This window comes from Suncus etruscus, chromosome 2, assembly GCF_024139225.1.
Source record: "Suncus etruscus isolate mSunEtr1 chromosome 2, mSunEtr1.pri.cur, whole genome shotgun sequence".
Classification (NCBI taxonomy): Eukaryota; Metazoa; Chordata; class Mammalia; order Eulipotyphla; family Soricidae; genus Suncus; species Suncus etruscus.
The window spans coordinates 908,528-1,035,544 of NC_064849.1; the positions used below are offsets into that span (position 1 = coordinate 908,528).

The 127,017-nt window shown below is 51.9% G+C and overlaps 3 protein-coding genes, 1 long non-coding RNA gene, 2 other non-coding genes and 1 pseudogene across 6 annotated transcripts; 3 read left to right on the forward strand and 4 right to left on the reverse strand.

The window, feature by feature from the left end:
- Positions 1-31,291: 31,291 nt before the first annotated feature.
- On the reverse strand, positions 31,292-32,437 carry LOC126001018 (DNA-directed RNA polymerase II subunit RPB7-like; annotated as a pseudogene).
- A 3,803-nt stretch (positions 32,438-36,240) lies between these two features.
- POP5 (POP5 homolog, ribonuclease P/MRP subunit) lies at positions 36,241-37,136 on the forward strand. Its single transcript, XM_049767876.1, has 3 exons — positions 36,241-36,580; positions 36,781-36,864; positions 37,012-37,136. Exons 1-3 carry the CDS (start codon positions 36,241-36,243, stop codon positions 37,134-37,136), a joined length of 549 nt encoding a protein of 182 aa, XP_049623833.1.
- Positions 37,137-42,127: 4,991 nt separating this feature from the next.
- RNF10 (ring finger protein 10) lies at positions 42,128-74,950 on the reverse strand. Its single transcript, XM_049767779.1, has 17 exons — positions 74,821-74,950; positions 64,882-65,081; positions 63,033-63,232; positions 61,291-61,381; positions 59,314-59,498; positions 59,101-59,237; positions 57,557-57,717; positions 56,432-56,557; positions 55,937-56,198; positions 55,585-55,718; positions 53,449-53,566; positions 52,665-52,766; positions 49,184-49,339; positions 46,235-46,335; positions 43,641-43,698; positions 42,930-43,088; positions 42,128-42,411 (listed from the first exon to the last, which is right to left on the reverse strand). Exons 1-17 carry the CDS (start codon positions 74,948-74,950, stop codon positions 42,335-42,337), a joined length of 2,397 nt encoding a protein of 798 aa, XP_049623736.1. The 3' UTR covers positions 42,128-42,334.
- LOC126002510 (small nucleolar RNA SNORA55) lies at positions 62,118-62,250 on the reverse strand. Its single transcript, XR_007493201.1, has one exon. It is a non-coding gene; the product is annotated as a small nucleolar RNA SNORA55 (small nucleolar RNA).
- A 526-nt stretch (positions 74,951-75,476) lies between the features above and the next one.
- On the forward strand, positions 75,477-91,592 carry COQ5 (coenzyme Q5, methyltransferase). The gene is given in 9 exon segments (XM_049768189.1): positions 75,477-75,558; positions 78,709-79,089; positions 80,034-80,183; positions 82,749-82,973; positions 84,970-85,076; positions 89,299-89,387; positions 91,250-91,361; positions 91,463-91,492; positions 91,494-91,592. Coding segments are annotated over 9 exon segments (1,275 nt in total).
- A 5,797-nt stretch (positions 91,593-97,389) lies between these two features.
- Positions 97,390-97,741, reverse strand: LOC126000763 (uncharacterized). Its single transcript, XR_007492856.1, has 2 exons — positions 97,654-97,741; positions 97,390-97,529 (listed from the first exon to the last, which is right to left on the reverse strand). It is a non-coding gene; the product is annotated as an uncharacterized LOC126000763 (long non-coding RNA).
- A 28,205-nt stretch (positions 97,742-125,946) lies between these two features.
- LOC126002758 (small nucleolar RNA SNORA40) lies at positions 125,947-126,077 on the forward strand. The gene has a single exon (XR_007493399.1). It is a non-coding gene; the product is annotated as a small nucleolar RNA SNORA40 (small nucleolar RNA).
- Positions 126,078-127,017: the final 940 nt, after the last annotated feature.

Consider the following 127,017-nt stretch of genomic DNA (forward strand, 5'->3'; position numbering starts at 1 on the left):
CATTTCTGCAGAGATTAGCTGTGAATTTTAGCAGCTTAGCTGCACCTCTACTGAGATTAGTTGTAAATCGGTGGAGCTGCCCATGAGCTTCCAATGTTAAGATTAAAAATATTGGGCCCGGAGAGATAGCACAGCGGCATCTGCCTTGCAAGCAGCCGATCCAGGACCAAAGGTGGTTGGTTCGAATCCCGGTGTCCCATATGTTCCCCCGTGCCTGCCAGGAGCTATTTCTGAGCAGACAGCCAGGAGTAACCTCTGAGCACCGCCGGGTGTGCCCCCCCCCAAAAAAAAAGATTAAAAATATTATTTTGGGGGGATCGGAGAGAGAGTACAGTGGTAAGATGCTTGTGTTGCATGTGGCCAGTTTGAGTTCAATCCCCAGCATCCCATATGGTCCCCCAAGCTCTATCAGGAGTAATTTGTGAATGCAGAGCCAGGAGTAACCCCTGAGCACTGCTAGTTGTGGTCCCCAAACACACACACACACACACACACACACACACGCACATCCCTATTTTAAAAGAATTGGGCCTGAGAGATAGCATAGAGGTAGGGCATTTGCCTTGCAAGCAGAAGGACGGTGGTTTGAATCCCGGCATTCCAAATGGTCCTCCCAGCCTGTCAGGAGCGATTTCTGAGCCTAGAGCTAGGAGAAACCCCTGAGCGATGCCGGGTGTGACCCAAACCCCCCCCAAAAATTCAAAACAAACACAAAAACAAGCAAACAAACAAACAAACAAACCAGAGCTGGAGTGATAGCACCGAAGTAGGGTGTTTGCTGGGTTTGATCCCCAACATCCCGTAATCCCTTAGGGTCCCTTGAGCTTGCCAGGAGTGACTTCTGAGTGCAGAATGAGGAGTAACTCCCTGAGCTTTGTGGGTGTGGCCCAAAAACCAAAATAAAGAAAACAAAATAAAATTAAAAGCTAACCAAAACAAAACCCAGCACATGGGGTTGCAGTGTTAGTGCGATGGGGAAGGCCTTGCCTTGCACGTGGCTGACCTGGGTTCATGAAGGCAGGAGTAAGTTCTGGCCCCCAAATCCAACCTGTAGTATCTGTGCTGTCAAATCCTTTGTTAGGTGTTTGTGAATCCAAGAACAGTCCCCAGAACGAGAAATTACTTCCCATCCCCTTGTCCCCTTTCGGGGGGAGACCTTGGTACTATTTATCCGCAGCAAGCAATAATCCACACAGACAAGAAGGATAGGGCGTAAAAGATTGGGCAAAGAGAGAGAGCGAGAGAATCCTCTTGCAGACTGCAAACAGCTTTCGCCAAAGGACCCTCTCCCCTGTCCATCAAGCTATTTATTGCCAACTCCACAGCGCCCCCACCTTGAAGGGCTAGGTGAGGCAATAGTCACAGAACAATCCTAAGGAAATACTTTCACAGGCAACAATTTCAAGAATAATCTTATGGAAACTTTTTCATATACTACACAACCCAACCAGGCAAAAGCCCGCACACCTGCTCTCCACCAGGAGAACATATTGCCACCATCATTCTCTTTTCTCCGTCCTTTTCATCTTTTTTTTTTTTTTTTTTTTGTGGCTTTTGGGTCACACCCGGCAGTGCTCAGGGGTTACTCCTGGCTCCATGCTCAGAAATTGCTCCTGGCAGGCATGGGGGACCATATGGGACGCCGGGATTCGAACCGATGACCTTCTGCATGAAAGGCAAACGCCTTACCTCCATGCTATCTCTCCGGCCCCCCTTTTCATCTTTTTTGTTGTGGGCCTACACCAGCAATGCTCAGGAGTTTCCTCTAACTGCACTGGGAACCCCTTTCAGCAGTGTTCAGGCGGCCCTGTGAGGTGCTGGGAACCAAGGCAAGTGAGTGTGCCCTCTGGCTGTGCTATTGCTCCAGCCCACTTCTTTCTTTTCTCTTCCTACCCCCCAAGTGGCGCTCAGCCCGAGATCCCAAGCTGCAGGGGCAAGCGCCGGACAGTCCCCACCTTACTTCTCTGATCCCGACACCACACCCCGCGGCGTCGGTGCATCCGATCCGTGTACGACGCATGCATCCGATCCGTGTACGACGCACCCCAAGTCCCCATTACATCCATGCCGTTTCCACTAGCTGAAATGCAATCCATGTTCGGATGACACTCCAGACACGGTGGCCTCCTTGATCGCTGGCTCTGAGGCTCCGGACGTTCGTTCCATGACAGTAGAGATGCCGGGACCTGGCTCTGGGCTAGAACCGACCGGAACAGTCTTAGTGACCCACTCCGGGTGGAGGAGGAAGGCCAGAGAAGGTCACGCCAGGGAGACAGCCACCTAGCCTGTGTCCCCACCATGTGTCCCGGAGCGTGGGTCTGGTCTTCCCTGGCCCACAGGGTCCTAAGTCACCTCTGCACCCTTGGATTTTTGTGTGAATCCACTAGGCCTGGTTGGCTGAGTATTGCCAGGAGTGGCCCCTGTTAGGTTATACCTTGTTTTACCCAAAAAAAGATCCTCCCTGGTTCCTTTGTATCTGTTTTTTTTTTTTTTAACTTTATTGATTAATAGGTTGGTTTTTAGGCCACACTCAGCAGCACTCGGCGATTTCTCCTGGCTCTGTGCTCAGAAATGGCTCCTGGCAGGCTAGGGGGACCCTATGGGATGCCGGGATTTGAACCACGGTGGTCCTGGGTCGGCCACTTGCAAGGCAAACACCCTACCACTGTGCTATCTCTCTGGCTCCATCTGGGTTTTTTGGAAGGGTGTTTAACTGGTCACATTTGGGGGCTATTCCTGGTCCGGACTCGGGGTGGGTCTCTCCCAATGGAGCCTGGGCGGGGGTGGCCAGGTGGGGTGGGATTGCCTGGTACAGGGCTGCTTGCATGCCTAACAGGCCCATGTCTATCTCCTACCAAAACCTGTGTTTACAGAACAGAGTCCCTTCTGCGTGGCCTCAGGGAGGAGACAGCAGTCCGAGGGGTTGTGACTGGATTCGCTCCTCATGCCCGTCTGTCCTTTCTGTCGAGTGCCCGGGGCCTGCGCCAGGAGCAAACCTCAGGCCTGAGGTAGACGTGACTGAGAGGACCAGGCACAGCGGGCCACAGGCCGGGGGATTCTGGTTTTCACTGCCTCGAGGTTCCCTGCAAACCTCCAGTCGCCCCGCAGAGCAGAGTGAGCTGGGCGACTCCAGAGCAGAGTAGGCTGGGCGACTCCGTGTGTGGGTGGCACTTGGACCTGTGCCTGGCCCTCTCGCAAGCAGACCTCCTGGTTCTGTTGGTGGCAACGGAGCGCGTGGGGCAGAGCAAGATGTCACTGTCGTGACTGCCTGCAGAGTTCACTAAACGACCGAAATCTGACCCTTTGATTTTTTTATTTTTATGTTTTGGGTCTTTGGGCCACACCCGGCAGTGCTCAGGGGTCATTCCTGGCTCTGAGCTCAGAAATCGCTCCTGGGATGCTGGGAATCAAACCTGGGTTCGTTTCGGGTCGGATACATGCAAGTCAAATGCCCCACCGCTGTGCCCTACCGCTCCGGCTCCAATAGCCTTTAATTTTTCATTTTATTTTTCTTTTTTGGGTTTTTGGGCCCTGCCTGGTGGCCCTCAGGGGTTACTTGTGGCTCTGTGATCAGAAATCACTCCTAGCAGTGCTCAGGGGATCCTATGGGATGCCGGGGATCGAACCCAGGTCGGCTGCGTGCAAGGCATATGCCCTACTCACTATGCTATCACTCTGGCCCCCCAGTCTTATTTTTATTTTTGTGGGTTTTTTGTTTTTGTTTTTGGGGGCCATATTGGGTGGTGCTCAGGGCTCTACGCTCAGAAATTTGTTTGTCCTAGGTTTGCCCTAGGTCGACTGCGTGAAAGGCAAACAATCCTACCGCTGTGCCATTGCTTCGGCCCCTGTTTTTGTGTTTTTGACACAAAAGTGAAGCAAGGGGTCTTACTTAGGGAATAGGAGAGAGGCCAGAGGACTCTAGAAAGGAACCTTACTTCCCAGCTGGATGTGGGCAACCCCTAAAATAAAGCGGTTGCGAAGGGAAGGAAGGCTCTGAGATGGCTCCGAGGACTCAGCTCAAGTGCTCTGCCTGGGGGGGGCCTGGTGGACTCGATCCCTGGCATTGCACGGTGTCCCCCTCAGCACTGCCAGAAGTGACCCCCAGCACTGTGGTGGGGACCAACCCTGGACAACGTCAGGTATCCAGTGGCCACTTCCAGGATTTGAGGGATGCCCCGTTTCAGGGCCTTGGCACTAGTAGGACACCTCCGAGAGAGCATGTCTGAGAGAAGAGAGAGAGTGGCTCCTGGGTCCTTCGATGGGGTCCGCGGTGGCTTCTTGGCCTGCCAGGGCTTCTGGGGACTCACCTGACAGAGCCCTGAGGTCATTTTCCTCTGACTTCCGGGCACCTGCCCTGCCCACACCTGCAGGGGAGCAAAAGTCAGGAAAGTTCTCAGGCAGCCCTCAGCTCTCCCCACTCAGCTCTCCCACAATCAGAAGGCAGGCAGAATGCTCAGTCATTCCTGGAAAAGTCTAGGAAAGTTCTCTGGATTTGACCCTTTTTCTTTTATTTATTTGTTTGTTTTGGTTTTTGGGTCACACCTGGTGGCACTCAGGGGTTCCTCCTGGCTCTGCGCTCAGAAATCCTTCCTGGCAGGCTTGGGGACAATATAGGGTGCCGGGGATCAAACCCGGGTCTACTCTGGGTCCTCCACGTACAAGGCAAACACCCTACCGCTGTGCTATTGCTCCAGCCCTTTCTTTTTCTTTTCTTTTCTTGTTTTGGTGCCACTCCTAGAGGGCTCAGCAGACCAGTCACTGGTGGTGCCAGGAGTGAACTCCAGGCCAGGGGAGTGTCCTACCTGCCTCAACTCCTCCGCAGGGCCTGGATTCGGCCACGTCTCAACCTGCTGTCAGCATTTCCACACACACCCAAGGCAAAACACCAGTGGTGCCTGAGAAAAATCCAAAAAGGCAACTGAGCCGGGGAAAGAAATGCCGGTGAGGGGACTCCCCATCTCGAAACGGAGACACCGACACCGGGAGTTGGGAGGTGTGCGAGGCGTGCACACGGCCCCTCTGCGTGGCACCATCTGCCAATTCCTCAGGAGGATGGAACGAATCAGCCGGGCATGAAGATCAGATTATGTAACTTAGCTCGAGGGTTGCTGTTTTTCCAGAGGAAGCAAATGGAACGAAACGAATTGATTTGCTTGTCGGAGTCGCGTCCCCGTGAGAGGCCCATCCCTCCTCTTTCAGGGGGGACCTCTCTAGAAAGGGGGGCACGAGTGCCCGGGTTCGGGGAATGTGGGGCTACAGCTGCCTTCTTGGTCCTAAGAGTGAGGGCGGCATCCTGGTTTGCACTGGTGAATCCGGTTCTGGTCCCCTGGTCTGAGAAGTGACGTTCAGCCCCAGGCAGTGAGAGATAGGAGAGGTGACAGGGGAGAGGAGAAGGGAAGATGAGAGAGAGGAGGAGGAGAAGAAGGAGAGAGTAGGGTATAGGAGAGAGGCAAGAGGATGGGGGGGGGTGGATAGAGAGAGAGAGGGAAAGAGAGAGAGAGACATGCCAAGGAATGTAAACAGTACTTGCCAGCCAGGAGACCAGGATGTGGCATTTCACCCGAATCAGGTAAAAACCAGCGTGTGAGGAAGCCAGGAAACCCAGCAGGTCATTTCCATAACTCGGAGTGCTGAACAAGTGCTTTGGTCACCTGGTCTTCAAAACACAGCATCCCGGCCGGAGAGATGGTTCGGTTGTGAGGGCACTTGGCCTGCGCACGGCTGACCTGAGTTCAATCTCTGGCACACACACACACACACACACACCCCTAAGGTCCCTGAACCTGCCAAGTGTGAGCCCTGAGCACAGCCAGATGTGGCCCCTCCCCAAAAAAGCAACAAACAAATACAGCATCCGGGCCCAAGAAATGGTCCTGGGACTAACTTCTTCGCATGCAACCGACTCCAGTTTGATCCCATTTACAACATATGCTTTTGGTCTCTTTTTGTTTTGGGGCCACACGTGGTGGCGCTCAGCAGTTACTCCTGGCTTTGTGCTCAGAAATCACTCCTGGCAAGCTCGGGGGAACCATATGGGATGCTGGGAATCGACCCCGGGTCTGTCCAGGGCTGGCTGCAAACACCCTATCACTGTGCTATCTCTCTGGCCCATTTCTATTTCTTTAAAAAAACTTTGCTTCCCCTCCTCTTGAAACAAATGTATCATGATCTGTTATGTCAACTATGTGATGCATTTTCTTTAAATAAGATGAATTGTAAAAAAATAAAACCCTATCAACAGACCTCTGATGAACTGCCCTATGACTGCCTCACAGGTCCGAGGCAAATGTTCCCACCAGAGGCTCGCGCCCCAGGCATCCTCTGGAGCCCGTCCCAGGGTCCGAACACGCTTCCGATGGCAGCAGATCCGTTAATAATGCAATATTGCGCTACTCTGCAGCTATTTCCGACACTCACCTTTCCCAGGGCCAGAATAGCAACTTCAAGATGAGACCCAGCGCCTCTTTACAACATAATTGTGCGGTAGGGTTTGTATGAGCTAAATATAATTCCGAGAACAGGCTTTTACATGCCATCAAAATTCATGTTCGCGAAGATAAAGAGCGAAAAGCTGCAGCCTGCGGGTCTGGCCCACGGATTCCACGGGGTGGGCGCCACGCGGTGCAGAGGAGGCCAAAATGCTGACTCTGGAGAAGGTGGGCTCGCTTCCCTCAATGAAGGTGCTCCCTTGGGATGGAGCAGTGGGGAGGGCCTTTGCCTTGCATGCGGCCAATTCAGGTTCAATCCCGGCATCCCATATGGTCTATCATCTATCTATCTATCTATCTATCTATCTATCTATCTATCTATCTATCTATCTATCTATCTATCTATCTATCTCTCTATCATCTATCTATCTATCTATCTGTCATCTATCTATCTATCTATCTCTCTATCTCTCTATCATCTCTCTATCTATCTCTCTATCTATCTGTCATCTATCTATCGGGCTGACTTGCAACACTGTCTGTCTCTCTCTCTCTCTCTCTCTCTCTATCTATCTATCTATCTATCAATCTATTATCTGTTTTGGGGGTCACACTCAGCCATCCTCAGGAGTTACTCCTAGCTCTACACTCAAAAAACACTCCTGGCAGTTTCGGGGAACCATATGGGATGCCAGGAATTGAACTGGGTTCTTTCCAGGTCATCCATGTGCAAGGCAAATGCCCTGCTACTGTGCTGTGGCTCCGGCCCCGAGGCAGGCACTCTTCACCACTAAGCCCTCTGCAGGCCTCCTCTGAGTCCATAAGACCAATCTAGGTTTTCCCCCCATCCAGATCCTGCCCATTCCCCATTCCCCATGCTCTCAGGAGGCTGGGTCGCTTCTGGAGAAGCGGAGTGGAGAAGAGAGATGAAGGAAACCCCATTTACAGGCCACATATAGGATGGGCGGCAGCAGCATCTGTTAGCAACGTCACCCTCAAAGGAAACACACATTCCAAATTCGTTTACTTTCTTCTTTGGAAAACTAAAACAACAAAAACAAAAATATTAGTATGGCAGGTGTGAGATTCAAAAAAAAAGTAGGGAGGACCAGACCCGGCAGTGTTCAGCGGTTCCTCCTGGCTCTGCACTCAGAAATTGCTCCTGGAAGGCTGGGGGACCATGTAGGAGGCTGGGAATCGAACCTGGGTCCATCTCAGTGTGGCCGGGTGCAAGGTAAATGCCCTCTCACTGTGCGATCCCCCCAAAAAAAGTAAATGTGAGTGAAATCCAGCCTACTCCCTCCAAATATGACTCGGGGGGCCAGAGAGAGAGAGAGAGAGTACAGCAGGTAAGAAAGGTGCTTGCCTTGTACATGGCCAACTCAGGTTTAATCTCTGGAACTATGAGAAGGTCCCCTGAGCACTGCCAGGAGTGATCCTGGAGCACAGAGCAAGGAATAAGCCCTGAACGTCGCCAGGTGTGGTCCTTCTCCCGCCAAAAAAAACTCCAAAAAACAAAAAGACATTGTTTAAAGAAGAAAAAAGAACCTGTATTGACATTTGGCTGGGGTGCCCTATCTCTGCTCACAAAAGGCTCTTTCTTTCTGCAGAGCTCTGCTCCAAGCCCTGGCCCTGATACAGGTGTGCTGGCCTGAACACTGCCAGGTGTGGCCCCAAAAGCCAAAAGATAAGGAAAAAGCTCAGGAGCCAGGATGAAGCCATAAGGTCAGGGGCCATTTGAACTGTGATCCACTGAATCCTGGACACCGAGACCCGGAAAGGCGAGGTTAGCTGGCCAAGGTCACACGGTGTGTCAGTGAAACCCCAGAGATTTCATGCAGCCAACACATACCTACATATATATACACATAATTATACATAAACACAGATCTTTAGAGAGAGGACAGTGAATGGGCAAAGCATCCTATTATTCTGTCTCCCAAGCACTGCGAGGGGTTATTCCTGAGGACAAAGCCAGAAGTAAGCCCTGAACGGCAGAAAAACATAAAAGAAAAAGATAGAAAGAAAAGAAAAAGGAGGGGCCGGGCGGTGGCGCTAAAGGTAAGGTGCCTGCCTTGCCTGCGCTAGCCTTGGACGGACCGAGGTTCGATCCCCCGGTGTCCTATATGGTCCCCCAAGCCAGGAGCAACTTCTGAGCACATAGCCAGGAGTAACCCCTGAGCGTTACCGGGTGTGGCCCAAAAACCCAAAAACACCCCCAAGAAAAGAAAAGAAAAGAAAAGAAAAGAAAAGAAAAGAAAAGAAAAGAAAAGAAAAGAAAAGAAAAAGGAGAGTCTAGAGCGTTAGGGGTAGGAAGTTTGCTCTGCATGCAGCCAACCCAGATTGGATCTCTGGCACTCCAAATGATCCCCCAAGCCTTTCCAGGGGTGACCCTTGAGTGCAGAGCCAGGAGTAAACCCTGGTCATCTCTCTCACTCTCTCTTTTTCTGGTTTTTGTTTTTGTTCTTTGGGCCACACCCAGTGGCACTCAGGGGTTCTTCTGGTTCTGCACTCAGAAATTGCTCCTGGCAGGTTTGGGGGTCCCTATGGGATGCCGTGAACCGAACCCTTGTCTGTCCTGGGTTGGCTGCTTGCAAGGCAAACGTCCTATGGCTGTGCTAATCCTCTGGCCCCTGTTTACTTATTTGGAGGAGGGTTGATTGGTCAGACCATGCCCAGCAATGCTCTGAACTTACTCCTGGCTTTGTGCTCAGGGACCCTACGAGGTTCCGGGAATCAAAGCCACTTCAGCCACCTGCCAGGCAAGTGCCTGACTGTCATACTACTTAGGGGCCCCTGGACAGGAAGAAGCTCCGTCTTGGGCACAGTGGGTCGGGGTAATTGGGCCTGGGAGGCTGGCCTGGCTGAAGGGCAGACACGGAGGCTGCGAGGAGCCCACGAGGGAGCCAGGGGCTAGCGGGGCTGGGGGCGAAGGGGCAGAGAGCAAAGTCTGGAGTACCAAGTACCAAAGGGCTGGAGCTAGTCTGCCCAGGACAGATGGGGCGTCAGTCCAGCACCCCGAGGCCCAGTGGGTGTCCCAAAGGCAGTGCTCTTCCTTCTGTAAGGACCAAGATTCCCCCCTACGTCCACGATAAGGAACTCTAGAGTAAGACGAGCCCAAACCCTAGTAAAGTTACTTTTCCATTCCTGGCTGAAGGCAGAGACAGAGTCAACTCAGATATAAAACCGAACAAGGGTTTAGTGACTTGGAACGTTCTGTCTGAAAAGGCTCCCTGGCAGCCAGGGTTCGGATCAGAGTCTCCCTCGACAACCAAAGTTGAGCCAGAAAAACCAGTGATCAATGAAGACATCTCTACGATGAAACGGTTGTCCTGTTACTGCTTGTGGTTTCTAGATAAACTGCTCGAAGGTTGGATTCGGGATCCTTGCCAAGACTCCCCTAGTGGGATGAGGCTCGGACCTCGGTTAACCGAATAAACTCCCCTTTGCACCTTGCGTTACGGAGGTGGCCTTGGACTCTCAGCGGCTGGTATCAACTCGAACCCTAACACTCCCACCTCCCCCACAATGGACCCGCACTCTCTGCATCCACAACCCTGTGCCCCTGCTCCCCGGAGAAGGCCAGGGACCCCAGGCAGGCTCGCTCATGACTGGCTGCCGCCGTCCTCTCCCTCTCAGTGATTTTCCTTCCTCTCACAGGCGATTTTTCATTAAACATCTTGAAAAAATATTCTCTCACTCCCTCTCTCTTTATTTATAAAAATCAACTTAACACCCTGCTCCTTTGTTCTATTTGGAAAGTGGAACAGCCTTGGTTTATATTTAGCCGAAATCCCGCACCCTTTCCCCACGAGTTCCAGCGCAGCCAGAGGGGCGCTGGGGGGAGAGGGTGTTTCCAGGGGGGTGGGGTGCTGCCCGTCCCCCCCCCCACACACCTCCGCCAACCCCGACCTGGGTGAAGTCGGCAGAACCCTGCAGGGAGAGACCCTTTCCCAGATCTTGGGGTCTCCCCCTCCGCAAGCTGTGCCTATCTGTCCCACCTACCCCTGTCTTGTTCCAGGAGAAAGACGGAAGAAGCGAAGGGAGAGAAGCCGGAATGGAGCCTAGCAGGGGTGGCCACTGGTGACGGGTTTCGCCTCAGTGCAGGGGTGAGGTGTGTATGTATGTCCCCTACGGTGGACCTAGCAAGAGAAAGGTAAAGGCAGTCAAGGAGGGGCCAGAGAGAGAGAGCACAGCAGTAGGACGCTTACCTTGCACACGGCCGACCTGGGATGAACCAGGGTTTGATCCCGGCATCCCCCGAGCCTGTCAGGAGTAATTTCTGAGTGCAGAGCCAGGAGTAACCCCTGAGCACTGCTGGGTATGCCCCCCCCCAACAAAAACATATAAATAAATAAAATAAAATAAAATAAAGGCGGTCATGCAGAGTAGGGACCTGGGTTCAAATTCAAATCCAAGCTCCGTAGGAAGTCTGACTCATTAGAGTGTGACGCATGGAGACATATGTCCGTGTAGATATATGTCCATGTATCCATCTATGTCCATGTATCTGCACACATGTAGAGATACATGGTCCCATACGCCGTATGTGTCTGATTGACAGTTGCTATTCACCCCGGGGGAGATCACTCCAAGTCAGACCCTGCCAGTGTTGCCAGTTGCCTTCTTCTCTCCACTCTCCATGCCTGACACCTGACTTGCAAAGAGACGGCCTAGGCCAGTGGGAAGATTCGTGACGCGATGCATAGCACAGTGGTTAGGAGTGTGCCTGGGGTGGGGCCAGAGCGCTGGAAGAGCGGGTAGGGCGTTCGCCTGGCACATGTTCGATCCCCGGCACCCCATACCTGGCACACGTTCGATCCCCGGCACCCCATATGGTCCCCAAGCCTGCCAGGAGCAACTTCTGAGAGCAGAGCCACAGGAATAACCCCTGAGCACTGCCGGATGTGACCGCTCCCCCAAAAAAATACTATTAAGTGTGGGTGAGGATGTGAAAGGAAGAAAAAAAAAACCCTTGCTGGAGGGACAGTATATCAGGTAAGGTACTTATCTAGCACAGGGCCAACCCAGCTTTGATCCCCGACATCCCATATGATCCCTGGGCACCACCAGGAGCGATTTCTCAGTGCAGAGTCAGGAGTCAACCCTGAGCATTGCTGAGCGTGGTCCAAACAAACAAACAAACAAACAAACAAAGCACTCTCATACTTCATTTGAGGGAATGCAAATTGGTACAGCCAATGTGAAAAAAATGTGAAAAAGCAGAGTGATTCCTCAAAACACTCAAAATAGAAGAGCCATATGTCTCCACTTCTCCAGAGATCGATTTGAAAAGATGTCTGTAGCCCCAAGTTCGCTCCAGAGCCAGTCGAAGGAGCCGAGGGAGGGGAGCAACTCATGTGTCCAACGATGGATGATTAGGTGAAGAAAATGGGGGTGCAGGCCCAGAGACTGGAGCCCATCCTCACCTGCAACAACCCCGGCTTCAGCTTTGATCTGGGGGAGCACGGCATGGTCCCCCCACATGCCAGGGTGTGATAAAACAGGGAAAATAAGGGCTAGATCATATGCATTGATGTGTTATAGTGTATTAAATTGCATTGTATTGTATTGTTGTATTGTATAGTGTTGTCTGCAGGCACCCCGTGCTCAACTCCCAGGACCCACCAACTCACACACGCCAGCACTGAGCCAGGCCAAAAGCAGAGAAGAGAGGGGTATGTGGGGGCCAGGTAGGATGTTTGTCTTAAGTGCAACTAACCTGGGTTCGATTCCCGGCATCCCATAGGGTCCCCCGAGCCTTCCAGGAGTGATTTGAACTATCTTTTTGCTAGAAACTGTCATGTAGGGTTGAGAAAGAACCATATCGTACATATGGAGATTTTGCTTCGCACACGCTCGGCCCAGGTTCAATCCCCAGCACCCCACATAAGGCAAACGATCCTTGAAAGCCATCAGGAATAATTCCGAGCATGGAGCCAGCTGTAATCCTCGAGCACCACTGGGTATGGGTCAGAGGCCAAAACTCAAACCAAACCCTCCCCCCAAAACAGAGGCAACCCAGTGAGCTCAAAGCTCGCACCACACGCAAAGCAGTGCAGGTCGTGGAAGCTGTGTGGCAAAGAGTGTGAGCCCTAAAACCTGAGAGGGGTCACGCTCCTCAGGGACCACAACCAGGCATGCATGAAGAGACTGATGGGGAGGCTGCATAAACTGCTTGCAAGTTTGCTTTGCAGACCAGGGGTCCTCTAGAGGCATGAATGAATGAATGAATGAATGAGCAAATGAATGAATGCACAAATGAATGAAATGAATGAATGAGTGAATGAATCAGTGAATGAATAAAAAAAGAATGAATAAATGTGTAGGGTTACAGCCCTTATGATGATTGAACAAATGAATGGATGATATAATGAGTGAAGGAATGAACAAAAGAACAAATGAACGAGTGAAAGAATAAATGAAAGAATGGATAAATAAATGAACAAATGAATAAAAGAATGAATAAATAAATGAGTGAACAAATGAATGGATAAAAGAATGAATGAGTGTATGAAAGAATGAATGAATGAACAGATAAACTAATAAATGAATGAACAAATGAATGAAGGAACGAGTAACGAATGAATAAATGAAAAAGCAAAGGGAGGAACGAATGAATGAAAGAACAAATGAAAGAACTGAGGGATGAAAGAAGAATGAATGAATGAATGAATGAATGAAAGAACGAATGAACGAATGAATAAAAGAACTGAGGGACGAAAGAACAAATGAAGAAAGGAAGGAAGGAACCCACGAGCGAGGAAATGGGAGGACCTCTGTGCTCCCTTCCCTGCAAGCACCAGGCTTCGCCAGGACATGGGCCTCAGAGCCGCCTCCCTGGGCCCTGGTCAGCCGGGGAGACAGGCAGGCAGCAGCAGGCAGCACCCCAGCCGGCGACAGGACAGGACAGGACAGGACAGGACTGGACTGGGCGTCGCTTCTGCAGAGCCGGAGCAGAACAGGCAGCTCGGCTCCCGAGCCCACGGCCGGCGTGACGTCAGCGTCGGCCCCACTCACGGTGGCATAGCAGGTGGCACCGGCTGCCCACGCCCCCTCGGAGTCTCTCTCTCCACCGGTGGCAAACAGACAGAGCCTGAGGCTCTTTGGGGGAGCTGTAGAACCCCCCACCGCCACCAGGCCTGGGGGGAATGCCAGGGAGGCGATGCCACTGGGCACGGGGAGTGAGGACATTAGCCAAAAACATGGGTGTCTCGTGGGGTGTGAGGGTTTGCTCCCAGCCGGAAAAACCCTGAAATCGCCCAAGGGGTGCTGCTCCCTCTGGGGCCAGGCCTGAGGCCTGAGGACGGGGGCCCTGGGGAGCCGAGGAAGGGCGTGGAGGGGAGCAGGTGTGTGTGTGAGGCTGCAGGGGGCAGAGAGTGAGCAGCGGGCAGAGCCGGGCTGGTGCCAAGCTCTTGATGCCTGCGGGAAGCAGCCGCGTTGGCAGCCCGAGCGGGATCAGGGCGGCGGGGAAGGGGGGTCCGGCAACCAAGGTTCCAAAATAGCTCAACTCGGGCTTCTGCCAGGAGAGAGACTGACTGGGGAAGGATGGAGGCAGGGGCGGTCGGAGAAGCTGGCCCGTGGGCTCCCAGCTGGCCTGGCACGGAAGCCCTGGGTGCAAGCCCAGGCCTGGCCTGCAAAGGGCCCAGAGAAGGTGAGGGCCCGGGGCCTCTGCCAGGGGGACGGACGCCCTCTGGGAGGTGACCTCCCTGTGCCCAGAGCCACAGTGGGTGGTCTGCCTGCCGGGGGGTCTTTCAAGGTTGGGGCTGTGTCCAAGCCACCCCTCCCAACACACATTCTCTCTCTCTCTCTCTCTCTCTCTCACGCACACACACACACACACACACACACACACACACACACAGAGTCTCGAGTTGTCCTAGCTAGTAACTGGAATATAAAGCATTTCGTCTCTACGCTGCTGAAAGTAAGGGTGGACAACTTGGGTTTTTTGGGTTTTTTTGGGTCACACCCAGCAGGGCTCAGGGGATCCTCCTGGCTCTAGCGCTGCAGGGTGTGACCCAAAACCCAAAAAACAACAACAACAACAAAAAAAAACACCACCACCACAACAACAACAAAAAATAGGGCTAGAGAGATAGCACAGCGGTAAGGCATTTTGCCTTGCATGGAGAAGGACAGTGGTTCGAATCCCGGCATCCCATATGGTCCCCCGAGCCCGCCAGAGGTACTGCTCCCTCTGGGGCCAGTCCTGAGGCCCTTGGATGGGGGGCCCTGGGGAGCCGAGGAGGGGAGCAGGTGTGTGTGCGAGGAGAGTTCCAAAATGGGCTGAGTGTGAAGTAGTCCAGCAAGTGGCTCCGAAGCCTTGACAATGGGCCTCACGTGAAGGAATAACATGCCAGGGCACCTGCACCACAGGTAACACACACGCTTGGCCCGCCCACGGCTGGGCCTGGGTCAGTCCTCCCTGAGTCCTGAGTCCAGAGCACAGAGCCAGGAGGAAGCCCTGAGCGTGTCGAGGCTCAACAGCCTCCCCCCAAAGCGCTAACGAATTCCACCCTTGCCCCCACTTATGAGGTAAGTGCTATTCTCATCAGGCCCATTTGCCAGTGAAGAAACTGTCACTGCGCGGGGAGGTCAAGTGTCTCCCCAGCGGGAGGGCTGAGAGTCATAATCAGCCCACTGCCATTGCTGTGGGGGGGGGGGGCAGGGGGCATTTGCTTTGCACACAGCTGACCCGGGTTTGGTCCCCAGCATCCCACAGGGTCACCTGAGCCTGCCAGGAGTAATTTCTGAGCACAGAGCCAGGAGGAACCCCTTGCGTGCTGTCAGGTGTAGCCTGAAAACCAAAATTAAATATGAAAATAAATAATATATTTTACAATATAAAAAATAAGGAATAAATAATAAGATAAAAATAAATAAAGAGGGCAACTCAGGAAATAGGATGGAATAAGTGAGATTCCGGCCAGAGAGACAGGACAGTGGGGAAGGGACTTGACCCAGGTTTGCTCCCCAGCATCACATTTGGATTTTGGGTTTTTTGTTTGTTTGCTTTGTTTTGGGGCCCCACCCGGCGGTGCTCAGGGCTTACTCCTGCTTTGAACTCAGAAATCGCTCCTGGCAGGCTCGGGGGACCATATGGGATACCAGGGATCGAATCTGGGTCCATCAAATGCCCTACGGCTGTGCTCTTGTTCCAGCCCCTGAGGAAGGTGGTTTAAAGCAGCTCTGAGAGGTGCAGTGGCCTCTCCTTTCCTCCCTTCACCCCGATTTAGTCCAGGAGAATGAGGTTTCCCCAGGGCTCCCTGCTGGGACAGACTCCAGCTGGGCCACCTGCCAGTCAGTGACGGGGGCCCGTGGGGGGACATGTAGGCACCTCTCATTCCTCGCCATCACTGAGCCCCCTCGGAGTCCCTGACGGGGCAATTCATTTCTGGGAGAGCCGAGCATGCCCACAGGGACCCCCAGACTGGAAGGAAGGGAAGGCTTCCCCATCGGGTCTCAGACCTGGCACCGAGAACTCCAGGGGGGTTCTTAGGGAGGCGCAAAGGGCTCTGACTCCTACGATAGGCCTGAGTCGGAACCAGGCTCTAATCTGGGGAGGTTTTGAGTAAGTGGTTTTGCCCCTCCAATGTTTCAGCTGAAATGTGGAAATAAGACCTCTCAGGGGTACACAGAAAATAAACTATAACCCACCCAAAGATGGCTCTCTTATCTTTCCTTTTTCTCTCTTTTTTCTAAATGGAAAGGTATTTATTTATTTATTTGTTTGTTGGGTTTTGTATTTTTTTGAGGGATCAACCCAGCAGCGCTCAGGGCTTATTCCTGACCTTGGGCTCAGAAATGGCTCCTGGCAGATTTGGAGGGACCATATGAAATGCTGGGGATCAAACCCATGTCCATCCTGGGTTAGTCTTGTGCAAGGCAATGCCCGACCACTGTGCTATTGCTCCGGCCCCTTCTTTTTCTCTTTATTTTGGTCTCTGGGCCAAATCCAGCAGCACTCAGGCGTTACTCCTGGCTCTGCTCAGCAATTACTCCTGGCAGGCTCAGGGGACCCTCTGGGATGCTGAGGATAGAACCTGGGTCAGCTCTGTGGGTAAGACAAGCGCCTTCCCCACTGTGAAATCACTCCGGCCCCTATGTACCTTTTTTGGGTGTTGTGAAGGGCCACGCCGACAGTGCTCAGGGCTTACTCCTGGCTCTGTGCTCGGAGATCCCTCCTGGCCGGGCTCAGAGGATGATAAGACGATGCCAGGAATCAAACCAGCGGCAAGGGAGGCAAAGTGTCCCCCTGCTGTTCTATTTCTCTCTCAGCCTGTGGTGCCCATCTGACAGGTAACGAAACTACAACCCGAGTCACCCAGGTGCAAAGTCCAAGGCCACGGGTGCGAGTCACCTCCCAGGCTCATGCTCTACCTGTCAACCCGCTCCCCAATCCTGCCATTCACAGCCCCCAAAACTGCCCTTCCTGACTCTCCGTGTTCTCAAGCCCCTGCTCTGCTCTCTGGGCCTCAGTTTCCCCAGCTTCCACGACAGGACCTTGGGCGCCGTGAGAAGGTGCCAGAATCAGGCCTCAGCCAGTGTTGGGTCGGTCGGCCTGACCAGCCCAGCCCCAGCTGCGGTGACACTCGCTGTGGGTGACTGACAGCTGTGGGGCGAAGCTGCCCCAGGCCCCCGAGGGAAGCTGAGGCGGCCACCCCCAGATGTCTATTCCTGTCTCGGAAGCAGCCGCTATTTTGAGGCCCTCAAGCCTGAGCAGTGGGGAGGCGCTGGAACACCCCAAACCGGGAGGCAGAGACCCAGCGCAGCCTGGGACAGAGCGGGGGGCCACGCCAAGCGACCTGGGAGCCCTGTTCCGGCAAGAGGGGGTGCTCTGGCCACCCCACGGGGAGAGCGTGAGAGGAGGACTTCTGGTGGGCTTCCTGCACGAGGCAGAGCGGGATGGGCCTTGCTCTGGGGCAGAGGACCAGAGGTGCCACATCAGGGCCTGAGGCTACAGAAAGGCCCCCACCTGGGCATGAATCCGAGGCCCAGCACTGTTCTGAGCTCCTGCCTTGCGATCAAGCGGGTTTGAACCTGGGGTCACCACAGGCACGAAACGGGGTCCTTCCACCCTGCCGACTGAGCCCTGGTACTGACAGTAATAAGACGGCAGGTGTGTGTAATACAACCAGCGGGGGATGGGGGTGAGTGTGTCTGTCTGTCTGTCCTCAGAAGTTGCCTCCTCTTGCAAGCATGTGTGTGTGAGCCCCCGCAACCCTAACACAATTGTGGGCCTCAACCAAAATCGCAGGGCTACGGGCCAGAGAGATAGGACAGTGGGCAGGGTCCTTGTGTTACATGTGACTGACCTGGGTTCGATTCCTGGCATCCCATATGGTCCCCTGAGCCAGCCAGGGATGATTTCTGTTCACAGAGCCAGAAGTAACCCCTGAGTGCTGCCAGGTGTAACCCCCCCCAAAAAAAAAGAATAATAAAATAATACTAAAAAATGTTCTAGAACATTCTGGCACACAGTCAACCAACAAACTCTCACATCGCACCAACCCTTTGCCAGCAGCAGCAGCAGCAGCACTTCTCAGGCTCCCAAGCCGCTTTTGGATTCCCCTGCCCTTTGGCGCGAGTGCGGAATGCCTGTGGGATCCGCTTCCTGGCTGAGTCCTACTGGGTCAGACCACCGTGCCCTCAATATTTCAGTTAGAAGTTAGAAGCACAAACCCTCCAGCAGGCAGAGGGGAGGGAAACGGGGGCACGAGGAAGCCAGGACAAGAGGGGCAAGAGCTGGGCTGGGGACTGTCTCTGAGGTCGAGGCAAGCAACCTGGTTGCTTCAGTGGTTGGCTCCAAGGGCCCTGGGCCAACCAGATGGAGTGTTTAATTGGATCCAGGCTGTCCCAGCAAGGCTTAGCGGGGAATTGGTTGATTGGATTATCACAGCAGAGGCCCCCCCAGAAGCAATGATTCCATTTTGCCGCCCTCTGCCAAGGGGGCCTCTGGCGTGCCAACAGCCTCTCAGCGGGCCAGAGTGGTAGCACAGGGGTAGTGTCTTGCACATGGCTGACCCCGGACGAACTGGGGTTCTGAATCCCTGGCATTCCCTGGCCTGAGGGCCGCTGGCTGTAGCCCAAAACCCAAAAGACAAATAAAATAAAAAAAGGAAGGATGGAGCTGGAGAGATAGCACAGCGGTAAGGCATCTGCCTTGCACACAGCCAACCAGGACGGACCATTCCATATGGTTGCCTGAACCTGCCAGGAGCAATTTCTGAGCACAGAGCCAGGAGGAATCCCTGAGCGCTGCTGGGTGTAGCCCCCAAACCAAAATATAACTTAATTTAATTTAGTTAAAGGGCCAGAGAGATAGCATGGAGGTAAAGCCTTTCATGCAGAAGGATGGTGATTTGAATCCCAGCATCCCATAGGGTCCCCTGTGCCTGCCAGGGACGATTTCTGAGCATAGAGCCAGGAGGTTGGTTGCTGCCGGGTGTGACCCAAAACCCCAAAAAGAAAAAGAACACAAGTCTAAGTCTGGGGTTTGCACGGATCAGGATTCCGCTGTTGGGGTGAGTTTGCGCTCCCACCCTGCCTCACCTGGAGAGGGGGATGGGAGAGATAAGGGACCCCAGCCAAGAGGGACCCAGTGTGAGCCCCTCGCTCCAGCCCCAGTGCTCCAGACCGCCACCGAGTCACCACCTTCCTTCAGTGGGGGGGCCCGGGTGTCTGCCAGCAGCCGCCAGCTCATTAGGAGACCTGTGGTGAATGGCTAGTGGAGCCCACGCCGGCTGGGGCTCATTCCCGCTGAGAGAGGGAGTCTGGCCGGGGTGTCCCTGGAAGGCCTTGACAGGGCGGGAGACTTGTCTCTCAGGGCTGCGCTTGCATTTGTGCATTTGGCCCCATTTTCTGGCCCAGTCCTTCCCCACCTAGAGGATGAGGAGAGGAGCCAGGCCCACCCCCTCCCCCTGCAGGGGTCAGAACCGAGGACTCGAGCTCAAGGCTGGAGATGGGACCAGAAGGCGTCGGACCTATCTGCGAGCACACAGACACTGTCCAGGGGATGTCAGCGGTGTGGCCTTGAGTACTGCAGCCCTCGGGGGTCAGAGAGGAGGCGCTGGATTCAAATTCGGCTGGGGGTGGGGAGTGTGGCTCTCGTCCCCCACAGTGCACGACATCCCTGGAAAAGATGGAGAGAGCTGAAGGCTGAAGGTTGGGGGGTTCGGGGCATCTGTCTTAGGGACCCGAGCGGAGGAGGGATGCTCTAGGTTGAGGCTGACTTTTGCGGGCTCACCGCGCGCCTCCGACGTCCTCTGCTGGCCAGGCGGGTCTTTGCTTCAAAGCCTCCGTTTTGGGGGGATTCCAAGAACCTCCCGGGCAATTCTCCTCCATTCTTCATCCACCATTCTTCATTCTTTCTTTTTTTAAATTTATTTAAAGAAAATGCATCACATAGTTGACATCTGATCATAAGACACTTGTTTTAGGAAGACCAAAAGCAACATCATTTTTTGTTTGTTTGTTTGTTTTTGTTTTGGGGCCACACCCGGCGGTGCTCAGGGGTTACTCCTGGCTGTCTGCTCAGAAATAGCTCCTGGCAGGCACGGGGGACCCTATGGGACACCGGGATTCGAACCAACCACCTTTGGTCCTAGATCGGCTGCTAGCAAGGCAAATGCTGCTGCGCTAGCTCTGGGCCCAAAAGCAACATCATTTAAAAAAAATAAAAAACTGAAAGAAAAACTAAAGAGATGGAAGAAAAGGGAAAGAAGAAAAAGTTCAAGAGCAAGTGTGCATATATACATATAGTCAGTTTTGGGACCACACCCAGCAGCACCCAAGGGCTACTCCTGGCTCTCCACTCAGAAATCACCTTTGGCAGGCTCGGGGGGGGGGGGGGGTCCTATGGGATACCGGGATTCAAACCACTGTCCTTCTGCACGCAAGGCAAACACCTTACCTCCACGCTATCTCTCCGGCCTGCAAGTACATTTTTGAGAATTATTGAATCACAAATGGACTCATTAAAGTATGAGCAAAAGTTTGGTAAGCTCTTCTTTTAATTTTTAAAGGATAAGAGTTTTTAAAAAATACAGTAATAATGGTGTGAAAGTGGCAATGGTTGTTTGCATAGGCCCAGCATAATATGGAGAAAACTGGAAAAAGAAATAAAGTCTTGGCTTAAATACAAGGAGACCTTACTCCTGAAGTTTTCTGGCAGAAGACCGACTCTGGGTTCCAGGCATACTAGGTTGTCCAACCCCTGAGTCATTCTCTGTGGTCCTGGTGAAATTTTTTCGCACATTAGCTGTTGTTGCTGTCAGGTGCCTATAGTTAAAGATTCTGGTTTCTGGAGCCAGAGGGATAGCACGGAAGCAGGGTGTTTGCCTTGCATGCAGGAGGATGGTCGGTGGTTTGAATCCCAGCATCCCATAGGGTCCCCCGAGCCTGCCAGGGGCGATTTCTGAGCCTAGAGCCAGGAGGAACCCCTGAGTGCTGCCGGGTGCGACCCAAAAACAAAACAACACAGAAAAAGATTCTGGATTCTGGGGCTGGCGAGGTGGCGCTAGAGATAAGGTCTCTGCCTTGCAAGCGCTAGCCAAGGAAAGATTGTGACCACGGTTCAATCCCCTGGTGTCCCATATGGTCCCCCCAAGCCAGGGGCAATTTCTGAGTGCTTAGCCAGGAGTAACCCCTGAGCATCAAATGGGTGTGGCCTAAAAACAAAACAAAACAAAAAGATTCTGGATTCTGTGCGTTTCCTTCATCAGAGTCAGGATGATGTGGAGCATCCTCTAGTTTCACCTCACCATTAGATGCAGAGAGACATGCCCTGCAAGCAGGTTGTGGCTGAGTCGTCTGGGTGTTGAGAGCAGTCAACGCCAGGGCAGCGGTTGGGTCTTCCCTGGTAAAGGTTTGTGTCCTGGTAATGTTATAGGCAATTTGGTTGTTTCCCAAATGGTACCCACGATTCAGGGGTGTATGGGCAATGCCCATTCTTCTGAGGCCTGAGCCAAGTCATTATGCCATTGTTTTAGAAGGCCCAACTGCATTACAAAATGTGTGTTCCCATCTCTGTCAGATAAGAACTTGTTTGCATATGCAATACTTTTCCATTTTAATGTGCCTATGCAAAAGAGGACGATGCTACAAGGTATCCCTTGGGGGCCAAGGGAACAAGTCCAACTTGGTTCTAACAGGAATGCTGAACAGAGAGACTCTTCTATCAGAATTCCTTACTGAACAGATCACAAAGAAAAGAAATGCAGTGGGTCAAATTGTCACTGGATAAGAGGATATTCGATAAGAGTTATAGCTGTGAAGGGAATACATTTAAGCTATTCAAAGGAGATACACACGTCCCTTTTATGTCTTTAGAAATAGTCAGGGGGGAAGGGTGTTGAATCTGGGACACCACTTTGGTCTGTGATTTGGCCTTCTAGAGTCCGCAAAGCAACTCCCAGCAGTCCCATCTCAGGACATGGCTTTGACTGGGGACTTCTCTGCACCGAGTATGGTGTGAGGACAGGAGGCCACTGAGAGTAGATACATAGGAACAGAGTATTGGTTTCTTCTCAGGCTGAGCGTCTATTTTTCCACTTTGCCCCCGAGTCTGTGCGGAGGACTTGATCATTTTCTTCCTGGCTCATAAGACTAGGTCTGGCTAACAGGGACTTTAGGGATGATTTTAGGAAGAAGCAGTCTAAAGCTCAAAGAAATATTATTTCACCTGGGGATTAGAGATACCGACCATGTAGGGGAAATAAGAATTCTGTCTCAGTACCCACAGCATGGACTTTTAAGAAAGGTAAAACATAGCTCAAATTTTATTGCTTCCTAGGTTATGCCTGGAAAATCAGAATGCAGCAGGGAAGGAGGTCCTTTGGAAGTACTAACCCCGAGGCTTCTGCTTAATGCACTTATAGTGCAGGGTCTGGAAAATCTGATTTCCAGCTGCCTGGCGCAGAGTAATGAAAAAGACTCGAGCCCAGCAATGATGCAAGCAAGTTCCGTATATTTTATCTGACCGGTCAGAGTTCTGAAACGTACTTGTGGTAGAGTAGAGAGGTTTACGGACCCGGAAACCTTAAGCCAGTCTCTTTTTATACAGAATTTAGACAGGTTACTTCATTCTTATCATCAAAGCACAATCTTAAAAGAAACAGAAATGAGCACTGACGTAGAGAGCTGTGCCAGGGTTGTGAGATAAAGGTGATATCAAATTTCAAGATTTTAGGGTGGGTGGGCCACACAGGAGCGGGAAGCAGGGAGGCCGGGGGGCAGGGTGGCAGCATTTTCAAATCTCGAGGGCGGGTGGGTCACACGGGCTCATAAAGCTTCAGGAAGCAGGGAGGCCCAGGCAGGTTCTATAACTTGGCAGATAAGGAACATGCAGTTAACAGGCAGTTAAAGGGAACATCTTATAATTACTTGAAATGAAACGGGAGAGAAAAGCAACTTATGGCTGGAGTTTAACAAATTCATATATATATATATATATATATATATATATTTGGTTTTTGGGCCACACCTGGCGGTGCTCAGGGGTTACTCCTGGCTGTCTGCTCAGAAATAGTTCCTGGCAGGCCCGGGGGACCATATGGGACACCGGAATTCGAACCAACCACCTTAGGTTCTGGATCGGCTGCTTGCAAGGCAAACACCACTGTGCTATCTCTCCGGGCCCTCATATCGTATTTTAAGGCTTTCATTAAAGTATGTTTTTCACTTCTTTCAATAGCTTTTACTGCTAAGCTTAAAGAGGAAAATCCAGTGTTGACTCTTGAGATTCAGGGCAGGAAGCTTGAAGGAATGTTTGACTCTGGTGCAGTAGCATCTGTGAGTTCTTGAAGAGATTGGCCCTAGGGGACGGAGAGATAGCATGGAGGTAAGGCATTTGCCTTGATTGCAGAAGATTGGTGGTTCGCATCCCGGCATCCCATATGGTCCCACGGGCCTGCCAGGAGCGAATTCTGAGCATAGAGCCAAGAGGAACTCTGAGCGCTGCTGGGTGTGACTCAAAACGAGAGAGAGAGAGCGAGAGAGAGAGAGAGAGAGAGAGAGAGAGAGGGAGAGGGAGAGGGAGAGGGAGAGGGAGAGGGAGAGGGAGAGGGAGAGGGAGAGGGAGAGGGAGAGGGAGAGGGAGAGGGAGAGGGAGAGGGAGAGGGAGAGGGAGAGGGAGAGGGAGAGGGAGAGGGAGAGGGAGAGGGAGAGGGAGAGGGAGAGGGAGAGGGAGAGAGATTGGCCCCTAAATTGGACCCCACAAGAAATCAGAACAGTTTAGAAGGGACAGAAGGGGTCTTGCACCGGTCTAAGGCCCCACAGCTAAGCAGTGGCAATGGTGAGAACTGAATGCACCTTCCTCGTCCAAGAGCTCAGTGGTAACTGCTGGGCCCTTCTGCCTCAGAAGAGGGGTGGGGTCTCCCTGCCACACTGACCTGCACCCACATTGCAGCCCCTCCTTCCCTCTTAGTCCACTCTCCCTGGTACTGTCAGGAATGGCTCAAGAAATCATGAGACTGTCATGCTTGGGCAGCACATGAGGGGACGCCCATGAGAGCGGGGCAAGCACATGTCTGTCCCCAGTTCTAAGGGTGAAGCAGCCCAAAGACAGTTTCCCAGCAGAGCCCCAGATCCCATAGGATTCAGATGCTCCCCACACCTTGCAAAATAAGGTGGCAGGGAAGGGTGTTGAAGGGTCTTGGAAGGGGCTGTCCCTGTGGGGATGGACCTGCTGAGGGTCTGGGATCAGCAGCTACACACAGGAGTGCTGAGGGCAAAGGGTTGACCAGGAAGACCCCATAGCCACTTCTGGAAAGGCCTGCGTGCATGGGGAGACCAAACAGGGAAGGTCAGTCCAGAGGGCAGGGTTTGTGGGCACGGTAGGGGTGTGGAGGGCAGCAGTGAGGGATGCAGCTAGTTCGCTAGGGACTGGAGAGGGGAGGACACTCGGGGCTACAGATGCCGGTGCTGGGGGCTTCAGGTCTGAGAGTCAAGGCTGGGGTCTCAGGACGAGAACTCTTGGAACAGGAAAGTCGTGACCCATCCAGGCACAGCCAGAAAGGTTCCGTGCATGGAACAATGCGCTTGGTTCTGACCCCATCCTGGGGGTTGGGGTGCAGGAGGGTCCAAGGTGGGGCTGGGGTAGCCCCTCAGGGCACCCTGGGCACTGTGACTCAAGGCCACCTACGGCACAGCCTTCATTGTGCTGTCAACTCTCTGGCCAATGGGCTTGCAGACACTGGGCCACGCCCACGAGCCCCCCTATAAAGGCCGCGGCCCCGCCTCGACGGCACCCTCTCGCAGCGACCCAGTTATTTACTTCTGGAAAGAGCGAGATGTGGCCCCAACTCCCTTTCCCCATTTTACCCCTGGAGGGCTATGGATCTCGGAAACCCCGAAGAAACAAAGTCGCCCTTCGAAGGCGCTCTGACGGCTTGCCAGCCCGGCCCGGCCATGCTCGGCCAGTGGCCAGTGTGCGAGGCCCTGAGGTCAGTGGATGAGCCCCTCAGCCCTCGCCTGCCCCTGCCTGAGTCGTCACGCATTTTCAGCCCTCTCCAGGGACTATCCAGGACTCTATGCTGGTGACCCCCAAGGTCGCCTCCTGGCCCATGGAAGTGGACCTTCAGATACAGGTTCCCAAGACCGAAGGGTTGGCCCTCGTGTCCCCTCCCCAGCTGTGGGGCAGCCACTTTGGCCTCGGGAGTGCGAGGAGTGAGGACTCTCCCCTGCGTCGGTCCTGGTTGCCCAGAGCCTAGAGCCTTGAGCTGGTCCTTACACCCAAGGTCCAAACCCGCAATCTCCTAGAGTCTCAGCCCCTTTTCTGTGTCCCTTGGTGGCACCGGGTCCAGTTTGAAGGTGACTAGGGACTGGGGTCCCACCTTTTCTGGGGTTCAGGCCCGTTCTTGGACTTGGTAGTGCCCCATCTTTAACTCCATCCCTGGGCAAATGTTTTCCTTTGAGGGGGGCACTTCTATGGGGGCTCCAGGAACCCTATGCTGTGCTCAGGATCAAAGCGGGATCAGCCCAGACTTCTAGTCCAAATGATCCTCTTTGACCCCCAGAAGACAATTTTGTTGCGTTCTTACCCAGCTTGGTCTCTAGAGCCTTTCCAGTTTCGCTTGGTTTCTCATCTCACTCATTTCATGGTCTCAGCCAGGGCCCTCTGAGTGGTGTGTGGCCCAGATCCCTGGCTAGTGGACTTTGCAAAGGTTGCTGAGCCGAGAGCCTGAGCGTAGGTCTAACAGGGAAGGCACTTGCCTTGCTTGGGGGTGACTGGGATTCAATCCCAGGCACTGCTCTGTTCCCCGGCACCTCCAGGAGAGATCCTGTGTGCAGAGCCAAGAGTAAGCCCTGGGCATCGCTGGGTGTGGCACCGGAACAAAGTACCAAACGATTAAAACCATAGTGCTCCATTTCTTCGAGTTAAGAAGAGAATTTGCGTTGGGAAGGGTTTGGAAGTCTGAAGGAGACAGTCTGGAGGAGTGTTTCAGAGCGAATGGGACAGGATGGAGGGTCATGAGGCACAGAGGACTGCCGGGACACTCTCTGCTCTCATTTCACAAGCCAGTCGGACACTCGGTCCTCCATAGTTGTGTCCATAGTCAGGGCCTGAGATAAGGCCAGAGACCCTTGGGGGGATGGGCTGCCTTGAAGCATCCCAGATTCTCAGCAGGCATTGTAGCTGGGCTGTCCCGGGGTGGGGAGATGCCTCGGGCTGTGGATTCCCACTTTTGTTGAGCTTTTGTTGGGAAAGGAGGCCAGGACAGGGGAGGACAGCTGGGGTGGGGGGGGGAGACCAAGACCAGAAATGTTCCTTGAGATTTAGGGACCTGGGAGGCGTTGGGAACCACCTGCCAACCTGCTGGCCTCCTGGCACTTGACTAACTTTGTACATCTCTATTTAGATGCTTGGCGCCCCGACCATGCCTGCAATGACACCCCAGAGAGAATACCTTGCTGGGGAAAGAGCCTCCACGGTGAGTATTTGTAAAATGACGCCCAAAATGAATGGGCTCAAGTCTATGGGACCAAAGACACCGGGACTCTGTGGAAGGGTGGGAAGAGAGGGCTGAAGAGGCTAAGGCAGAATCCCATGGGGGCAGGGCAGAGGCCGACGTTCAGAGACAGGTATGTTTAGTGAGCCATTCCCTCTCTCTGGGTGCAATGGGGAATGGAACACATGTGAAAAGTTCATAAGCCTAGACCCTAGTGGAGACCGGGGAGGAGGGAGGAGAAGCCCAAGGAGTTGACCAGAAGTGTTTTGCAGTGGGAGGGACCAAGCGAGGGAGCCCAGGCCAATGGGCCAATGGGGTCAGCACGCGGGGCCAACTCTGCCCCCTTTCATTCCAGCCCAGCCCAGATCTTCCGGCGCCTCTGCCACATGTGGCTGTAAGTGCTCCTGACAAGCGCTCCCGATTACTACACACGACCCACGAACCTGCAGAACCCCATCTCCAACCCCTCCACAGCAAAGGCTGGGGCCCCACTTGGGAAAGCACTTTTAAGGGAACCCGGATCCCTGGTTGAGGTGGAGGCCAAACCTCTCAACACAGAGATAGCGCAGACACCCCTGAACCTTCCCTCCAGCATCTTGATGGGTTCCTGCCTCACTCTGCCCCGCACACAGGACTTATGGCCAGTATCAAGCCATCCCTTTGGCAGGAACTGGCATGCTGGTATGGCAGGGAAGGGGCTGGCTTGCAATGGACTGACCTGGCTTTCAGCCTGGGCATCCCACTGGTCCCTCAGGCCGAAATGGAGCGGTCCCTGCCCAGGCTCCCTATCACAATGCGCCCTGACCTGATTGGGGCGCTTCCTAGGAATCCCCCTGGGCTTATGCGTGTCTCAGCTCTTCTCCTGCCCTCCAGGTCCCTGTCACCACGGACAGCACTTCCAGAGGCACGCAGACGATCGAGGTGGTGAGTGAGGACCAGCAAGTTGAACATGTGAGACGTGGGAGATGTGTTGAGGGGTGGTGACTGAAGCCCCCCCCCCCCCCCCGCCTTGAATGCGCCAGAATGGGAGGGCTGAGGTGAGACCATTCTTGCAGCTCAAAAGGCAGCTGGCCCTGGCGCAACTCGAAAGAGACAGCTGGAAACGGCAGGCCCAGAGACGAGAGATCTCAGAACAACAACTCAGCCAGGCCGTCCAGGAGGTAGGCTGTGAGCTTGGTGTCAATGGACCCCGCTCTACCAACATACCGTGCCATGCCATGCCATGCCCGAGCAAACTTGGGGTGCGAAGAGAGAGCCCCCAGCCATGCCTTCCACATGGGCCCCTTCCCTGGCTCATGGTTTCAGTTGTGCCACAGCCAAGAGTGCTCAGGATGGACACCAGAGGGGCTCTTTAGATCCTAGTGTGATGCTGGGGATTGAAGCCAGGGCTGTGCTTTTCTCGGACCCCTTCCCTCTTCCCTGTGCTATCATTCTGCCACCCAATCCCACCACCCTGCCCTGTTTTTGGCAGTGCGCCAGGTTAACACGAGAGCGTGAGGAAGCCATGAAGACCATCCAGGCATGGCAGGCAGCACATGCTCGGTTCTCGAGTGAGTTTCGGGGCTGGCACCATGTGGGCTCAGGGCTTTCAACCTGTGGCAAGGGAAGGGCAAGGCATGGGGCCTGTCGAATGCCATGGGAGGGGCACGGGGATGGGGCCTTGCGACCCAGGGAGAAAGGTTGGAGCAGCAGACGGGCGAGTCTTGCCTTCTCTCTGCACCTCAGTGTCATCCTCTGCCGGGCTGCAGGTGGGGCTTGGGGGCCAATGTCCAGTCCCCAGAATTTTCGCAGCATAATAATGCAGAGAACTGAGCCCTAGGAGAGGAAAACCTGCGTTGTTGGTTTTTTCTCCTGTCTCGGGGTCCCCTCCCAGCACTGTCACGAGGGCCTGGGATTAACCCACCCCAAGGAAGCAGCAGCTTGGTATGAGGCCTAGACAGGGGGTGTGAGAAGTCATGGCTTTCCCAAGAGAGGTGGGCTGGAATCAGGGTTGGGACTCCAGACGGAGTATGGGTGTGTGGGAGACTCCCGGCCCTCGACTGTCTGCTCCCTCTCTCAGTAACACCACCTTGGCTGCGGGCTCTGGAACAACAACTGCAGGCAGAGGCTGAGACCTTCCAGCAGGCACCGGTGAGTCTTGCCCCAGCCCCGTTCAGATCCGGAGGAAGGGAACTTGAGCCACTTCAACCTGGAGCTGGGGCAGCGCCTCCTGCTGTGGGCTCTGAGGCTGAGATGCCGCCTCGCCCAGCGTGCCTAGGTGCGAGCTGCCCTGTGGACACCACGCCACTGGTTTCATCCCGTGCTCTGCACCCGGAACGCACAGTAGGAGTCCCAGGAACAAACAGCTCCAGGACAGAACTGTGCAACCAGTCTATGGTCCTCCTGGCTATCGATGCCAAGGCTCCCTGGACCTAGCTTGGGGTCAGAGTCTTTGCTCCTCTAGCCTGGTCTTCCTGTCTGTCAAGGGGGCTCAGAGGCTCAAGGAAGGCCCCTGGGGCAGCCCAAAGCCACCCTTGGCTATGCAGCACAGACTCTCTGCAGAGCCTAGCGAGGTTCCTGGGAAGTTGGAGGCTGCCAGGAAAGAGTCAGGAAAGAGGAAGGATGGGCACTCTTTTTTTTTTTTTTTTTTTTTGGTCATACCCGGCAGCGCACAGGGGTCCTTCCTGACTCTAGGCTCAGAAATCGCTCCTGGCAGGCTCAGGTGACCCTATGGGATGCCGGGATTCGAGCCACCGACCTTCTGCGTGCAAGGCAAACGCCTTACTGCCACGCTATCTCTCCGGCCCCAGGGGGAGGGCACTCTTACACTCTCCCTACTTGCTCCTACTTTGTGCCCCTCATCTCTCGACTGGTCTGGCCTCTCCTGCTACCTGGCCTCACCCCCAGCATCATTCCCACAGGCCCATGATGCATCCCTGCGTCAGCAGTGGCAAGACTGCTGTGGCCTTATTCTGAAGTATGTGGAGGCCTTCAGGCAACACCGGGCGGCCTACCAGCACTTGGCTGGAGAGGAAAAAGAACTGGAAAATACTGTCCAAGCGCTGGCCATGGAGGAGGAGGCGCTGCGGGCCCAGCTGGCCAAGGTGCCGGCGACCTCAGAGGAGTGTGAGTGGAGGGGCCCAGGGGTGAGCAGCCGCCTTGGAGAGTCAGGAGACGGGGCTCCCCAGAGAGGCGGTGCCTAAGCCCCTGCCCCAGGCCCCGCCACTTCCATGGGTGTCTGAGAACCTGGTGCTCCCCACAGCGAGAGAAGTGGTAGGAATGGAGGAGGAGGAGGAGAAGAAAGAGGAAGAGGAGGAAGAGGAGGAGGAAGAAGAGGAGGAGGAGGGGAAGACAGTGTGCCTGCAGGAGAAACAGCCCGCCTGGACTCTGCCCGTCCGACTAGTGCGTGAGGAGCCCTCCGTAAGCCTGGCAGCCTGGAGGGACCAGGAGGGGAGGGATGGCTTCCCTGAGGCACCCCACAAGCACACCACACCCTACCTCTTGCACACAGATGCCAACAACACCTGGCGTCGAGGCAGAGCCAGAGGGAGAACCCTGCACCTACCACCCAGCCTCCGAGGTCGGCATGCCTCTGGGAGCCACCCACCCTGGGATGGCGGGCCACACCGAAGCCCGAGACATGCCGCTGGCCCCGAAACGGGGCATGGGACAGGGCTGGGCTGCATTCACCAAGCTCTGCCGCCTGAATAGATCCTCCCCCATTCAGGTGTCCCTCATCTAACCCCACCCTGTCCATCCTGCCCTCCTGCTCCCCACCCTCACCCACCCCCACCTTCCTCTTGTTCTCCTCCTTCCTCTCCTCCATCTCCCTTTGGTCAAAGAAAAATCACCATAGCTCCTTGGAGGAGCATAGAATGAGACCCACACAACATCGCCGGGCCTCACTGGCTGCTTGATTGCCGGCCACCAAGTGCCCCCTCAACACCGGGAGGCCACACGGACATTTCATTAAGAAATGCCCCAATACTTTGTGGACCACCCAGCGAGGGTCCCGGACGGCGTTGTCATCCACGCCCGGCGTAACTGAAGGGGAAATTTCCCAATGTCCGGAGCCCTCCACGTCCTGCCAGGATAGAAGGACGAGGTCCTCAAACTCAGCTGGGAGAGGCTTTGCTGGCAGCTCGGGCCCTTGTGGCCACAGAAAACCCAGCTCATGCCCCACTAGGGTACCTGGGGAAAGAAAACTCAAAGAAAACCCAGCTGAGGAAAGTGTCATCTCAGCCAGGAAGCCTGGCTGTCCTGAAGTGGGCCGGCTGCTGCCGCTGGAGCCACTCTGACCGCTGGCCGCTTCCTTCTACAAATGCAGGCAGCTTTTTGGGAGCCGAGACTTTTTGGGAGCTCCTGACCCCGGGGCCGACCACCAGCCCCTCACAGAGGCACCTGACATTCAGAGGCCAAGGATGGCTCTGCGGAAGACTCTCTGCACTCTGTGGACGTACTGTCGTCCCTAGCAACAACGAGGCGGCTCACTCCCTGGGTCGCAGGCGGCGGATGCTGGCCCGGGAAGGTCCGCAAATGCGAGGCGCCATTTCCCCGAACACCCAGGGGACGTCGGCTCCCACAGCTCCGGCCACTGGAATGGTCTTAACCTGTTTCTAGGCTGAATAGAAATCACATGGAGAGAACATGCATATTTTTTTGAAGAAAGATAATATTTATTAAACAAAGAAGATAAAATTTAATGAGAAACCAAAATCTTTTTAGTGGAAGACACAGCTTTTTAAAAAAAGAAAAAGAAAGAAGAAAAGAGAAAACATCTGGGTGTGTGAAGATACAAGGAGGACCAGGTGCTTTTCTGGGGCCAATAGAAACCTTCCTGGCTCTCCCACAGGCACGAAACAAAATCTCTGAAAAACAGGAGAAGCGTGACAGCCACACCTTGAAGATAAGGACCAAGTGGGGCCCTGGCACTCAGCTCACAAGCCCCAAGTAATTGTCCATCAGAGAGCGGATGGCAAAAATGTCATTCCTGTCCACGCGGGTGCCCACGATCCTCAGCCGAATGTCATCTTCCTGCTGAATCACGATGTGCTCATCCAGAGTCTTGGATAGGAATTAGGATCATACTCCATCTCTGACGGGAAGGAATGTCGTGAGATGAAGCTGGACATGGGGCCAATTTCAGTGAAGACTCCACCTTGTTAACCTGGGTGACGATGGCCTCCACAACCGCCCCTTTCAAGGGCCAGTAAACAAGGCCTTGCACTTGCCTGGAGACAGGACAAAGCCTCGGCCCGGCTGGATCACACCCGCACCAATGTCGTTGAAGGGAGTGACGGCGACCACAAAGCCGGACTTGCCTGTGCAGGTGCAGGTGCCCTCCACTTCGGTGAAAAGCTTCTGCTTCACGGCGTTGGGCAGGTTGGGGCCGAAGTAGCGGGTGCAGCAGGATCTTGCGTTCCTAGGAGATATGCTAGAACGTCTTCGAGAAGGTCCCAGCAAGGCCCCTGGGTCTGTCTCAGAACCTGTCTGGATAGGCGGGATAGAAATCACGTGGACGTGAATTTCTAAAAAAAAAAAAAAAAAAAAAATGCCCAAGACTTATAGAGAACCTAGGCATTTAAACCGGGGGACAAGTGCCCCCCACAAGCTACAGCTTATTCGGGGGACTAAAAATGTCCCCCAAAGTGCATGCCAAAACAGGGGCAAAAATTTATCTGGGGGACAGTAATGTCCCCCTATGGTGGCTCCCTAATCAAGGGACAACAGAGTCCTCATCTGCTGCACATTAATCGGGGGACAGAATGTGTCCCCCAAAGGGCTTGCCGAACCAGAGGCACAAATATTTCCAAAGAGAACTTTATCTGGGGGACAGCAATGTCCCCCCATGGTGGCTCCCTAATCAGGGGACAACAGAGTCCCCATGTGCTGCACATTAATCGGGGGACAGAAAGTGTCCCCCAAAGGGCTTGCCGAACCAGAGGCACAAATATTTCTAAAGAGAACTTTATCTGGGGGACGGCAATGTCCCCCCATGGTGGCTTCCTAATCAGGGGACAACAGTGTCCCCACATGCTCCATTATATCGGGGGACGAGGAATGAGAGGTGCCCTGCATGTCCCCCTACACGCCTAGAAAGAGGAAGGTTTTCTGGGGAGGTGACATTGATACAGGGCTGGAAGGAGGGGAAGGCTTCCCCAACAGGTCTCAGACCTGGCACTGAGAACCCAAGGGGGGTTTTTAGGGAGGCGCAAAGGGCTCTGACTCCTACGATAGGCCTGAGTCGGAACCAGGCTCTAATCTGGGGAGGTTTTCAGTAAGTGGTTTTGCCCCTCCAATTTTTCAGCTGAAATGTGGAAAAAAGACCTCAAGGGGCACACAGAAAATAAACTATAATCCACCCAAAGATGGCTCTCTTATCTTTTCTTTTTCTCTCTCTTTTCTAAATGGAAAGGTATTTATTTATTTGTTTGTTTGTTGGGTTTTGTATTTTTTTGAGGGGTCAACCCAGCAGCGCTCAGGGCTTATTCCTCACTTTGCGCTCAGAAATCGCTCCTGGCAGACTTGGAGGGACCATATGGGATGTTGGGGATCAAACCCATGTCCATCCTGGGTTAGTCTTGTGTAAGACAAATGTCTGACCGCTGTACTATTGCTCCGGCCTCTTCTTTTTCTCTTTGTTTTGGTCTCTGGGCCAAATCCAGCAGCACTCAGGCGTTACTCCTGGCTCTGCTCAGCAATTACTCCCGGCAGGCTCAGGGGACCCTCTGGGATGCTGAGGATAGAACCTGGGTCAGCTCTGTGGGTAAGACAAGCGCCTTCCCCACTGTGAAATCACTCCGGCCCCTATGTACCTTTTCTGGGTGTTGTGAAGGGCCACGCCAACAGTGCTCAGGGCTTACTCCTGGCTCTGTGCTCGGAGATCCCTCCTGGCCGGGCTCAGAGGATGATAAGACGATGCCAGGAATCAAACCAGCGGCAAGGGAGGCAAAGTGTCCCACCGCTGTTCTATTTCTCTCTCAGCCTGTGGTGCCCATCTGACAGGTAACGAAACTACAACCCGAGTCACCCAGGTGCAAAGTCCAAGGCCACGGGTGCGAGTCACCTCCCAGTCTCATGCTCTACCCATCAACCCACTCCACAATCCCGCCACTCACAGCCCCCAAAACTGCCCTTCCTGACTCTCCGTGTTCTCAAGCTCCTGCTCTGCTCTCTGGGCCTCAGTTTTCCCAGCTTCCAAGACAGGATCTTGGGCGCCCGTGAGAAGGTGCCAGAATCAGGCCTCAGCCAGTGTTGGGTCGGTCGGCCTGACCAGCCCAGCCCCAGCTGCGGTGACACTCGCTGTGGGTGACTGACAGCTGTGGGGCGAAGCTGCCCCAGGCCCCCGAGGGAAGCTGAGGCGGCCACCCCCAGATGTCTATTCCTGTCTCGGAAGCAGCCGCTATTTTGAGGCCCTCAAGCCTGAGCAGTGGGGAGGCGCTGGAACACCCCAAACCGGGAGGCAGAGACCCAGCGCAGCCTGGGACAGAGCGGGGGGCCACGCCAAGCGACCTGGGAGCCCTGTTCCGGCAAGAGGGGGTGCTCTGGCCACCCCACGGGGAGAGCGTGAGAGGAGGACTTCTGGTGGGCTTCCTGCACGAGGCAGAGCGGGATGGGCCTTGCTCTGGGGCAGAGGACCAGAGGTGCCACATCAGGGCCTGAGGCTACAGAAAGGCCCCCCACCTGGGCATGAATCCCAGGCCCAGAGCTGTTCTGAGCTCCTGCCTTTCGATCAAACGGGTTTGAACCTGGGGTCACCACAGGCACAAGACGGGGTCCTTCCACCTGGCGACTGAGCCCTGGTACTGACAGTAATAAGACGGCAGGTGTGTGTAATACAACCAGCGGGGGGGGGGGCAGTGGGAGGGGGAAATGTTACACTGGTGAAGGGGGGTAGGTGTTCTGTTTGTGATTGTAATCCAACTATAATCATGTTATTTAAACAAATAATTTATTTATAAAAAAAAATGTCCCAGAAGAAATTTGGTTCCTGGAGCTGTTGTGGAGAACTGTGTCGGTTCTATGTCTGAGGTCTAGGGATCCGGGTTGGACGGTTGCAGTCTAATCCCATGGAGTCTAAATTGGGCCCGCAGGGGGCGTGGTGGCGCCGGGGGCGGGGCCGGGGGCGGGGTCTCGACATATGTTCAAGATGGGAGGTGAAACGTATGAGTCCTTATCCCTAGTAGCTCTTATCTACCCGGTGACATTTTTTTGCACATTAGCTGTTGTTGGTGTCATGTGTCTGTAGTTAGAGATTCTGGTTTCTGTGCATCCTTCATGGTTTTATTTTATTTTAATTTTTGGTTTATAGGCCACACCTGGCAGCGCTCATAGGTGACTCCTGGAACTGACCCTGCAGGGATCACTCCTGGCAGGGCTCAAGGAACCATATGGGATGCCAGGATTCAAAACGCCATCCTTCTGCGTGCAAGGCAAATGCCTTACCTCCATGCTATCTCTCTGGCCCCACATTTTCCCAGTTTTTATTTTGACCAAAACATGAAGTAGAAAAGAAAATTCCCCCAAGCTTATATATATATATATATATATATATATATATACACATACATATACATATACATATATATCTGTCTGTATGTCTGTCTATCTGTCTATCTATCTATTTGCCAGTCTGTCTCTCATCTATCTCTCTATCTGCCAATCAGGGGTTCCTCTTGGCTCTACAGTGAGAAATTGCTCCTGGCAGGCTCTGGGGACCACATGGGATGCTGGGATTTAAACCACCGTCCTTCTGCATGCAAGGCAAAAGGTTTGCCTCTATGCTATCTCTCCGGCCCCAAGCCAATCTATTTCTTTTCTGTCTGTCTTTCTACCTGTCTGTTTACTCGTCTTTCTGTCTGTCTGTCTGTATCTACTTGTGTGTCTATCTACCTGTCTGTATCTGTCTGTCTGTGTATCTATCTGTGTACCTGTGTGTCTATCTATTGGTCTGTCTATCTACCTGTGTGTCTATCTGCCTATCATCTATCTTTCTGTCAGTCTATCTATCTATCTATCTATCTATCTATCTATCTATCTATCTATCTATCTACCTGTGTGTCTATCTACCTGTCTATCATCTATCTATCACTAGGTCTACCTATAGACAGATCTCTATCTATCTATCTATCTATCTATCTATCTATCTATCTATCTATCTATCTATCTATCTATCATCTATCTATCTCTCCCTCTCCCTCCCTATATCTATCTATCTATCATCTATCTATGTATCATCTATTTATCTATCTATCATCTATCTATATATCTCTATCATCTATCTATCAATCATCTATCTATCATCTCTATCTATGTATCGTCTATCTATCATCTATCTATGTATCATCTATTTATCTATCTATCATTTATCTCTCTATCTATCATCCATCCATCCATCCATCCCTCCGTCCGTCCGTCCGTCCGTCCGTCCGTCCGTCCGTCCGTCCGTCCGTCCGTCCGTCCGTCCGTCCGTCCGTCTGTCCCGTTGGAAAACTAAGGACCCAAAAAGACTGCCATCACCCCGCGTCAGTACGTGCTCCACAGCACCCCTGCCGGCCGGGATGGTTAGCAGCAGCACCGCCGGCCCCGAGCCAGCCAGCCAGCCAGCCTCCCTCCGTCCCTCCCTCCTCCCAGCTCGCGAGCGGCCCGCAGGGGGCGTGGTGGCGCCGGGGGCGGGGCCGGGGGCGGGGACTCGGGAGACGGACACGGCGCTCGTCCACTCGGCGCCCCGGGCCCGCCCCGGGCCCCGCCCCCGGGTCCCCGATTGGCCGGCGGGCGGGCGGGCGGGCGGGCGGAAGCCGCTCCCGCTCCCGCTCCCGCTCCCAGGCAGGGTCCGCCGCGGGGCCGGACGTCCGGGCGGGTGTCGCGCTGGGCCGGCGGCCATGGTGCGCTTCAAGCACCGCTACGTGCTGTGCGAGGTGGCGGCGGCCGACGCGCGGTGCCGCCTGGCGCTGGAGGAGCGCGCGCTGGGCCAGCAGGTGCGCGACGCGGTGGCCCGGCTGCACGGGGCGTTCGGCGCCGCCGCCTGCGCCGTGGGCTTCGCGGTGCGCTACGTCAACGCCTACACGGGCGTCGTGCTGCTGCGCTGCCGCCGCGACTTCTGCGCGCTGCTCTGCTCCGCGCTGCCCTTCGCGCGCCTGGACGCCCGCGGCCCGGGCCCGCGCCCGCGCCCGCACCCGCACCCGCACCCGCACGCCTTCCTCCGCACCCTGCACGTCGGCGGTGAGCGCCCGGGGGTCGAGCCTGGCCCCGGCCCCCGGCACGCTCGAGGGGCGCCCGGGGCCCTGGGGAAGGGGGACCGAGGGGACCGCGGGCCCAGGGGTGCGAGGGAGAGGCCTCCCCGCCGACCACTGCCTCCTCCCCGGCCGAAGGCAACGCCGACCGACGCTCTCCTCCCCTTCCCCTTCCCCTTCCCCCGCCAGGCACCATCCGCACCTGCCAGAAGTTCCTGGTCCGGTACAACCGCAGGCAGCTGCTGGTCCTGCTGCGGGGCTGCGCCGACGACGGTAAGACTGGGCACGGCACGGCACGGCACGGCACGGCGCGCATGGGAGGCCAGGAGGCGGCTGTCGCCTCGGTAGGCCGCTCCCCGAGGGATCGGATCGCCTGCCTCCCCACGCCCGCCGCCTCTCCGCCTCTCCGCCTCCCTCCAGGGCAGCGGGAGGCCATCAGGAAGTCGGTGAGCAGAAGCTGCCTGCTGCAGGACTCGGCCGACGAGGAGCTTTCCTCCGACAGCGGGGACGAGGACGAGGAGGAGGCCGCCGAAGCCATGGAGTGACCGGAACGGACGTGCCCACCCGCGGCCGCTGCTGCTTCAGGCCTCCAGACTGAAGGACTGAGGAGCGGGAAGCGCTCCCAGCTCCTCTGGAAGACTGACTCCAGCCCGACGTGCCTTGAGCGCTGGCTGGCTCGAGGCCTGGTGAGGCGGCTCTGCAGATCACGAATCCCCTGCCCTCAGAGGCACCCCCGAATCCAGTCGTCTGGCTGAACATAGGGGATATGCCGTATTTTCCTGTGTCAGCGCCTCACCGTAAGACACGCCTCGCTTTTAGACGAGGAAAACAAGGGAAAATATATTCTAGAGTAAAATGGTGCCATGTGGGACAGCGGCTGGGATCAGCTAGCCTGCAAGGCCGAAGTAGATTTACAATAGATACACCGGTCCACAGCTGGTGAGACACATTTACCTGTCTTTTCTTACATCAGAAAATAAAAAACAAAAAAACACTTTAAGTAGTTGTTCGTTAACATAAAAAAAAATACAAGTCTCAGCAGCAATCAAACCGTCTCAGACAGAAAGCTCTGTAAGTGAGGTGAAAGGTGTTAACCTAATCAATCACTCGTCCTGTGTGGCATGTCTGCTCGAGAAACGGGGTGCCACACTGTGGGTTGTTGTGTATGTAAGTATTTTAGGGGATTATTATGTTTCTGATCACCGGATCGGTGATTGTGCCCTACCCTAGGGTGTGACCTGGCATTCTGCCCCCACCCTAGGGTGGTACCTGATTCTGGGGGATGAAAACCAGGGTCTGTGGAAGGCTGAGGGGCTTTTGGCAAGAACTGATGCTGAGGCTTTGGACTTCAGTCTTGTTCCCCAAATAAAGCTAATATTTCCACACGCCTGACTGTCTGTCTGCAAGCTATTTACCTGCCATTTCACCTCAGAACCGTCGGCTAGACAGGGTGGCAGACGCGTGCTCCGAGCTGAAGGGGAAAGACCTCATCCTCCATCCCTCCATCAGTCAACCTCTTCAGGGGCTGACTTGCAACATGGGTGTCAAGTGATTGATCTCCCCTGCACTCAGGCTTCAGCTCCGGCAGCATTCGCTCTGTAAGATGCACATTTTCCCCCATCTTTGGGGGCTGAAAAAGTGCGTCTTAGGGTACGAAAAGTGCGGTATTTCCAGCCCACGTGGAAGACTGACTCCAGCCCGAGCTATTTGTTCTGCAGATCACGGATCCCGTTGCTGTAGGCATCGCCGTATTTTATAAACAAAATTAGCTTCTGCGACATTGAGTATAAATTCATGCTCGGTCAGAATTCTTCCGCTGATGAGAAGGTGGATTTCAGTTGTAAGTATCTGATGCGAATTGTTCCTGCCGCTGGCCCTTCGGATCATTCTGTACCCGGCTCTGGGTTACCACCCATACCGGGTGCCTAACAGAATGTGGGAGTGAAGTTTGACATTAAATTGGATTCATTTGGTAGATATTTGGCTGCTTTTGTTTTCGTTTTGGGGCCACACCTGGCAATCAATACTCGGTCCATATTCCAGGATCCTGGGGTTTGAACCAGTATGCTCTCTACCCACTTCCGCCCCCCAAATGTGTTTTTTATGCCTGTTTACCCAGTCACAACAAAAACCTGAAAAGGGGTTACGTTTGGCCGGAAAGAAAAAATGGTGGGGTCGGAGGGTACAGTGGGTATGGCGTTTGCCTTGCAGGCCTTGGCAACCCATGTGGTCTCCTGAGCACTTCGTCAGTTTGGGTGTGGCCCCCAAACCAAACCGAAAATGCAGTCCTTGCACTTGGAAAAGAAAGTGGCCTATTGGGCCCGGAGAGATAGCACAGCTGCGTTTGCCTTGCAAGCAGCCGATTCAGGACCTAAGGTGTGGTTAGTTCGAATCCCGGTGTCCCATATGGTCCCCCGTGCCTGCCAGGAGCTATTTCTGAGCAGACAGCCAGGAGTAACCCCTGAGCACCGCCGGGTGTGGCCCCAAAACAAAACAAAACAAACAAAAAAAAGAAAGTGGCCTACTTCGGCCAAAGGAGCAGCAGTTCCCGGCTTCTGGTAGTTTTCCTGTAGCAGTGCCTTCTATCCGCCTGCCACACCCCTTAATCAGGAAGGTGCCTTGGAAAACCCAGCACACACCAACTTCCAGGCAGGAAAATGGCCCTGCTCCTCTACCGAGCTCTGAAAGAAAATTAAGGTGAGGCAGAGATAGTACAGTGGGTAAGGCTTGTTATCAGTCAACCTAGGTCAGTGGTCAGCAACCTTTCTTTTCAACCGAGCCAAATCTCGCCAAAACCACGATTGAAATATATTTTGAGAGCCACACAGGGCACGCACTGACAGAGGCTAAGAGCAGAGTCCCGACTCCTGGAGCGGCCGCCCGGCACACACAAGAGCCAAATGAAAAGTGTCAAGAGCCACATGTGGCTCGAGAGCCGCAGGTTGCCGACCACTGACCTAGGTTCCATCCAGCATCCCATATGGTCCCCCAAAGCAACACTGGGAGTAAGTCTAGCACTGCTGGTGTGCAAGAAAACCCAAAACACAAACCAAAAAAAAAAAAAAAGCCCTTAAGAAAAGGATGGCTGGGGCCAGAGAGAGAGCACAGCAGTAAGGCGTTTGCCTTGTACACAGCCATCCAGGTTAGAGGTGTTTCAAATCCCAGCATCCCACATGGTCCCCTGAGCCTGTTGGGCGATTTCCAAGTGCAGAGCCAGAAGTAAACGATGAGCACTGCCGGCTGTGACTCCCCCCCCAAAAAAAAACAACAAAAAAATAAAATGATGGCTGGGGTCGGAGATAGCATAGCAATAGGGCGTTTGCCTCACTCAAGACAGACTCGGATTTGAGTCCCAGCATCCCATATGGTTCCTCTGAGCATAGAACCAGGAGTAACCAATCCCTGAGCACAGCCCAGTGTGGCCCCCAAAATAACCAAACAAAAATAATAAAGAAAATGATGGCTATTGATTCTTCCCAGAGTCTGTTCTGAGCCAACTACTCTGGGCCCTTAGAAGAACACAGCGACCTACAGTCACACCTGACACCCTCCTATTGAAATAGTGCAGCTTGGGGCCAGAGGGTTAGCACAGTGGGTAGGGCGTTTGCCTTGTTAGATGGCAGACCTGGGTTCGATCCCTGACATCCCATATGGTTCCCCAAGCCTGACAGAAACATGCTCTGCCCTGAGTGCAGAGCGAGGAGTAACCCCAGTGCCATTGCTGCCGCCAATGCCGGGTGTGGCCCTAAACCTAACCCAGTACAGCTCCACAATTCAGCCTTATCAAGCTACCAAGCCACCAAATGTCATCCAGATGTGCTGCAGCCTTGCAATGCTTCAAGATTCCAGTGTCAGCCCTGTAGGATTTCAGTACATCTCAAGGGTATGTTTCCCATGAAGCATGTAAGCACAGACCACTTGGGAGCCTACAGTTCCACAGGCTCAGCTCACACCACAGCAGCCCAGGAAATAACTGTAGGAACACCACGGAGGTAGCTAGTCTTACCAACTGACCTTTATCGATCTGAGTTTTGGCAACTCCCTTTGCCTTTGTGTGAAGTGAATTTCTGCTTGCAATGGGGCAAGCGAGGGTGCTGGTTGGGAAGGGAAATTGCAGACACCGGTGTGGAGGGAAGGTCACACTGGGGTGGGGTTGGTGTTGAATACTTGATGCCTTAAATCATCTTGGCAGATCAATGTTAATTGGGAGGAAAGCAATGTATGGCTTCCCCACCCCCCAGCACTGTCACGTGAGGGATGGAACCCAGGAATTCCCAGTGTACGAGGGTGCTCCAGGCCAAAGGTGAGGGACCGTGATAAAGCAATACTCACATGTTGGTTAAACACACAGACCCCACTAGGGAGATATCTGCATCCTGGAGTACAGGCCTTGCCTACCGGCAGCTGAGGTGCAAGCCCTAGCCTGATACCCCTCCATGCTAGGGCAAGAAAAGTAGCCAGTCGCAGCCTCTCTAGACTACCCAGTGTGGCCCAAAGGTGCAAAAGGAAGGAAAAAAAAAATCATGCCAGGAACTTTGGTATGCATTTTATTATGGAGAAAATGGACTGGGATAAAAACGGTTCAGGTTGGTTATCAAAACAAATTGTACATCGTAGAAATGGCTATTAAAAGTCTTGAGCAACACACACACACACAGGGCGGGGGGCCTGGCTTTGATCCCCAGAGCACCCTCATGCTCCCCTCCCCCCAAAGGCCGGTGAAACCTAAGCCCCTTAGGTGCCCTTTCTGGGCAGAAGCGTGCTCGGTCACTGTGAATGTCACTGAACCTCATGAAAACAATGTCTAGACCAGTGTTTCTCTTCCTCTGTCCCGACCGTGGCCCCTGTTCGACCCCCGTCTTCCCGGGCTCGGACCTTAGTCCCCGTACTATGGCCTCCTTGGGATCTCCGGGGGTCCCCAGTTGAGAAAACACGGATCCAGGTGACCCGAAATGAGCTTAAAAAAAAACAGTTGGCAAAGCTTGTGCAGGTGATTTATTGTGACTATTGACCTTCACACTCCATCACACCTAGAGGTTACTTTATTAAGCAGCAAAAGAATTCACATCAGATTCAGCTTCACCCCAGATGAGACTGCGAGGCCGAAGGGCGGCAGGGCACCCACCCATCCGGCCCCCTGCTCCCTCCCAGGTCGCGGTCCCTGAAACAAGCTCGGCCTGAGGGGCTTCCTCCACCCACGCCACGTCCCTCGCCTGGCAAATCGAACCGGCCCCAGACGTGGAGGGCGACCGAGTCCGGCACCACAGCCTGATTATTTGAGAAGAAAAACTGTGATTCAAGCTGGGTGAACTAGACCCATCTTATTCCCATCCTCGTTTCCTGATCGAGAGGAGAATCAGACAGATGGGAGGAAAAGATTAAAAAAATCCCCAAACATTTGAAAAACGCAAGCTAGGGTGTGCTCGAAGCCCAGCCCGTGCCCCGCCGGGCACGTTCTGAGGTGGTGGAAAATGAATCCCACACCGGTCAAAAAGACTAACCTGGCAACGACTAAAATCCTTGGCAGGAAGAGATCTCTGGTGAGTGGCAATACTTTATTTTGGTGTAAAGACAGGAAGCTGGAAAATACACTGTATTTAAAATGTTTTTCTCGTTTTCCCCCTCGTGTTGTGGACCCTCCCCCCAGAGCTAATCTGTTCAAACTCAAAATACTTAAAATTTCAGCAGCAAAACAAAAAGCACAGGGCAAAGGAGGCGGAGAAGGTATCCTGGACCAGTAGTGTCACTTGGTATGAACGACTGAGGTGCTGAATAGGAGCTTCTGTTTCTGCTTTTTCCTTTTCTTTCCTCCTTTTTCTTCTAAACAAAAACACAAAGGGAGAACTCGGCTTAGGCGTATTCACCACTGAAACCCAGAGGCAAGCCAGGTTCAAGACACGACCTGCGCTCACATCCCAGCCGGTCTTGGATTCTTGGGTTTGCGTTTGGGCGAGGCATTTTTGTCCCCCCAAGGGCTGCGAGATGAATGGGGGAATAAGACCAGCACAACACTAAGGTGTGTTTTTCTTCTCAAAGGATGAGCACTGGAGTGGGGGTGGCTTCGAGCCCGACTCCCATTCATTGGCAGTTCTTCACAATTCTAATCTAAAATGTAACCAAGGTATACTGGAAAGAAAAGGGGTCCTCAGAATTTCACATCTGGGCCTCAAGAATTATCTGGGGGTGAAAAGATGGCCTGTCTAAAAGACTCCAGGAAAGTCTCTTATGGAGACTGGAGACTGGAGGTTCAGCGGGGAGGTGCTCAGCCATGACGGGGGACACTAGCTCTGAGAGGAACAGCAGTGGACGTGTGGGGACGTCTGAAAGTTCCCATTTACCAGAGAGGGAGTCCGGGGTGGCTGGTGTGTCCAGTTTCATGAAGGCTGCTTCAATAGCTTGGCTGAAGGAATTTTGGAAACTGGGCACCGGAACGCGATCCGAGTTGTCACTCTCCCCGTCGCTGTCGGCTGCAGCAGGAGGAACTAAGCTGTTTTCGTCTACAAAAGATCAAAAATACAGTGCTACAGGGGCCAGAGTGATAGCACAGCAGTAGGGCATTTGTTTGCCTTGCAGACTGCAGACCCAGGGAGTATCCAGAGTCCACCCGGTGTGGTTCCCCCCAACCCCAAAATGCTACAAACTTAAGACTGTTGGTTTCCACAGGGGTTCCAATCCTCAAGTATTCTGGGTCTGAGAATGCCAGGTCTGGTTCCTGGTGCCCCTGGGTATTGGGTACAGCCTGACGATGGCTCAGGCTAGAGTCAGAGTCCCAGGACGCCATCCGCCCCCCAAACTGTATACCGGGTGCATACAGGGGAAAGAGGCATTACTAAAGGCCCCTTCCGTGAGAGCAATAGCACAGCGTAGGGCATTTGCCTGGAACGCGGCCAACCCAGGAACTAATCGAACTAAGTTCGATTCCCAGCAACCCATATGGTCCCCCCAGCCTACTGGGGCAATTTCTGAGCACAGAGCTAGGAGTAACCCGCCCCGACAGGTGTGACCCAAAAACAAACAAAGGAAAAAGGCCCCTTCAGAGGGCCACTCACCTTTCCTTGGAGCACCTTTGGGCCACATGTCTGCTTTTGCTTTTCCAACCCTCAGCATCTGCCCAAGGGTAAAAAGAGAGAAACAATGAAAGTGATGTGATTTCTCTTCTCAGTTACCTGGACACAAGGTGATCAAAGGGATCCAGAACCAACTGTTGTTGCCTTGGTAAGGTGGTTCTGGGGGCAGAAGAGTTCAATGGGTTGAAACCGTATTTCCATGCAGGCCTGAAAGCATTTCCCAGCACCACAGCACTGCCAGGTGTGCCCCCCCCCCCCCAAATTAAAACCAGGGGCTGGAGCAAGTACAGTGAGCAGGGTGCTTGCCTTGCATGAAACCAACTTGGACTCAATCCTTGGCATTCCATAGGATCCCACCCCGAGCAGGCCAGGCGTAATTCCCGAGTACTGCCGGGTGTGGCCCCAAAACAAAAAAAAAAATACCCCTGAACCCCAGAAAGCTTTTCCTGATACTTCTGTATCAATTGGTCATATCCATTGTATCCTGGCCAATGGAACTAACAATAAGAGACAATAAGACACTTGTGGGAGGCCCGGACAAGAAGAGTACATAAAAGGCACAAGAGAGCCTTAGCTCAGAATCCTGGGCGTGCTGACATTGTAGTTCCCTGGTTCTGACCAATTTTCCTCTTCTTTGGATGCTTAAACACATCAACTTTGGGATCAGAGAGATAGAACAGGGTTCTATCTTGCATGCAGTGGACCCAGCCAGGTGGATCCCCAGCACCAAATGGTTCCAAAGCAGAGGCAGGAGTGAATCCGTCCCAGAGCACTCTGGACATGTCACCAAAACATACAATCCAGGGGCTCGAGGGCTGAAAGGGCTAGGGGACATGCATGCTGGAAGCTTGAGTTTCATCTCTGATGCTGTGGTCCCCTGAGCAGTACTCGGTGTGGGCAGAAAATAGAAACAAACTATAATCTGGGCAGCTGGCAACTACGGAAAATCACTCGCTTACGACCGCTTTCAAATCATTTTCCTCCTTTATTTCAGGGCTTTGATTGTCAAACTCAATTCCTGCAGATTTCTCTGATCACGACATTTATGCGCGCGTGTGTGTGTGTGTGTGTGTGTGTGTGTGTGTGTATGCATGTGTGTGTGTGTGTATATAAGTATATATGTGACCCAAGTGTGGCCTAACCTCCCACGTGATCTGACACCAAGACAAACTCTTCCTTCTAAAAAATAATCGCATGCATGAACTAGATACATACTTCCTGAGAAACAGAAATTCTGGAACCAGTTTAAAATAAATTGGTGAGAGGTAAAAATACCAGTAAAATAAATGGTCTGAGAGCTTTTCCAGGAGATAAGGTACTTGGGCGCCTTGCATCCAGTCAAATTGGGTTCAATCCCCATCAGCACCAGGAATGATCTCTGAGCATTTCGGCATGGCCCCCAAATCCAAAAATAAGTAATGAGAGTGCAAAGGGCTGGAGGGCGTGTTTTGCAGGTGGGAGGCCCAGGACTGACCCCGACCACCAAATGGCCCCCTTAGCACTGACCAATCTCTGAGCCAAGAGTAGCTCCTGAACACCACGGGACGTGGCCCAAAGGCAAGAACATTGTCTCCAGCCACTACAATAGCACACAAATAGCAATGACTAGTTACTGCAACTGATTGCCCTCAGTTAAGTTGGGCTACTTTCCTAAACTGACAATAATATCTGAGATGAAATCCAGGAGGTTCCTTCCATCTTTAGCAAAATCTCTCTTTTCCTTTTTGTTTTGTGGGCCACACCCGGCAATGCTCAGGAATCACTCTTGGAGGTCTCAGAGAACCATACAGGATGCTGGGGATGGAACCTGGGTCAGCCATGTGCAAGGCAAACACCCTACCGCTGTATTATCTCTCCGGTCCCAAAGTCATTTTAATTTTTTATTATATTTTTTAAATAGTTTTAGTTGAATCACGGTGAGATGCACTCACAAAGTTGTTCATGACTGAGTTTCAGTCATATAGTGTCCCAACAGCCTTCACCAGAGCACATTTCCCACCACCAATGTCCCAATTTTCCTACCACTCACTTCTCCCAGCCTGTCTATGGCAGACATCGCCCTCTCTCCCCTCTCTCTATTCCTTTCTTCCTTTAAAGGGCACCATGGTTGGCAATACTGTTACTGCAAGGGTGTCATGTTCATGACTTTATCTCCTTTCGGCACTCAGTTCTTGTCCAGAGCGATCACTTCCAACTCTCACTGTCCTAGTGGTCCCCTCTCTTCTCTAACTGCACCCCCACTTTTGCGGTGAGCTTCCCACCATGAACCAGCCCTCGTGGCCCTCGTCTCGACTGCCTCTGGGTATTATTACCGAACTGTCCTCGGTTAAGTGTTCGAAAAAGCCTCTTGTGCATGAAGTCAGCACAGCGCATTAAGCTCCCTGCTCCAGTGAGTTTCCCGAGAGAACAAACAGCAGAGTTATTTGATTTCTTCCTTTGGGGCCACACCCAGCGGTGGGACGGGTTGGATCTGGGTCCGGCATCGCCAGGCCAGCGCCCTCCCTGCCCACACTGTTCCTCGATCGCTCTGGCCCCAGCTGAGTTCCAAGCAACCTTGAAACAGGCAGAATCTTTACCTGGGCGAAAGAAGGAAAGGGAGAGTCCTCTTCCAGGCTGCCGACACAGAACGAAGGGCTGCCCTGACTCGCAGAAGGCGAGAGAGGGGCCAGCAGGAAGTCTGCAAGGGAACCGGAGAGTGAATCGTACCTGTGGTGTCTGAGCTGGGCGCGCACCCCCAGCCAGGTCCGCGTAACTGCCAGCCCACCCCGTAGGGCTGACCGTGCTTCACCTTCAAGTGTAACTCGTCCTAACAAACCAGGAATACGGTGCCACCACACGAGCCATCAGCGCAGAGCAGCATTTTCTAGGCCTACACCACTTCCCACCACAGCTGCTCAAAGCCTAGATCAGGGGTCTCAAACTTGCGGCCCTCCACACAACATTTTGTGGCCCTGCCCTAGAGGCATCTTTTTTTGTTCTGTTTTGTTTTAGTTGTTTGGGTCACACACCCCAATGTTCAAGGCTTACTACTGACTTTGCACTCAAGGATACCCCGACTTTGCCTCCTGCGGCCCCCAAGTCAATTGAGTTTGAGACCCCTGGCCTAGGTACTTTTTTTTTTGGGGGGGGGTTTGGGTCACACCCAGCAGCACTCAGGGGTTCCTCCTGGATCTGCGTTCAGAAATTGCACCTGGCAGGCTCGGGGGACCATATGGGATGCTGGGATTTGAACCACTCAACATCCTTCTGCATGCAAGGCAAACACCTTACCTCCATGCTATCTCTCTGGCCCCAAAGCCTAGGTATTCTAAAGGGGCTGGCTTTCTACAGACAAAACAGCTGGGCAGGGGGGAGGGAAGGAGGGAAGGAGGGAGAGAGAAAATCGAGCCAAGGTAGCCTGTGTCCCTCCCAGTCAGCAGATGCCAATGCCCAGCTACTGTTCAGCTGGATCCAAGCAGCACACGTCAACAGTAACATCTTCTCCTTGCTAACGCTCTCCTGCCGCTCTGTACAGCCCCGCACTATCTGCGTTCCCCAGAACCTGATCGCTGGGGGACACACTCCTCCTCCTTCTCTCACTAGCAGGTCCTTCAAGCAACTCCGACCAGTGAGTCCTTTCATTCTTAAATTGGGCTTAAATAGTTAAAGCTTGGTGCCCAAGAGATAGTACAGCACATTTGTCTAGCATGCAGCTGACCCAGGTTGGATCCCTGGCACCCCATACATCCCTTCGAACCCTTTAGCTGTGTTTACTGACTCTTCAGAAATAAGCCCTGAGCACATCCAGGTATGGCACAAAACAAAGAAAAAGGGGGCAGAATCCATGAGTGACATGTTTGTTTCCTTTTATCTTAAAGTAGTTCATGTAAAGGGACCAGAGAGAACAGAGAAGGGCCAGAAACACAGTGGGTAGGGTCCTTTCCTGGCACGCAGCCAACCGAGATTCAATCCCTTATACCAGTGTATTCTGAAAACAAAACAAAAAAGTTCATGGAGAATATTTCCTTAATAGGCAGAAAGTATTTTATAGTATAAATGCAGTAACTGAGCCATTTTCCAAACATTACAAAGATGCTTAAGAATTTGGTGGTCGGGGGGCCGGGCGGTGGCGCTAAAGGTAAGGTGCATGACTTGCCTGCGCTAGCCTTGGACGGACCGCGGTTCGATCCCCCGGTGTCCCATATGGTCCCCCAAGCCAGGAGCAACTTCTGAGCACATAGCCAGGAGTAACCCCTGAGCATTACCGGGTGTGGCCCAAAAACCAAAAAAAAAAAAAAAAAAAAGAATTTGGTGGTCGGGGCCCCGAGAGATAGCACAGCGGCATTTGCCTTGCAAGCAGCCGATCCAGGCCCTAAGGTGGTTGGTTCGAATCCCGGTGTCCCATAAGGTCCCCCCTGCCTGCCAGGAGCTATTTCTGAGCAGACAGCCAGGAGTAACCCTTGAGCACCGCCGGGTGTGGCCCAAAAACCAAAAACAACAACAACAACAACAACAACAACAACAACAAGAATTTGGTGGTCGGGGCTGAAGAGATAGCATGGAGGTAAGGCATTTGCCTTGCATGCAGAAGGATGGTGGTTTGAATCCAGGCATCCCATATGGTCCCCTGAGCTTGCTAGGAGCGATTTCTGAGCATGGAGCCAGGAAGAACCTGAGCACTGCTGGGTGTGACTCAAAAACAAACAAACGAAAAAAAAAATTTTGTGGTGGGGCCGAAGAGATAGCGTGGAGGTAGGGGTTTGCCTTAAACGCAAAAGGACGGTGGTCCCCCGAGACTTCCAGGATCAATTTCTGAGCGTAGAGCCAGGAGTAACACCATGAGCACAGCCAGGTGTGACACCCCCCCCCCCCCAAAAAAAAATTGGTGGTGAGAGAGGCCGGAGAGATAGCTCAATGGTAGGGCAGTTTGCCTTACATGCAGTCAACCTGGGATCAATCTGGACCGATCTAGGTTTGATCCCAGCATCCCATTTGGTCCCCCCGAGCCTGCCAGAAGTGATTTCTGAATGCAGAACCTGGAACCCCTGAGCACCTCGGTGTGTGGCCCAAACAAACAAACAAAAAGAATTTAGGGGTAAGGTCATCTCCAAGGCAAATCACCACAAAACAAGCAAACAAGCTAAGGGGCAAGATAGAGTTGAGGGGTCAAAGTGCTTGCCCTGCTGGCACTGACCTTGGTTTGACTCCTGGACCCCAGAGGGTCTTCTGAGCACCACCAGAAGTGCTGAACCAGGAGTAAGCCCCAGTGTTAACAAAACTAAACAAAACACCCAGAAATAACATATCTACATCTAACTCTCTTACCATGAATTAATTCCCTTAAGTGTCTTAAAAGCTAGTCAGGAGATTATGGCTGCAGTGGGAAAAGATGCATCAAGAGGCAAGAAGTCTGCTGGCTCCAGAAGTCCGTGGACCACAGGGACCAAGACCAACCACCCTGAGACCCCACGCCATCAGCAGCACGGCACACACAGCTTCGGACTTTACTTAAGACCTCAATGCTTTACTCCCAACTCATTGTTTACCTGCTTGGGAGCCTGGATTGGGACTAAGAGGAGAGAGGGAAACGGCCCCACGGCCCTCCGTGCTGGTGGGACCCAAAGCAGAATCAGAGGAACAGGTGTAGGAGTTGAAGGCAGGAAACTGCTGGAGATTTTCTAGGGGAATGTGGACTTCTGGGTCTGGAAAGAGAGAGAGGAAAGGTTGGGCATATGCAGAATTCCTTAAATACATATATATATATATATATATATATATATATATATATATATACTATAAATGTATCATATTTTTTATATAAATTTAAAAAAAACCACTTTATTTTCTGGACCATACCTAGCAGTGCTCAGGGCTTATTCCTGGCTCTGCACTCAGGTATCACTCCTGGTGGGGTGCAGGGGGCCCTCTGAGATGCCAGAGATCAACCTGGGTCTGCCGCATGCAAGACAGGTGTCCTGCTGCTGAAGGCGCTCTCTCTGGTCCTAGAATTAGTTAAATCTTTTTCGACAGTCAAAGCCAGGAAAAATGGATGCCCAGGAATTTTCAAGGAGAGACATTTTGTCCTTTTTAAATTTAACTTTAGTTCTTCTGGCAGGTCAGGGATCAAGCCCTCTACTACTTAACAACCTCCTCAGCCCTAGACCGAAGCTTTAAAATTCGTATTTGGAGACGAGGCACGCCTCTCAGCAGCAGAGGCCGAGCCTTGCCTTACCAGGGCTGGGTTTGATCCTGGCCTTGCAAAACCTGAAACTATTAAAAGTTTTAATTACCATTACTTTACAGTGTTTGTCTGTTTGTCCCAGCTCCCCTAATGTCTTTATTTGGATATCAAGCCTTGGGGCCATCGTGAGAATACAGCAGGCAGGGAGCTTGCCTTGTACTGGGCTCCCCCAATGTTCGATCCTCAGCACCACATCCGCAAGGTCTCCCAAGCTCCACCCAGAGTGATCGTGGAGCAGAGTCGGGAGTAAGCCCTGAGCATCAAGTGTGGCCCAAAAATAGAACCAAAGGAATGTAAACTCGTAAGTTTATCTATTATATTAACTAATATCTATAACACTAAGTTATCTATTTGTAATTACATCTGGGGATTAATTAAATTATATTTTCCTCTGTACTTTTTTGGGGACATTTCCGTAACTTAACAAAATCAACTTAAATCAGCCTTGGCTAGACACAGGCTCTTCTGAATGCACAAAACCAGCCATGGTCTCAGCCATGTCCCAAGAAAAGAAGCCAAGCTTCCGCTCCCAAAACACCACTCGATATTTTGATTTATTTTGTTTTGTTTGTTTGGGGACCACCCCTAATCAATGCTCAGGGTTACTGCTGGATCTACACTCAGGAATCAACCCTGGTAGTCCTCAAGGGACCGTATGGGATGCCGAGGATCAAACAAGGGTTGGCTTCCTGCAAGGCAAATGCTCTTCCCACTCTACCATCACTTCAGCCTCCCATCAGTTTTTGTAAACATGCAGGACATGAACCAAACGGCTCCACAGTGGTAGGATACATGCTACTTAAAAATGTATTTTTTGCTTAGCACATGGAGTTAATCCATTATTTCCTGGAGCCTGAACTAGCACATTACATTACTTTAATCTCCTAGAGTCAATGAAGCTTATACCAGAGACCATGCTTACTGATCTGAGAGAGTTCTGAAAATGTTGATTTCCTTTTTTGCCAATCTTTTGCTATACTGGCCCTCTCTATTATTTATAGTTTTGGGTCCACACCTGGGGGTGTTGTATGGAGGAAACCATACAACGTGGAGACTGAATTTGGTTGATTAAGCCCATTGAGGCCAGAGCCTTCTTAGCCTCTGAACCAGACCCTTTGGATGTACCTGTTGTGGAGAGAAACGCCCTCTAATAAAGTTAAAAGAGATGTTGGGGGGTCGGAGAGACAGCATGGGGGTAGAGTGTTTGGCTTGCATGCCGAAGGACAGTGGTTCAAATCCTGGCATCCCATATGGTCCCCTGTGCCTGTTAGGGGCGATTTCTGAGCATAGAGCCAGGAGGAACCCCTGAGCGCTGCCGGGTGCGACCCAAAAACCAAAAAAAATGGTAGCTAGGCTCTGCATCCTGACACGGCAAGCTAGTTCCGGCTGCACAACTCAGTAGGTGGGAGAGGCTCACAGAAAGGGATCCAACACCCACCAAACACCTGCCAGTCGGGAAGTGTGACCCCAGGCAGCACTGAAGCTTGAACTTGGATGCCCCAGCTAAGAGTCCGTATGCAAACTCCACCACCTAACGGTAGAGATACCCACCAGCACCCAGCAAACACCACATACAGGTGTGCGCAACTGTTTGGCATGAACCACAAGGGGATGGAGAAGGGGAAGAAAAATACATTTCGTCGGGCCGGAGAGATAGCATGCAGGTAAAGCGTTTGCCTTGCATGCAGCAGATCGGTGGTTCGAATCCCGGCATCCCATATGGTCCCCTGAGCCTGCTGGGGGAGCAAATTCTGAGCATAGAGCCAGGAGTAACCCTGAGCTCAGCCAGGTGTGACCCAAAAACAAACGAACAAAATACAATTTGTCCAGAGAGTGCCCAACTCAACTGTCCCTAGCATTTAGGATGTATCTAATTTTCTTCCCTAAAATAGGTGTTTTCACCCACTGTACTAGAATAAACTGAGTTGTGCTCTTTTTTGTTTGTTTGTTTTGTTTTTGGGCCACACCTGGCGGCACTCAGGTTCCTCCTGGAACTGCACTCAGAAATTGCCGTTGGCAGGCTACCATATGGGTTGTTGGGAATCAAACCAAAGTCTATCGCCGGGGTTGGCTGCATGCCAAGCAAACTGTTTGCCTTACTGCTGTGCTATCACTCCGGCCCCAAGGTATGCTCTTAACCAGGTATTACTTTGCACATATTTCATTTCAGTCTCAACTAAGCTTATGAAGAACTCGCAAAACTTCCATTTGAAGAACTGAAGAAATGGGCCAGATAGCTAGCACCAATGAGTAGGGCACTTGCCTCGCAAAGGGCATACCCAAGTTCATTCCTGGCATCCCATAGGATCCTCCAAGCACTGCCAGGGGTAATTCCTAGGCGCAGAGCCAGGAGTAACCCCTGAGCATCACACACCAAGATACGGCCCAAAAACCAAACGAAGAACTGAGAAAATAACGGGGAAGGCGAGGGAGGGGACACCACAGGGCTCACAGCACTGAGAGGGTGGTGAAGGGAAGTGGGGGCTCCAGGGGAGGCAGAGTGCCAGGATGATCTGTGCACACTACTAAGAGGATTGTAAGTTACAGAGCCTAGCATTAAATAAGAAGGAGAAGGGGTCAGAGAAATAAGTGATTCGATGAACTGAATGCCCAGCTTGGATCCCAAACCACATGGTCCCCTCGAACACCTGAGCAACCCCCCCAAGTGTCGAGAAACAAGCAGTCGAGTTTGCGCTGAGAAGGGAGCCAAGCAGTGGCGCTCGAGCCCGAGGACCTGATGCCCAACAGGCCTGCTCCAGAGCAGGACGAGGCCGAACGACACTCACAGCGGCCCTGCTTCTTGTTCTCCTCCATCTCGATCCTGCGCTCACGGCGGCGCTCCTCCCGGGCCTTCTTCTGGCGCTGACGCTTCCGCTTCTCAATGTCATCTGTGGGAAGGTCGGGGCGTGAAAGGCAGGCCCAGGGCGACCCAGCCCAGCTCCTTCCTGAGGACCGACAGCTAAGGCCCAGGGACTGGATCAAAGGTCTGAGCCTACCACGAGGCACTAAACTCAAGATACTACTACTTAGCTTCTCCCGCCCTGGGTGTCTCCTCAGAAGACTTCCTAATCCCGTTAGAAAGGGGCAAAATGGGGGCTGGAGAGATAGCATGGAGGTAGGGTGTTTGCTTGCATGCAGAAGGATGGTGGTTCGAATCCCAGCAACCCATATGGTCCCCCGAGCCCGGCAGAAGCGATTTCTGAGCATAGAACCGGAGTAACCCGAGTGTAGCTGGGTGTGACCCAAAATCCAAAATAAAGGAAGGGAGCAAAATAGGGGCCATAGTGGTAGCACGGCAGTAGGGCGTTTGCCTTGCAAGCGGCCAACCCAGGAGGGACCCGGGTTCGATCCCCGGCATCCCACAGGGTCCCCCAAGTCTACTAGGAGCGATTTCTGAGCGCAGAGCCAGGAGGAACCCAAGTGCCACCAGATGTGGCCCAAGGAGACGGGCAACATAACGGCATTCTCTCTTTTCTTCTCTCCCCCTCCTCCCTCCCTCCCTCCCTCTTTTCCCTCTTTCCCCTTTTCTCCCACCAACCCTCCCAAAAAATAGAGCAAGAGCCTTCTCACCTGAGAATATCTCGAGGGTCTCCCTGGAGACCAGAGGCGGCTGAAGAGCCAGCTCACAGATGCTGAACTCGCAGGTGAGCGGCAAGTGCGAGAGATACCTGTGCCGCTGGCGAACATCCTGCAGGCAAAGGGACCCACGTCTGACTCCGGCGGGCGGAAGGTCCACCCACCCTCCCAGAGGACAGACTGCACACCAGACAGCAGCTGGCGGGGCAGGGCCCAGAGGTAAAGTCCTGGTAAGGCCAAGCACGAATTTCCAGCTACTCAACAACATGGTGGAGTAAGTGGCCAAAACTCAGTTTTTGGCTTGTGTGGCCAATGAATGAATTTCACTGAACTTAACCTGATGCTGGTTCATGATTTTGTACGTGTTTTGTTTTTGGACCACACCCAGTGACGTTCAGGGGTTACTCCTGGCTAAAGCGCTTAGAAATCGCTCCTGGCTCAGGGACCATATGGGACGCCGGGGGGATCAAACTGGGATCCATCCTAGGCTAGTGCGCCATCGCTCTGGCCCCACTTGGGAGCTTTTCGGTATGGGGGAAACTTGGGGCCATCCCATGCAGTGCTCAAGGACCATACATACATAGGTGGTACCAGGGAACAAATCAGGACCAGGCAAGACCCCAGCACGATCTCTCTGGTCCCTGGTGGCAATGCATCTGAGAATCACTTGCAAAATTAGTAAAAATTGGGGGCTGGAGAGATAGCACAGCGGTAGGGCGTTTGCCTTGCAAGCAGTTGACCCAGGACCACGGTGGTTCGAATCCCAGCATCCCATATGGTCCCTCATGCCTGCCAGTAATGATTTCTGAGCACCGCTGGGTGTACCCCCCACTTCAAAAAAAATTGATAGAGCCAGTTCTTCAACTTAGCCAAAAACATAAATATAGTCCGTCAATTCCAGTTTAGCGATTTCTTTTCTTAGGGGTACCAGGGCTTGAATTTGAGTTCTCACAGATGAGTCAGTTCCCTACTGGCACACTGCACACCAAGTTTAATATCTGTCTCATCAAGTTTAATATTCTTCTTTGTTCTTTTGTTTATTTGGGTGCCTTACTGGGCGGTCCTCAGGGTTTGCTCCTGGATCTGTGCTCAGGGATCACTCCTGAAGGGAGGGGGTAGGACACCATAACGGGTGCTGGAGATTGAACCCTGGTTGGGTGTGTGCAAGGCAAACTGTACGCCCTGGTTCCTTCCTCTCTGGGGCTGAGGAGATAGTGTGAATGGCTGGAGCACCTGCTTTGCCGGGATGAGGTCTAGGTTCAATACCCAGCACTGCTGGGAGTGGTGTGGCCAAAAGAACTTAAAATCAGGGGCCGGTGAGGTGACGCTAAAGGTAAGCAAGCGCTAGCCAAGGAAGGACTGTGGTTCGATTCCCCCGGCATCCCATATGGTCCCCCAAGCCAGGGGCAATTTCTGAGCGCTTTAGCCAGGAGTTAACCCCTGAGCATCAAACGGATGTGCCCCTCCCAAAAAAAAAAAGAACTTAAAATCAAACAACAGCAACAACCAAAACAAAATAATAAACATCACGGGCGTGGCTAGGACTAGTTCAATGAGGGAGAAAGTGCTTTGCAAGCACGAGATCTTGAGCTCAAGATCCAGTATCTAGGGCCCGGAGAGATAGCACAGCAGCGTTTGCCTTGCAAGCAGCCGATCCAGGACCAAAGGTGGTTGGTTCGAATCCCGGTGTCCCATAGGGTCCCCCGTGCCTGCCAGGAGCTATTTCTTTTTTTTTTTTTTTTTTTTTGGTTTTTGGGCCACACCCGGTGACGCTCAGGGGTTACTCCTGGCTATGCGCTCAGAAGTCGCTCCTGGCTTGGGGGACCATATGGGACGCCGGGGGATCGAACCATGGTCCGTCCTAGGGTAGCGCAGGTAAGGCAGGCACCTTACCTTTAGCGCCACCGCCCGGCCCCGCCAGGAGCTATTTCTGAGCAGACAGCCAGGAGTAGCCCCTGAGCGCCGCCGGGTGTGGCCCAAAAACCAAAAAAAAAAAAAAAGATCCAGTATCTACCCTCTCAGCCCCAAAAGGCCAATCCCTGAAGTGTGGACCGCCAGGCCCATCTTAAATGAACTGGATGCATGCTCCCCGCCACCACCACTCACTCCTACAGGCAGGCCCTTCCTTACCTCAGACATGGAGTAGCCCGCGATCTCCACCACCGTGGCCGAGATCCACTCGGGGCTCTGCTCCAGGCTGCCATACTCCCGCACCAGGCAGCGCACGTTGATGGGGTGCAAGAACATGTACTGCCCGTCCTCCGCTGAAAACAGGGGCCATCACACACCAGCCAGGCCAGACCCCGACACCCGGCCCTCCTCCTCCTCCTTCTAGCTTCTCCCTCCACAGGCTGAAACACACGGCACACCTAAGCCCAAGAGTCAGAGCGCCCAGCGCCCTCTGCTCGGGGCCAGGCCATGCCTTGGGGGTCATCCCTTGGCGACCTCCCAGGGTCTCCCCGTCTGCCCTCTGCCCACTCACCCTGGTAGAAGTAGTAGCATGGCGAGCTGTTCAGGTGTGGGGAGGCCAGCTTGGGGAGGGGCTCCTGCGGACCGGAGGCACAAACCAGATGGTCACCGGCGAACTCTGGGTCATCGCAGGCCTTGGCGAGCCTGTCGGGTTCCGGGTCAAACGGGGCTTCCTCTTCCTCCACGAGAGGAAGAGCAGGAGGACAGCGAGGCGAGCCCAGAGAACAAACCTCGGTGGTTTCTTCATCCAATGCGGACAGATACTCCAGCACACCCTGTGGGACAAACTCGTCAACAGAGTGCACAGGGCAAAGGTCAGGGAGGGTCAAGCTCCCAGAGGTCCTTCTCTGTTGCCACATTCACCGACCCAACACCTCCCAGCCAAGGCCATTCAGTCACGGTGAGTCCTCCCTTCCGAGCTCTCTTTCATGTCAGTAGGAAGCAGAGTGGCGCGGCAGCAGCACGGGAAAGAGCAGCCATGTTGTCTGCGAGAGAAAAGCCCACTGACCTCGCCGGGTGGAAACACAGACGCCGTTCCCAGGGGAGCCACCAGCACCAGTTGTTCCAGAGCGGCCACGACGCCTGGGATCTCCTCTTTGCTCTCAGCCAGTCCGGACAGGGCCGTTTCCCGGGCCTAGACCGCCAAAGGGAAGATCAGAGAAACTCCAGCTTCCACAAACAGTTGAAAGGGCGAGAATGGGGGCCAGAGAACTATAGCATGGAGGTAAGGTGTTTGCCTTTCATGCAGAAAGGTGGTGGTTTGAATCCTGGCATCCCATATGGTCCCCTGTGGCTGCCAGGGCGATTTCTGAGCATAGAGCCAGGAGTAACCCCTGAGCGCTGCCGGGTGTAACTCACCCCCCCCCCCCAAAGGACGAGAATGACAATAGCAGGGCTGGAGCAACAGCACAGCAGCAAGGTGTTTGTTTTGCCTTGCATGCACCCAACCTGGGACCGATCCCCAGCATCCCATAGGGTCCTCCAAGTCTGAGTGCAAAGCCAGGAGTAACCTCTGAGCCCCCATGGGTACAGGGGTACAGGGGTTTGGGGGGGGGGGGGATAGGGAACAAAACCCAAGAAACAAGAATGACTGACAATGGGGCCAAGGTTAAAAGGCAACAACAGCCCCACGGGCAGAGTTAAGCTGACTTAAGAGCAAAGAACCTGGGCCTGGGCCTCAGCAAGGCACACTGAGAGCAGGACGTAAGCACGAATTGTTTTGGGGGGCTGAAGAGAGAGTTCATGGGCTGCGCACATTTTTGCATGCTGGCAAGCAAGAAACAACGGTTCTATTTGTATGGTCCCCTGAGAACCGTTAATAGCAGCCACCAGTCACTGTAACAGGAGTCAGCCCTGTGCCTTGCGGGTGATGGCCACCCACCCCCAAGGGGAAAAAAATCATACCCGACAGTTATAAAAGACACTAGCCATCATCAAGAAAAATCAAGAACAAATGGTTTTTTGAGCCATTTCTGCCTTCTTCCATCCGTGCATCCGTGTTAGAACCCAGGCCTCACACTTCAAGGCTCGTCCTCTACTGCAGACCTACACCCCTGCCTGCCTTAGACATGAAGCTCAGGAACTTCCCCCGCCACCAACCTCCACAAGACGGTCCGGCCCCAACGCCCCTCACCTTGAGCTCCTGGAGCGCAGCCTCAATGAAGCAGGACTCGGGGCCGTGCTTCTCCGCTGCCAGCTGCTGCTCCAGGGCCACTTTCTCCTCCTGCACCACCCGATGCAGCACCTGCTCCCGGGACGCCAGCAGCAGCTTCGAGTACTGGCTGTGCTGCTCGTCTAGGAGAAAATCAGGAGATCAGACGCAGCGGCACTCCAGGCTGGCCAGAAACACTGACATGGCTTCCCCGAAGGCCAGGACGGAGCAACTTAACGTGATCAATAATCATACAGAGCGATGTCACTATGGGAGCAGTAATCACAGCTGCGTTTAGGACTCCAACTCCCTGTGCTCTTTCTCCAGTCACTGAGGTACACTGATGTACAGTGATTTGAGGTACGGGAATTTAGCCTTTGGCAAGCTAGTATTTCAAAAAGAGTTGTGGGATACTAATAGGTTAGAGAAGAACTTACAGAGCAGTTCAGCTCTTTTGAAGGGGGCCACACCCAGAAGTGCTCAGAAACTAGGGTCACTCCCAGCAGTGCTAAGGAACCCTGTGATGGCCAGCCTTGAACCTGGGCTTCCTACAAGCAACGCTCGCTCTCAGCTGGTTTTGCTGTCTCTCCAGCCAGCTCAATTTCTTCTTCTTCTTTTTGTTTTTGGGCCATACCCATTGACGCTCAGGGGTTAGGCTATGTGCTCAGAAATCATTCCTGGCTTGGGGGAACCATATGGGACATGGGGGGGGGGTCAAACCTCGGTCCGTCCTAGGCTAGCGCTTGAAAGACAGACGCCTTACAGCTGGCGCTATCGCTCCAGCCCCAGCCAGCTCAATTTCAAGTTTAGTTCAGTAAGTTAGTTTTTCATTTTGCAGGGTGTGTTGAATAGTGTCTGTCACTGTGCCTGGTCTAGCATGTGCCATCAGTAAACTTGGGAGCCTGAACAGGAAGGAAGACTGGTAGCCAAAGAATAAGGACCAAGGGTACAGATGGAGTGAAGAAAGGGAAAAAGGACTCTCTCCCCTATCATCTGTGCAGAAACGAAATGAGAACCTGATGAAAATGGTGTTTCAATCTCGGGGTGAGGGGAGATTTCTCAATAACTGATACCTAAACAACTGGCTCTTAGATCCAGTCGCATACCTTTTATAAAAAACATTTCCATGGGCCCGGAGAGATAGCACAGCGGCGTTTGCCTTGCAAGCAGCCGATCCAGGACCAAAGGTGGCTGGTTCGAATCCCGGTGTCCCATGTGGTTCCCCGTGCCTGCCAGGAGCTATTTCTGAGCAGACAGCCAGGAGTAACCCCTGAGCACCGCCGGGCGTGACCCAAAAACCAAAAAACAAAAAAACAAAAAAAAGAAAACATTTCCAGCCAGACCCAGTTCCATTCTGGTACCTCGGTCCCTCGAACCCTACCAGGGTTGACTCCTGAGCTCAGAGCCAAGAGCAGCTCCTAAGTACTGCTAAGTATGGCCCGCCCGTGGCCCGCCCTGAGATGTAACCCTATGAGGGTGAACCCTTTTGGGACGGCCACTTTCGCCCCCAAATGAACAGAACCCACCTCCTAGATGAATGGGGTGATCGACGTTCATCCATCTAGATTTGGGCAAAGCCACCAAGACCCCCTTCTCCCTCTTCATCAGTCGCATGGTGATGGTATCACCAACCACATACTGCCGGGACTCGTTGGCGACGACGCTGTAACGGACATTGGATGGGTGACGCAGAGGGCTGGCCAACGGGGGCCAAATCTAGCCAATCCACCCCGCCTCACCTCTTGAGATCTTTCTTATGCACGGAACTATAGCAGATGGGGCATTTGCTCCAGGTCTTCTCGCTCAGGGAGAGATAGTGCAGGATGCAGGCCCAGCAGAAGATGTGTCCGCAGCGAGTTATCTTGGCTGCAGTCGGTGGGTATAGGCATATGGGACAGGATGGCACTTCATGGCTACAGATGCGCTAAAACCAACACAGTAGACGCTGCACCCAGCACGAACCGGGGCCTGCTCGAATCCGAGCCTCTCCTCCCCAGCCCCCGCCTTCCGCATCTTCACAGAATTGTTCCACAACGCAGATATGCAATTGATGATGATACGGCTTGATAGAAACGATGGCAGGGCTGGAGACAACTGAGTGCTTGCCTTGCCTTGCATGTGGCCAATGTGGACCCCCAGGAATGATCCCTGAGCACAGAGCCAGTCGTCATCCCTGAGCACTACTGCGGGCGCACACGCGCACGCACACGAACACGAATCAAGAGTATTTTCTGTATTTTTTTAACAGTGATTTTTTTGTTGTGTTTTTTGGTTTTTGGGTCATACCTGGCAGTGCTCAGGGGTTATTCCTCACTCTTCAGAAATCGCCCCTTGCAAACTTGGGGGACCGTCTGGGCTGCCAGGGATCGAACCACCATCTGTCCTGGGTTGGCCACATGCAAGGCAAACACCCTATCGCTGTGCTATTGCTCTAGCCCATCTTTTATTTTTTTTACCATAAAAGAAAAGAAATGGGTCACAGTGCAGCTCAGTGAAAGAGCACTGGCAATCTCAAGCCCCGTGGACTTAATCCCTGGTACACACGTATCCATATACGTACCCTTTTCATCACCGGATGATCCCATTTTAAAGAGGGGGAGACTGGAGACAGTACAGTGGGTACAGTGCTAGCCTTGCCCACAGCTGACTAGGGCTCAACCCCCATCATCCCATACAATGTCCTCCTCCAGCCCCCAAGTATTGGCAGTGATTCATGAGTGCAGAGCCGGGAGTAACCTGAGTATTGCCGAGTGTGGGCCAAACAAATCTAGGACATATACACAAAGTCATAAAATGGACCCAGATGTGACTTCCTGGGAATTTCCAGTGAGTTTCAGTGGGTTTGGCTCGGCTTTGTTTTTACCTAATGCCAGCGGTTTCTCCTAGGCCTTCCTTCCCAGATTATCTTAAGGATTTTCATGGTAAAGGATTCGGAGTCATCCTTCTGAAAGAGCCTAAGCTGTAAGCCGTGGGAGCATGAAGAGATCAAGAAGGTACCTGGAGACCCTGACTCCGACGGAAAACACACACACAGCAGTGGCTTTAACTGGGGGGGTCCTGCTGTCATGAGGCTGAGACCTAGTTTAACATTCATGATCGCTTCCCAGTGATCTGCTTTTATGCCCTGTTTTGTTTGTTTATTTGGTTGGTTTGGGGCCATACCCAGCATGCTCCAAGATTACTCTTTTTTTTTGTTTTTTGGGCCACATCTGGTGGTGCTAAGGTGTTACTCCTGGCTGTCTGCTCAGAAATAGCTCCTGACAGGCACAGGGGACCATATGGGACACTGGGATTCGAACCAACCACCTTTGGTCCTGGATCGGCTGCTTGGCTGTGCTATCTCTCCGGGCCCCCAAAGATTACTCTTAAATGCGTTCAGGGATCACTCCTGACAGGCTCAGGGAATCGTGTGGGGCGCGGAGATAGAACCCGGATCAGCTGCATGCAGGGCAAGCACCCTAACCATAGTACTATCACTCTGACTTTTGCTTTGAACCCTTCATCACTGCCCTCCAACTCCCTCATTCTACACGTCAGTGAGAAAGGAACACACAATGGGTCTCCGCAAGCAACCAAAAGCGAAAACGTCCAGCACATGCAAAAAGGGGCACTGGCGGAAGGAACCGGAGGCCCACAGTGATGACATCACAACCATCCTGTTCTTAAGTCCTTCCTTTGCCAGACAACTTACAAGCTGAGCAGAAGGAACCACTCACCACTTGTTCCACAAAGTCCCAGTTGACTAAGGTGTCAGGATCAGCAAAATGAACGGTGTAGTCTTGGTCTTCCGACACCACAAACTGGCAGCTATGAACAGGGAAAGGAAAAGCCGACAGAGCGTGAGACCCCAACAAGTACCCAGCAGCAAAATCACAAGCGTCTCCCTTAGGACACAAAGGAAGCCATCAGCAGTCCTGGCCTATGGACACAATTAGGACCTCAGTCTCCACACCAAGTTCTGGCGCTGGAGGAAATCCAGGGCTCAGAGAGAAGATTAAACCATTTGTGCTGCCTTCAACCCCCACCAGCTGCCCGCTGGCCATTCTGGATCTAAAATTAACTGACGATGGCTTCATCACCCAAAGCAGGAAGTCAGGGTTCCTCCCTTGATGCCAGAAACCCCAGGACACAGCTTCTTTTTAGGCAGCAGAAAATACTATGCTCAGCCAGTCACCTGACTGACCAGCTTATACAATGAGAAAACAGTGCGATTACTCGAGTTTAACGGACTCCAGGGTCGATCTCATACGGAGACCAGGCCTAGGACACAAAAGGGAGCAGCTCTTCAGCATGTAACTCGATTCTCCCCACATTATCTTTCCTCCCCCCCTTCTCCGCTGTGTGGGAACACACAATAGGCAGCATCAAGGCAACTGTAGGGTGTTGGGACCACGTAATGTCAAAGACCAACCTGGGGTTCCCACAGTCAAGCGTGTGCTCCAACCCTCTGAGCAATCTCCCTGGTTAGGGGATTACGCTCGCTCAGTCAAAGGACAAAACCGATTCAAACTGAGGGTCAAATTCCTTTCTGTGTTTGCTTCTAAAATGTGGCAGAGCTGTAGAGACAGGCCCCAAGACAAATGGTCATGACCTGTCTGGATTTCCTCTGCTGGTAATGTAGCACCGTCTGTCCCCAGGCCAGCACCAGCAGCAAGACATGGGAAAGATTTAGGTGCTGAAACTCCCAGACACTTCTGTTATTTCATCATGGTAACACAGCATTAGCTCATCCTTTCCCACTTTGGGCGTGGGAGTGGGGGACAGCGGCTTAATTCCAAACTTTATTGGTTCCCAGGGATCAAACCCAGGAAAGGCTTCGCATAGATAACTACCATCGAGCTTGGCCAAGCATTATCATCTCAAGCACCGAGTTCACTTTGAGTGGGTTTTTAACACTTGCTAAGGAAAAAAATTAAAAGACCCAGATGAACTCTTTCTGTCCTTCTCCCACAAACATTTAGCTGTTTTGTTTGTTTGTTTGTTTTTGGGTCACACCCAGCAGTGCTCAGGGGTTACTCCTGGCTCTACACTCAGAAATGGCTCCTGGCAGGCTCAGGGGACCATATAGAATTCAGGGAATCGAACACAGTCCTTCTGCATGCAAGGCAAATGCCCTACCTCCATGCTATCTCTCTGGCCCCTCCCACAAAAAGAGAAAGAGTGAGAGCGAGAGAGAAGAAGTGAGAGAGAGGGAGGGGGGGAGAGAGAGAGAGAGAGAACACACGGTGGTCATTTGCCCTACACACAGCCAACTTGTGTTTTTTATTCTCAGCATCCCATAAGGTCTCCCCAAGCCCGGCCAGGAGTGATCCCTGAACACAGAGCCAGGAAGAAGCCTTGAGCATCACTGGAAATGACCCCAAACCCAAAACATAAGATGGAAAGAAATGAAATCTCATTGTAGTCCCACTGCCCCAAGGAACGAACTTCAGATTCCGCCCCGAACGGCTGTACTCACTTGGCCTGTAGAAAGAGCTCCTTGTTAAAGGGCTTGTGCCCCCACTTGTTCCTCTTCCCCCAGCCGCCATGTCCGCTGCCTTCGAAGTGGCCTGCCTGACCACGGGGTTCGAACGTGAAATTCAACAAGTGGTTCAGGTTGATCTTCTTAGGACCCGAGAACTGGGCAGGGCTAAACTCTGCCCGTTGAGCCTCTGCTACCTGAGGAGGGAAAAAAGAGTCAGGTGCGGCCCGGAGAGAGAGCACAGCGGCGTTTGCCTTGCAAGCAGCCGATCCAGAATCAAAGGTGGTTGGTTCGAATTCCGGTGTCCCATAGGGTCCCCCGTGCCTGCCAGGAGCTATTTCTGAGCAGACAGCCAGGAGGAATCCCTGAGCACTGCCGGGTGTGGCCCAAAAAAAAAAAAAAAAAAAAAGAGTCAGGTGCTAGTGACACTGCTCTAGAGTAGAAACCAGCATAGTCCGCCCTTCCTTCTAGTGTTTCAACAGGCACTAAGTAAATCGGAAGAAAGGGCTGGAATCCAGTCAATCCTCTCCCGAGAAGAAGAATGCCAAGGCTCCAGCCTCGACATGGCCGAGAGGGAGGGAGGACAGACTAAACTCAGGTGCACCTTCCAGCCTCCCATGACAGACAAGTCCTAGCATGAGCTTTTCTGGATAGCTTGAGCAGACTTGCTTCCTCATCCTTCTACAGTCCCCTGGGACTCAACAAGTGGCTGAGTCTCAGTTCCTTGGACTTGGTGTCTTCCCAGCAATGGCCATTGGTCAAACCATACTAGATGGGGCTTTTATAGTCTTTAGGATCTGTCAGGAACCTAAGGTGCACACTGCAGCTTATTGATTAAACAGATGGAATAAATGTATGTAAATAAATTAGTTGTCTCCAGGTACTGTCCAGAGATAGAACAGCAAGTAGGTGCTTGCCTTGCAGCAGCCAACATGAGTTCAATCCCCAATACCACATAAGATCCCCTGTAAAATCACCAGGAACGATTCCTGAGTGCAGAGCCAGGAGTATCTCCTAAGCACTGCTAGGTGCGGCCCCAAATCAAATCAAAACAAAAAACAAAACAAAACCATCTTTCCGGTATATCACCAGGAACCAAAACCAGATTCTATGCCTCGAAGGCTCGCGCACGCGTATGGCTTTCGTCTCATCCTCGGTCCAGAAAATACTCAAGCCATACCTCGTGTGTGTGTGTGTGTGTGTGTGTGTGTGTGTGTGTGTGTGTGTGTTTGTGTGTGTGGCTTTCGTCTCATCCTCTCGTGTGTGTGTGTGTGTGTGTGTGTGTGTGTGTGTGTCTTTCGTCTCATCCTCGGTCCAGAAAATACTCAAGCCATACCTCGTGTGTGTGTGTGTGTGTGTGTGTGTGTGTGTGTGTGTGTCTTTGTCTTTCATCTCATCCTCGGGTGTGTGTGTGTGTGTGTGTCTTTCATCTCATCCTCGGGTGTGTGTGTGTGTGTCTTTCATCTCATCCTCGGGTGTGTGTGTGTGTGTGTGTGTGTGTGTGTGTGTGTGTGTGTGTGTGTGTGTCTTTCGTCTCATCCTCGGTCGAGAAAATACTCAAGCCATACCTCGTGTATGTGTGTGTGTGTGTGTGTCTTTCATCTCATCCTCGGGTGTGTGTGTGTGTGTCTTTCGTCTCATCCTCGGTCCAGAAAATACTCAAGCCATACCTCGTGTGTGTGTGTGTGTGTGTGTGTGTGTGTGTGTGTGTGTGTGTGTGTGTGTCTTTCATCTCATCCTCGGGTGTGTGTGTGTGTGTGTCTTTCATCTCATCCTCGGGTGTGTGTGTGTGTGTGTGTGTGTGTCTTTCGTCTCATCCTTGGTCGAGAAAATACTCAAGCCATACCTCATCTCGTCTTCCGCCATTGAAAGAAGAGCTAAAGGGTTTGCTGCTGCCGCCGCCGCCCCGCTGAGGAGGCACCTTATTAAAAGTTTTGCTTTTCTGTGAATTGGAGCGACGGGACTGGTTGCTAAAGTTTTCATTTTTGGGATAAGAAGGTTCACGTTTGCGGTGATGACGCTTGGATCCACTTGAGTTCTTTCCATCTGAAAGGAGAAAAGCAAGACATTTCCTTAAGGAATGGGCAATGGGACTCTGCCTCTACCTCCCTACCAGGTTACTTTTTGGGGGGTAGGGTGGAGGTGAAAGCCCACATCCAGGGATGCTCAAGGGTAGCAGCTTCTGACTCTGTACTCAGGGGTCACTCCTGGCAGGCTTGGGGAGCGCAAGGGGTGCCGGGTCAGCCACAGTGCATGGCAAGTGCCCTACCTGTTATACTACCTCTCCAGCTCCCCTGATTTTATTTAAACAGAGTAAATGCCACATTACCTCAACTACAATAACATTAAATAACAAATAACCCTCCATGCTCTATAGACAATCTGGTTTTAAGGTGAGGTGTTGTGGGGCTTTGGTTGTTTTTGTTTGTTTGCTTTCTAATTGTTTTAACAAAGCCTAAAGGCACTTCCCTCTGGATGAATACATGATAGGTCATGTCACCTAAATTCTTGGTTCATATCTTTTTTGACAGAGCTAAGTCATCAACCACCACTTTGAAACATTCATGTGGGGCCAGAGAGATAGCACAGTGGTAAGGCGTTTGCCTTAGATGCAGAAGGATGGTGGTTTGAATCCCAGCATCCCATATGGTCCCCTGAGCCTGCCAAGGAGCGATTTCTGAGCATAGAGCCAGGAGTAACTCCTGAGTGCTGCTGGTGTGACCCAAAAACCAAAAACCAAAAAAAAAAAAAAAAAAGAAAGAAAATTCATGTGAGGGTTAGAGAAATAGTGCAGGGGTGGGGCTAGAGCTATAGCACAGCACAGTAGCAGGGCTTTTGCCTCATATGCTTCGGAACTGGGAAGGACCCGGGTTCAATTCCCGACATCCCATATGGCCCCCTGAGCCTGCCAGGAACAATTTCTGAGCGCAGAGCCATACGGAACCCCTGAACAACACTGGGTAAGGCCTGGGGGTCCGTCCACCAGGGGTGCAGAATAGGGGTCTAGTATTTCACCGGTGAACTCAGAACAATGAAAACAGGAGATCCAAACTTTTTTTTTTTTTTTTTTTTTTTTTGGTTTTTGGGCCACACCCGGTAATGCTCAGGGGTTACTCCTAGCTATGTGCTCAGAAGTTGCTCCTGGCTTGGGGGACCATATGGGACACCGGGGGATCGAACCGCAGTCCATCCAAGGCTAGCGCAGGCAAGGCAGGCACCTTACCTTTAGCGCCACCGCCCGGCCCCAGGAGATCCAAACTTTAAAATGGGCATGGGGAGGTAGGGGAGTGAACACTGGTGGTGAGTGGGAGCTAGAACCGAGGTCCTCAGTGAGGACCCCTTGGCACCACACAGCATCTTGGCTGAAAAAAGAACTCGAAGCTACCTGGCTGCTCCAGCAGCAGCTGGCACTGAATGTGTGAAAAGAGAGAATGCAGACCAAGTTTTGCCAGACCCTTCAATCCATAAAATCAGTTCATGGTAAGATTTCAAATAAACAGAAAATTCAGAGGGATACAGAACAACCTCATCTGAAATCTGGTGATCTGCAGATTGAGATAAAAATCAGATTCTGGGCCCGGAGAGATAGCACAGCGGCGTTTGCCTTGCAAGCAGCCGATCCAGGACCAAAGGTGGTTGGTTCGAATCCCGGTGTCCCATATGGTCCCCCGTGCCTGCCAGGAGCTATTTCTGAGCAGACAGCCAGGAGTAACCCCTGAGCACCGCCGGGTGTGACCCCCCCCCCAAAAAAAAAAAATCAGATTCTACATTGGAAATCTGAGCAGAAGCTGCAGCTGAGATGTGGCTGAGTGACAGCCTGACCCATGGGAGGCCCTCAGTAGGTTGGATCTCTCCATCCAATGAGAGGAAGAGAGAGAGCGCATCAAACAGGAGAGCTGCTTTCACTGCCTTCACTGATTACCACACGGGCAAGGAAACCATTTCATAAGGCTTCAGAACTGCTCTCTGATGGACAGTGAACTGCTTCTTTCCCCTTTTTATTTTTATCTGGAGGCGAGGGTGGGGGGGCCTCCTGGCAGTGCTCAGGGGACTGAAGGACCGTTGGCCACGTGCAAGTAAAGCACCTTAACCCCTGCATTCTCTCTCCAGCCCAGTGAAATGCTTGTTTATAAAACAGATCGCAAGTGACCACATAAAGATTTATTATTTTAGGAGCCTAAAATCAGCTCCTTCACCTTGCCTTCCAAGGCCCTGTGGGTAACAGACACAGAAATGAAGATCAACTCTTATCGCTAAGACCCGGCTTCAGGCAGCTCAAGATTGAAGTTGCAGTCAGGTCTGGGTCCCAGAGATAAGATGCAAAGTGCTGTTTCTGTTTGTTTTGTTTTGATGCAGTTTCTGGCAGTGCTCAGGAGCCATCCAAGCCCAGCGCTTGAGGGTCTCTCCAGGCAGTTCTGGAGGCCAGGAGAACCACGTGATGGAGGGGATCTAGCCCAGGTCTTGCAAGGCAAACGCCACTGTGCTATCTCTGCGGCCCGTGAAATCTTTTATAAACAACTTGCTAAGTAAGTGAAAGACAGAATTCTGTCTTTCCAATAGACAGCAAAATAGACAAAACAGTCCAGTTCCTAGAGAAATACATTCTCTGCTCCCAGTTTTAAGTATCAGCATCAGAAAGAGCTCTGAAAAACTAGTATGAGGCCAGTGTGACGATACTGCAGGGAGGGCATTTGCCTTGCACACAGCCGACCTGGGTTCGATCCCCGGCAAACCATATGGGTCCCCAGAGGCAGCTAGGAGTGGATCTGAGTGCAGAGCCAGGGGTGACCCCTGAGCTCTGGGTGTGCTGTGGCCCCCAAACAAGCAAACTAGTGCGTATGCGGGAAGCCTAGGTTGTACCTCCGATACCACAGGAGTCTCCGGAACATTTCTGAATGAGTGATACCCGAGGGGCATTCCTGGTGTAGGCCCTGAGCATTACCAGTGAAGCTCAAATCCAGCAAAAAGTCTCAAGCTCCAGAGTGCTGGTTCTCAATCCTCCTTCTCCAGTAGACAATAGACACACCACAGTATCATCTGGTGAAAGCTTTAAAATGATGGGTACCAGGAGCCAAAGGCCCAGCCAGGGCCGACCCAAGCGATCAGCAGGGAAGGTGCCCCACTCGTCCATATTTGAGGAAAGCCACACAAGTCCCCAGATTCTTCTCAAATGCCCGAGACCACCGAGACTCGTTCCGAAGTGAACAGACAAGACCACAGATTGCTCAACAGAGCCATGAGGCCACAAAGCAAACCCTGAAAACCTAAGGCAGCGCTGAATGGCTCCAGATCTCCTCGAAGGAAATTCCCTGCCGAAGAGCGAGCATTTGTTCTCCCCTTCTCTTACCCCCCCACTCGATGCAAGGCCATCAATTTTTCAGTGACACAATCTGGCACTGTCCAGGCTTTGAGCCCTCTACCTAGCCAACAGGTGGCCTAGCCCGGAGGTCAGAACACCAGCCAGGAAGTGCCGGCTGCTGATTTATGCTGTCATTGAGAGCAAGTGGCTTCCCCAACCGGAGCGGCTGACAAGCACTTTCAGAGGGCGACATCTGGTTATTACGGACCAGCTGACAACAAACCAAATCGAATCCCCCAAATCAGCAACTCTGAATGAAAGGGAAAGCAAGTTGGAATCGGGACTGACCAGAGTGCCAGCAAGGTAAACAAGGGCTGAGTGACTTTGCAAGAACTCACTTGGACCACAATTACAACAACTTCTCTCCGCCTGCCTTCCTGAGTCAACCTTCATTCCTTAACAGGCTATGGGAACTAGGAGAAAACTTTGGTCATGCCTACCACAGCGGTTGACACACAGCTATTATTTAGAAATCTATTAGTAAAACCACGTTTCCTGTCAAAAACTTTTGCTAGACTTCCAACAAAGTCATCTAACCAAGGGCTTGAGTCAACAGGTCTTGAAACTTTTTTTTTTTGGTTTAGTTTTGAACCACACCCGGTGGCGCTCAGGGGTTCCTCCTGGCTCTGCACTCAGAAATCGCCCCCGGCAGGTTCAGGGGACCGTATGGGATGTGGGGGGGATCAAACCCGGATCCGTTAGGGGTTCTCCATATGCATGGCAAAGGGCCTGCCACTGTGCTATATCGTCTCGGCCCCAAAATTCTTACATTTGTAAGTGTTTGGCTTTTTTTTGGTTTGGGGCCACACCCAGCAGTAGTCAGAGGTTACTCTGGCTTGGTGCCCAGGAAGGAACCCATGTCCGCCACATGCAAAGCAAACACCCCTCCTTGCTGTGCCATCCCTCCTGCCCTCTCCCGGTTTTCACTGAAGACTTCGAAGTGCCATTTTCAAAGCAACCAAAACCTCCATGTCCATCTGCAGTCCAGAGGCATCTTCAAGAGATCAGCCTACTGCTGAAATTAGAACAGCAGCAGGAATGCTAAGACAGTAAAGTTCACATATCCAACCTCAAAGTAACTGCTCCCTAACATCTCCCCTGCCCTTACTGGTGGCAGCACCCCCCATGAAGGGGCGGGGCAAGAGCTTGGCTCTAGGCCAGGAGCCAAGCCAGTGTCTGCTCAAACAGGGTCTTATCTCAGGCTTGTCTCTTTTTACCCTTTCCCACCATTCCCCTGGACTATCCTCGGGGAAGAGTCACTGTTCCAAGTTTTTCCCAACAGCACCTTTGCCCTACTGAAATGAAGTAGTTAGTATATGTTCAAGAAAAAAAAAATCCCATTTGGTGAGGCAGAATGAGAGCCCAACGTCTAAGGTGCTTCCCTTGCAACCGGCTGACCTGGGTTCAATTCCAACATCCCAGGCACCGGGAATGATTTTTTGTTTGTTTTTGAGCCACACTCCTCGTTGCTCCGGGGGTTACTCCTGGCTCTGTGTTTAGAAATTACTTCTTTTTTTGTTGTTGCTTTTTGCTTTTTGGGTCACACCCGCCAGCGCTCAGCGCCTGGCTCTATGCTCAGAAGTCGCCCCTGGCAGGCTCAGGGGACCATATGGGATACCGGGATTCAAACCACAGACCTTCTACATGCAAGGCAAACGCCCTACCTCCATGCTATCTCTCCGGCCCCCAGAAATTACTTCTGCCAGACTCAGGTGGAATGGAATGCAGGGATTGAACCCAAGTCAGCGGCATGCAAGGCAAATGCCTTCACTGTGTTATCACGCCGACCACCAGGAGCGATCCTTGAGCACAGAACCAGGAGAGCCCCTGAGCATTGCTGGATGTGACCCCCAAAAAGCTAAACATAACAACAACTATGTTTGAGAGACAGGAGTCAATAGTAAAGTGGACAGAGCATTTACCTTACAAGGGGCTGACCCAGGTTGGAGCCCCGTAACCCATGGTCCCCTTAGCACTTTCAGGAGTCATCCCAGAATACTGCCGGGTGTGGCCCAAAAACAAAGCAATAACAACAAAGATAAGACGTTCTGTTAGAGGCAGTCACCCAAGGCAAAGAAACCAGTAAGGTCACTCTGGCCAAAAATCAAAGTCCAATAGCCAAACATACACCTACTTGCGCAGGAAAGGCACTGAAGCCAGCCAGAGGAACAAAGATGTGTGTGTCCTCATCATGCATGACATGCAAAAAGGATTTCTGTAGGGTTCTGAGCCGTACCTAAATCAAGTTCAGGGCTCTGAGCTCAGGTAGGACTGGCAGGACTCAGGGACCGTAGGGGATGCGGAGGTCGAACCCAGTGGGGCCATGGACACTGCAAGTGCCATTGTCCTCTCCCCTTGGACCATGTCAACCCTTTTCTGTGGCGCAATTCTGACTTGTTTTTTCTTCTTGTGCCTCATCCCCAACCCTTCTACCTATATCAAATGCCTTCCCTTTTCTGGCCTGGTCTGGGCCTGACCCCCCACCCCCACTTACGTGATTTCCAGCTGTAGCCTCCTAGGAACATGCCCACCCCAGACAAGAGAAATCAGGAGGGATTCACGAATGTAGGGCATGAAAAGGGGAGTCAACACTTAAGAACCAGGGCCCAAGAGAACCATGTTGGTGGCTGCCTCCTTTGAGTCCAAGCACAGATCATCCTGAGCACTGCCAGGAGTGACCCCAGAGCAGCACATAAGCAATTCGGGTGAGACCCACCCTAAAAAATGTTTTAAATTGGGCCCGGAGAGATAGCACAGCGGCGTTTGCCTTGCAAGCAGCCGATCCAGGACCAAAGGTGGTTGGTTCGAATCCCGGTGTCCCATATGGTCCCCCGTGCCTGCCAGGAGCTATTTCTGAGCAGCCAGCCAGGAGTAATCCCTGAGTACTGCTGAGTGTGGCCCAAAAACAAACTAACAAAAAAAAAAGTTTTAAATAGGGGCCGGAGAGAAGCATGGAGGTAAGGTGTTTGCCTTTCATGCAGAAGGTCGGTGGTTCGAATCCCGGCATCCCATACGGTCCCCTGAGCCTGCCAGGATCGATTTCTGAGCATAGAGCCAGGAGTAACCCCTGAGAGCTGCCGGGTGTGACCCCAAAAAAAACAAAAAAAAAAAGTTTTAAATAAAAATCCCAGGGTCATAACGGTAGCACAATGGTAGGGGCATTTGCCTTGCATGCAGCTGACCCTGACAGACTCAGGTTCGATTCCTGGCATCCCATAAGGTCCCCCAAGCCTGCCAGGTGCAATTTCTGAGCACAGAGCCAGGAGGAACCCTGAGCTCCACGGGATGTGGCCCAAAAACAAACAAACGAAAAAATTTGTCTGAACCAGGGATGCAACTCAATACAGTACTATAGTACTTGCCTTGGCTGTGTGTGTTGGGCCTGGGTTCAATCTCTTGACCCCCATAAAAATAATCACAGAACCGCCAGGATGTGGTTCAGTGGTAGAACTTGTGCCTTAAATATGTCAAGTTCTGGCATCCAATCCCTCCCTAGCACCAAAAAAAAAAAAATTAGTCAAACTGAACCCACCAGTTACTTATTCACAAGTATGCAACATCTGAAGTTTGAAATATCAATAGTGACAAGGAATGACCTTAGTCAAATTACAACAGAAGTCTGCCTCAATCTGTTGGGACTATCAGAGTTCCATGGTGAACAGATTTCATGTCAGAAGTCACCACAAGATGTGGCCAAAATAAACAAACAAGCAAGAAACAAAAAACCAAAAAACAGAAAACTGAAAGTATTTACTACAGCTAATTCATGATCATACATTAGTGGCCTAAAGAAGGAACCTGGAAGGGGCCGAACAGGTAACACAGCGGTATGGCGTTTACCTTGTACTCGGCCAACCCGGGACAGACCCGGTTTCAATTCCAGGCATCCCACAAGGTACTTGAACCTGCCAGGAGTAACTCGAGTGCGCCAGATGTGGCCGTCCCCAACCCCCCCCCCCCCCCCGAAAAAAAGAGGATCCTCAAAAATGTAGTTGCAGAATCAGATCTCTGGAGATATCAAAATGAGTATCTTTAATGCCTGGTAACAGTAAAAGTGAAATAGCAAATCAATCATATCACCTACACAGAGATCCAGCTCCAACCCCAGCCAGGAAGAATGACGCCTAGAATGCTAAAGGGAATCTGAGTGATCAAGTCATATGCTCACAAAACACCAAAGTTAATGTTTTTAGGGGGAAATCTTAGGGAGGATGCGCAGGGATCACTTCTGGCTCTGCACTAAGGAATCATGCCCGCCAATGCTTGGGGATCCTACGGAATATCAGAGATCAAACCCAAGTCGACCCCCCAAATTAATTTCTATGCTACTTACTGCCTGAGGAGGCCTGAAAGGCACCACTAATCCCGATTTACTTTTGTTTTGGGGGTGTTTATTGTCTAAGTTTTGCAGACACACACCTGGTGGTAGTCGATGGTTAGCCCCGGCTCTACACTCAGTGATGCCTCCAGGAAGCGCTCATGCTGGGGTGGGGGGGGCCACATGGGATGCCGGGGATAGAACATGGGTGGGCAGCAGGCAAGTCATGCACCCCACCTCCCCGCCTTAGCTTTTTCAAAGTATTTCTTATCCAAACAGCTGAGCTCCACTTGAGATCCTGGCACAACAGGTAAAACGCAAGTTCGCTCCATCTGGCAAACTCTGCACTCAAATGACTGATTGGCCTTTACAGTTTTTGTCTTCAGACAGTCCTGACAGTTTTTAAATCTTAAAAAAGTTTTGAACAGGGGCTGGAGGGACAGCACAGCAGTAGGGCGTTTGCCTTGCACGCTGCTGACTGGAACAGAGCCGAGATGGATCCCCGCCATTCCATAAGGTTCTCTGAGCCTGCCAGGAGAGATTTCTGAGCAAGCGCAGAGACAGGAATAACCTGTGAGCACCGCCGGGTGTGGCCCAACACCAAAAAGAAAAAGTTTTGGGGCCGGAGTGGTGGCGCATGCCATAAAGCGTCTGCTTGCGAGCGCTAGCCTAGGACAGACCGCAGTTCGATCCCCTGGCGTCTCCTATGGTGCCCCAAGCCAGGAGCGATTTCTGAGCACATAGCCAGGAGAAACCTTGAGCGTCACAGCTGAAAACCAAAAAAAAAAAAAAAAAAAAAAAAAGTTTTGAACACCCAGACCTTCACTGGGGATCCCCAAAGGTCCCCTTCCTGCCACACAGCCACAGTGCCGCCTCCCCATGCCTCCTGATAGAATCCTGATACAAAGAGAACTGAGTCTGCGAGCTTTTTAAGGATAGAACTTGCAAGACTGCCAACGACCTCCCGATCTCTGGGCCTGCTCTTTTGGGAGCTGGAACCCATTCCGTCCAGCAGACCGGGTGAGTGAGTGTGGTAACAGGTGGAAGCCGAGCCCAGGCCCTGCCACATGGGGACGGCCTTATCGTCGTGACAGCCACGATCCTGAGAGGCGTGACCACAGCCGCGCTGCCAAAATCTGCCCTGGAAGAGGAACACTCCCTGGGTCCACGAACACAAACAAACAGGCCTGGTGTGTACTTAGTCCAGCAGGCAGCAAGCCCGCTCCTAGGAAGGCTCTTAAAGCTACTGCAGCTCCCTTTTGTTCTCTCCACCTTGAGCACAGACCATTGAGAAAAGCAGGTACTGCGGGTCTTTGAAAAGAGGCTGAGGCTGAATCCGGAGCCTACAAACCCAACGCCTGGACGGGACGGGACGGGGCGGGTCGAGAGGCCTGTCCGGTGAAGTCAACGTCAGGTCCCAATACATTAAAACCGCCCTCCACCTCCTCCTCTCGTTTACACCCAACACCTACCCCGGCGGTAATTCCCTCAATTTGAAGGGCCCAACCACTTGGGGAGGCGGACGGCCAGGCCAAGGCATCTGGGCCTGCCTGCGAATGATCTCACCTTTTCTAAACCTCAGTCTCCTGGTCCGCAAGACGGACGGACACAAGGGGGGCTCGGAGCGAAGGACAGCGCCGAGTTAGGGCGAGCATTTGGACGGCCCTGGGTTCCCTCCCCAGCGTCCCATCGGTCCCCCGGAGCTCAGAGCCAGGAGTGAGTGACCCTGAGCGCTGCTGGGCGTGGCCCAGACCCAAAAGCCAAAATGGACCCAAGGATCGTGCCTAGACACGGGTGTGAGATGAAAGAGTAGCGGGCGCTGCTCCAGAGGGTGTGTGCAAAAAGAGGGGTGTGTGTCTGTGTGCGTGTCGAAGCTAATGGGTGCCGAGGGACCAGGGGGTCGTGCCGCCAAAGGGTCGGCACCCCGTGAACTCGGGGGAGTGGGGGGCGTGCAAGGAAGGGGAAGGCGGGATCTGGAGAATGAAGACCATCGGATCAAACGAAGCAAGCGGAGGCCAGTCCTGCGTCCCGCCCCAGCAGGGAAAGAGGGAGGGGAGAGAAGGGGCGCCCCATCGCGAGTGCGAGCGGGCGAAGGGGGGCGTCCTCACCGCTCTTGGGCTTAGACTCGGCGGCCGGGCCGGCCGAGGAGGCGGAGGCGGAGGCGGCGCTGGGCGCGCCGGCCCTGTCCATGTCGGGCGCGCAGGGGGCGGCGCAGGCGGGCGCGGGGCTCAGCGGCATCCGCGGGGGCGGCGGCGGCGGCGATCGGAGCGGGGCGGGCGCGGCGGGGACCCAGGCTCATGGCGCTCGGGGCCGGCGGCGGGCGGCGGCGGCGGCGGGGGCGGGCGGCGGCCTTCATGGCGACATGTTCCCGGGCTCGGCCGGTCGTCGATCTGTCTGTCAGTCGGTCGGCGGAGGGCGGCGGCGGGCGCTAGGACCCGGCGGCGGCCTGGCGGGCGGAGGCGAGGCGAGGCGAGGCGAGGCGACGTCCGGGCCGGGCCTGGCGGGGATCCGCGCGGAGGGCGGCGGCGAGAGGGCTGCGCGGGCCCCGCCGGCCGGCCGGACGGACTCGCTCTCCCGCCGCGGGGCAGCGGCGACGGCTGCTTCGCTCCCCCGGGGCCGGCGACCGGCGCCTCCGACTCGCGAGCCCCGCGACGCGCGCCGCTAGGCCGAGCTGCTCTCGGAATGGCGACGAGTCGCCGGACAGCGGCGCCGGGAACCCGGATGGAGCTTTTATAGGGGCCGCGCGCGCGGGGCACGCCGGGAGATGGAGTCCGCGGCCGCCGCATCCGGGTCCCGACGCCCCGACGTTCCGGGGCGCGAACTGCACGACGGGACTTGTAGTCCAAGTTCGGGCTGAAATAGAGTCTTCTAGACTCTAGACTCTGTTTAGAATACGCCCGGACGTAGAAACACCGCGGGGTTGCTTGTCGTGCAGCCTGCGACTATTAGGATGATGTATGGGTCTTATTCAAAGTCCTAGTAATAGTGATCATGAGTATATCCCAGTGGTTCTCAGGGCTTTCTCCTGGACCTGCTCTCAGAAATGAGTCCTGGCAGGTTCGGGGCACCCTACGGCATGTCAGAGAGCCCGGTTGGCTGCTTGCAAGCCAAAGGCCCTAGCCACTGTGCTATTGCTCCAGCCCAACATCTTATATTTAACATCATGGCACTTCATATATCGTTTTGTTGATTATTGAGTTACATAGGTCACGAATGATATTTTATTTAATTGTGCTGAGTACAAACGGTTCTAAACACGATGATATTGAGGCCTTAGTGGGGCCTGATAGATAGAACAGCAGGTAGGACACTTGCCTTGCACGAAATCAAACTGGATTTGATTCCTGGGTTCCCACTTGATTCTCTCGGACCTACCAGGAGTGATCACTGAGTTAAGAGCCAGGAGTAACCCCTGAATAGCGCCAAATATGTCCCCCAAACCAATAACAAAAATTGGGGCATTTGATTATGAAGGGACATGCATGGAACCCCTTCGTTCAAAGGAGTGCAAATCGCAGTATGAAAAAAGTGGGGAGACATGATCCCACCCATCCCTGTGCCTGCCAGGAGGGATTTCTGAGCGCAAAGCCAAGAGTAACCCTGAATGTGATGAGAGGGTGTGACCCAAAAACAAACAAACAAAAATTTTCCTAAAAAAGATAAAAGCGGGGCCGGGCGGTGGCGCTAAAGGTAAGGTGTCTGCCTTGCCAGCACTAGCCTAGGACGGTTCGATCCCCCGGTGTCCCATATGGTCCCCCAAGCCAGGAGCGACTTCTGAGCGCATAGCCAGGAGTAACCCCTGAGCATCAAAGGGGTGTGGCCCAAAAACCAAAAAAAAAAAAAAAAAAAAAGATAAAAGCAGGGAGATATGGTACACCCACCCCTGTGCCTGCCAGGAGTAACCCTGAATGTGGGAGGGTGTGACCCAAATACAAACAAACAAACAAAATTTTTCTTAAAAAAGATAAAAGTGGGGAGATATGATCCCACCCACCCCTGTGCCTGCTAGGAGGGATTTCTGAGCTCAAAGCCAGGAGTAACCCTGAATGCGGGAGGGTGTGACCCAAAAACAAACAAACAAAGAAAGAACATTTTTCTTAAAAAAGATAAAAAAAAAAAAAAAAGAAAGATAAAAGTGAGGGGCCCGGAGAGATAGCACAGTGGCCTTTGCCTTGCAAGCAGCGGATCCAGGACCTAAGGTGGTTGGTTCAAATCCCAGTGTCCCATAGGGTCCCCCGTGCCTGCCAGGAGCTATTTCTGAGCAGACAGCCAGGAGTGACCCCTGAGCATCGCCGGGTGTGGCCCAAAAACCAAAAAAAAAAAAAAAAAAAGATAAAAGTGGGGAGGGAGAGAGAGTGTGTCCCAGCTGTGGGCCCAAACACCCAGACATAAGGGGGGGGGGGCTGGGGTGTTACAGTAACATGACCACGTTATGCTAATTGGATAGAGAAAATATACCAGAAGCCAGTGAAGGTGAGTGGCAGAGTGATAACAAAGAGGGTTCGGAACTTAAGCTTGCCCAGGGCCCTTTGAGTGTGATTGTGTGACTTCAGTACCCAAATGGTCTCCCAAGCACCCTAGGAGTGGTTCCTGGGCACTGCTGGGTGTGGCCCCAAAACCAACAAAACAAAACCCAAACATGTTCAGCATAGCAGGGCTAGCCATCCCACCACCACGGTAACTCCTATCTCACCACTCCTCCCTCACATAAGCAAAAGATTTCCAGTAGCCATATCAGGTTTCCTCATCCAGGGGTGGGAAGGAGAGTCACACGGTCTGGAGCACATAGCTTGCATGCAGGGGGCCCTGTTCATTCCTCGCCCCACTGCTGTGCTATCTCTCCTGCTCTTCATTCCTGTCACACACGTAATTCTTTGAGACTTCCAAGGAGAGCCTACAACAGCCCCAAGCATCCGTCAGGGGTAGCACAAAACAAAAACAAACTTACTGATTCCAAATCTCTGGCAGTTGAGGCCCAGAAATATGTATCTGAAAGAGCAAACCAGGTGATTCTTAAGGACAACAATGTTACGAGAATAAATGTTTTAACCTTGACGTTTTCTCCACACCTGGCCTCGGGTTTCCCTTTCTACCCTAAAGAAACAAGTTACTTATCTGCCAATTAGGACTCTTTTTTATTTTTTTCCTTTCAGTTTTTGGGCCACACAACACTGGCAGTGCTCAGGGGTTACTCCTGGCTCTTAACTCAGAAATTAAGCCTGGCAGGCTCAGGGGATCATATAAGATGTCAGGAATCAAACCTGGGTTGTCTTCATGCAAAGCATGTGCTAATGCTCTGGATCTTGTGACCCTCCCCCCCAAAAAAAGGACGTTAAATCAATCCCCAATCATTGTTATTTCATTAATTTTAATTTTTAATTTTCTCTCAGGCATTTTTATAATGGACAGCCAACTGAATCCAAGGCATCGAGAGGAAATCGGGGGGACCCTTCTAATGGCTCCTTAAAAAGGCGTGGGAAGAGAAGAGACAGATTGGACCAACTGATGTCTTTATTGGAGGAGAGGGGGCCCTGCAATTCCATCCTTACCCTTTGCTCTTTGTTAATGGTGTGTGGGGTGTGGGGTGTGTGTGTGTGTGGGGTGTGTGTGTGCGTGTTGTGTGTGTAGGAAGCCACACACAGTGCTCAGGGCTTGATTGAGGGGACCCTGCAATTCCATCCTTACCCTTTGCTCCTTGTTAATGGTGTGTGTGTGTGTGTGTGTGTGTGTGTGTGTGTGTGTGTGTGTGTGTGTGTGTGTGTGAGACACACAGCGCTCAGGGCTTGCTTGCTGATTGCTCTGGCCCCCACTGCTGACCTGGCGAATGCCCCATGGGTGACTTCTGTAGTCAATCGGGGGACAAGAGAGGAAATTGGGGTGTGAAGAGCTCATATCAAACAAGCTCCCTAAATGTTGTGTTGTTTCACGTTGGGGCCACACCCGGCGGCACTGAGGGGCTCCTCCGGGTTCTGCGCTCAGAAACAGGCTCCCGACAGGCTCGAGGGACCCTGGGGGACGCCGGGGATCGAACCGGGGCCCGTCCCGGCCGGCCGCCTGCGAAGCGAACGCCCGCCCCGCCGCCGTGCTAGCGCCTCGGCCGCAGGAACAAGCCCTGGAGGGCGACGGCCGTCTTCGAGGAAGCTGGACCCTCGCGGCCGCCGTCGCTTCCGGCGCGTGCGCGTTGCCGCCCGCTGTCACTCCGACCAAGATGGCGGCCCCCATCGGCCGCGCGCTACGGGGCTGCTGCGGCCGCCGGTGGGCCCCGTGGTCCCCGCTGCTCGGGCCGCCGGGCGTGCGGTGCCGCTCCCAGGGCGCGCGGGCGGCCGAGACGCACTTCGGGTTCGAGACCGTGAAGGAGGAGGAGAAGAGCGGCAAAGGTGGAGGCCGGGCCGGGCCGGGCCGGGCCGGGGGCGGATTTCGAGTTTGGAGCGATGGCAGCGCCGTGCTCACGGACGAGTTTGCGCTGGTTGCAGTTGTCAATGGCTGGGGACACATTGCGATGGCCGAAGTAAAAGTGGTTTAGGACTGACTTAACGCCCTGCTAGTGCTGAGCTAAGCCCACTGGGATTCCCCACTCCCGGCCTGATCCCGCAGAGGCACTGCCATTCTCGCTAAGTGCCGTGCATCGAGTGTTTTTGAGATGCGAGGCACCCTGCAGAGCCCCCCATTCTTATCCCAGTCTCCCTTGATGGTTTTTGTTATGCCGAGTTATACTTGAGGAAATCAAAATTTAAATTTAAGTAGGGGCCAGAGCTATAGCACAGCAGGGTAGGGGTTTGTTTTGTGCACAGCCCACCAGGTCCCCAGCATCTTATAGGGTCCCCGGAGCCTGCCAGGAGCAATTTCTCATGCAAAGCCAGGAGTAACCCCTGAGCACCGCCGGATTTAGCCCCAAAACCACAATAAAATAAAGTAAATATTGTGGGGGACTGGAGAGGTAATAAAAGCTGGTAAAACATTTGCCTTCCATGTGACCAACCTGGTTTCAATGCCTGATATCACATACGGTACCCTGAACACTGCCAGGTGTGATTTCTGAGCACAGAGTCTTGAATAAGTTAGCCCTGAGTACTGCCATGTGTGGACCCTCCAAAAAGCTTGGTGATATCTGGTGATGCTCAGGGGTTACTCCTGGCTCTTTACTCAGGAATGACTCCGTGAGGTTCTTGGGAGACCATATGGGGAACCGGAGATGGAACCTGACTCGGTTCCTGCTGTCAAACGCCATACCCACTGTACTATCACTCTGGCCCAGATTCATTGAACACCTTAAAGAATTACTTTTTCCAAGAGTAACTGGTGCGTCTTCCTCCCATGTCAGTCTACCAGGTGTTTGAAAGTGTGGCCAAGAAATACGATGTGATGAATGACATGATGAGTCTGGGCATCCACCGAGTTTGGAAGGATTTGCTGCTGTCGAAGATGCATCCGCTTCCGGGGACCCAGCTCCTCGATGTTGCTGGAGGCACAGGTAATGTCCAGTGCACGTCCTCACAACGCACCATGCACCTTCTATAGAAATGAGCTATCTCACCTACCACTTGAAGAAGCTGATAATTAAAAGTCAACTTCTAGGGGCTGGAGAGATAGCACAGTGGTAGGGCTTTTGTCTTGGCAAGCAGCAGATCCAGGAAGGATGGTAGTTCAAATCCTGACACCCCATATGGTTCCCAGTGCCTGCCAGGAGCGATCTCTGAGCACAGAGCTAGTAGTAACCCCTGAGTACCACCAGGTATGCCCCCAAAACAAAACAAAAGGTCAACTTGTTTTGTTTTGTTTAGGCCACATCCCGTGACGCTCGGGTTACTCCTGGCTATATGCTCAGAAATCACTCCTGGCTTGGAGGACCATATGGGATGCCAGGGGATCGAACCGTGGCCCGTCCTAGGCTAGAGTGCACAACGCAGATAGATGCCTTACACCCTGCGCCACCACTCCAGCCCCAAAAAGGTCAACTTCTAGGGGTCAGAGCAGTAGCACAGCGGAGAGGGCATTGGCCTTGCACATGGCCGACCCAGCTTTAATCCTCAGCAACACATATGGTCCCCGAGCCCTCCAGGAGTGATTTCAGAACTCAGAGCCAAACCCTGAGCACTTCTGGCTGTGGCCCACTGCCCCCAAATCAATTTATAGGGACTGAGAGATAGCATAGTGAGTAGGACATTGACTTTGTTTGGGCATTTGACCCAGGTTTGATCCTTGGGACCCCATATGGTCCCCTGAACCTGCCAGAAGTGATCTCTGAGCACAGAGTTTGGAGTAAACCTGGAATGTAGCAGGACAGCCCCTGAAGAGGTTGACTGATGGAGGGATGGAGAATGAGGCCCTTTTCTTCCAGCTCGGAGCACGTGTCTGCCACCCTGTCTAGCCCACGGTTCTGAGGTGAAACGGCGGGTAAACAGCTCGCAGACAATCAGGCTCGTGGAAATATTTGCTTTATTCGGATGGACAAAACTGAAGTCCAAAGACTCCGATTCAGTTCCATCCAGCAAAAGCCTCTCGCCTTCCACAGACCCTTGCTCTTATAGTCCAGAGTCAGGTCCCACCCAATGGTGGGATCAGATACCAACCAATGGTGGAAGCAGAATCAGGTCCTACCCTAGGGTGGGGGCAGAATGCCAGGTCACACCCTAGGGTAGGGCACAATCACCTAATCAGATTAGGGTGAGCAACATAGTAATCCCCCAAAATATTTACATACACAACACTGGAACACTACTTGGTCTGGCCCCAAAGGACTGGAGACCGATCCAGGGGTTAAAGAACTTGCATATAGTCAATTCTGGTTCTATTGTAGAAGCACATATATTCCCCAAAGACCCCCGGGAATGATCCCTGAGCATAAAGCTATGAGTCAGTCCTGAGCACAGTCAGAAATAAAAAATTAATAAAAGTAGTTAATAAATAATAAAATAAAATAGTTTTATTTAGGAAATGAGAGTGAGGGAAAAATATATATGTATATGTATTGTTTCTTGGTTTTGGCAGGGGTTTATTTGTTTTGTTTTTGTTTTTGGGCCACACCATGCAGCGCTCGAGTTACTTCTGGCTCTGTGCTCAGAAATGGGATTCCGGGACTCGAACTCTGGTCTGCTGAATGCAAGGCAAATGCCCTCTCCACTGAGTTATCTTTCTAGCCCCGGCAGGGGATTATTGTTTGTTTTTACCTCTCCCTGATATTGCTTTCACGAAGTTAGAAAAGACTAGAAGGATGCACTCCCTGTCTCTAAGCTTGTTGTATCTGGGGGCCGTGGGGGGAAGGATGTGCTGTTCTATTTATATTTAGGTATTGAGTCATTTTATAGTTAAAACAGGTTTGTGTATCACTTATGTAATTTTGTAGAAGCTTGGTTGTTTTTTCTCTTAAATTCTTAGAAGTTAAACAATTGCTATAAATAGAAGTTTCTGGGGGTCTGGAGAGAGAGCACAGCGATAGGGCGTTTGCCTTGCGTGCGGCCAATCCAGGAAGGACGGTGGTTCGATCTCCAGTATCCCATATGGGCCTCCTGGCTCTATGCTCAGAAATCGCTCCTGGCAGGCTCGGGGGACCATATGGGATGCTGGGATTCGAACCACCGTCCTTCTGCATGCAAGGCAAATGCCCTACCGCTGTGCTATCTCTCCAGCCCTGAGGGGTGATTTCTGAGCACAGAGCCAGGAGTAATCCCTGAGTGCTGCCGTTGTGACTCAAAACCCCGCCAAAAGAGTTTGTGGGACCAGAGCTATAACATAGTGAGGAGGGCATTTGCCTTGCATGCAGCCAATCCATATTTATCTCCGGCATCCCACATGGTCTTCCACAACTGCCTGGAGTAACCCCTAAATGCCACTGGGTGTGGCTCATAAATTAAAAATATAAGTTTTTGCTGAAGTAAGTAGCCATGTACCATGTAACCCTCTACGGTGCTGGGAATTGAACCTGGGCCAACCGCGTGCAAGGCAAGCGCCCTCCCCACTGTCCTCTGGCTGCAGCCTGGACATTTCCTTTTCAGACTCCACGCCTCAGCCCTCGGTGTTGTGCCTTCCTTCCCGACAGGTGACATTGCCTTCCGCTTCCTCAGCTACGTTCAGGCGCAGCAGCAGAGGAAACTGAAGCGGCAGTTACGAGCCCAGCAGAACTTATCCTGGGAAGAAATTGCCCGCAAGTACCAGAAGGAGGACGAGGACGCCCTGGGCGGCTCCCGGGCCGTGGTGTGCGACATCAACAAGGAGATGCTCAAGATTGGGAAGCAGAAAGCTCGAAGCCACGAATACGGAGCCGGTGAGTGCTGCAGCCACTGAGCGACAGGGAGGGAGGGTAAGGACCGTGTGTTTCTCTGCTAGAAAACACAAAATGTGGGGGCCCAAGTGATAGCACAGTGGCAGGGCATTTGCCTGGCACACAGCCAATCTGGGACAGATGGTGGTTTGAATCCCGGCATTTTATTTGGTCCCCCAAGCCTGCCAAGAGCAATTTCTGAGTGCAGAGCCAGGAGGAGCCCCTGAGCACCACAGGGTGTGGCCCAAAAACCAACAGTAACAATAACAGCAAAAACAAGAAAATACAAAATGTAGATTGACGCCTTGTTTTCCAGCTTTTCAAAGCTTACTTAGCTTGAGGCAGTGTTGCAAATCCTTTGTGTGGGGGCCAGAGTGGCAGGCCCAGGTTAGATCCCCAGTATCCCTTCTGGTCCCCCAAGCCTGAGCACTCTCAGATATGATAATCCCCCCCCCCCCATTTTTTTACTCTTTTTGGGGGAGGAAGCCATACTTTGCAGCGCTCAGTGGTTACTCCTGGCTATGTGCTCAAAAATCACTCCTGGCCCACTAGGGGACGCTATGAGATGCTGAGGATCGAACTCGGTTTGGCTGTGTGCCAGGCAAACCTATCTGCTGGTCCTCCCCAAATTTTTTTTAATTCTTTCCCTCCCATTTTATCCAATGAAAGTACTGATTCCAAGGCAGCTCCTCCAAGCCTCGACACTGCCCTCTTCCAGGCGCAGCACACTCTGCAGCCAGCCCTGTGCTCCAGCCCCATGCTAGCAACTCCCGTGTCCACCCAGGAGTGACGTGTGTTGGGCTGTTTCAACTCCAGGCCTCCTCCCACTCAGACCGAACCACCTAGAAGAACAGCAGGCCCCTTGGCCTCGAGCTGAAGAGCTCTTTGTTAGCCAGCAGTTCCAGTCCGAAGGCAACAGGCAGTCACCGTCTTCTAGACAAAGCCACTATGTCTCCATCCTCCTACTGCAGACAGTTTCCTTCTCTCCAGCTCAGCACGAGGTCCCGAAAACAACAGAGAGCAAGGATGGGACCATTGGGCATGTTCCGTGTCTGGAATTCTTTCTGCCCTTCTGCCTTGGACCCCAACTATATAGGCAAAAACCACCTGTCCTCTAACTTGAGTCCTTTCTCCTCCCTGGTTCATGGAACCCTGTTTGTAATAGCTTTACAGCAACAACAACTACTATTACAAAATATCAAGTATCTGGGGCCAGAGTGATAGCACAGCGGTAGGCCGTTTGCCTTGCTTGCAGCCGATCCAGGACGGATGGTGGTTCGAATTTTGGCATCCCGTATGGTCCCCTGAGCCTGCCAGGAGCGATTTCTGAACGCAGAGCCAGGAGTAATCTCTGAGCAAACCAAAAAAAGAAAAAAACAGTCGGGGGTGGATTTTGGGCCACTCAGTATCTGCACACAGTTCCACAGAGCCAAGAGCTGATTCTCACAGACATACCCCTACTTCAGAAGTTGGCCCCAAAGGGGTGTGTATGTAGGTGGCCCACATTTCTGCCCGACTGTCTAAATTCCAGGATTCTCATACTGGCCTGTCAGCTTTCATTTTGTTTTGCTTTGTTTTTTGGGGGGGCCACACCTGGCAGTGTTCAGGGGTTACTCCTGGGGGCCGGAGCAGTGCACAAGTGGTAAGGCATCTGCCTTGCCCATGCTAGCCTCGGACAAACCACAGTTCGAATCCCCAGTGTCCCATATGGTCCCCCAAGCCAGGAGTGATTTCTGAGCGCAGAGCCAGGAGTAACCCCTGAGCGTCACCCGGTGGCCCAAAAACATCAACAAAAAAAAAAAGAAATCACACCTGGCAGACTCGGGGGACCATATGGGATGCCGGGGGTTGAACCTCGGTCTATCCTGCATCAACCGTGTGCAAGGCAAACGTCCTACTGCTGTGCTGTCCGACCGGTCCCCCACCCAACAGCTTTGACTCTTGCCCTGTGCGGAAGAAGTGTCCCCTGGACTGAGCCACTCCCCGTTTTCTCTTCCAGGGCTTTCATGGGTTGTGGGCGATGCTGAGGAGCTGCCCTTCGACGACGACAAGTTTGACTTCTACACGATTGCCTTCGGGATCCGGAACACCACACACATCGACCAGGTAGGAGGGACTGTGTGCTCAGCTTACATGACTCAGGATGTTCCTAATGGAATGACTCCCCAGTGAGTGAGGAAAATGAGGGGACAATGGTTTGCTGGCCCTGCTCCTGAAGGTAGAATGACATGGAGAAGATGGGGCTGGAGAGATAGCATGGAGGTAAGTTGTTTGACTTGCATGCAGAAGGTCATTGGTTCGAATCCCGGCATCCCGTATGGTCCCCTGAGCCTGCCAGGAGTAATTTCTGAGCGTAGAGCCAGGAGGAACCCTGAGCACTGCCAGGTGTGACCCAAAAAACAAAAGAAAAGGAAGGACATGGAGTAGAGTGGTAACTTTGCTGCGGCTTCTATGCTTTAGGTCGCTCATTTTGGGTCCAGCATTGAAAACAAGTCAAAACACCAGGGTCCAAAGAGATAGTCCAGTGGTTATTGTGCATGCTTGGCATGCAGTCTATGCCAGTTTTGTTTCTAGCACAACATGGCCCCCCAACATCGGAACCGCAATGGCAGTGCCGAGTGACTGGGATAATAATCCTCAGACCTACAAGTCCTGAGCCACCTCTTAGCCTCGGGTCCTCACGCTAAATCCCAGGAGAATCGCCAGGAGGGGCCCAAGCCTGCTGGGTGCCACTTAGGAAATTCCCCTCAAGTAAATTCCCAGTGGACACAGTGACGGATTTTATTTCCATCTTTGAGACTCTCTTTCTCCAGCCAGACTTAACACTTTTTCTTTTTTGGTTTCCTTGGTTTTTGGCGGGGAGGGTTTAAACCCAGCAGTGCTCAAGGATTCCTCCTGGTTCTGTGCTCAGGAATTACTCCTCCTGGTGGTGCTCAGAGATGCTGGGGACCGAACTCAGCTCAACCGCATTGCAAGGCAAGTGCCCTCCCAGCTGTACTGTCTCTCCAGCCCAGACTTAACAGTCTTGCTCTGATGTTTTATTCTGTTTCCTCTCACTAGTAAAGTCAGCTCACCCCGTGAGTTTGCCAGTCTGAAGCCTCGCCAAGGCAGCAGAGAAAAAGACACTCAGACATAACTTGGCAGCAGGTAGCAAGATTTTTGGGTTTTCTCTGGGAAGAAGGAAATGTTTGACTCAATCTGAATAAAGCCCTTTGGACTTCTACTGTTAAATTCCCTCCAAAGCTTTTGAAGACAATACACAAAGTTATCGATTTCATTTCTGCCTAGTGGGCCCTAATTTCTGTGTCACTGCTTTGGGTGTGACAGCCAATATGATGCTGATTAGATTCATTCTTCTTCTTTTTTTTTTTTTTTTTTAATTTTGGGTCAAACCAAGCATCAGTAAGGGGTTACTCCTGGCTCTTCACCCAGAAATTGCTCCTAGCAGGCTCGGGGGACCATATGGGATGCCGGGATTCGAACCACCGTCCTTCTGCATGCAAGGCAAACTCCTTACCTCCATGTTATCTCTCCTGCCCCTCCCCTCTTTTGTTTTGTTTTGGGCCAGACCTAGTGATGTTCTGCAGTTGCATCTGGGTCTTCACTTAGGATCGCTCTGGCTGTGATTAAGGGACCAAATAGGTTGCCTGGATTGGAACTGGGTTGGCTGCGTGCAAGGCAAGCACCCTGTCTGCTGTACTATCTCTCCAGCCCCAAATTTTACTTTCTTTTTTTTTTTTTTAATTATTTTGTTTGTTTTCTTGGCACTAAAGTGATACTCCTGGCTTTGTGCTCAGAAATCGCTCCTGGCAGGCTCGGGGATCATATGGAATGCTGGGATCTAAGCTGGGTCAGCCACATGCAAGACAAACACCCTACCTGTTGTGCTATTGCACCAGTCCTAACTTTATTTATTTTATTTAAAATAAATTTTATTTGGGGCCGGAGAGATAGCATGGAGGTAAGGCTTTTGCCTTTCATGCAGAAAGTTGGTGGTTCGAATCCCGGCATCCCATATGGTCCCCTGAGCCTGCCAGGAGCGATTTCTGAGCATAGAGCCAGGAGTAACCCAAAAACATTAATTAATTAATTAATTAATTAATTAAATAAAGTTTCAGAGGATAGGGCATCACAACTCAGGGAGCTCAGGACTCATTCCTAGATGTCCTCAGAGGCCCATAAGTGGTGCTGAGAATGTGTCAGCTACATCAAGGCAAGCATCTTACCTTTTTTTTTTTTTTTTTTTTTTTTGGTTTTTGGGCCACACCCATTTGACGCTCAGGGGTTACTCCTGGCTATGTGCTCAGAAATCGCCCCTGGCTTGGGGGGACCATATGGGACGCCGGGGGATCGAACCGCGGTCCTTCCTTGGCTAGCGCTTGTAAGGCAGACACCTTACCTTCAGCGCCACCTACCCGGCCCCGCATCTTACCTTTTAAGCTGTCTCTTCGCCTGTTTTGAGGGGCTTGGACCACACCTGGCTGTGGTCAGGGCTGTGTTCAGGGCTTACTCGTAGCTCTGTGCTCAAGAACTAATTCTGGCAGTGCTCAGGGGCCAACCATGTGTGATACCAGGGACTGAACCCAGTTCATTCAGTTGCACTCAAGGCAAGTGCCTGCCCACTGTCCCATCAGTCTAGCCCCACTTCTTCCTGTCTTATGACTTGCCCCTTCCTTTTATAGTAGCTGCATAGATTCCATTTGCATAGATTTACATCGTATAATGTCTTCTAGACTCATTAATGATTAAAATGCTTCTAATTCTGTACTAGATAGCACTGCCGTCAAAACTCATATGCATCTTTTCTACAGTAGTCATATTTTTATAAGGTAGATTTTTTTTTTTTTTTTGGTTTTTTGAGTCACACCCTGTGACGCTCAGGGGTTACTCCTGGCTATGCGCTCAGAAGTTGCTCCTGGCTTCTTGGGGGACCATATGGGACGCCGGGGGATCGAACCGCGGTCCGTCCTAGGCTAGCGCAGGCAAGGCAGGCACCTTACCTCCAGCGCCACCGCCCTGGCCCCGAGATTTTTTTTTTTTTTTTGGGTTTTTGGGTCACACCCGGCAGCGCTCAGGGGTTCCTCCTGGCTCTGTGCTCAGAAATCGCTCCTGGCAGGCTTGGGGGACCATATGGAATGCTGGGATTCTTCGAACCACCTCCTTCTGCATGCATGGGAAATGCCCTACCTCCAGGCTATCTTTCCAGCCCCTTATAAGGTAGATCAGGGGTCTCAAACTCCCGGCCCGTATCTTTGTACAACATTTTGTGGCCCGCGGCCAGCCTTCAAATATAGCAGTATTTGCGATTATTCACTTACTGAATAATCACAATAAAAATCACATTAGTAAGAAAAAAATCGCATTAAACATTCGCAGACCCCGAGCAGTTCCGTTCGGGGTATGCAAATGTTTAATGCGATTTTTTGAGATTTTTTTTTTTCTTACTAATGTGATTTTTTATTGCGAATATTCGGTCAGCGAAATACCTTATGCGGCGTGCCTCGCCCCGACTTTGCCTCCTGCAGCCCCCAGGTAAATTGAGTTTGAGACCCCTGAGGTAGATTCTTGGAAGTAAAATAATGACACTTGAGAAGTTTCCCAAAGCAATGTGGATGAATAATTCCAAAATTGCTCTCTTTGGGCTTGTACCACTCAGCTGGTTTTATCCTCACTCTCCGTGATCTTCCAAGCACCTCCAGGAGTGACCCCTTGGGTCCAGACAGAGCCAGGAGTGGCTCTGATTACTTTTGGGTGCAGCCCAAGCTCACCCAGCCACCAAATAACTAACAAGTCTTTTTTTCTTTATGGGCAGAACGCCTGGAAAGTTCAGGATATTTTAGGATTATCTCAGCTATTATAGCTTCCCAACTGAGAATTTAAAAAAAGGGTCCGTGAGAAACTGGATTCTGCATACAGAAATTAAGGCTATTCTGGCTTAGTGAACTTGAGAAACATCTGGCTAAGGAGAAGTCCAAGAGGTCATATAGTATAGTGAGCAGGGTACTTGCCTTACACGCAGCTGACTGGGTTTGATCTCTGGCACCCCAAATGATCTTAGCCCTGCCTGGGTGATCCCGGAGTCCAGAGTCCGGAGTAAGTCCAATAGGTGTGGCCCCTAGTTGCTAGGCGGTGTGGTCTGGAGCTGGAGCTTGCCCAGTGGCTAAGGCCTTCTTGCACATGGCTGACCTGGGTTTGATCTCCAGCATCCCATATGGCTCCCCCAAGCCCCACCAGGTATGATTCCTGAGTTTAGAACCAAGAGTAACCCCTGAACACCACTGGATGTGGCCAAAAAATAAAAGTCAGAGAGGTCTGCTCTGTTTCTCAGGTACTCCAGGAGGCCCATCGAGTCCTGAAGCCAGGCGGACGATTTCTGTGTCTGGAATTTAGCCAAGTGAACAATCCCCTTTTATCCAGGTTGGTATGGTTACTAATGGGGCTTTATTCTCATGGTCTTGTCGGAGATTAGCTGTTCAGAAATGGAAAGAACAGAGGCCAGAGAGATAGCACGGTGATAGGATGTTTGCCTTGCAAGCAGACGATCCAGGACTGAGGGTGGTTCGAATCCTAGCATCCCATGTGGTCCCCTTGCCTGCCAGGAACGATTTCTGAGCACAGAGCCAGGAGTAACCCTGAGCGCCACCAGGTGTGGCCTAAAAACCAAAAACACATAAATAAGTAAATAAATAAAAACAAAGAAAGGGCCCGGAGAGATAGCATAGCGGCGTTTGCCTTGCAAGCAGCCAATCCAGGACCTAAGGTGGTTGGTTCGAATCCCGGTGTCCCATATGGTCCCCCGTGCCTGCCAGGAGCTATTTCTGAGCAGACAGCCAGGAGTAACCCCTGAGCACCGCCGGGTGTGGCCCAAAAACAAAAAGAAAGAAAGAAAGAAAGAAAGAGAGAGAGAGAGGGAGGGAGAGAGAGAGAGAGAGAGAGAGAGAGAGAGAGAGAGAGAGAGAGAGAGAGAGAGAGAGAGAGAGAGAGAGAGAGAGAGAGAGAGAGAGAGAGAGAGAGAGAGAAAGAAGGAAGGAAGGAAGGAAGGAAGGAAGGAAGGAAGGAAGGAGGGAGGGAGGGAGGGAGGGAGGGAGGGAGGGAGGGAGGGAGGGAGAAAGGAAGGAAGACAGACTAGTGAACTATAAACACAGCTTTGCAGTTCAGCGTTTCAGAGTCATGGTGACAGCCCAGAGGCCAATTAGTTCTAAGTGAAGTCCAGGCCTGAAGCCCCTCGAACCAGTAGCTAAAGGCTAAGTGTTTTGGGAGGTTGTCTTTTTATTGGGGGTCCTTTGGGGGTTGTTTGGAGCCACACAGCAGTACCTGGGGCACTGTGTGGTATGGGAATTGATCCCGGGCCTCCTGCCATACAAAGTATAGACTCAATATTGATTATTGGTTGAGTTATCTAGTTACCTCACCAACCCTTGCTATTTTTTTTTTTTTTTTTTTTTTTTTTTGGTTTTTGGGCCACACCCGTTTGACGCTCAGGGGTTACTCCTGGCTATGTGCTCAGAAATCGCCCCTGGCTTGGGGGGACCATATGGGACGCCGGGGGATCGAACCGCGGTCCGTTCCTTGGCTAGCGCTTGCAAGGCAGACACCTTACCTCTAGCGCCACCTTCCCGGCCCCTGCTATTTTCTTTTTTTTTTTTTTTGGTTTTTGGGCCACACCCGGTGACGCTCAGGGGTTACTTCTGGCTATGCGCTCAGAAGTCGCTCCTGGCTTGGGGGACCATATGGGACGCCGGGGGGATCGAACCGCGGTCCGTCCTAGGCTAGCACAGGTAAGGCAGGCACCTTACCTCCAGCGCCACCCACGCCCGGCCCCCCCCCTGCTATTTTCTTAATGAATACTTTTTTGTTTTATTTTGGGGCCACATCCAGCAATGCTCAAGGAATTCCTGGCTCTGGAATTACTGTTGGCAGTGGGGAGGGGCACCTTATGGGGTAACAAGGGTCACACCTTGGTCAGCTACAGGAAGACAAGCACTTTTGTTTGCTTTTAGTTTTTGGGCCACACCTGGCAGTGCTCAAGGGTTTCCTCCTGGCCCTGCACTCAGAAATCACTCCTGGCAGGCTCGGGATACCATATGGGATGCTGGGGATCCAACCTGGGTCCGTCCCGGGTTGGCCACGTGCAAGGCAGATGCCCTACGGCAGTGCCATCGCTCCGGCCCGAGACAAGCACTTTTCCTGCAGTGCGTCACTCCAGCTCCAGCCCTGTTGCCTTTCCTTAGGGAAGTGAGGGGTCTGCGCTAGCGGTGACCTTCTGCCTTTCTGTCCAGACTCTATGACCTGTACAGTTTCCAGGTCATTCCTGTCTTGGGAGAGGTCATTGCGGGCGACTGGAAATCCTACCAATACCTTTGTGGAAAGTATCCGAGGTTCCCATGTCAGGTACGGACTCTGCCATTCACGAGAAAACCCAGCCTGTTCCTCGAGTTGAACCCTGCATCATCCTCTGAGGTCCTTTTCTTTTGTTTGTTCGTTTGTTTTAGGAAGAGTTCAAAGAAATGATAGAAGATGCCTGGTTTTTTGAAGGCGACTTACCAGAGTCTGACGTCAGGCATTGTGGCCATTCATTCTGGCTTTAAAGCTCTGACACCTGTGGAAGGTTGGAACAGGTGAAGGGGGCACACGAGCCACTCACGTCCCCTCTGAGGCCTGGAACTGAGGACAGCGTCTCGAGAGACCAGAGCAGAAACAGCTGCCCTTGGAATTCTGTGGGCTCCTGGTCCCTTTACTGCAGCTTTCATCAGGGGGCACTCTCCATGTCCCTCACACACACCATATTTAGCATCTGATTTTTGCTCAACTTCTATTTTTCTCGGTTGTGTAGTGTGTGGTCGAGGGAAACCAGTACTAACTAGCTCTTCTTTTTTTTTTTTAAGTATATTTGGAGCCTATTTTAGGACTGTACTGCCTTCAGAATCATTTGAATCTAATGATTTATTGCAACTAAAATATGTCCTAGCTGTCACTGAGTCAGTCTGTGGCCTTCACTGTTGGTGAAGCAAGACCCAAGACCCAGAGCTTATAATCACTACTATTATGCTTTGACTAAAAAATTTTTTTGTGTGGGGGTCTCACTCAGTGGTACTCAGAGCTTCCTCCTGGCTCTCCACTCAAGGATCACTCCTAGCAGTGCTCAGAGGACCATATGGGATGCCGGAGATAAGACCTGGCTGACCTCGGACAAGGCAAGCAAGTGCCTTCCCCGCTGTACTATTGATCCAGCCCCAAATACATTGTTCTCATCTTTTTTTTTTTTTTTTTTTTTTTTGTGGTTTTTTGGGTCACACCCGGCAGTGCTCAGGGGTTATTCCTGGCTCCAGGCTCAGAAATTGCTCCTGGCAGGCACGGGAGGACCATATATGGGACGCCGAGATTCGAACCGATGACCTCCTGCATGAGAGGCAAACGCCTTACCTCCATGCTATCTCTCCGGCCCCCATTGTTCTCATCTTTAAATCAGCGTCTGTCGTGAAAATAAATAATCGGTCCTTGTTAAATCTACAAGCAGATTCTTGCTTGTAGAGAATCCAGATGTCAAAAGGGGTTTCATAACAAATAAAGGTTGAATATTTATCTTGTCTAACTAACCTCCCACCTCCAGTTCTCAGGGGCTGAGAGAACTTGTCTTCTTTTGTTTGGGGATCACACCGGCAGTGGTGGAGGACTTTGGGTGATGGGAATTGCACTCCTTCCTCCTACACATAAGGCACACTCCCAGCTTATTGCGCTATCTGGCCCAGCCTTGGGTTATTTTGGGGCCTGGGGTCCCTCTTGGCACTTCCTAGTTGTTTAATGCTTACAGCAAGGCCTATGTACTTAACCCCTGTACTAGTTCCCTGTCCCCTAGCTATTATATTTTGTTTTGGGACAACCACCTGGTGGTACTCTTTACTTTGTGCTCAGGAATCACTCTTGGCCATGCTCTGGGGACGGTATGTGGTCCTGGAAATTGAACCTGGGTTAATAGTGCCCTGATGGTCATACTATGGCTCTGGCTCCTAGCTATTTTTAGTATCTATATGTTTTTTCCTAAATTTTATTGACTGATTGCTTGGCTGGTTTTTGGGCCACACCTGGCGGTTCTCGGGGGCCATTCCTGGCTTCTGCACTCAGAAGTCACCCCGAGCAGGCTGGGGGACCACATGGAATACCAATCAAACCCAGTCGCCCTTGGGCCAGCCGCGTGCAAGGCAATTGTCCCACCGCTGTCATCTTTCTGAACCCTATTTTTAGTATATTTTTAAATATATATTTTATATTTACAAAGTATATTTTAAATATAGTATATTTAATATTTTAGTATTTTTAATCCAGTCTACTGCTTGATGTTAAAGTGAAGCCATGAGTGTTTTGTTTTGGGGCCACACCTGACAGTATTCTGGTTACTCCTGAGCTCAGAAAAAAAATCACTCCTGGCAGACTTAGAGAACAAGGGCTTGAACCTGGGTCAGCTGCGTACAGAACGAAGGCCCTACCTACTATGCTATGGCTCTGCCCACGGAGGCATAAATATGTGTTTATGTGAAGTTTTCGAGGAGCCTTGGTGAGAAATTGGCAGAAATGATTAAGGCATACCCATTGGCATTCAGGAATCAATTCTGGAACCAAATTTGTAGGAGAAGTGGGATCAAGACATAACACAGCCAGCCTCCAATAGCCCCCTAACACTACACGATCCCCTAAGCAATCATTACGAATGATCCCTGAGCACTATGGCCCAACCCCTCTAACCACAAGATGTTGTGCAAAGTGCCTTGAAGTGAAGCAAAACGGAGCATGCCCTATTAAACATCAGCCATTCCTGGCAGTAGACAGTGGGCTTGATCAAGCTAGAACCCCAATGCAACTGTTTGTCGGGTCAGGAGACCAGAAGCCTAAAACTGATGTTCAGATTCATGTATGTGGTGCTGAAGACTAAACTCTGGTCTTCCTTCACATGCCAAGCATGCTACCCAGCCCTGGCCCTGATATTTTGGGGTGTTCTTTTTTCCTTTGATAGAAAGGGTGCGACAGTAGTACTCAGGACTTACTAAGCACGGACCAGCTGTATGCAAGGCCAGTCTTACCAAGAAAGGCAAATAGGTCAAGATTTCCTAAAACAGCAGAAAACCTCTCATCGAAAACAATGGCTAAAAACTAACGCACAGCTTCTCCAACAGGTTTATTTTTTCGAAAAGGAAAGGGTTGTAGGAGAAAAAAACATGGGGCAGAAAGGAGGTTTGGAATAGAAAATAAATACAAATGTGAGCTGATTTGCTAATTGTTTTATAACCACAACAAAGTAGTACGGGGCTATCCCGTCCAAAAACAACACAATCAAGGTTCGAAGAGTGAGTGTTCCCTTAGGCAAAGGCTGAAGATTTTCAGTCTCTGGTTTATTTGGAATCGAGGCTGCAGTCCTTGGTTTTGGATGGATCACTGGGTGTGGCACAGTCCATGCTTCTAACCAGACTTGAACAGGAGGATGGCCACCTGGCCCAGGTAGAAGTAGATGAAGTGTTTGGTTCGTGTGTCACGTAACTGCCCGAAGTTCCTCCCCACGATGCAGTGCCAAGTGGGGTTGTACTTCTTGTCAAACTCCTGGGGGAGAAAGGAGGAAAAGAAAATGAAAACCACTCGAACTTCGGGGCTTGACCGAGGTCTGACTCTGCCTCCGAATAAGCAGGAAGGAGGACAGTTGGAAGCTGCAAATTCTTTCCAATGATCAAAAGAATGTTCCCCAGTTCCAGGGCGCCTACATTCGCCATTAATGCAAACAGACTTGCTGCCGCTGGACTAAAATGGAAATGGGGGGCGGGGAGGTGGAAGGCCGAGAAAGGGCAGCCTTCAAACAGGAAGCTTTGTTATGATAATTTCATCTTCATAAGGCCCAGAATGTCACTGAGATGACTTTACAGAATAACAAGTATGGACGGTTATATAATTTAGAAGTTAATTTCTTGGGGGGGGGGGGGGTCCACCTACCCAACGATGTTCAAGAAATTATTCCTGGTGATTGGGAGACCTTATGGGATGTCAGAGACTACACCTGCCCTAACCGCTGTGCTCTCTTCAGCTCACATTTATTTTTTGGGCCACACACCTTTGACGCTCAGGGGCTAACTGCTCAGAAATCACCCCTGGCTTGGGGGGGAACATATGGGACGCCGGGGGATCAAACCTCGGTCCGTCCTACGCTAGCGCATGCAAGGCAGACACCTTACCTCTAGCGCCACCTTCCCGGCCTCTAGTCCACATTTTAGATTTGTTTTTAAATGCACTAAAATACTACTGCATGTGTACTGTATGTAATCCACCTCAATGTTGATTTAGGGAGACCAAGGGTCTTAAGTCTTAGCAGGCAGGTGTTTGCCTTGCACACAACCCCCCTGGGGCTCAGTATCCAACACCCCTAATGTGCAGGGCTGATCCCGGAATGCAATTAAGCACCACTGGGCATGGGGCCAAAACCAGAAAGGAGGGACATTTGGCACACCAGTTCGTTTTCGGAGGAAGGGGGCACACTGAGCAATGCTCAGCGGTGTTCCTAGCTTTGTGCTCACAAATTACTCCTGACAGTTCTTGAAGGGACCATGAGATGCCGGCCATCAAATCTTAACTCACTGTACTATTGCGTTGACTCCACCATTCCCCTTTAAAAGGTGTTGGAGGTGCTGGTCCATACACAGTACAGCTAATGGGGTACTTGCCTTGCACACTGGACAATCTGAACCCTAGTACCTCAAACTGCACCGGAGTGATTCCCCAAGCCCAGAACTGGGTGAAGCCTGTGGCCCCTCAAAAGGCAATAAAATGAAACAAAACACAGGTGTTAGATGCAAAATCTGTTAACCTCCAGATTCAACTGTACCCTTCATTAGAAATTCCATATGGGGCCGGAGAGATAGCATGGAGGCAGGACGTTTGCCTTGCATGCAGAGGGACCGTGGTGGTTCGAATCCCAGCATCCCATATGGTCCCAGGAGCCTGCCAGGAGTGATTTCTGAGCATAGAGCCAGGTGTAGCTCCTGAGCGCGGGGTGTGACCCAAAAACCAACAAAAAATAAAACAAAATAAAGAAATTCCATAGCCCCTCCTTCCTGTTATCTACCCGGATGCCTACCGATCAATCTTGGCCCACGAGGCTGGCTTGCTCCACGACTGAAGGAAGTTTGCCCTGTTCCCGGGGGGCGCGGGGGGGGGGGGTTTCAAAGCCCACGTTCACATCTTTGCTTGGGTGACTGCCGGCAGGCGCCGAGGCTAATCTCGCTCAAATTCTTCTAAGACTTCACGGTGAATCACGCAAAAATTGGGCTCCACATAGTGTCTGCATCATGGAAATTTTTGAGTTCCCATTAAGGGGAGCAGCATGCGCACCCAGAGAGGCGAAGCGAGCTCTGCTGCTGCCTTTTGTCAGAGGGAAGAAGGTGGTGTGGTGTATGTGTGTGTCTGTGTGTGTAAAAAGGTATCATGTCTGTTCCACGTCAAGTCTTCCGTCCTTCCCAGGTTCTCCACTGGAACCCTCCCCGAAAACAGAAGCCCAGAAGTTGGCACTCCCCTGCCAGCCTTCCAGACTTGTCATTTAAGGAGCCCCTAACCACCAAGCACCGAGCAGCACATCACCACACCACCACCCACCTTCCCCTGGAAGGTTGGCAAGCGCTCTCATCCTGGCCCGGCTGCCTGCACCCACCCACACAGCGCCCTCCCCGCCGCCACCCAGATGGATCCACGCAGGGAAATGCATGCAGAAGGAGGGGGGAGCACCAACAGCGCCCCGGGCGAGCCTGGAAACCGTTGCTAGGTGGCGCTTTCCCCCCAGCCAAGCTAGGGAATGAGGGAAAAATAAAGGAAAGAGAGAACTTCAGGCTCTGGCTCTTCCCAGGGGGAGCGTCGGTTCGCGGAGCGCAGGCAGGGGCCTTCTTTCTGGAAGCCTCTCTCCGCACCTCTATCGCCAGCCCCGACCCCGACCGGGATCGCTGGGCACGCGAGAGCCCCAGAAGGATGGAAAGAAGTTGGGGCTGTCCCTGGCGGCAGCGCATCGAACCCTTTATCTTATCCGTTACTTCAAGAACGCAGGGGCGTTCCTTCTGGAAACCTCCACACCTGGGCTCGGCCTGTGAGCGCAATCCCTCCCTCCTCCCCACCAGCTCCCCCCCAATTACTAATCATTAAATAATGATTAAAAAATCTGTGCCATGCACGCTCTTGGGGATGCCAGAACCCCAAAGAGGAAGGGGGCTCGGTTGGGGCGCTGCGCACAAGCCCCCCCAAGCCCCTTATGTCCTATTTCATCATGTCTTTTGCCGGGTCCCCCTTCTTGGGGCGCACGCGCGGGCTTTCCTCCTGGACACCTCGGCCCCCCACCCCGAAAAGGGTAAGAAGGGGCGGGCGCCGAGAGGGGCGGGCGGGGGTCCCCCGGCGCCACTGGCCTTCTTGATGTGGGCCGCGATGTCCTTCTCGATGTTGTACTTCTCCAGGGCCTGCGTGGCGCACTCCACCGAGTCCTGCTGCATCTCCTCCGACATGTCCGCGTTCTTGATCACGGCCTTGCGGTCGCACATGGCTGCCCTGCAACGCGCAACGGGGGACGGGGCAGGGCGCCCGGCTCAGCGGGCTTCGGGGCCAGCCCCGCGCGCCCCGGACGCGCCTCCCGCCCCGCGGCCCGGGTTCGGGGGCGCCCCGCGGCCCTCACCGTGGAGCTGGCGCTGGCGCTGCGGGGGGGCTTCCGGGCAGAGGCGCTGCTGCTCGCACCCGTCGCTCGCGGAGCCGTGGCGCATCTGGGCCCGCCGCACGCCCAGCCGCCGCCGCCTCGCGCCCGGCCACGCCCCGCGCCCGGCCACGCCCCCTCGCGGCCCGCCCTGATTGGCCGGGCGCCGGGCCCGGCGCGCCGCCATTGGCTCGGAGGCGCCACGCTTCCCGCGGGCGCTTTCCCCCGCGTTTTGTTGCGGCCCACCATGCCCCGCGCGCGGCGTCGGTTGCCCCGGCGACGGCCGCACGCGCGGGGCGGGGCGGGGCGGGGCGGGGCGGGAGCCGGGAGGATGCAACCCGGGGACCAGAAGGTTCCGAAGGGATGGAGAGGCAGAATTCTGCGTTCGCGTTCTCGAAGGCGGGGCGCGGGGCTGCAAAGTTGGGGGCGCCGCGGCCTGTCTGCGCCCCTGCTGCCCGCCACCTCCACCTCCACCTCCACCCCGGCTCAGACGGTTCTTTCCGTTGTAGTTTGCTGCTTTGTTGCTGTTGCCACACAGGATGGTGCTCAGGGCTTCCTCCTGGCTCTGCTCAGAAATCAAGCCTGGCAGGCTCTGGGGGTCCCGGGGGATGCCGGGGATCGAACCCGGGTTGACTGCAGTGCTGATGCCACTACTGCTAGTAAGATCCTCACGTGAGGGATCGTATTACTGCAGGAATCCCAGGCAAACTGGGGCTCCTTAGGGCTCCTCAAGGGCCTCAGAATAGAAGAAAGAGATAGAGGCAGATTGAACTTCATAGTGTTTGTATTGGGGCTGAGCGGAGCCCTGCAAAGACACCTTTACGCCCTTCGCTTTTTGTTTAAGTGGGGAAGCCGCACATAGTGCGCAGGGCTTATCCCTGGCTCTGTGCTCAGGGATGACTCCTGGAAGGGCTCTGGTACCATCTGGGATGCCGAAGACTCGAACCTGGGTTGGGCACATTACCCGCTGTACTATGGCTCCTCTGGCCCCCACTGGTGAACTCTATAGGCAATCTGGGGACAAGAGAAGAAACTGGGGTATGAAAAGCTCATCACGTATACTAAAATTGGAAAACCTCATCTTTAGATAACTTACAGGAACTTTTAGCTTTGGGTTTTGGGCCACACCCAGGGGTGCTAAGAGGTTACTCCTGGCTCTGCAATCAGAAATGGCTCCTGGCAGGCTCAGGGGACCATATGGGATGCAGGGGATCAAACCCAGATTCGTCCTGGGTCGGCTGCATATGAGGCAAAGGCCCTGCTGCTGGGCTAGCACTCTGGCCCCAAAGGGGTTTCATTCAGGGAGTCTTAACTGAGGTGACCTAAATTACAGACTCTCCTGAAGGGGCTGCTTAAGTAGGGGCTGCTGGCCTCCTGGGCAAGGGGGGAGTTGGGTTAGGACTTGGTTAAATAGTTGACTGTCTTCTCACTCTTCCTTTTTTTTTTCTTTTTGGTTTTTGAGCCACATTCGGTGATTTTCAGGGTTCCTCCTGGCTCTACCCTCAGGAATCACTCCTGGCAATGCTGGATAAACCACCATAGGGATAGCTCCCATATCTGATGATGAATCGAACCCAGGTGGGTTGTGTAAAAGGGAAAGGCCCTGCCCGTTGATAGAGATCTGGCCTTTCTTAATTTGTATTTTAATTTTGATTTTGGCACACACCCAGCGTGCTCAGGGCTTACTCCTGGCTCTGTTATCAGGGATCCCTTCTGGACGTTCTAAAGGGTCCAGGTGCGGTGCTGGGGTCACATGCAAGGCAGGCATCTTCCTCGCTGTCCTCTCCCCAGCACCTTGATCTTGTTGGTTTGTTGTTGTTATTTAATGTAATTAATTATTTATTTTTGGGCCACACCCAGTGATGCTCAGGGATTACTCCTGGCTATGTGCTCAGAAATCGCTCCTGGCTCGGGGGACCATCTAGGACGCTGGGATCGGGATCGAACCCAGGCCTGTCCTGGGTCAGCCACGTGCAAGGCAAGGGCCTACCGTGTGCCATCGTTCCGGCCCTTGTTATTTTATTTTATTTTGGGGTCACACCTGGCGGTGCTCAGGGGTTACTCCTGGCTCTGTGCTTAGAAGTTGCTCCTGGCCGGCATGGGGGACTATATAGGATGCCGGGATTCGAACCACCTTTGGTCCTGGGTTGGTTGCTTGCAAGGCAGATGCCCTACCGCTGTGCTCTCTACAGCCCCTTGTTATTTTATTTTAATGGGATTCCCACATGTTCGATTTGTATTGGATCCCACAACTTACAAGAAGTTTTGCAGGAGGGTTATCCTCAGCAAAGGTAGAGGATGTCCTTATGAATCAATGGGTTTGTTCCCAAAGTATGGTCTCCCTTTCGGCACTGAAGACGTTCATTAAGGGAAGTGGGGGGGGGGACCTTGAAAGTGATTTGGGTGCAGGTCTGGCGGGGTGGGGCGCCTTTCTCAGCCCAGGCAGTCTTTCCAGTGTGGGCGCTTCTTGAGGATTTATCTGCAGGGTGGAGGTGCCCTGCTGAAGTGAAAGGCGTCCCTCACAGGTATTTCTTCTGGTTTAGAGAAAATGAAAAAACAAGGTCTTCCTGTTAACAGGATCAGTTTTGGAGTTTGGTTTTGGGGCCACACCCGGCAGTGCTCAGGGGTTCCTCCTAGCTCTGCATTCAGAAATCATTCCTGGCAGGCTCAGGGGACCAGGTGGGATGGCGGGAATCGAACCTGGGTATGTTCCGGGTTGGCCATGTGCAAGGCAAATGCCCTACCAGTGCTATCTCTCTGGCCCCTACGTTGGGTTTTATTTGGGGGCCAGACCCCAGCGCTGCTCAGGAATTATTCCTGGTGGTGCTTGGAGGAACAACTCTATGGGATGCCAAGGATTGAACTCGGGTCGGTTGTATGTAAGGCAAGCATCTTCTCACTGTATTGTGCTCAGAGATCACTCCTGACATGGCTCGAGGGACCCTATGGGATGCCCAGGATAAAACGTGGGTCAGGTATATAAAAGGCAAATGTCTTGCGTTATCCATTGTCCTCTCAGGCCCCCTGTTGAATAACCATCACTGTCATTTGATGGAACTGTCCAAAGCTTCACAGTTAGTTTTGAATAGACTAACATAAATGTCTATGATGTGTTGCTTAACTTCCATAAGTAGGTTATCAAGAAAGCCTTTTATTATTATTATTATTATTATTATTATTATTATTATTATTATTATTATTATTATATTAATTTTGGAGCCAGAACCAGCTAAGCTCAGGGCTCACTCCTGACTTTGTGCTCAGGGAATCATACATGGTGCCAGAGATGGAACTCTGGTCGACCACATGCGAGACAAGTACCCTTCCCACTGTACTATTACTCTGGCCCTAACAGGAAAGCCCTTTATTTTTATTTTATTTTTTGGTTTTGGGCCCACACATGGCAGCTCTTAAAGGTTACTCCTGGGTCTGTGCTCAGAAATCACTCCTGTCATGCTTGGGGGACCATATGGGATGCCAAGGATTGAACCTAGGTTCCTCCTGGGTCACCCACTTGCAAGGCAAACGCCCTACCACTGTGCTATCTCTCAGGGCCCTGAAGCTTTTTAAAATTAATATCCCAGCAGAGCACAACTAATTCCCAAGTTTGTGCTCCCTGGAGTCAGAGCAATAGCACAGTTGTAAGGCATTTGCCTTGCACACGCCCAACACAGGACAAAACCTGGTTCAAATCCCGGCATCCTATATGGTCCCTGCCAGGAGGGACTTCTGAGCAACAGAGCCAGAAGTAATCCTGAGTGCTGCCAGGTGTGACTCAAAAACTACACACACACACACACACACACACACACACACTTCTGAGCAACAGAGCCAGAAGTAATCCTGAGTGCTGCCAGGTGTGACTCAAAAACCACACACACACACACACACACACAAAGTTTAAAGGGGCTGGAGATAGCACAGCGGTAGGGCATTTGCCTTGCGAGCAGCTGAATGCTCTGCATTCAGAAATCACCTCAACCCGGGTCAGCTGTGTGCAAGGCCAATGCCTTCCTTACCCGCTGTGCTGTGCTGTGCTAGTATTGCTCCAAATCAATAATCGTGTAAACTTTCTTTCATCTCCATGTTTCAAAACTCTTGGGCTGGAGCGCTAGCACAGAAGTAGGGCGCTTGCCTTGCACGCGGCCCACCTGGACAGACCCCAGCATCCCACGTGGTCTTTCTGCCTCAGGAGTAAGATTCCAAACTCAGGAATCTCCAGATGACTCTAAAACCTGAATCTCTCTTGGGGAGCCTTTACTTTCACAGATAGACTATAATCTGCATTTTAACTTACTTTCCCCCTTCGCTCTTGTTGGTCCCTTCGAGCTCTAACTCGGCCCACCTCTCCTGGTCGAGCCTAGCTGCGTGTTTTAGCAGTCTGTGCTACGACCAAGTGCTCTGCATTCACCGAGCCAGCAGAGCTGGGCCTGGGACCCCTTCCCTCACTTTCCTTGGTTTTCTCCTTTCAATTCCAGCTCCAAAGCCACCTTCCCTGAACTTCCTTCTATTTGCTCCCTCCCACACACCCTCCAGTTATTCTCTAGGTTTTTCTTTCCTCCATTGTGCTTGCCTCATTAATTCCCTCAAAGAAAGTGGTTTACATATTTATTTTCTTGACTATTGTCTATCTGTGCCTGTCTTGTTCGTTGCTACATCTTAGGCATCTAACTTGGGGTCTACGATTTAATGTGCATTTAAACTGGGGCTGGAGAGATAATGCAGCTGGTTGGGGGCTCGCTTTGCAGGAGGCTGACCCAGCTTTGATCCCTGGTTCCCTGTATGTTCCCTAGCACAGTCAGGACTAATTCCTGTGTGCAGAGCCAGGAGAAACCACTGAGCATCTTGGGCTCTGGCGCAAAATCAAACAAAAAAGAAACCCAACCAAAATAAATACGCAGGGGCTGGAGAGATAGCACATCAGGTGGGGTGCTTGCCCTGTATACAGCCAACTGGGTTCAATCCCTGGCATCCTGGCTTGCCAGAAGCAATTGATTTTTGAGCAAAGAGCTAGGAGTGACTCCTGAGTGTCGCCAGGTGTTGGCCAGGTGCAAGGCAAATGCCCTAGCACTGTGCTCTCTCTCTCTCTGGCCCCCAGCTTTTTGATTTATAAATGAGAAGGCCAGAGGGACCAGAGCGATAGCACAGCAAGGAGGGCCTTTGCCTTGCTCATGGTCGACCTGGGTTTGATCCTCAACATCCCATAAGGTCCCCCAAGCCTGCCAGGAGCGGTTTCTGAATGCAGAGCCAGGAGGAACCTCTGAGTACTGCTGGATGTGGCCCAAAAGCAAACAATCAAAAAAAAAAATATTGGGGCAGGAAGATAACCCAAAGAGCTAAATTTCATGTTTTGCATGCAGGGGTCTTGGGTTTTAATGCCTGGCACGTCATGATTCCCTGAGCAATACTAGATAAAGGGGGCCGGAGAGATAGCATGGAAGTAAGGCGTTTGCCTTGATGCAGGTCAGTGGTTCAAATCCCAGCATCCCATATGGTCCCCCGAGCCTGCCAGGAGCGATTTCTGAGCACAGAGCCAGGAGTAACCCCTGAGCGCTGCCAGGTGTGACCCCCAAAAAATACTAAAGGCCCCAGTCATTAGCACTGTTGTTATTCACACACAGACATTTGGGACATCTTTTATTCACTGACTTCTCATAAGTCTTAAGGTAGATTTGACGAACTGTTCGTTTTCCCATGACACAGATAAAAAAGAGGTTCCGAGGGCTGCTGGTCCTTGCCTGGGTCACAGGCCGTAAAATGACAGCTGGGGTCTGGGCGTGGTCTTTGGCTCCACAGTCCCTGGTGACAGATGGAAGCCGCCCCACCTCCCCTCAGGCATTAGCTGGGGACTCTGATTACCCCTGACCCACAGCAGCAGCTTTCTGAACATATGTGGATGGACTCACAGATGGGTGGGTGGATGATGGGGGAAGGATGGGCCAGTGATGGACATGTATATGGATGGACAGATATGGGGGATGTGTGTTGAGTTAAATAATTAAGGATGGGGCTGGATGGCGATGGATGGAGGCCTTTGTGCTTAGGCCCCAGCCACGTGGCTTCATCCCCCATGCAGCCGGCGAGTCGCCCAGGTGAAATCACTCACTCACACGCAGGCTTCAGGAAGAATCATCTTTATTTAGGCCCTAGCCACCATGTGTGTGTGGCCTATCTCATAACCTTTTAAGCATTCAGCCATTCCAGGCTACCCTGCGTCTAAAACTCTTTCAGCCATCTTCCTCAGAGCGCCCAGCTGGGCCAAAAGGCAAAGACCCTTAATCCCCTGGCTTCCAGGTTTATCTACCTATTCCAAGACCCCTCCCAGGAATGGGCCGGGCTTTGCAGGTAAGGTCACACCTATTATCGGTTCCCAAGACCCCTCCCAGAAATAGGTGGGTCTTAGCTATCTACACCAAATCCAGGGTCTCACACCAACAGATGTGTATGTTTCAGGGGCCCAAGAGATAGCACAGCGGTAGAGCATTTGCCTTGCACGCAGCCAACCCAGGACAGAATCCCGGCAGTCCATATGGTATGCTGGAGTGATTTCTGAGTGCAGAGTCAGGTGGAACCCCTGAACACCGCCAGTGTGTGACCCAAAGACCAATAGAAAATATAAGAAAAGTGCATGTTTCAGATATGCTTAGCATTACTTCCTTAGGAATAGTCCAATTTAGATGGATCCTTAGCTGTCCGGTTCTTTCTTTTTTTTTTTTTTCTGGTGTGGGGGGGCATTCCTGAAGGTGCTCAGGAGTTACTCCTGGCTTTGTGTTCAGAAATCATTCCTGGCAGGCTCGGGGGACCATATGGGATGCCAGGATTCGAACCCAGATCTATCCAGGGTCAGCAATGTGCAAGACAAATGCCCTACCGCTATGCTACCGTTCCTGTCCCTGTTCTCTCTCTTGTGCCCCCTTAACTGTCTTTTTAACGGTCTTAGGGGCCAGACCAATAGCACAACAGTAGGACATTTGCCTTGCATGTGGCCGACCCGGAGGGACCCGGTTCCATTCCTGGCATCCCATATGGTCCCCTGAACCTGCCAGGAGCAATATCTGAGTGCAGAGTCAGGTGGAACCTCTGAGTGCCGCCAGGTGTGGCCCAAAAACCAAATATAAATGAATAAATAAGAATGACTGGGGCCGGAGCGGTGGCGCAACCAGTAAGGTGTCTGCCTTGCATGCACTAGCCTAGGATGGACCACGGTTCAATCCCCTGAAATCCCATATGGTCCCCCAAGTCAGGAGCGATTTCTGAGTGCACAGCTGGGAGTAACCCCCGAGCTTCACCGGGTGTGCCCCCCCCCCCCAAAAAAAGAATAGCTGTCTTAACTAACTTCATCTTCTCTGAATAATTTTCCTCTTTGCTTTTTCTGTGGTGATGGGATCATATTGAGCAGTGCTCAGGAGCTACTTCTGCTACTGCTTGAGGAACCAGGTGGTTCTGAGGATGAAACCCGAAGCCTCCTGCATGCCAAACTTGCACCCCCACCCTGTGAGGTTTCTCTTTGTACTTTCTCTCCATTAGCACCATTAGACTGGGGGCCAGAGTGATAGCACAGCGGTAGGGTAGGGCATTTGTCTTGCATGTGGCTGACCCAGGCCAGACCTGGGTTCAATCCCCGGTGTCCCATATGGTCCCCTGAGCAGGGTTCGGTTTCTGAGCACAGAGTAACTCCTGAGCGCTACCAGGTGTGACCTCAAAGCCAAAACACCATAAGACTTCCTCAGGGCCTTTCCAAAGCCTTTCGGTGCTGTTCAGAAACCCACTTGGAAACCAAAGTTATTTTGTTTTGATTTGTGTTTTTGGATCAAATCTGGTGGTACTCAGGACTTACTCCTGGCTCTTAGCTCAGGAAAAACACATGGTAGTTTTTTAGTTTGTTTTTGTTTTTTTTGGGGGGGGTGTTTTTGTTGTGGTTTTGGTTTTGGGGTCACACCCGGTGACTCTCAGGGATTACTCTTGGCTCTGCACTCAGGAATCATTTCTGGCAGACTCAGGGGACCATATGGGACGCTGGGGATCAAACACAGATTGGCCACATGCAAGGCAGAGATGCCTTGCCTCTGTTTAGGAGACCTTGCAGGGGTCTCAAACTCAATTTACCTGGGGGCCGCAGGAGGCAAAGTCGGGGTGATCCTTGAGTGCAAGTCAGGAGTAAGCCTTGAACGTTGGGGGGTGTGACCCAAACAACTAAAACAAAAAAAAAACAAAAAATGATTCCTCTAGGGCAGGGCCACAAAATGTTGTAGGAAGGCTGCAAACGGCCTGCGGGCCTCGAGTTTGAGACCCCTGCCTTATGGGATCTAACCCAAGTCGTCCATGTTCAAGGCAAATGCTCTGTCCTCTGTGCGCTTGCTTCCGCTCCAAATTTAGGGATTTCTTACATTGGTTTAGACCTCTGACTTCCTGCACACAGGCTAGAAAATCCCACAGCCTGCTTTACCTCTGCCCTGTCATGTGGCCCAGGAGTGTATTATTCCCCTTTGTCCGGCAAAGACTTTTCAAGAATTTCTCACACTTTGAACCCGTTCTCGAATCCTGCCTCTTGGTGGCCAGTTCAGACCTCTGTTCCCTGAAAGGAAGTGTAAGGAGACGCGAACTTCCAGGTCCAGAGTGGATCCAGGCACCTTGTCACGGAACGGAGGGGCCCCACAGGAGAAAGGCCGGCTCCAACAAGGAGCTGGCAGAGAAGGTGAGGTTTGGAGCCAAGTACTGGACTGCAGTGCAGGGAGAGGGAAGCCAGCCAGTCTGGGACAACTCGCAGAAGAAAAGGCTCCTGATCCAGGAGCCAAGCCTTGCCTGGAGGACAGGGAGCCCGAGTCTCTCTCGTGGTTCAGCCTCCTGTCCCTGAAGGCAGCAGCTACACCCAGCCACACCTGGAGAGGCTTGTGGACGCTTGTGCCCAGTCCAGGTACTGTGACTTTTGGTGGCTAAATTCGCCTTTTTTGGTTTGGTTTGGGGGCCACATCTGGTGATGCTAAGGGGTTACTCCTGGCTCTACCTTCAGGAATCATTCCTGTCAGTGCTTGACGGATAATATGAGATGCCAGAGACTGAACTTGGTGGAAGAGCGGCCACAAGCAAATGCCATAGTTGCTGTATTAGTTTTTGGTTTTGTCACACCTGGTGGTGCTCAGGAGTCACTCCTGGCTCTGCGCTCAGAAATTGTTCCTAGCAGGCTCAGGGGACCATATGGGATATCAAAATTCGAACCACTGTCCATCCCGGATCAGCTGCATGCAAGGCAACTGCCCTACTGCCGTGTTATCCCTCCGGCCCCCCTGCTGTATTATTGCTTCAGCTCCAAATTCACCTTTTTGAACCTCAGTTTCCACAGTTGTTCAACAGGTGGCAACAGCCCTGATTTCTCAGGGACAATTGGAGAGAGAGACAGCACATGTATAGTACGGTCTTCTATAAGGTCAGTGATCCAGGCTGCTGTTTACCTTGCATGCAGCCAGCCCCAATTCAGCCCCTCAGTATTGCCAGGAGCAATCTGAGCACTGCTAAGTGTGACCCCCAAAAGCAAAACAAGAGTGTGAGCAGTCTGGGGCTACAGAAGACTACTGTCTTTCTGAATGGTACAGGAGGGATGGGTGGGTGGCTTGACCAGAGTACGGGAGGGGGGATTTTTTTAATTGACGGGGCTGGAGCAATAGTACAGTGGTAGGGGTGTTTGCCTTGCACGAGGCTGACCCAGGATGGACCTGGGTTCGATCCCCAGCATCCCAAGGTTGCCAGGAACGATTTCTGAGCACAGAGCCAGGAGTAACCCCTGCGTGCTGCAGGTGTGGCCCACAGGGGGAAAAAAAAGAGAGAATAGATTAAGGGGCCAGTGAGAACTCAATGGAGGCCTAGGTTTGATCACCAGCATCATACAGTCCCCAAGACCTTCCAAGAATGAACCCCAACAACCAAGCCAAGCTGGGAGAAATTCCACTTTGGCTCTAAACCAAACACAAGCAAACCAACCAAATCAAACCAAAACAAAACAAAAGGCAGAGAAAACCAAAAGCCTAGGTAGGACATGGAGAAGACCAGTTACAAGAGAAACAAAACGTTGTTTTGGCAAAGCGGAGTTCAAGACAAACACCAGACCCTGCAAACCGCTGCCAGTGTTCAGGATGCAGTTGGATGTCAGGGTTCTGGGAAGAGTTCCAGGCAAGAGCTCTAATTTGGGGGAGTCATCAATTTCAGGATGACGTTTGAAAGCCTGGAGACTGGTTAGATCACCGGGCAAGGAGAAGTGGAGACGGCAGAGGGAATGCCCCACTCAGCTGGCAGCTTTCCCTGAGTTTTCTCCCTAGGCTGGACCCTGAGGGAAATCCAGAAAGGAAACTGAGGCAAAGAGCTGGACTTCCCTGGCAGGCACCTGCCCATGGCTTCCTTAATTCTCCTGCCTACATTGGCCAGGTAGAAGTGCATCATTGAGATTTGCTTATCCTGCCTCTGAAGTCACTTATTCTGTCTTTTTTTTTTTCTCTCTCTCTTTTTTTTTTTTTTTTGGTTTTTGGGCCACACCCTGCGGTGCTCAGGAGTTACTCCTGGCTGTCTGCTCAGAAATAGATCCTTCGGGCACGGGGGACCCATATGGGACACGGTGGATTCGAAACCAACCACCTAGATCGGCTGCTTGCAAGGCAAATGCCACTGTGCTATCTCTCCGGGCCCTTATTCTGTCTTTCATCACATATCTTTTTCTTTATCATTTTTTTTTGCCACACCCTGGAGCACTAGTGGTTACTCCTGGCTCTGCACTCAGAAATCACTCTGGCAGGCTCGGGGGAACCCTATGGGATAACAGGGGATCAAACCTGGGTCCATCTCGGATCGGCTGCATGCAAAGGTAAACGCCATAACTGCCTGTGCTATCCACTCCGGCTCCAGAATTCACATTTTGTGTGTGCAGAAACAGATGGGAAATAAGAATGCAGCCAAGTAAGAGTGATAATAAAGACAGTGAAGAAGGATGAGCTGAGAGATGAATTGTTGATGGGGACCCTGCTCTTGGCTGGCTGTAGGACAAGCTTTCCTGGAAGTCCCACTTGGACAGCAATCTTGAGGTGCAGGACACTGGGGGTGAGGGAAGCAGTGAGAAGAGGAACGAAAAGAAGGTTGGCAGGTGACAGCGACCTCGAGGAGTGTGAGAGAAGGGCTGGAATGTGGGCAAGTCAGACTGAGGAGCATGGAAGCCGAGTAAGAAGAACAGACACGGGCCCAGAGAAATAGCACAGCAGCAGCGTTTGCCTTGCAAGCAGCCGATCCAGGACCAAAGGTGGTTGGTTCGAAGCCCGGTGTCTCATATGGTCCCCCCGTGCCTGCCAGGAGCTATTTCCTGAGCAGACAGCCAGGAGTAACCCTGAGCAACGCCCCGGTGTGGCCCAAAAACCAAAAAAAAAAAAAAAAAAGAACAAACACGGGGGCTGGAGTGATAGCACAGAGATGGAGGGTGTTTGCCTTGTACACAGCTGACCTGGGTTCAATCCCTGCTGTCAACATAGGGTCTCCCGAGCTGCCAGGGAGTAATCCCTGAGCATCACTCGGATATGCCCCCAGAACAAAAAAAAGGGAGGGGGGGTTCGAACCTGCCAGGAGCAATTTCTGAGCATAGAGCCAGGAGTGACCCCTGAGCACTGCCGGGTGTGACCTGAAAAAACAACAAAACGAAACAAAACAAAGAAAGCAAAAGAGGGCAGAGTGATTTCCCCCAATCAGGCACCAGGAATGAATCCCCAAGTACAGAGCCAGGAGAAACCCCTGAAAACTTCAAAGTGTGCACCCTCCTCACCCCCCAAAACAACTACGTATTTCTTTCGTGTGTGTGTGTGTGTGTGTGTGTGTGTGTGTGTGTGTGTGCAGCACTCCAGGCTTACTCCTGGCTCTGCTCTCAGGAATTATTCCTGGCAGGGCTCAGGGACCATTTGGGATGCCAGAGATGAGACCCAGGTTAGGCACATGTAAGGCAAGCACCCTACTGTCTGTAGTATCTTTCCATCTCTCCAGCCCCTGCACTGTGCATTCTTTTCTTCTTTTTAACTGTAGGGGCCACACCTGGTGGCCCTCAAGTGTTACTCCTGGCTCTACACTCAGAAATCTCTCCTAGCAGGCTCGGGAGACCGTATGGGATGCTGGGAATCAAACCCAGGCTCATCCAGGCTGCCACTTGCAAGGCAAACGCCCTATGGCTGTGCTATTACTCCGGCCCCAATTTTTCTTTTTCTCTTTTTAGTAAAACAAGATAGATTTTATTGAAACTTCTTTAAAACTCTAGAAGTGAAGAGAGAGAGGAAATATGTATGAAAGAGAGAACCTGGGCTTCTCCAGCATGGAAAAAGGCAGACAAGCAAGCAAGACACAAATGCAAGGGAGCATGGGCATGGCGAGCAAGTCACCCTGTGCATTTCCTGCATGCAAACTCTCTTCTGGATAGGCTGGGGGTGAGGCCCATTTCGGGGGGAAGATATCAATGACTATCAAATGAATATCAAAATGAATATCAAAAACAAAAAAAGAAAAGAAAAGAAAGGAGCCGGAACAATAGCACAGCAATGGGGTATTTGCTTTGCATGCTGCCTCCCTCCTTGGCTGGTCCCGGGTTCGATATTCCGGCATCCTATATGGTCCCCCTGAGCCTGACAGCAGCGATTTCTGAGTGCAGAGCCAGAAGTAATCCTATCAGTGCTGTCTGGACGTGGCCCCAAAAACCAAAATACAAAACAATAAGTGATTATCATGGTATTCTGATATTTGGGAGAAGATTGATCCATAATCTACTGTCCTTGGGGGTTTGCTCTGGAAATGCTAAGTGGTGCTGGGGATCAAGCCTGGATAATTCTTTGGACTCCCTCCCCAGCCCCCCTGGTATTTTCAATGCTGCTCCTGGCCCATACTAGGGCTCAGAAGAGCACCGCATGTGTGTCCTGTTTGTGTTTCCTGTTGGCTCCTACGCTGCACCCTCTGCCCTTCACAGCTCCTGTAGTAGCCTGCGAGGCTCCTTCCCTCGGGCTCTCCCCCACCCCCAGACTCGCTCACCCCTTTACAATCCTCCTTTTCAGGGAGAAACAATCAACATTTGTATGGTAAAGGCAACGCACACTGCTTTCCATTGAACATTGAACGGCGCAAATGTGCAGGGCTTAACATGTAGAATGGAACCGAGCCTGGCTGTGATGGATGATGGCCCCTGTCCTAACTGGGCTGAGTCGTTTGGAGTTCTCAAAGCAACACAATCTTTGTTTTTGCTTTCTGGCGTGGGGGCCACCCTGGAGTGGTGTTCTGGGGTCGCTCCCAGTGGGGCTCAGGGGAGAATGATGAGTCCAGGATCAAACCCACGTGCTCCAGGAGCCCTCGGAGCCCCCACTAAGCTCCCTTCTTTGCCCCCTCCCTTCGCACAGGCTTTTCCTTGGGCCTGCAGTGGGCTGCTTCCCCTTCCACCTTTACCTGTCTGACGCCACTGGCTCTTCAGGTCTCTCTTGAGAAGCAGCTGTTCTCTCCAGGAAATGCCCCCTGAACTCTCCTTAGTCAAGAGCTACCAGATGCAGCTGGACTCTCAAAACTCCCATCTCACTTTCCAGTAATTTCCAGTTGCTTCTGAAAAGACAAGGCCCGCATTTTGGGTAAGACCACAGTCTTTTTTATTTGTTTGTTTGTTTAGGGGGCCACAACCAGCTTCGCTCAGGGATTCCTCCTGGCTCTGCGCTCAGAAATCACTCCTGGCAGGCTCAGGGGACCATGTGGGATACTGGGGATTGAACCAAGGTCTACCCTGGGTCTGCCGCGAACAAGGCAAATGCCCTACCACTGTGCTATCACTCCTGTCCCAAGGCCACACTCTTGATATGTGGTTTTTGGGATGGTCCATAAGCCGGGTTCTGGTGCCACGCACCAATTTTCTTTGTATTTAAGTAATTAGTTTTGGGGGCCACCCCGAGTGGTTTACTCCTGGCTCTGCATTCAGGGCTCACTCCTGGCAGGCTCAGAGGACTGAACCTGGGTGGATCATATGCAAGGCAAGCACCCTATTTACTGTACTGTCTTTCCCTCTACTGCTCAGGGGTTACTCCTTTGCGCTCAGAAATCACTCTTAGCAGGCTCAGGGGGCCATAGGGGATGGCAGGGATCAAACCTGGGTGGGCCGAACGCAAGGCAAACACTCCCCATTATGCCATTGCTCTAGCTCCACATCTTATATCATGACATCTTAGGCCACTTGGGGGGGCAGACTCTTTCTGTGACACCTGCACACAGCTGGCTGTGGGATGCCCTCCATAATCAGAGAGAGCTCAGAGGCCAGGCTTGTGCTCGGCTCGCTCGGCTCATGTGGGGGCCTGGGGGGTGGAGCTCATGACCAGGGCAGTCACAAAAGCACCCATTCTAACACGCTGTGTGATTCCTTCAGACCCTGGCACCCAACACAGCTGGGTGCTGGGGCTCAATAGATGGGAGGTGAAAGAATGAACAGATGTGAGGTGGGCAGATCCTGGGGGAGTTCGTGGAGCCCCGATGCAGCCTCCACAACCCGAGGCTCTTTTGGAGGTCAAAGCGTTCTGTGGAAAGTAGCGTTGCAGACCTGCCTTCCTGAGGGATCCTCAAGAAGGACGCGCCAAGGAGACAGGCAGGCCAAACCATCCTGAAGGACAGCCAGGCATCGCCGGACTCTGCCTATCAATGTGGCATTCACAGACGTGCTGCAGTGGTGGCTGGCTGAGGGGGCTCCAGCTCAGCAGACCCGTCACTCAGCAACTGCGTGTTTGCAGGGGAGAGATGTGAGAAGCTGCCTGGCTCCTCCTGCCCTGCACTTTTTTCACTTTTTTTTTTTTTTGTGGGTTTTTTGTTTGTTTGTTTTCTGGGCCACACCTGGCGGTGCTCAGGGGTTCCTCCTGGCTCTGTGCTCAGAAAATCGCTCCTAAAAAAAAACAGAAATCGCTCCTGGCTGGCACAGGGACCATATGTGATGCCAGGGATTGAACCAGGTTCATCCTGAATCTGCTGCGTGCAAGGCAAACGGCCTACTGCTGTGCTATCACTCTGATTCCTCTTTCCAAAAAAATTTTTTTTTTTGGTTTTTGGGCCACACCCGGCGGTGCTCAGGGGTTACTCCTGGCTGTCTGCTCAGAAATAGTTCCTGGCAGGCACGGGGGACCCTATGGGACACCGGTATTCGAATCAACCACCTTTGGTCCTGGATCGGCTGCTTGCAAGGCAAACACCGCTGTGCTCTCTCTTCGGGCCCTCTTTCCAAATTATTAATGAAAAAAATCTGCTTAGCTGGAATCTATAGTGTTACAAACCCATTAGTTTAAGAAAAAGAAATTTTTTAGTCAGCTTAGTACGAAGTTGATCTGAGTCCAAGAAATTTGGATTCTATTACATAAATGCATCCTTTGGCTCAACCCAAATAGTTAATTAGGGGTTACAGATATGCTGTGGTAAAGCACAGTCTCATGTGAGACCTTGAGTTCAATCCCCTGTAGTCTCCCCACCAAAATACTAGCACGGATTCCAACTACTACACACCCCTTCAACCCTTTGCTGGTTATTCTGATGAAATTAAGTTTCCAAGGAATGTGACAGTGGGACATATTAGGGAAAAGTTCTGAATGGACAGCAAAGAATTCCACGTTTGGAGTGGGAATGAAATGTCAACCAGGATTCTACGTTATTTTTAGAGGCAAAGTAGGTATTTTGCATGTGCGAGGTTCTTGGTTCGATCCCCAGCACCAGAAAAAGGAGAAAATAAACAAAAACAAAATAAAACTTGGGAACTTGAGGACCCATTTACCATTTTGTACCACAATTCCTCCTATCCCTGCTGCCATTTATTTTGAAGTTAAGAGCTACTTTCCCAGAAGTAGTTGAGGTGACGTGGGTGGGGGGCTTACGGGGGACATGGAGACATTGATAGAAGGAAGCAAACACTCTGGTGGGATATGGTATAGTGTTGGATGATTGTCGTCACAAAACTCTATGCTTGCCAGTACTGCAAATTGCAAATCATGATATCAAAATTTTAAAACATTTTTGGGCACACACCCAGCGGTGCTCAGGGTTTCCTCCTGGCTCTGTGCTCAGAAATCACTCCTGGCAGGCACAGGGGACCATATGGAACACCGGGGATCGAACCCAGGTCCATCCTGGGTTAGTAGTGTGCAAGGAAATGCCCTACTACTGTGCTAGCTCTCTGGTCCCTAATATCAAAATTAAGTCTGTTTGGGGTTAGCACCTGGAGGTACGCAGGGCTTACTTCTGGTTCTCTGTTCCTCGAGCACTCCTGGAGGTGTTCCAGGGAACACAGGTGATGCTGGGAAATGAATGGAGGCCAGTCCCAGGCAAGGCAAGAACCTTGCCATTCTGCCATCTCTCCAGCCCTCCTAGGCAATTTCTGGCCACAATTCCAGTTTGTGTTGTGTTCCACAACTACCAGGATGGGGCCACAGCAATGATCACAGATAGACCCTGGTCAAGCAACATGGCTGGCAATGTGACCTTCGGCAAGCGTGTGTGTGTGTGTGTGTGTGTGTGTGTGTGTGTGTGTGTGTGTGCAATGCAGAAAGCCCTTGCCACCATTGCAATGGCATCAACAGAGGGAAGGGAAGGTGAAAAAGTAATGTGTTAGGTTACACCTTATTTGACCTAAAGCAAAGATCGTCCCTGGTTCCTTTTTTATTTTTTTTTGGGGGGGGGTTTGGCTTTTGGGTCACACCCAGTGGCGCTCAGGGGTTCCTCCTGACTCTACGCTCAGAAATCGCTCCTGGCAGGCTCGGGGGACCCTGTGGGATGCTGGGATTTGAACCACCGTCCTTCTGCATGCAAGGCAAACGCCTTACCTCCATGCTATCTCTCCGGCCCAGATTGTCTTTTTTTTTTTTCTTTTTTGGTTTTTGGGTCACACCCGGCAGTGCTCAGGGGTTATTCCTGGCTCCAGGCTCAGAAATTGCTCCTGGCAGGCACGGGGGACCATATGGGGCGCCGGGATTCGAACCGATGACCTCCTGCATGAAAGGCAAACGCCTTACCTCCATGCTATCTCTCCGGCCCCAGATTGTCTTTTTTTTTAATTAACCATTTTTATCTTAATCAACATGAAAAAAAGATACGAAGTTATTTATGATTGAAATTCATTCCTACAATGTCCCAAACCTGTCCCTTCCCCAATGCATATTTACTGCTCCCATTATTTCACAAAACCAATAACTCAACACTAAAATACAATATTCTAAGCTACCAATATTCGGCCATCTTAGTATTTGAAGATTCCAACATTGTAGTATTCTAACATTCCAATATTCTAACATCCCTGTATTCCTCTATTGGGATATTTTATTTGTAAACCTGAGTGGGTCTGGCTCAGGACAGCCTGAGCTATCCGTCCTTTCTCTGCCCTTACTGCCCCACCCAGGGGTGGTCTCTGGACTCAATAAAACGGCAGTTCTGGCAGGCAACTTGCTCTTGAGGCGAGGTAGAAGACTGCCAGGCTACACGTGTTTCACCCTCAGCCTGATTTGGATTATTTCATGCGCGACCCTGATTCAGACTCGGTCACCTGGGCTTGGAGACACAGTGTGTGGAGTGATTTACAGTGATTTTGTTAAGCGCCACCTGCATGCCAACCGAAATGGGCTGCAAGGAGAAGTGATTCACTTCAGGCGTCTTAACCTTTCTCTTCTGTAGCGTACTGGGTGTGGTTTTTCCCCTTTGGGAATGGCAGGACTAGCTGTCACCACTAGCCATGTTTGGCTGTCATTTTATAAATACGCTGGAAAGCTCCATTTCTCAATGGTAATAGCCATCTTTTTTTCGTCACACTCAGCAGCGCTCAGGGGTTCCTCCTGGCTCTACGCTCAGAAATCGCTCCTGGCAGGCTCGGGGGGACCATATGGGATGCCGGAATTTGAACCACCGTCCTTCTGCATGCAAGGCAAATGCCCTATCTCCATGCTATCTCTCCGGCCCATCTTTTTTTTTTTTTTTTAACCACACCCAGAGGGGCTCAGAAATCGCTCCAGACAGGCTTGGGGATGCGGGGGATCAAATCCAGGTCCATCCCCAATTGGCTGCATGCAAGGCAAATGACCTACTGTGTGAATATCTAATTTTCAAGTGCCCAGTAGCCATATGTACCCCCTGGCTACCATATACAGCTCAGATGTATCATATAGAATTCATCAACACAAAAATTCTTTTTATTTTATTTTTTAATATATTTTTATTTAAGTAACATGATTATAGTTGGGTTACAGTCACAAACAGAGCACCCCCTTCACCAGTGTAACATTTCCCCCTCCCAAGGCCCCCTCCCGCCTTCCCATCCCCTGCCTGTATTAAGACAGGCATTCTACTACAGTTCTTTGTTTTTAAGTTCAGTAAATTTTTTTTTTCTCTCACAAATTCTATTGGACGGCAAAACGTGGATATTCTCCCCAGAATTAAGACTTTTCTCTTCCTTCTCTAGCACCTCCAATTTTGCAGGCTTGGGGCAAAGGCTCCACTGGTTTCTTGAAGCCCATAAATCCAAGAGGGGCTCATAGAACAAGCTATTCAAGGATTTCGTCTCAGAGCAAGCCCAGCTCCAAAAGTAAAGCCAGGAAGCAGCTACAAATTCTGTACTCTCATGCCCTAAAAGCAATGACGTGGAAGGCCCGGGAAGATGGCTCACTATGCATATTCAGGGTCCGAAAGAGTCCTCGGTTTGAGTTGACATCACATGGACCCAAAGCGCATCTGGGCGTAGCCCGAAATAAATAAATGTATCTTGGGGGCCCGAGTGATAACACAGCGGTAAGGCCTTGCACTCGGCCAACCTGGGATGGACCCAGGTTCCATCCCCAGCATCCTATGTGGTCACCCATGCTTGTCAGGAGCCCATTTCTGAGTGCAGAGCCAGGAGAAACCCCTGAGCGCCCCAGGGTGTGGCCCCCAAACCAGAAATAAATAAATAAAGTTCTTCATTCAAAAAGAAGTCAAAAAAAATAAATGTATCTTGCTGAAGACCAGTCCCTCAGTCCCTTCCTCTCTGGCTACTTTCAAAGTTTGGGGCTAGAGCTTTATACACAGTGGGGGAAGGCATTTGCATTACATGCGGCCTACCTGGGCTCGGTTCTGGCATCCCATAGGGTCCCCCGAGCCCGCCAGGAGTGATTCCTGGGAACAGAGCCAGGAGTAACTTCTGAGTGTTGCTGGGTGTGGCCCCAAAACAAAACAAAAACATCAGCTCATTATCCAAAAAGCCATTGAAAAAAATAATGGTAATGGTAAGGATCTCCTGCAGTTTTTTTTTTTCTTTTCAGAAAGCACGAAAGGGGAGTAGTTTAACAACAAACTGCATATCCTCATTCCCATCTTTCTTCTGCCATCCTCCCACACGCGGCACTTATTCCCCTAAAAAAATCACTGCGCCCCCATTCCCAACTCTCTCCAAGCCTCCTAGTTCTGCTGTTGCTTCTGCCTGCTTCCCCACTCCCCCCCTGCACAGCTCAGTTAGTTCTCTGCAGCTCTTCCTTTCTCATTTTCCTTTTGGTTTGATTTGGGGGCCAAAGTCAGTGGCGGGTCTGCTACTGCAGGGCTGGTTTTGGGGCAATGTTACTTATGGCTCCGTCCTGGGGGTCACTCCAGTAGTGTTGGGGGACCATCAGGTGCAAAGGATGGAAGCCGGGGCCCCAGCATGCCAAGTCTGCATTCTTGCCCTTGGAGCGATCTCCCCAATTCTGTCTCCCCATCACACACAGATAGCTGGTGGTGGCAGAGAACCAGCGGGTGCTGCGACTCTCGAAACACATTCCACAGCACCCCGGCCCACAGCTCTCCCTGCCAGCCTGGACCAGTTTCTCGAGATGACTCACTTTCTCACTGCTGTCTACACCCCAGCACTTCCGCTCTGCCCACCACTCCCCAGGGCCAGGGTTGGGGAGACGCTCAGGATTGGCCGGACTAGGGGAAAAAAGCCTTTTGCTGAGATGCCGGAGGGGAGTGATGTCACAGGGAAAGGGAGCAAACCAGCTGGGCAGGTTCATAGAAACTTTTATCCCCAGTGTTAATTGTTTTCATTATTATTTTTTTTTATTGGCTATGGCTCCTCTCCCTGGGAAGGAGACAGTGGCTTGCTGTGGGAAGTGGCTTCAACTTGGAACAGTCTGCTAGAGTCAAAGGCTTTCTCCTCAAGCTGAGGACATCTATCTGTAGATAGATAACATGTTAGATAATGTAGTTATCACATTCGAAATAGAAGGACAAGTAAAACTCACATTTGAGGATCTGCATCGCTCCCAAGTGTTCTGAGACGGTCGCTTGAAATATCTAATCTCAGGGGTCAGAGAAATAGAACAGCAGCTAGGGCACTTGCCTTGCATGAGGCTTTGATCCTCAGCACCCCCTTTGGTCCCTGGAGCCCTGCCAGGAGTGAGTGAGTCCTGAGTGTAGAGCCAAAAGTAAGCCCTGGGCATGGTGGGGTGTGACCCTAAACCTAACTAATCTCCTGAACACTGCGAGGTGGGACCCTCATATAGCCCTCCCTCCAACTTCTATCCCTGCCAATCTAGTATCTTTTATTTTTTTAGTTTTCTTTGGGGGGAGGGCACACCTGGTAGTCTCAGGGCTTACTCCTGGCTCTGAGCTCAGAAATTGCTTCTGGCAGACTCAGGGGGACCCTATGGGATTCTGGGAATCGAACCCAGGCCCATCCCGGGTTGGCCACGTGCAAGGTAAACGCCTGCCGATGTGCCATCTCTCTCTGGCACCCCCTAGTATCTCTCTCATCTCTTTACATCAGGTCCCAGGCGTGCCTCGCTTGAGTAACTGGAGTCATTTCCTTTCTCACTTCCACGTTACTTCCCCACGTAGCATATTAATGGGTCAAAATTGGGGCTGGTTTTGTTCTTAATGTTCAGTTTTAGGGGGGTCTTAAACTCCCACATTTTGGGAGGATTTTTGGACCACACTGGCAGTGCTTAGAGAGTACTCCTGGCCCTGTGCTTAGAAATTGCTCCTGCCAGGTTGAGGGACCCATATGAGATGTCGGGGATCGAACCTGGGTTTGTCCTGGGTCAGCCACGTGCAAGGAAAACATCCCACCCCAAAGTCGAACAGTATTAGTGGGCAACACCAGATGGTCACCTTTGGGGGGGCCACACCCAGCAGCATTCGAGCTACTCCTGGCTCTCCACTTAGAAATGCCTCTTGGCAGGCTGGGGGACCATATGGGATGCTGGGGATGGAACTTGGGTTGGCTGTGTGCAAGACAAAAGTCTGCTGTGCTATCGCTCTGGTCCCAAGGTTCCTTTTCTTGGGTAGGACCGCCAGTAGTGACCACCACTAAGCTAGAAATAGCCCTGACCACCTGTGGGTGCTGCTGACCCCACTCCCAGCAAACAGCTGCTTCCAATGGCCTCAGTAGCCATCCGTGTCACAACCACAGTCAATATGACGAAGCTGCAACTTAAACATCTACCTAGAAGACAAGAATCGTCTTCCTACGTGCTGCAGGCCTTAGTCAAGGCCTCAATTATAGTTGGCGCTCAATGATAGCGAATCACTCGATGAACAAAGGCTGACAAAAGTGTCTCTGTCTAGGGTTTGTGACAGAGAAGGAAGCTTCTGGCTCCCTCATGCATAAAACTACAGTTTCCACCTGGTTTACAAGTCAAACCTGCAAGGGTTAGTATCTGAGCTTAAAGGAACAAAATCCACCTTTATCTCTGTAACTTTTTTTGTTGTTGTTTGTTATTTGGGGCCACATCTGGCTTTATTCAGGGGTTACTCCTGGCTCTGCGTTCAGAAATCACTCCTGGCAAGTTCGGGGGACTTTATGGGATGCTGGGGATTGAACCCTGGTTGGTTCTGGGTAGGCTGCATACAAGGCAAACGCCCTATCTTGCCACGACCTTTTTGTCTGGACACTTTAGGGAATTCACTGGGTCCCCAGGAAAGTGGGTGCAGGGTTCGGCGAAGATGGAGACACACACAATTATGATTCACCCCAACACTATCTGCTGTGCTATCACTTGGCCTCCTCTGTAATTTTTTCACTTTACTTGTTTGTATTAATTGATTGTATGCTTTTTGGGCCACACCCAGTGGCACTCAGGGGTTCCTTCTGGCTCTGCACTCAGAAATCGCTCCCGGCAGGCTTGGTGGACCATATGGGATGCCGGATATCGAACAGGGTCTTTCCTGGGTCAGCCACATGCAAGATAAACGCCCTACCGCTGTGCTACCTCTCTGGCCTCCTCTCTGTAATTTTTTTTAAATGTTCCCCCCCTTACACATCTCAAGTATGGCTCAAACCATTGATCTATCTCTCTGGTCCTGTTATGTTTGGTTCTTATTACACCCAACTACATACTAAGGAGGAATGTTACTGGCAGTACCTGACAAACCATTCAGTGCTTAGACTGAACCCAGGGTTCCCACATGCAAACCATGTGCTCCAGCCCTTTAGCAGTAGAATTGGGAGGGGGTGTTGTGGGCCACACCTAGCAGCACTCAGGGGTTCCTCCTGGCTCTGCACTCAGAAATCACTCCTGGCAGGCTTAGCAGACCATATGGGATGCCAAGGATCGAACCCGGGTCGGTTGTGTGCAAGGCAAACGCCCTACAGCTGTGCCACTGCTCCAGCCCCACCAGCAGTAGAATTTTTAATACAAGAAGGCTGTCATGTCAGGCTCCCACATCTGGCCCCATTTTCCACTTAGCTCAGAGCCCCTGAGCACTCGCCCACTGCCAGATAGCATGATACAAAATGAGTCATGACTATTTTGAGTCTCCTGCCTAGAGCGCCACGAAGACATTTGTTTTCTCTACCAGGACTACCCAGTTGTCAACAACAACAACAACAACAACCCCTTCCACGTTCCAGGCATGTTCTCTGGTCTTTTTTTTTTTTTTTTTGTAGTTTCTGGGCCACATCTGGTGACGTTCAGGGGTTCCTCCTGGCTATGCGCTCAGAAATCACTCCTGGCTTGGGGGACCATATGGGATGCCGGGTGTGTGTGTGTGTGTGTGTGTGTGTGTGTGTGTGTGTGTGTGTGTGTGTGTGTGTGTGTGTGTCGAACTGCGGTCCATCCTAGGCTAGCGTGCACAAGGCAGATGCCTTATGCCCTGTGCCACCGCTCCGACCCCTTGTTCTCTGGCCTTTTCCAGACAATTATGTAGGAGAAGGACTCTGCCTCACACACCTCAGTACCGTCCAAAATGAGGAGGCCTCTGAACTTTGTTTATTTATTGTGTTTTTAATTTTGGTCACACCCAGTGGTACTCTGGGATTACTCCTGGCTCTGCACTCAGAAATCACTCCTGGCAGGCTCTGGGGGACCCTATGGGATGCCGGGAATCGAACCTGGGTCCCTCCCGGGTCTGCTGCATGCAAGGCAAAAGCGCTACCGCTGTGCTGTTGCTCCGGCCCCCATGAACTTTATAGTGCTTTTAGGATATACGAGGGTTTATGAGGCTGTGTACTTAGACTCAAGATCATCAGTGCCTCATTTTGGGGGGTGGGGAAGGCCCCCCCCCCACAATACTGAGCTGTACTGTGCATAAAACCAGCAGTGCTCCAGGAGCGATGCAGTTCCAAGATCAGATCCAGGCCTTGAGGATGACAAACATGAACTCCAGTCCTTCGAACTATCTCCCATCTTTTGTTTTTTTTGGTTTTTGGGTCACACCCGGCGGCACTCAGGGATTCCTCCTGGCTCTGTGCTCAGAAATAGCTCCTGGAAGGCGAGCCATATGGGGACCATATGGGATGCTGGGAATCAAACCACCATCAGTCCTGGGTTGCTGTGTGTGTGCAAGGCAAACGGCCCTACTGCTGTGCTATCTCTCCAACTCTTGCCATACTTTTTTAAGTTTGTTTTTGAGGTCACTCTGATGACATTCAGGGCTCACCCCGTGACTGTGCTTAGGGATCACTCATGGCAGTTTTTATTTTTTGGTTTTTGGGCCACACCCTGTGACGCTCAGGGGTTACTCCTGGCTATGCGCTCAGAAGTTGCTCCTGGCTTCTTGGGGGACCATATGGGACGCCGGGGGATCGAACCGCGGTCCGTCCTAGGCTAGCGCAGGCAAGACAGGCACCTTACCTCCAGCGCCACCGCCCGGCCCTCCTGGCAGTTTTTAGAAGCCCATATGGCATGCTGGGGATCAAATCTGGGTCGGCTACCTGCAAGCACCCTCTCTGCTGTTCTATATTGCTCTAGCCTTTCCTCTGCTTTGCAGAGCTGAGGATTAAACTTAAGAATTTACAAGGCAAGGTATGTGCCCTCCTGCTGAGCTGCACCTTTGGTCTTTAAGACGTTGAGCCAGGAACTAGACTTGATAGCTCCAAGGGACAGTTAGTGCGCAAGCTCTGCATACTGAGTATTGCTTAGTCCCCGAAACGAGCAGGATAGATTCTGGCAAAGCCCAGGGAGAAGCCCGTGAGGCCAGACGTGAAGCCCAAACTAACCCAAAGGAGATCATATTTGTCCAGGGAGCTTCCCTGCTTATTTTAGTCCAACAAAGCAGCACAGTGGTAGGGCGTTTGCCTTGCACTTAGCTGACCTGGGACAGACCCGGGTTTGATTCCCAGCATCTCATAGGGTTCCCCGAGCCTGCCAGGAGCAATTTGTGGGTGCAGAGCCAGGAGGAAACCCTGAGCACTGTCAGGTGTGACCCAAAACCCAAAATAAATAAATAAATAAATAAATGTTTAAAAAGTAACAACTACAAGTTTGGGGCTGGAGAGATAGTATAGTGGGTGGGCACTTGTCTTGCACTTGTCACATCACCTGGGTGTGACCAATGGTACCCCTGACCGTCTCCCCATGTCAGCCAGGGATGATCCTTGAGTACAGAGCCAGGAGTACGTTCTGAACAAAAACAAAACAAAAACCCCACTGAAACACTAAAAGTTTTACATAACCCAAATTACAGCAGATGGTGCCATTTTATTTTAGAAATAATTCATTGCTTCATTTTCATGATAAGAACAGTGCACATTAAATACAATTTGATAAGTGCAGAAGAACAATAAAAAGAAAAATATACAGAAATAATTTTCATCAAAAAGCATTTGGTGGGGCCGGGCGGTGGCGCTAAAGGTAAGGTGCGCCTGCCTTGCTTGCGGTAGCCTTGGACGGACCGCGGTTCGATCCCCCGGTGTCCCATATGGTCCCCCAAGCCAGGAGCAACTTCTGAGCGCATAGCCAGGAGTAACCCCTGAGCGTTACCGGGTGTGGCCCAAAAACCAAAAAAAAAAAAAAAAAAAAAAAAAAAAAAGCATTTGGTAAACTGTCTTTTGTTTGTTTTGTTACAGGTGGTGAAAATAATAGTACTGGGGCCGGGCGGTGGCGCTCGAGGTAAGGTGCCTGCCTTACCTGCGCTAGCCTAGGAGACGGACCGCGGTTCGATCCCCCGGAGTCCCATATGGTCCCCCAAGCCAGGAGCGACTTCTGAGCGCATAGCCAGGAGTAACCCCTGAGCGTCACCGGGTGTGGCCCAAAAACCAAAAAAAAAAAAAAAAAAAAAGAAAATAATAGTACTACCACTGTTACTAACACACACACACTTTGCTGATTATGGGGGAAGCTACAACTGGCAATGCTCAGGCCTTACTCCTGGCTCTGTGTTCAGGAATAGCTCCAGGCAAGGCAAGGGCCATACCTACTGTGTCATCTCATCCTGTTTTTCTTGGTTTTGATTTTAGGCCACACCGGGTGGTGCTCTGGGGTTGCTCCTGGCTCTACACTCAGGGATCACTCCTGGTGGGCTGGGGGAAAACTGAGTTGTTGGGGATCACACTCGGATGAGCTGTGTGAAGGGCAAGCACTCAACTGGTTGTACTATTGCTCTGGTCCTCACACTCTCTCCTTGAGGAACATAGTTGCTATGTATTTCATCCACACTGATTTTTTGTTTTGTTTCGGGGACACCCTGTGGTGTTCAGGGATCACTCCTAGCAATGATTGGATGAACATACACGATTATTATGTGTGGCACAGATCGAACCTGGGTTGGCCACGTGCAAGCCAAGTGTTTTAACCAAACCTTAACTATCTTTCTGGTTGATACAATTACTTTCTTTAGAAGCAAATAAGTGGTATCTCTAAAGTTTATTAATTTTGGGGGCCCACATTCAGTGGTGCTCAGGGGATCATGATATTTGGGGGACCATATGTGGTGTTGAGGACTGAGCCTGGGTCTGTTTCGTGCAAGGTAAGTGCTTTAACTGTGATACTATCTCTCTGGCCTCCACAATTACATTCTTATTTGGGGGGTGCTAGGAAATCACTTGTGGCAGGCTCAGGGGACCATATGAGATGCCGGGGATCAAACCCGAGTCTGTCCTTGGTCGGGCACATGCAAGGCAAATGCCCTACCGCTATGCTATCGCTCCGGCCCTCCATAATTACATTCTTTAGAGACGAACGTTGTCTTTAAAGTTTACTAGATTCTTTTAGAATATATACTTACACATGTGTAAACACATTTAAACTCATTTTAATTATAATTAAATTAGCATGGCCATAATAATCTCCCAAACAGTTTAATAATTGTGAATCATTCAATATTACTGTTTTGGATCACTCCCTTATTATCTGGACTTGAGACTTTTTAATTGCACAGAACACGGTGGACATCCATAGTTTGTTGTGAGGCTTTCTTATTTACTTGTGATAAAAATCCCACAAGTGGAAATACTGGATGGAGAGGGATCTTATCAGGGCCTGATGCAGACCATGAATTAAACTTCCAAAAAAAGATTACGTGCTTAGTAATTTTATGTGGGTGCCTGTTTTTTGTTTGTTTTGATTATTTTGCAAAGTAAATTAGATTTAGGGAAATATGAGAAAAGAGAGAGAGCGAGAGAGCGCACTGGCTTCTTCTACAAAATCATAATGTACAAGGATTCAGGGATTAGGGTGATAGTCCAGTGGGTAGGACGTTTGCTTAGCTGTGAGGGACCCAGGTTCAATCCCTGGCATCCCAGATGGTTCCTGGAGCCTGCCAGGAGTGATTCATTTTTGAGAACAGAGGCAGAAGTAACCTGAGCGCCACTGAGTGTGGTCCCCAAAACAAGCAAGGAATCACATATTTCTGGTTGTAGGCAATCTTCAGGATTGGGACCGGCTTGATTTTGGGGCGAGGGCCACCCTACGATAATAGTCAAAGGCTCCTTCTCCTTCCATTCTATGCTGGGAACAGCTTCAAATAGTGTTGGGGTTAGGGGACATGGAGCAATGACTGAAGGAACCTGCATGCTCTAAATCCCAACACTAGCTCTCTAATTATTTTGAGGAAAGTAGAAGCCTGTCTAGAGGACAGGCCAATGTGGGGTGGGGAGGAGGGACATTTGGGATATTGGTAATGGGAATGTTTCACTGGTGAAGGGTTTTATTTATTAAAAAGAATTAAAAATATTTTTTTTCTTTTTTTTTTTTGGTTTTTGGGCCACACCCAGTAACGCTCAGGGGTTACTCCTGGCTATGCACTCAGAAGTTGCTCCTGGCTTGGGGGACCATATGGGACACCGGGGGATCGAACCGAGGTCCGTCCAAGGCTAGCGCAGGCAAGGCAGGCACCTTACCTTTAGCGCCACCGCCCGGCCCATTTTTTTTTTCTTTTTCTGTGAGGGGCTACACAGGATCTAAGCCTAAGCCTCCCAGATCTCCCTGTTCCTTATTTTGATTTCAAAGGTGTCAGGAGCAGTATGAAAAGAAATCAATACCTGGGGACAAAATGTTTAGTTGTATTCCCTGTGACATTGTTTTTTATTTTTGGTTTTGGGGCCACATTCAGCAGCTGTCAGGGGTTCCTCCGGGCTCTGCATTCAGGAACCACTCCTGGCAGTCTCAAGACACCACTTGGGATCCTGGGGATCGAACCTGGGTTCATGAGATGAGCACCTTACCTGCTGTCCTCTCACTCCGGCCCTGCTGCGTTGGCTTTTAAAAATAAGTTTTAGAGTGCCGAAAGATAGTATAATAGGCCAGGAGCTGGCCCTGGATGCGGCCGACTGGGGTTCGATCCCCGGCATCCCATCAGGTACCACCAAGAATAAGCAGAGAACCAAGAATAAGCCGTGAGCATCGCTGGGTGTGCCCCCCCTTAACTAAAGGCCACCTCGGTCTTAAATGAAATCAGTTAATGTGTACTGTTTTATGTTACATTGGCCTGTATGTCATCATTCCCATGTTAACTCACATTGCTACATAACACACATTAAGCCTCCATATATTGATTTACAGACACAGTATATTCATTTGATCCAATAAGCAATTTATCTTACAAATTACTTACATTACCAGCACCTGTGTGTGTGTTTTTGTCTTGACTCATGGACAGAGACTTTGAGACAGGTGCAAAAACTAAATCCTCTTTTGCAACCCAGAACTCATTGTTCAGTATGAGTCCTGATACAGATGAGAAGGAACATGGCATGAAAAAGAAAAAAGAGGGCCCGGAGAGATAGCACAGCGGCGTTTGCCTTGCAAGTAGCCGATCCAGGACCAAAGGTGGTTGGTTCGAATCTCGGTGTCCCATAGAGTCCCCCGTGCCTGCCAGGAGCTATTTCTGAGCAGACAGCCAGGAGTAACCCCTGAGCACCGCCGGGTGTGGCCCAAAAACCAAAAAAAAAAAAAAAAAAAAAAAAAATAAGTTTTAGAGTGCCGAAAGATAGTATAATAGGTCCTGGATGCGGCTGACTGGGGTTCGATCCCCGGCATCCCATCAGGTACCACCAAGAATAAGCAGAGAGCAAGGAATAAGCCCTGAGCACCGCCGGGTGTGCCCCCACTTAACTAAATGCCACCTCGGTCTTAAATGAAATCTATTGTTTTATATTACATTGGCCTGTATGTCATCATTCCCATGTTAACTCACATTGCTACATAACACACATTAAGCATCCATATATTGATTTACAGACAGTATATTCACTTGATCCAATGAGCAATTTATCCTACAAATGACTTACATTAAATTTGAATGCGCATGATGCCTTTGTATCAAACATACTTTTCTATTTAAATTCGCATTCAAGAATAAAAGTAAATGATCGAGTCCTCTTATCACTTGTGATTGATTATTCATGAAATGAATGACTTAATTGATAAATGAATAGACAAACTTCTCTATTTAAATTCGCATTCAAGTGAAAAATAAGTGATTGGATCCTCCGATCACCGATGACCGCTTATTCATTAAATGAAAGACTTCAAGAGGGGGAAGAGGGAGGAAACAGACACCACGCGTGCGCACGTCGCGAGCGACTCGCCACGCACGGAATCGGCCGCCAGTGCGCACGCGCCGAGCCCGGACCGAGCGCCGCGCGCGCCCCCTTTAACACGCTCCGGGGCGCACGGCCTCGCGCACCCC

What these genes read in the sequence shown, in the direction of transcription:
- POP5 (XM_049767876.1), top strand. Translation starts at nt 36,241, where the DNA reads ATGGTGCGCTTCAAGCACCGCTACGTGCTGTGCGAGGTGGCGGCGGCC. An exon ending in CCGCACCCTGCACGTCGGCG is followed by an intron (nt 36,581 to 36,780) that starts GTGAGCGCCCGG and finishes TTCCCCCGCCAG; the next exon opens with GCACCATCCGCACCTGCCAG. An exon ending in GCGGGGCTGCGCCGACGACG is followed by an intron (nt 36,865 to 37,011) that starts GTAAGACTGGGC and finishes GCCTCCCTCCAG; the next exon opens with GGCAGCGGGAGGCCATCAGG.
- RNF10 (XM_049767779.1), bottom strand. Translation starts at nt 74,950, where the DNA reads ATGCCGCTGAGCCCCGCGCCCGCCTGCGCCGCCCCCTGCGCGCCCGAC. An exon ending in CATAAGAAAGATCTCAAGAG is followed by an intron (nt 59,238 to 59,313) that starts GTGAGGCGGGGT and finishes TGTCCGTTACAG; the next exon opens with CGTCGTCGCCAACGAGTCCC. An exon ending in CACCCCGGACTCCCTCTCTG is followed by an intron (nt 42,412 to 42,929) that starts GTAAATGGGAAC and finishes GTTTTTGTTTAG; the next exon opens with AAGAAAAAGGAGGAAAGAAA.